The sequence below is a fragment of the Miniopterus schreibersii genome (genome assembly GCF_964146895.1).
Source record: "Miniopterus schreibersii genome assembly, chromosome: 5".
In the NCBI taxonomy this organism is placed as follows: Eukaryota; Metazoa; Chordata; class Mammalia; order Chiroptera; family Miniopteridae; genus Miniopterus; species Miniopterus schreibersii.
The window spans coordinates 45,329,876-45,473,251 of NC_138106.1; the positions used below are offsets into that span (position 1 = coordinate 45,329,876).

At 45.2% G+C, this 143,376-nt stretch overlaps 2 protein-coding genes and 1 pseudogene across 22 annotated transcripts; all 3 read left to right on the forward strand.

Moving 5' to 3' along the window:
• The first annotated feature begins 41,311 nt into the window (after nt 1–41,311).
• On the forward strand, nt 41,312–68,568 carry TFRC (transferrin receptor). The gene is made up of 19 exons (XM_081138257.1): nt 41,312–41,434; nt 47,071–47,129; nt 47,920–48,127; nt 48,875–49,064; nt 50,921–51,061; nt 51,203–51,302; nt 52,494–52,607; nt 53,198–53,296; nt 54,374–54,513; nt 56,376–56,533; nt 57,298–57,417; nt 59,035–59,120; nt 59,322–59,385; nt 60,584–60,651; nt 61,539–61,597; nt 62,041–62,122; nt 63,636–63,857; nt 64,880–65,020; nt 65,568–68,568. The coding sequence occupies exons 2-19, from the start codon at nt 47,094–47,096 to the stop codon at nt 65,808–65,810; spliced, it is 2,271 nt and encodes a 756-aa protein (XP_080994383.1). The 5' UTR covers nt 41,312–41,434; nt 47,071–47,093; the 3' UTR covers nt 65,811–68,568.
• A 9,925-nt stretch (nt 68,569–78,493) lies between these two features.
• Nucleotides 78,494–119,054, forward strand: TNK2 (tyrosine kinase non receptor 2; the record flags this gene model as incomplete). Of its 20 annotated transcripts, none has more annotated exons than XM_081139190.1 (16): nt 78,494–78,574; nt 97,746–97,926; nt 98,935–99,005; nt 100,900–101,121; nt 102,029–102,181; nt 102,689–102,966; nt 104,436–104,562; nt 104,975–105,121; nt 105,206–105,300; nt 110,709–110,903; nt 112,353–112,444; nt 113,018–113,062; nt 113,776–115,124; nt 115,221–115,316; nt 115,458–115,585; nt 116,698–117,477. In XM_081139190.1, the coding sequence occupies 15 exons, from the start codon at nt 97,764–97,766 to the stop codon at nt 116,702–116,704; spliced, it is 3,168 nt and encodes a 1,055-aa protein (XP_080995316.1). The 20 variants fall into 20 exon arrangements, 19 of the variants coding, with proteins under 19 accessions (XP_080995316.1, XP_080995323.1, XP_080995309.1 ...); XM_081139197.1 differs by lacking the exon at nt 78,494–78,574 and adding an exon at nt 91,010–91,064; XM_081139196.1 differs by lacking the exon at nt 78,494–78,574 and adding an exon at nt 91,014–91,093.
• LOC308557589 (ubiquitin-ribosomal protein eS31 fusion protein pseudogene) lies at nt 84,299–84,769 on the forward strand (annotated as a pseudogene). Its single transcript has one exon. The product of its transcript is annotated as a ubiquitin-ribosomal protein eS31 fusion protein pseudogene (transcript).
• Nucleotides 119,055–143,376: the final 24,322 nt, after the last annotated feature.

Genomic DNA, 143,376 nt, shown 5'->3' on the forward strand with positions numbered 1-143,376 from the left:
CATTCACTCTCTCATTACTCTGCTGGTTCTCCACATAAGTTGTCACAGTCTGAAATTCTGTTAATATTTGTAAGTTCCATGATGACAAGGACTTGACTCATTTGCCTCTATATTTCCCAGAGCTTATCATGGAATAAATGCTTCATGCATGTTTACTGTTTACTGAATTACCTGAATGAATGAACATGTTGCAAGCACCGTGTGTAGAGCTGAGCTGAGCAGAGCAGGGGAAGAGGGCAATGGTTTCAGAGGGAGGAGAAGGGGCAGAGAAATTGCACATGGACAGGTGGGGAAAGGGAAGGAAATGTACTTTCTTTAGCAAGAAGTCACAAACTTACCCAAGACCCTTCAAACCCAAAAGAGAGGCAGGTGGGGGGGAAATAGCGAGTGGTTCATGGCGTTAGATTTCACCTGTTTCAGAGACATACTTTAAAAGATTGTGTTCTCTTCAAACTAGCAGTTTATCTCCTATAATTTGACCTGAGCAAATAATGACAAGATGAAGGCAAAGATGAGTGCAAGGATGTCCATCACAGCATTGCTGATCATGACAAAAAGCTGTAACACCCTGACCAACCATGAGGGAATGGTTAAATGACTGAGTCATACGATGGAATAGTACGTACAAATTAAAGTGCATGTGTAGACTTACTCATTTCTAGACTTGAAAATGTACTCAAGATGAAGATTTCGTGAAAAAACACATTCCCAAACAGTATGTTTGATATTATTTCATTTTGACAATTATCTATGTATGAGTCAAAAATATAGCATCTCTCCCCTGGCCAGTGTGGCTCAGTGGGTGGGGCATCGTCCTATGCACCGAAAGGTTGCTGGTTTGGTTACGGGTCAGGGCAAGTGCCTGGGTTATGGGCTCGATCCCCGTTAGGGGGCGTGCAGGAGGCAGCTGATCGATGTTCGGTTCTCACTTTGATGTTTCTCTCTCTCCCTTTCCTTTTCTCTCTCTCTAAAAATCAATAAAAAATTTTTTAGAAAAAAGAGAAAAATATATATTGGTCATCCCTGGTTGGTGGACCTACAAGCGATTTTTGTCTTTGTTTGCTTATTTTTTTCTTAAAATTTCTACAATAAATATAAATGACTTGGATAATTCAAGTGAAAAGAAAATAAGGGCTAGTTTACCCTCTGGAGATGGGAGGTCGGCAGTAGGACCTGGCAGGTGTGGGTTGAACACAGGGAAGAGCGCCTGCAATTCCAGGGAGCAGTATCCTCGGGGGAGAAACCTCAGCTGCCGTCCAATCCTCAGAGGAAATGAAATCCTCCAGAACACGAATGTACTGAAACTCAATCAACTAACTCTAATCAGCTTAGTGTTTCATTCAATACACTCAAGACTTTGCCTGCCAGGTGCACGGATAATGGGATTAGAATGCAAAATTGATTTCAGGACCACCCGGTCCATTCCAGGGGTGACAGTGTGTGGTGGAGTTTAATCACCCCACCCCAGGCCCCCAAGCAAGCGCCAGCCATTCTAGGAACAGGGGTGCCTGACCCCCACAGAGACGGGAGGGTGGCAGAGCTTCCTCCCTGGGGGACCCCTTTTTGTTAATCCTCATTGAGGGAGTTCTTCTTTACACGAAATTAAGTTTTCTGCCACCATAATTATAATCATAATGTTTTTTCATTTTTTTCCTCTGATTATAGAATACTTGAAAGATATAAAAATGTATGTACTTGGAATATATGAATTATAAGGAAGAAAAATATCCCTGATAAACCCTTGCTCTGGAAATAGAACCACTCATGCGGTTTTGCTCGGCTTTGCCGCTGGCAATTCAAATAGGAAAAGCTCGAGGTTCTGATCGGTTTCTCTCACAAAGTCTGACCTGCGGCTGATTCCCTGGAAGGAGCTTGTTCCCGCCTCCCAGCTTGGATGCTGGGCTGTTTATACGGCTCGCTCAGCTTATGAGACCCTGGAGAGTCTCCATCTGTGTCCCCCCCGTCCAGTCTGCTTGTGATAACCCAGTGCTGCCAGGGAATGCAGCCTGACACAGGCGCAGCCTAGTCTGCAAAGGCCCAGCAACCCACCCCTGCTCTCCTCTCACCTGGCCCAAGACTAGGGTCTGCCTTCCTCAGTTTCCCACATTTCTCCTAAGCTACATTATGCAAAGCATAAAATCTCTTCTCAAACCAAGGCTTTCACCTCTGGTTTTCCATCACAATCCCCAAACCTTTACTTTTTAACTGGTCACCTGCATCAGCATTCCATAGAAATTCTTCTTACAAGTTGCTCCTTTGATCAAAACCTCACAATGGTTTCCTATTTCACTCAAAGTTATATTCATGTCCTTATAAGGGCCATCTCCTCTGCGTCCACTGGGCTCCTGGCTGTTCCTACAGTATGTGAGACATGCTTCTGTCTCAGGGCCTTTGCATGGCTGCCTCCTCTACCTGGAATGCTCTCACCTCAGGTATCTATCTGGCTACTTCTCTTTCCCCGCTTCAAGCCTCTGTTCAAACCTCACCTTCTCAGAGAGGCCCACTTTGTTCCTATATTTAATAAAGCAATTTCATTCCCACAAGCACTCCCCATCCCCCTCACTCTGCTCTACTCTCTTTTTCTTTTTTCTTCTTTTAAAAAATGTTTTTATTGATTTCAGAGAGAGGAAGGGAGAGGAAGACAGAGACAGAAACATCACTGATGAGAGTCATTGATCAACTGCCTCCTGCATGCCCCCTACTGGGGATCGAGACTACAACCTGGGCATGTGACCTGACTGGGAAGCAAACCGTGACCTCCTGGTTCATGGATCGATGCTCAACCACTGAGCCATGCCAGCTGAGCTCTACTCTCTTTTTTACTCTTTCTCTTTTTCTACTTTTGCATAATTAATTCATTTAGTATGTCTATTTTTTAACCATCCAGCCTCCCCTCCCCCACCCAGAATGTAGGCTCCATAAGGGTAGGGGTCTCTTGTTCACTCACATATCTTGAGTATCTAGAATGGTACCCTGCACAAAGTAGGTGCACAATAGTTATTGAATGAATGATGAATGAACAAAAGGTATTTAGGATCCTATCTGTTGATAGGAGGAAATTCCTGACAGGGAAGGGTAAGTGCACTTTTACTTGGGCCAGAGGCAGGAATAGAGTGGAACATGCCCGCCACAGCCCTAGCTCCCAGTTTGTTTTGGAATCTTCAGCTCATTCTCTCACTCTGCCCAGTTTAGAAGGGGGAGGAAGTGTGCCACACGTGTACACTGTACATCTACCTGTGATTCGAGGCCCTCCTGCAGACTTCTAAGATAGACAGGCAGAGATCCCCTTGGCCAGCCTTAGCCCCCATCCTGGACCCATTAGATTTGACCTCAGAGAACTTCCCAGACTGTCCCAGGAGGGCAGTTGTGAGTGCAAATGACTGAGGGCCTACAGAATCACTCTCTCTAGAGATACTTTTCTTCCTGGCCCAATTGGGTGTATCCTTACCAGAAAGAAGTGGGAAGAATTAAATGATGCCCCAAAGTTCCTGAAGCAGCTGGGATGTGATAGAAAGAGTATGTATTTTGTAGATTCAGCTCCCATCTCTGCCACTTACTGAGTGATAGAGAGGTTTGGAAACCTCTCTGTGGTAGGCAGAATAATGGCCCCCAGGGATGCCCATGCTTGGATCCCCAGAACTGTGAATGTGCTACATTACACGGTGAAGGCGGCTTTGCCGATGTGATTAAGGCTACAGACCTTGAGATGGAGTGGTTGTCCTAGATGACCTCGGTGGGCCCAATCTGATTACATGAGCCCTCAGAAACAGAGAGCTTTCTCTGGCTGAAGGCAAAAGAGAAATGAGGCACAACGGGTGCTCACAGAGATTAGAAACATGGAAAGAACTTTACCACCAATGCTGGCTTTGGAGATGGAGGAAGGGAACAACCACAAACCAAGGAATGCAGGCAGCCTCTAGGAGCTGAGAACAAGCCTAGTTGAGAGCCAGCGGGAAAGCCAGTACCTCGTCCTACACTGAAATGCATGGAACTCCATTCTGCCAATGACTTGTCTGAGCTTGGAAGGACTAGTCACCAAAATCTCCAGAAAGGAACACAGTCCAGCTGCCACCCTGATTTCGATATCGTGAAACTCAAAGCAGAGAACCAGCTGAGCCACGCTGTGCCCGGCTGTACGGGACTCCTGGCCCACAGAACGGTAAGGTAATGCATTTGCGTGGTTATAAGTTGTTACAGTTGTGTTAATTTGTTCCGGCAACAATAGAAAATGAATGTTTTCTTTGAGCCTTGATTTTCTCAGCTGTATAATGGTGTCAGTGATTATGGTAGCCATCTCTCTGAGTTGCTGCAGAGACTAAATGAAATAAGTAGGGAGGTGCTGTGTGAACTGGGAGGACTCTACAACATAAGGCTGTGAATTGTTCTGTAATTGAGTCTCCTGCCCCTTAGGAGTTACAGGCTTATCTCTCAGTTTGGAAAGAGGCAAAGAGAGGAAACTTTAGCCAATTACTTGGTACAAACCAGAATTCCAGGTACATTCAGGAATAATGGTGAAGGGCCCTGATTCCTGGAGGTTAGTCTCAGGTGTGGCCCCTTCCTCCGTGGCCAAAGCTGCAGGGAAGGGAAGGGCCCGGGTCAGGGCGGGTGAGGAGCTCACCCCTGGCTGCCCTTTACTCTCGGTCTTGAAAAGCTACGCTGCTGATAGCCACACCCAAGGTGAAGCGACAAAACTTCGGATGAGCAGTCTCACGCCCTTCCCTTCTCTTCCTGCTTCACTTCAGTTCAGCAAGCCAGGGCCTGCTGCATGTGGTCAGGAGGCAAAGACAGGCTCCGGGGAAACGGGAGCCCCTCAGTGCCTCCCAGGGGACCATGGTTCTGGCCTCCAGTGGCTGCTGTCTCTGCATCCCCCAGGCACCTGAGAGATATATCCACCGCCCCTGGTATCCCCCCTTTTCACCCTCTCTGCCTGCCCTGCCCTGGTTGAGGCTGGATAGGGAAGGGGTAACCGCTGGGCTGCTTGAGCCTGGACTGGACAGTCCCCAAGCTGAGAGCACAGAGCAGGAGGGTCAGAGACTCTGTTGTCAAGATTCCTGCCAAGGAGAGAACAGCCCCATTCTTCTAAGGAAGTCAGGAGGGCAGTGAATCCTTTTCCCAGCTGTTGTGGGAGGCCAAGGCGATAGCGGTTAGGAGGAGAAGTGGTCAGGGACCACACTGCCTATTCCCAGCACGCCCAGATGGGGAGTCCCATCCCTCTGAGAAGCACCTCATAGACCCCCCTCCCCCAATATATATATCAGCCAAGTTAGAAGTGCCCTATGAGGCCATCTAGCCCAAACCCCTTGTTATACACTCGGGAAACTGAGGGTGGAGAGAGGGATCCTTCCACCACACAGGCTGTTGCTGTGAAGTCAGTGATGAGGCTCAGACCCTATCTCTCTTCAAAATTCACATACTATGCATCCCACAAGCTGAACCAAAAAGTGAGCTCACATCCCAAATGTCACCCCTACTGACCCTACTCCCTATTCTGGCTTGCAGCTTTTAGACTCTAGATAGGGGCCAGGCCATCCTGTTTACTGTTAGCCAGAGGGGCTTATCACAGAGGTAACTGCATTCTCCCAAGATTAAACAAAAACAGTCACACTTCCAGGTATTCATTCATTTATTTATTGTTTATACCACACCTACTTCCAAAACATATTTGAGGTGATTCACAATAAAAGCCTCATGTACAACAGAACTATTTGAAAGTTAATTTCCAGACAGTCAAAACGTTTCAAGATTTTCAGACTATGGGGGTAATTTTGTTTTTTAAGGACAAAAGAGGTTTTTGACCTGAGAGGGTCAGGTCTTGAGTGTTGGCATTTATAGGTGCCTGGTCAGGTTGAGTAGTTAAAATTGGAGCACCTGATAGGGTATGGGGACCAAGGGTAGAAAAGGACAGCCAACAGCAGCCCAAGAACAAGAGTGCAAGTCAAGTCTGGCCAGCGTGGCTCAGCAGTTGAGCATTGACTTATGATCCAGGAGATCGTGGTTCGATTCCCAGTCAGGGCACATGCCCAGGTTGTGGGCTTGATCCCCAGTTGGTGGCATGCAGGAGGCAGCTGATCAATGACTCTCTCATCATTGATGTTTCTGTCTCTCTCTCTTCCTCTCCCTTCCTCTCTCTGAAATCAATAAAGATATATTTAAACAAACAAACAAAAAGAGTATTCATCAGAGGCCCATTTTTCTTCTTCACCCATTCTTCCTTCTGGGAGGCTGAGGTGTGATGATGTGATGCTTGGAGCTATTGCCATTATCTTGTGGCCATGAGGCAAGACATACCCAACATGCTAAGGATGACAGAAGGGAAGGGGCCTAAGTTCTTGTTGACAGAGTTGAGCTGCTGAACCAACCCTGAAAAGCCCACCATCAGTTGTCTGAGAGAGTGAAATGTTTCTATTGTTTAAGCCACTATTAGACAGGTGTGCTATTACTTGCCACTGAATGCATCCAAACTGATCTAATGAAAGCTCCTTCTGATCAGCATGAGATGCAGTGGAGCACAAAGGATGGATGATTTGTTTTACCCAGGTGGATATAAAAGGTTTCTCAAAAAGCACCCCTGAGAAGAGTCTTGAAGGATGAACAGGAGTTTACTAGACAGTCAGGGGAAGGAAGGGTATGAATAGCACATGAAAAGGCACAGAGGCGAGGATGCAGGTTAAAGGGGCCACTTACAGAAAGCTGAGAGGTGAGACGGTATCTGGAAGAACATAAACAGAACACTGTGGGCCTGGAGCTGGGACAAGAAGTGTGGCCTTGGTTGAGTGAGTGACAGGGAGCTGGTGAGGGAATTTAAGCCAGAGCTAGAAGTGGGAGCTTCTAGCAGGTGGGAAGTCAAGCAGGTTACAAAATATCCAGGTGATTGGACTCCAGTGAGGAAGCATGAGAGTTAGGGTCAAGTCAAAGGGACCCAGACCACTGAGAAGGAGCCAGGATCCGTATCAAGACTTTTTCTCCAAAGAATGTCTCACGTTTGTTTCAGGCCTTTTCTCGGGACTCCTTTATTTGCGGGAACCAGTCACACTAAAGGTGAGAACAGCCAATTGTGCAGAAAATAATCAGCTAGTGGGAAAATCCCGACGAGATCAGGAACCCTCAAAAAGAACAGGCCTCAAGCCAGAACTCGCCAGGCCCTTCATGGCACAAACAAGGAGACTTAACCCTGAGAAGGGATGGGCGCTGACGAGGCCGCACAGCTATCTGGAGGCAGAGCAGACTGGCCCCAGTTAGTGTGGCCTTTGGGCTACTGCTCAGCCCAGCACCGCTCAGCGCCTCTCATGACTACAGATGGCCATAGATCAAACAGAGAACAAATGAGAAAATCCCAACAGGATGACACAGCCCTGCCTCCCCCCAAACAAAGAGAAGACGAATCAACAATGTTTGAAGCATATTAATAGGCCCTGTTCCCCACGGCGAGGAAGTTAAAGATAAAATTCCTTAAGTCCATACTGATTACTTTTAATACCCTTTCAGAATTCCTAAGAAACTAAACTTTTATTTAAATAAGAACAAACAAACAAGCTTTGAAGTTGTTTAAAGATAAAAGATACTTTATGGGCCTCTCCACCCTGACTCCTGCTTTCTGCATGTCTGGTGAGGAGAAAGCTTACAGGTATCTTGAAACAAACTTTGGAGAGCTTATCACAATTTGAAAGGATTCTGCTTATTTGTTGTCATCTCTTAGCTGAGATAACACCAGCCTCGGTGTCTTTCGAGGCTGCTCACCTAACTAACGTACAGAACTCCCCGGTTTCATCACTTACCTGCTGTAAGCAAGTCACCTCACCTCTCTGTGCTTTGATCGCCCGGTCTGCAAATAGGCACAGTAATAATAGTCACCAACTCATAGGGCTATTGTGAAGAGTAAATGAGCTCGTATAAGGGCTCATAGCGGTGCTTACACTTTGCTGGTGTCAGCTATCATTAGTTCCGTAACTCTCAGTAGGGAGAAATATTCCAGCTGCATCCAGCCTGACTGGGACCTTTCGGTCACTGGCCACTTACCTGTGAATAGGTGAAATAGGCCCTTGCTATTTTTTTTTTTTTTTAATCCTTACCCGAGGATATTTTTTCATTGCTTTTCAAGAGGGTGGAAGAAAGAGAGAGAGAGAGAGAGAGAGAGAGAGAGAGAGAGAGAGAGATCAATGTGAGAGAGACACATTGATTGATTGCCTCCCATACATGCCTAGACAGAGGTCGGGGATCGAGCCTGAAACAGAGGTATGTGCCCTTGGCCAGAATTGAACCCAGGACCCTTCAGTCAGCAGGCCGATGCTCTAACCACTGAGCCAAATCGGCTAGGGTGGTCCTTGCTATTAAGTGTGGTCTCTGGACCAGCAGTAACCGTTACCTGGGAGATGGCTAGGAAGGCCCCACCCCAAACCTACTGAGAAGAATCTTCATTTCAACAAGATCCCCAGGGGATTCAGGTAAGCAGTAAAATCTGGGGCACTTTGGGACAGGCTGCTGAAGTGGGCACTTGAAGGCATCTTCAAGTGTAGGGGGTTTGGCTCATTTGCAGCCAGGACCTCACTGGCCCTCCTGGTGCTGAGACCAGGCATCTGGAGGTGCTATGTTTTGTCTTCCTTCTGCCTGCGGGAGATGCCTGGCCCTGGGGCCTCTCCACCCTGACTCCTGCTTTCTGCATGTCTGGATGTCACTTCCTTTTCCCTTTCTCTGGTTGGGGCCAACAGATGGCGGCACATAGGAGACTCTGGCCTTGTCTTGAGTTTACCTGGAACAGAGTTGTTGGAGCATCTTCTGTGGAGCCCCCAGCTTTACTAGAGAGTGACCTACAAATCCCCAAGGCATGTAGAGTTCAAGGCAACTTCCCCAATAGCCATCAAGGCCAGCCTGCCCTGGCAATGAGGCAGTTGGGGGCTGGCTGTGGGAATGACTAATTCTGAGAAGTTAGAAACCCTCAGTAGAGCAGAGGGAAAACCATCTACTTATTAGTTCTCCCCAGTATCTTTGTTTTTTTATATAGGTAATTGTACTTCACTTAACTGGCTCAAACAGTTCCACTTGTTCTAGAAGTCAGGAAAGTCTTAATGTAGCCACTAAATCCTGTGTGACCTCAAGCAGGTCTCCATGTCTGGGCTCATGTCTGGTTAGATGTAAAATGAGGGTAATTCCCTAAAATCCCTTTTCTGTGTTCAGGAGTAAGGGTAAATATGCCTGAATCAGTAAATGAAGGTCAAGTTTAGAAGGACCTGGAAGGTCAAGCTGTGAACTTCAGACTTGGCGCTCTAAGCCTGTGGTGTCTAACACAGTACCCACTAGCCTCAGGTGCATTGAACACTTGAGATGTGGCTACCCTGAGTCAAGGCACACTACAAATGTAAAATACATACCAGATTTTGAGACTTCATATGACAAAAAGAATTTAAAATACTTGTTAATATTATGCTGATTACATGTTGAAACTATAATATTTTGGATATGTTGGGTGAAATAACATACTTTAAATAATTCATTTCACTTGTTTTTTTCTTGTTTTGCTTTTTAATTTTTAATGTGGCTACTAGATTTAAAATTACATCTGTGAATTGCATTATATACTTCTATTGGACAACACTGCTCCAGAGCTCTTATGCTTTTCAGAAAGAACAGGATGGAACTAAAAATTCATTTATTTTTGAAGAAGGCCCTATGGGAATCACTTGCAAATTTAACCATCAAGGAAAGAATCCATTGGAAAAATATGAGGGGTAATTCTATAGATATTGTAATGAAAGTTCCAGGTTTTGTCTGTACTTCCCCATGTCAGAGTTTGGGCCCATTGTTTGGTCTCTGAAGCACAAGTCAGGGCTTACTTTAAGGCCAGTTCATTGAGAACCAGGGACAGGTCTCTGAAATGTAAGGATAATTCTTCAGGTCCTACTTTAATGACCTGGCAGAGAGATACGTAAAGATCTAAAATAAAAAGATGTGGTAATGCTCAAAATAGCATTGCAATAAATTTTTCTGATACAGTGAATTCTTTCCCTGGTATAGAGACAATGCTTTATGGCTTAGATAAAGACTGGAAGAGTGGCAAAGTGTTAGCAGAGACTCATAGAAGGAAGTTACCAAAGTATGCCTCTGTGGATCAACTTCCTCTCATGAAATTCCCTGCAAAAGCCTCACAGGCATGTGCCATTTGTATTTTGAGAAACTGGAGCTTCCCTTCTTGACCTCCTGGCTGACTTCCCATCAGTTGACATCCTGGGAGACCCGGCCTGGATGTCCCTTCTATGTCACACATGTCTGGCCCTTGCTTTGACTGGGGGCCTGGGGAGCCAAGGTGGCAGTTAGAGTGAGGATTGCAAGGGGACAAGAGAGGGAGAGCATTTCCTTGAGCTTTGGCTCTGGGCCTACCATGGTCCAGCAGAAGCCCCATGCCAAATTACAGCCCCCAATCTGGGTTCTACTGATCTTACCCATCTCTCTGAGCACTTAACTATGAGAGTGGGACCATGTGGATAGGGCTTCTGTCCACACTGGGGACCATGGGCACTAGGACTACATGGCCTGTGCCCTTGAGGCCAGAGCTGCTTGGGTCATTTACAATAAGCTCATTTTCCCCTCAGTGTTTTGGAGAGACACCAAACTTCCTTGACCTAAGCTCTCATTTCACAAACAAACGACACTAAAGATCACTAGGCCCTGATTCCGAAGCACTGAAACCAGGAACTCTTGCTCTGAACAGGTTTAGCTTCCGAGAAAAATTCCCCCAAATTCTTGGCCCATTTTGAAATTGTCTATTTTGTTCATAATCACACTTAGAAATGTCAAGATAAAAACACAGAAATGAAAGCCAAGGGACTAAAAACACAAATAACAAGAATGGCAAAACCCTGGCCAGGGGTGGCTCAGCAGTTGAGCATCAACCTAGGATCCAGGAGATCACGGTTCGATTCTCGGTCAGGGCACATGCCTGGGTTGCGGGCTCGATCCCCAGTCGGGGGCGTGCAGGAGGCAGCCAATCGATGGTCTCTCTCATTGATGTTTCTCTCTCTCTCCCTCTCCCTTCTTCTCTCTCTGAAATCAATAAAGATATATTTTTTTAAAAGAATGGCAAAAAGCCCTAGAATGAAAGGGACATGGTGACTATACTTTTGGAATAAAAAATTTGGACACAGGATCAGATAAGAATGGGCTTTTTCATGGTGTGAATGGGGCTGTTTCTGCTCATTCCATGGAGATGACCTGTTCCAGCATCCATAGGGCACCACTCCTCTTTCACCCCCAGCCACTGAGCACTGAGCTTTTTATTAAAAGGCTCCAGAGGGAGGGACCCGGGACTCCACAGTCCCAGCAGGAAGGGGACATTTTTGTTTCTGGTTCTTCCATGGCGAAGTGCCCCCGGAGCCTGGGGCTTTCTCAACTGGCCCTGGTTGTCTCAGCCATCAGGATTGAAACCAGCCTCGTTCATGCCATTCTTGTTATGTGTGTTGTTAGTCCCTTGGCTTTCATTTCTGTGTTTTTATCTTGACATTTCTAAGTGTGATTATGAACAAAACAGACAATTTCAAAATGGGCCAAGAATTTGGGGGAATTTTTCTCAGAAGCTAAACCTGTTCAGAGCAAGAGTTCCTGGTTTCAGTGCTTCAGAATCAGGGCCTAGTGATCTTTAGAAGTCGTTTCTCCTATTTAAACCTATAAGGTGGGAGCCGGCTCTGTGGAGCATGCCCACGCCTTTCTTCCCTCTCAGGCAAGCATCTCTACTTTTCTCTCCTAAACCTTAAGGGTCCCTATGAGACTGGCAAGCAGGGGAGCAATGGACGGCGGCAGCTCATCCTGGTCTAACTCCCTGAAACCTGTCTCCAAGGACCCCTTTTCTTCTGACTTTTTAGTGAGCCAAAGCAGCCCCACCTATGCTCACTTCTTTCCTATAACGTTTCTAGAGAGCCAAAGCAGAGCACCGCCTAGGCTCTCTCCTGTTGCTTCTACCCTAAGCCCTTCCTTAGTTTCACTGTCCTCAGCTTTAATAAACATACTATCAAAATAAAAATAAATGAAAGATAAAAAATAAAAATGTAAGGTGAGTATCTACCGCTAAGGAGTATTTTTGCTGATGAGAGAGGCTCACAGCCTTGGGGATGAAGTTTATTCCAGAAAAGTGTTTATGTTGAGATGTTTTCTCCTCCTAGGTGTCCACCCCCAGAATCCAGTTTCCCCACCATCCACCCCACCCAGGCCAGGCCAGCTGGTGGCTCTCTGTAGGGATTCATTGTGGGAGGTGTTGTCTGAGTCAGAACCAGTGAATGGGAAGAACCGGAGCAGTAACTCGGAACTCAGGTCATCCGCTAGGCAAGAGGCAGCCTATCAAGTTCCACCCGTCAATACCTCCTGCCCCTTCCCTCCACAGCCAAGGTCGCTTAACTACAGACTCCTGTTCTGGGAACAATTCTGTTTTAGATCAGGAGGATTTAAGAAGCTGAATTTGATTCTCACCCTGCTCTGACACCATTATTTATTTATAATAATTATGATCATTAACCATTTGTTGTGCTCTTGCTGTGTGTCCAGTGTTTTCACATGTGTATTGTCATTTAAAGCCTCTGAGAGCCCTACAGAGAAGGAACTGTTATTAAGGTTACGTATAGTAACATGACAAAACTGAGGTTGGAGAGATTCGGGTCCACCCCAGCTCCTAATTTGTGTTTTGTCTTTCTTGATTTTTTAAAATTGTAAATATGTATTTTCAAAATAGTATTCATAGCATATAAATGGCTTAATGAATTATAATATGTAATCTATTTCATATACAAATAATTTGTTGATTATGTAAGAATATGTTTGTAGCTTGTGTTTTGCTTTATGAAATCTTTTAACAAAAACAAATTCTTAATTTTAATGGAATGGAATTTATCAATATTTTCTTTTATGATTTGCATTTTTATAGCTTATTTTTAAAATCCTTTCCAATTCCAAAGTCATAAAGATGTTTTTCTATATTGTTTTCTAGTTTGGCCTTTAAATCATATATATATTTATATGGCATGATGTAAGGTAGGGTGCTTGTTCTTTCTATTTTACTGTTATGGACAATGTGTGTGTTCTCTAAACTCACACAGGAACTAACAAACAAGGCTACTTTTTCCCATTCAATTTTACAAGATTTTATCCAGTTATGGTCCTGTATTGTGAGGAAGGCAGCAAAGGAAAATTATAGGTTGTTAAAGTTTTGAATCATTAGTTTACTGTTAATGAGAACACCATACATTTCCTAGCTTCCTGGGCCATTATTTTCACAAATAAAGAGGCTTATATGGGTTATGTCAGTCATTGGGGATCCCCAAACTCACTTCCTTTGAAGTGAGTCTGGTGAAAAGGGTATGAAGCGGTGAGCCCATGGCTCTTGTTCACATTCTGCTTTGTTACTTCTCTTTGTCCACAGAGATATGCTGTGGTCCAGAAATTTTTCTTAAGCTCTAACAATCATCCTCACTTTTTCACAAGTAGAGATAGATGTTTACCCACATGGCTAAATGCTTCAAAAACTAGATATAAACATGGTTAAAATCAGTTGGGCCATGTTGGGTCATTAGGTCCAAGCAATTAGCTTACCACAAGCCTGCCATGGCTACTTCAGTAAACCACTCAAAGCTGATAGACTATCACATTTAAATTTGTAGAGCACAGATAGTTTGGTGAGTTCTTTCTTATCCAATATGAAAAGTTCCTTTTGTTTTTAAGTCACTATTGTGTAGGTTTAAGCAGAGGCTTCTGGAAGGTCTTTGCAGCCAGGCACCTAATGCAACAAAAATGACACTTTAAAAAAATGCCCTGTATCGCCCTAGTTGGTTTGGCTCAGTGGTTAGAGTGTTGGCCCATGGACCAAAGGGTCCCGGGTTTGATTCTAGCATGTACCTCAGTCGCAGGCTCAATCCCCAGCCCCAGTTAGGGCATGTGCAAGGAGGCAACCAACCGATGTCTCTCTCTCTCCCTCTCTCCCCCTTCCATTCTCTCTGAAAAGCAATGGAAAAAATATCCTAGGGTGAGGATTTAAAAAAAAAAGAAGCTCATAATTATTAAAATTTACAATCTTCATTAGCCTTTTTAACATTTTCTCCCCCCCCCCCCCCCCCCCCCCCCGATCAAACAGTGGGCTTTTCCTTTTTTGCTTAACTTGAGACTTCAGGAGTGGGAGGCCGGGGGGGGGGGGGGGACACTCAGTTTTTACTAAAGAGCCTTTCAGAGCAAAGCAACTTGAATGCCAAGTACTTCTGAGAAGTATGATTTGGACTGTTCCTCTTTCGTGGCTTGTGGGATTTCTTAATTTTTCTTTTCATTTGGTCAGGTTTGGAGGAAACATTAAGATTTCTCTGTTTTTCCCCAGTCTCTAACTCTACTGAGTTTCTATAGATGATCAAGTCTAGAGTGGTCCCTGAGGAGACAGAGCCCTGTCAGGGGGACTAGGAGGGCACATGCCCATTAGACTGTCAGAGATGGGGCCATTTAATAATCAAAGCTTACAACTGTTGCAGGTAGAAGGGCAGGGAAACAGACCAAGAGGGTGATGTGCACACAGGAAGTTGATTAGAGATGCCCTTAGAATTGACCATGCCACAAGGGCAGGCAGCAGGTTTGGAAGAGCTTGGCCTGGGTGGCAGGCATAACACAGGCCTCAGCTGATCCTAGAACGGGAAGTTCTTAAGCTGGGATTGCCTCTCCCATTGGGAGGACATGACCTTGAGTGAGGAGGGTCTCTTTACTCTCAGGGAGTCTTCAGAGATGGAATTCTCTTATCCTAAATCCATTCTAAAAAGTACCTTTCTGATTACATTTCCAGGTTCCTCTGTATTTGCCTGATAAGGTACATGGGGATAGTCTGGAATACTTGAGAGTTTTATCTTCATACTTGCTTTTGCCCTATGGCATTCCAAAAGTGGATTTGAGAGAGAAATACAACTTTTAAATTCTCATATTGGCTACCATTTATTGAGTACTATATAGACTGTGTACTGGGCTAACTATTTTATGTTGATTACTTTATTATTCCTCAGATCAACCCTGGGAAGTAGGTACTATTATCTTATCGATAAGGACACAGACTTAATGAGGTTAAGCATCTTGCTTTAGGTCAAACAGTTGGTGAATGGATGGCAATGCAGAAGGTTGGACTGGCTCCAAGGCAGTTGTTTCAACCATTTGGTCTTATTGAGTATGACAAGAACATAAGATAAAACCAGGCAGGCAGGGCCCCTATCTCAAAAATGCACACCCTGACGTCCTGCACAGTTGCTGGAATTGGGCCCCAGAATTGATTCTGACTTCCTGGGGCTACAGCAGAGAAAGAAATGATCAGGAACAAGATTCACAGCAGCGCCTGTGCAATAAAAGCAAACGTTGTGATGATAGAACTGTGGTGACTCCTGTGAGGAAGGTATTGACTGAGAGGGGCAAGAGGGAGGCTCCAGGGTGCTGTAATGCTCTCCGTTGTGAGCCAGGCAGTGGAAGCATGCATGAACGTTACAAAAGTTGTACACTTAAGGCTTTGTACTTTAGTGCATGTAAGTTATACTTCTGTAAAAAAAAAAAAATGTGATCAAAATTGTGTCAAAAATAAAACAACCCAGCCCTGCCAGGCATGGCTCAGCAGTTGAGCGTCGACCTAGGATCCAAGTGATCGGGATTCGATTCCCTGTCAGGGCACATGCCCGGGTTGCGAGTTCGATTCGGGGGCATGCAGGGGGCAGCTGATCAATGACTCTCTCATCATTGATGTTTCTATCTCTCTCTCTCCCTTCCTCTCTCTGAAATCAATAAAGATATATTTTTTAAAAATTAAAAAAATAATAAAATAAAATAAAACAACCCAGTTGATCAGGAGGACAGCCTTTTCTGGTACTGAAACACGAGAAAAATTCCCAGAGCCTCATAAGCAGGACAATATGTGTGATGGGGTGATCATCGTCTTCCTCCACAGTGTGGTTGACAGAGCTCTGCATTCTCTCTCTCATTATTGTCACACTGGAATTCATAGTGCTAGTGTGGGTTCTTGCACGGACTGCTCTCTCAGCTCTCCCCAAGCTGGTGGTGTCTGGGGCTCTCCTGAGTCTCTGGCTTCAACCCACTGTCACAGGGGAGCTGTTGATGTGCACACACTGGGGAACAGGGATTCAGTGGTTGGGAAACCTAGGTTCACTTGTCCTGCCCAAGCCCAGGTGGCCTGAGCTCCCTCACTTGGGACAGCCCCTCTCTTATCTCACAGGCTGTCACCAGCCCCCAGAAGTCTGCATTGCACAGCTCCAGGGAGCACCACTTAGAACTGTGAATGTTGTGTGGTGCAGTGACCCTATCAACAATGGTCCCATTTCGCCTATTCACTCTCCTGCTAGGGAGGGAAGGAAAGGCTTCACCCCAGCCTCATAGCTGGAATGATGGTTGGACCCTGGGGGAACCAGGAAGCCCAAAGTGGGTTGTGGCCTGTGTGACTGCCAGGCAGATACCCTCTGGACTTGATAACCTACTCTTCTGCCCTTCCTCTACTTTGGCTACTAACCAGTACCAGCCAGCCCTCAGGCTGCGGGTTTCAATGTAGCACAGGTCGATATGGCTCCAGAGTCAGCTGACTTGGATTCAAATTCTGACTCTACCCTCCTTACTAGTTGGACAAGTTCCTAATCACTCTAAGTTTTCTCAGCTATAAAATGGGTGTGATGATTACATTAGTACCCACTTCATTGGGTTATAAAGAAAATTGATTGACACAACGTTGTATGTAGTGGGAATGGCACTGGGTGTTAGTACAGTGGGGTCAGACCAGACGGGTTCAGCAACCTTGGTACTTGGGTTCTAGCTAGGAAAGAATTCAATGCCAAGACCCAAACTATAAGGGAACATTTATTTGGTAAGTCACAGAGGTAAAAGAAGTCATTCGTAGAAGAAATGGGCTTAGGAAACAAGTTATAGAGGCAAAGGAAGGGCTTTTGGAGCTTGGGAGTGAGGAAGCTAATGATACAGGGCTTGGGGGAGAAGGGAGAAGAGGAGAGAAGAGGAGGGGGAGGGAAAAGGGAAAGGCAAGGGCGTGCTCCCTGAAGGGAGAGCACCCTGGGTCCTCTGTCTTAAGGCTTTTAAGGTTGGAGATTTTAGGGGAGGTCCCAGGGGAAGATTTCAATAGAATATTCAGAAGATTTCCAGGGTTGTGGTCCTGAGGTCAGTTGTGACCGGTTTTGTTTCTTTTCTGTGCCTGGAGCTGAAATACAACTGAGGCCTAGATGTTATCTCTAGGGAGGAAAGGTCAGGGGATCCAAACCACAAGACCAGCGATATGCTAGGGGAGGGAAGGCCACCTGGGGGCGAGGTCCCACCCTACAGTTGTCCTTTGCTAGGCACCCAGGGCTCTCCGCCCTGATGACCTTCTGTACCTGGCCCATCGTCCTTGCTCTGCTCATGTCTGTCTAATTGCCTACCACAACAACATATGCACAATGTGTGACACATTGTATGTGCTCAATAAGAGTTAGCTATCTATTATCTATTATATGTATCGTGTTCAACATAAGATAAAGATATATCTCCTATTATATAATAGAAGGAGAGATAACAGAAGGGAGAGAGCCAAGGTTAGTTTTTAAACAAATAATCATTTTCTTTTTTTATGTTAAAAAAAAAAAAAGTTGTGGGAGAGGAAAATAGGAAGATGTTATGCAATATGAGTATGTTCTGAAGATCTAATGTACAACAATATGACTATAGTATAGTTAATAATACTGTATTGTATACTTAGAATTTGTTAAGAGGTAAATATTAAGAAAAGCAAATGGGGGTGGTGTAGGGTAGAAGGGGTCAATGGGGAAAAAAGGGGACATCTGTAATACTTTCGACAATAAAGATAAATTTTAAAAAAAGAAAAGAAAATGGTAGCTATGTGAAGTGATAGATAATGTTAAGTAGCTTGATTGTGGTGACTATTTCACAATGTATATCAAGTTACATGCCTTAAATATATACAATTCTTAATTGTCAGCTTTACTTCAATAAGGATGGAAAAAACAAGGACAGTTCTTTTAATGTTCAAAGTAATACATATTTATTAAGGAACATTTAATGAAAAAGAAAAAAGTTTTAAAAATAATCTGCTATTAACTTTTTTGTGTTTTTCTTCTATTCCTTTTCTACAACTATGTGTATATGTGTATATATAATACGTGTGTATAGTTTTTCAGAAACTTTCAAATATGCATTATAGTGTTATTAACTATAATCACCACATTACATCTCGGGCGTATTTATTTTATAACTGGAAGTTTCTACCTTTCGACCCCATTACCCATTTCACCCCTATATATGTTTTAAAATAAGTTTTTACTTTAAAATATTTTGGGGGAAATTTTTTTATTGTTGACAATATTATAATGTCCCCCAATATACCCTCTTTTACCCTCCTCCCAGCCCCTGCCGCACCCCAGGCCTTCACCCCACTATTGTCTGTGTCCGTGGGTTATGTATATATGTATATAAGTTCTTTGGTTAATCTCTTCCCCTGTCCCCCTCCCCTTCCCTCCCCTCTGAGATCTATCATTCTGTTCCATGACTCCATGCCTCTGAATATATATATTTTTTAATTGTTCAAAATATTACAGATGTCCTTTTTTCTCCCTATTGACCCCTTCCACATGCCCCACCCTCCTCCCCAGTCCCTCTCCACACTGTTGTCTGTGTGCATATAAATTTATATGCATATAAATTCTTTGGTTAATCTCCCCCCCTCCACCCACCCACTCCCCTCCTTCTCTCTGAGATTTGTCAGTCTGATCCACTCTTCCATGTAATTGAATCTATTCTGTTCATCAGTTTTTTAAGTTTTTTAGATTCCACGTATAAGTGAAATCATGTGATGTTTGTCTTTTGCTGCCTGGCTTATTTCACTTAGCATAATCCCCAGGTCCATCCATACTGTCCCACAGGGTACGAGATCCTTCTTCTTTACAGCTGCATAGTATTCCATGGTGTAAATGTCCCACAGCTTTTTCATCCACTCATCTACTGATGGGCACTTGGGCTGTTTCCAGATCTTGGCTATTGTAAACTGTGCTGCTATGAACACTGGGGTACAGGTATCCTTTCTGATCAGTGTTTCGGGATTCTTAGGATACATTCCTAGAAGCTGGATCACTGGGTCGAACGGCAGCTCCATTTTTAATTTTTTGAGGAACCTCCATACCGTTTTCTATAGTGGTTGCACCAGTCTGCATTCCCACCAGCAGTGTACCAGGGTTCACCTTTCTCCACACCCTCGCCAGCACATGTCGTTTGTTGATTTGCTGATGGCAGCCATGCCGGCAGGTGTGAGGTGATATCTCATTGTGGTTTTAATTTGCATCTCTCTGATGATTAGCAACATTGAGCATTTTCTCATGTGTCTCTTGGCCAACTGTATGTCCTCTTCGGAGAAGTGTCTATTCAGGTCCTTTGCCCATTTTGTAATTGCAATGTTTGTCTTCCTCTTGTTGAGTTGTATGAGTTCTTTGTACACTTAATATTTGACAAAGGAGGCAAGAGCATATAATGGAGTAAAGACAGTTTCTTTAATAAATGGTGCTGTGAAAATTGGACAGCTAAATGCAAAAAAATGAAACTAGACCACCAACTTTCACCATACACAAAAGTAAACTCAAAATGGATAAAAGAGCCCGGCCGGGTGTTGAGCATTGATCTAGGATCCAGGTGATCAGGGTTCGATTCCTGGTCAGGGCACATACCCGGGTTGCGGGCTCGATCAATGACTCATCATTGATGTTTCTATCTCTCTCTCTCCCTCTCCTTTCCTCTCTCTGAAATCAATAAAGATATATTTAAAAAAAAAAAAACACGACAAAAACAACAACAAAACAAACAAACAAAAATGGATAAAAGACTTAATGTAAGTCACGAAACCATAAAAATCCTGGAAGAAAACATAGGCAGTAAAGTCACAGACATCTCACATAGTGGAATTTTCACTGATACATCTCCTAGGGCAAGAAAAACAAAAGAAAAATTAAACAAATGGGACTACATTAAACTAAAAAGCTTCTGCATAGCAGAAGAAATCAGCCTCAAAATACAAAGGAAACCAATGGTATGGAAGAACATATTTGCCAAGGATGTATCTGGATATGTTTTTGATTTACAGAAAAATTACAAGGATCATACAGAGTCCCCATATACTTCACACCCAGTTTCTCCTGCTGTTATCTTACATTTCTATGGTTTGTTTATCACGACTAATGAACCAATATTGATACATTATTCTTAACTAAAGTCCATACTTAGTTGGATTTTTTGTTTTTGTGTAATGTTCCATTTCTGTCTAGAATTTCACCCAAGACACCACATTATATGTTGTCCTCATATCTTCTTAGGCTCCTCTAGAATGTAAGAGTTTCTCAGATTTTTCTTGTGTTTTGTGAAATGGACAGTTTTGAGGAGTACTGTTCAGGTATTTTGTGGAATGTCCAATTGGGATTTATGTGCTGTTTTCCTCTTGAATACTGGGGTTGTGGGTTTGGGGTGGAGAGTGAGGGGCAGGACCAAAGAAGTAAAGTGCCATTTTCATCACATCATATCAAAGGCACTAGCAACATGACTCATCACTGTTAATGCTGACTTCGATCACTTAGTTGAAGTACTATTTGTAAAGTTTTCATTTTCCTCCCCTTTTTATACTGTATTAATTGGAAGGAAGTCACTATGCACAGTCCATACTTTAGGGCTGTGGAGTTATGCTCCATCTCCTTAATGGAACAATATCTACATCCTGTATATTATTTGGAATTCTTTTGTACAGGAATTATTCTTTCCCACTTAATTCTTTAGTCTATCATTTATTTATATCAGTAGGACCTAATGGACAATTGTTTTATACTTTTCGTTATAATCCAGTATTATGCTATTTACTTTGTTGCTGAGATTGTTCCAGCTTTGGCCACTGGGAGCGCCTTCAGTTGGCCCCTGTGTCATAAACATATCCCATGATTTTGTTGAGCACTTCCTTACTTTCTGGAACTAGCAGGTGTTCCAGACTCATCTTGTATATTCCCTGCCCCAGACATTTCTCCATGGAGCTTGGTTTCTGTTTATTGAAGAATGGTATTAGAAACAAAGATCTGGGCACTGGGTGTGCTCATTGTAACTGGGTGTTGTTGCTCCTAGTACCTGTGAGTAAACAAAGCTTGGAAATATGCATGTGCATACTAATAGTTTCTTAGTGTATTTATTAAAATTTTCTATATACAAAATTATATTATCTGCAAATAGAGGTAGTTTCACTTCTTCCTTTCCAATTTGGATACATTTCCTTTATTTTTTTCCTTAGCTCGCATTCCTGGGATAAATCTTGCTTGGTCATGATGTGCAATTCTTTTTATGTGTTGCTGATTTCAGTTTGTTAGTATTTTGTTGAGGGTTTTTGCATCTATCTTCATAAGAGATATTACTCTATTTTTCTCTTGTAAAGTCTTCTGTTTTTGTATCAGGGTAATACTAACCTCATAGAATGAGTTAGAAAGTATTTCCTCAACTTTTATTTTCTGGAAGAGTTTGTGAAGAATTGTTATTCTTTTTTCTTTACATATTTGTTAGGCTCCACCTGTGAAGCTGTCTGGGTGCAGACTTTTATTTGTGGGAAATTTAAAAATTACTAGTTTGATCTCTTTACTTGTTATAAGTCTATTTAGATTTTTCTATTTCTTTTTGAATCAGTTTCAGTAGTTTATGTCTTTTTAGAAATTTTTCCATTTCACTTAAGTTACCTAATTTGTTGGCATACAGTTGTTCATAGTATTACTTTATAATCTTTATTTCTGTGAGGTTGGTAGTGATACTCTCTTTCATTCCTGATTTTCATATTTTGAGTGAGTTCTCTTTTTAAAATTTGGTCAGTTTAGCTAAAGTTTTGTCAGTTTTGTTGATCTTCTCTCTTTTTTTTTTAACATATATTTTTTATTGATTTTAGAGAGAGAGGAAGGGAGAGGGAGAGAGACAGAAACATCAATGGGAGAGAATGAACATCAATTGGCTGCCTCTTGCACACCCTCTACTGGGATCGAGCTGTAACCCGGGCATGTGCCCTGATTGGGAATAGAACCAGTGGCCTCTTGGTGCATGGGTCGATGCTCAACCATTAGGCAACACTGGCCAGGCTGTTGATCTTTTCAAAGGACCAACGTTAGGTTTTTTAACTTTCTCTATTATTTTTATATGTGTATACTAATCTATGTATATATACACATCTATAATTGTTACTATATATATCCAGCTATATCTATATTAAGTTAAACACAAGTTTATACTGATGTCTCCAACCCTAATCGAGTATTACATGATTTAGTCTAGCTTTCCCCCTTGCTTATCTGTAACTTCTCACTCCAAGAGTGAGAAGTCTGGCTCCCACTATCTGCCATCCATTTACTTATTTGTTCAGTCCCAGTATCCATGTGTAGTAGTTTCAGAATTGTTAACCCATACCCCCATGAGAAACAACTTTACCAATTAGAGCACAGTGCTTATGTACAGTTCCTTTTGTCTTTAGTTTCTCAGTCTCCATTTATTTCCAAAGTCATTTAGGCCAACACTTACCCTCTACTCCCTTCAGTGAGGTTATATCATACATTTTAATAACAGATTTGTTTTTATTGCAGTCTGTATTCTACCCTGGGATTCCCCCAGCTTATTAATTTATTTTTTTTTATTTGCATACATTAAGGTTGATTCTTTGTGCTATAAAGTTCTATGGGTTTTGACAAATGCTCTAAAAGATAGTTTACCTATTCAACCCTCCCCACTCCCCAAGCCCCTGGCAACCACTGATGTGTTTTTGATTTCTATAGTTTTCTCTTTTCTAGAATGTCATATAAATGGAATCATATTTATGTAGTTTTTTAAGATTGGCTTCTTTCACCTAACAATATGCATTTTTTTTAGCAATATTTTCCATGTCACGTGAATTGATAGCTCATTCCTTTTTATTGCTGATTAGTATTCCATTGTATGGATGTACCACAGTTTGTTTCCTAGAATTTTTGGAATTTACCACATTCACCTTTTGAAAACTATCTTGGTTGTTTCCAGTTTGGAGGGGTTATGAATAAAGCTTCTCTGAATATTCATGTGTGGGTTTCTGTGTAGACATAAGTTTTCATATCAGTTGAGTAGATGCCTAAGAATATGATTGCTGGATTGTATGGTAAGACAATCTTAACTTAAGAAGAAACTACCAACCTGTCTTCCAGAATGGCTCTGCCAGTTTGCGTTCCCAGCAGCAATGAATGAGATTCTTACACACTATGATAGGACTTTTCAGCTAGAATGACCCAGAATCTAAATTTATGGCCTTGTGCTAATCTTGCTCTTTACTTCTCTAATGGATTCAAGGTCATGGGAAACCACAGGAAAGTAAAGGTGTGCCTGGGAGGGAGATAAAAGCCCATTGATTAATTTTATCGTCTCTCTTCATAAACACCAGATGTCCAAGGACATCACATTCTGCTAATAGTAAAGGACTATGTCACACAGGAGAAGGGTTCTTTCTTACTAAACTAATAATCTCAAAGCCTCTCATGTGAGACCTTCCCCAGGCCATGTATATTTTGCACCCCTTTCCAAAAATCCAGATGGTACTATTCCATAGGGTATGACAGATATTATATTTCTCAGAAAATGCTTAGCTATTCCTTTTGATTTTGTTGTTTATAGCAGGAAAACTATACATCTGGGTTGAAGTGTCATAGGATAAGATGATCCCTTTAGCCCAGCCAGTGTGGCTCAGTGGTTGAGCATTGACCTATGAACCAGGAGGTCACTGTTCAATTCCCCGGTCAGGGCCCATGCCCGAGTTGCTGGCTCAGTCCCAGCAGGGAGCATGCAAAGAGGTAGCTGATCAGTGACTCTCTCATCATTGATGGTTCTATCTCTCCCTCCCTTCCTCTTTCTGAAATCAATAATACATATTTTATATACATATATATATATGTATATTTTAAAGGCCTTTCGAGCTTAGGAGAAAGGGTGAGGCAAGGAAAATGCTCCTGGGGGAAGAGGGTGGGGAAAGGCACAGGCGTGCTCCATAAAGAGAGACGTGAGGTCCCTTTGTTATTAATTTTGAATTCTAATTTGAGATGAATTTTAAGATACAGCTGTGATACAGGCAAATGAATATGGTATTAGGAGTGTTGGTTTTAACAAGACCCAGAGGGACTGACAGGTATTAGGACAAGTGTGGGAAGAGGGGACAGGGAGCATCGTTAGTGACGGGGAGAGACAAAAAGAATACAAACTTATCTAGGGAAGATCCCCATGGTCGAGCCCCATGACAGAGAGCCCCATGGGCCTAAATGGAGGGTGTGGAGAGTAAGAAGCGTGCAGGAAGCGAGGCCAGAAAGTCAGGACGGAGGGCAAATACCGTCTGACCTGAATGGGGGCTGAGAGTGAGAGACTGGGGTAGAAGAAACCAGGGGTGCAGTTAGTTTGGGAGCCATTCTGACCTGAAGTTTTGACAGCAGCAGCAGCAGCTAACACGTTTGAGTCCTCAGGTGACCGCCCTGTGCTGAACACTTTATGCATTATAGCATTCAAACCTGTTCTGGGAGACAAGTATTCCCATTGTAAAGGTAAGAGATAATTGAGATTTAGAGAGCTTAAGATACTTACAAAAGGATCTCTAAGATCTTAGAGTTTAAGTTGAGATTCCAACCTAGGCTCATTTGGTTCCAAAGCTGCCTTTTTTTGTTTTTATGAGCTCCTTTGAATACTTATGCTCCAGTGGTGGGATATCAAAGTGCTCGCAGCCTGCCCAGATTGTACTTTCAGGACTCCCCAGGTCTTGTTTCTTTCAGGAGTTCCCAGCGATCTCCCTGATCACAGGCTTCCCTCCTCTGCACTCCCAGGAGCCCTTGTCTAATGACTCCCCAGCAGGCACCTCTTGCCTCAAGTTTCAGCTTTTATATTTATTATGAACTTTTTAAAAAAATTACAGGTTACATTCAATATTATTTTGTATTAGTTTCAGATGTACAGCATAGTGGTAAGACAATCATATACTTTTCAAAGTGGTCACCCTGCTATTTCAAGCACTCACTGGGCACCATTCAGTTTTTACAATCTTACTGACTTTATCCCCTGTGCTGTACGTTATATCCCTGTGCCTATTTTGTGACTACTGATTTGTACTTCTCAATCTGTTCGCCTTTTTCACTCAGCCCCCCACCCCTCTGCCCCCGGCACCATCAGTCTCATCTTTGTATTTATGAGTATGTTTTTGTTTTGTTTGTTCACTTATTTTGCTATTTAGATTCCACATATAAGTGAAACCATACGGTATTTGACTTTCTCTGAATGACTCCACTTAGCATAATACCCAGTCGGTCCATCCATGCTGTCACAAATGGTATCTGGGGAAGAGAGAAAAGGCCCATAGCCAAGCTGTATTCCACTGTGTAAATGTCCCACAGCTTTTTTATCCACTCGTCTATTGATGGGCACTTGGGTTGCTTCCATATCTTTGGCTACTGTAAATAATGCTGCTTGGAACATAGAGGTTCATATATTATTTTGAATTAATGTTTTGGGTTTCTTTGGATATATACCTAGAAGTGGAGTCGCTGGGTCATAAGGCAGCTCCATTTTTAATCTTTTGAGGAACCTCCATACTGTTTGCCACAGTGGCTGCACCAGTCTGCATTCCCACCACCAGTGCAGAGGTTCCCTTTCACCACATCTTTGCCAGCACTTGTTTGTTGACTTATTGATGGAGCCATTTTGACAGGTGTGAGGTGATACCTCATTGTGGTTTTAATTTGCATTTCTCTGACACGGAGCCTCTTTTCATATGTCTCGTGGCCATCTGTACGTCCTCTTTGGAGAAGTGTGTATTCAAGTCCTCTGCCCATTTTTTAACTGGATTGTTTGGATTTTTTTTGGTGTTGAGTTGTATAAGTTTCTTATAAATTTTGGGTATTAATCCCTTATTGGATATATCATTGGGGAATATGTTCTTCCATTCAGTGTGTTGTCTTTTCATTTTGTTGATGGTTTCCTTTGGTGTGCAAAACTTTTCAGTTTACTGTAGTCCCATTTGTTTACTTATTTTTTGTTTCCCTTACCTGAGGAGATAAATCAGAAAAAATATTACTAAGAGAAATGTCATAGATTTTACTCCCTATGTTTTCTTCTAGGATTTTTGTGGTATTGAGTTTTACATTTAAGTATTTAATCCATTTTGAGTTTATTCTTGTATATGGTGTAAGAAGGTGGTCTAGCATGCATCTGTCCAATTTTCCTAATAGCATTTACTGAACAGACTGTCTTTATCCCATTGTATGTTCTTGCCTTCTTTGTCAAATATTAATTGACCATATAGGCTTGGATTTATTTCTGGGTTCTCTATACTGTTCCATTGATCTATATGTCTGTTTTTATGCCAGTACCATCTTGTTTTGCTTACTATGGCCTTGTAGTATAGTTTGATATCAGGTAGTGTGATTCCTCCAACTTTGTTCTTCTTTCTCAAGATTGCTTTGGCTACTTGGGGTCTTTTGTGGTTCCATATAAATTTTTGGATTATTTGTTCTAGTTCTGTGAGATATACCACTGGTATTTTTAAAAATTTATTTATTGAATTTAGAGAGACAGGAAGGGAGAGAGAGAGAAAGTGGCACAAGAAGTGTTGTTCCACTTATTTGTGCATTCATTGGTTGCTTTTTGTATGTGCCCTAATTGGGGATCGAACCCGCAACCTTGGCATATTGGGACAACACTCTAACCAACTGAGCTACCCTGCCAGGGCATACCATTGGTATTTTGATAGGAATTAGGTTGAATCTATAGGTTGCTTTGGTTAGTATGGACATTTCAACAATGTTAATTCATCCTATTCATGAGTACAGAATCTGCTTCCATTTATTTGTATTTTCTTCAATTTCTTTCTTGTTTTAATTAAAATTTTTTTTCAACTACAGTTTACGTTCAATATTATTTCGTATTAGTTTCAGGTGTATAGCAAGCATATTGGTTAGACAATCATATACTTTACAAAGTGTTCTCCCTGATATTTCCAGTATCCAACTATTACCATGCATAATTATTACAGTATTATTGACTATATTTCCTATGCTGTACTTTGCATCCCCATGATTATTTTGTAACTAACAATCTGTACTTCTCAATCCTTCACCTTTTTCATCCAGTCTCCCAAGCCCCCACCCTTCTTCAATTTCTTTCTTCAGTGTCTTACCATTTTCTGAGTATAGGTCTTTTACCTCCCTGGTTAAATTTATTCCTAGAGCCCAGCTGGCATGGCTCAGCAGTTGAGCATCAACCTATGATCCAGGAGATTGCCGTTCAATTCCTCAGTCAGGGCACATGCTCAATCCCCAGCAAGGGCTGTGCAAGAGGCAGCTGATCAATGACTCTCACATCATTGATGTTTCTATCTCTTCTCTCCCTCTCCCTTCCTTTCTCTGAAATCAATAAAAAATATATACACATTAAAATTTATTTCTAGGTATTTACTTTTTTTGATGCAATTGTAAATGAGATTGTTTTCTTAGTTTCCCTTTTTTAAAAAAGATTTTTTTAATATATCTTTTTTATTTTTTTATTTATTTACTTATTTATTTTTAAATATATCTTTATTGATTACAGAGAGAGGAAGGGAGAGGGATAGAGAGATAGAAACATCAATGATAAGAGAGTCATTGATCGGCTGCCTCCTGCACACCCCCGACTGGGGTTAGAGCCTCAACCCTGGCATGTGCCCTGACCGGGAATCAAACCACAATCTCCTGGATCATAGGGCCACGCTCAACCACTGAGCCACACTGGCTGGACTAGTTTCCCTTTCTGATAGTTCATTATTGGTGTATAAAAAATGCAACTGATTTGTGGGTATTTATTTTGTATCCTGATAGTTTACTGAATTTATTTATCAGTTCCTGTAGTTTTTTGGTGGAATCTTTAGGGTTCTCTGCATACAGTATTGTGTCATTTGCAAATAATGGTAGTTTTACTTCTTCCTTTCCAATTTGGATGCCTTTTATTTCTTCTTCTTGTCTGGTTGCTGTGGCTAGGACTTCCAGGACTATGTTGAACAAGAGTGGTGAAAGCTGACATCCCTGTCTTGTTCCTGATCTAAAGGGAAATGCTTTTAGTTTTGTCCCAATGAGTATGTTAGCTGTGGGTTTGTCAAATATAGTTTTTATTATGTTGAGATATGCTCTCTTTGTTCCCAGTTTGCGAAGAGATTTTACCATAAATGGGTGCTGGATTACGTCAAAAGTTTTTTCTGCATCTCTTGATATGATTATATAATATTATCCTTTATTTTGTTTACGTGGTATATCACATTAATTGATTTTCTAATATTGTACCAACTTTGCATCCCAGGAGTGAATTCAACTCGATGTTTTTAATGTATTGCAGAATTTGGTTTGCTAATATTATGTTGAGGATTTTGGGGTCTGTGTTTATCAGGGATATTGGCCTATCTTTGTAGTGTCTGTATCTGGTTTTGGAATCAGGATATTGGTGGCCTTGTAAAAACGAGTTTGGGAGTCTTTCCTGCTTTGGAATATTTTGAGAAGAAGGATAGGTGTTAGTTCTTCTTTGAATGTTTGATAAAATTCACCCGAACTTTTAACAACTCTTTTTTTTCTTTTTTTTAAATATATCTGTACTGATTTCAGAGAGAGAGAGAAACATCAATGACGAGAGAGACATTGATTGGCTGCTTCCTGCATGCCCCCCGCTGGGGATCGAGCCCGAAACCCAAGCATGTGCCCTAACTGGGAATCGAACCACAATCTCCCAAATCATAGGTCAATGCTCAACTGCTGAGCCACGCCAGCCAGGGAACAACTCACTTTTTATGTCGTTTGTTTTTCCTAATATTTTTTCTTTTTAAATAGACTTTATTTTTTAGAACAGCATTAGATTTATAGAAACATTTCGAAGGTAGTACCAAGTTCCCCTATATCCCTCACACTCAGTTTTCCTTATTATTTATTACCTGTTAGTGTTATGTTTCTTCCTCTCAACCATTTTCTATGCACTATGTACACATCACATAATTCTGGAGACACATTTTTGTTTGTTATGGCTCAGCCTCCTCCTCAGAGCTTAGCTTAGTGCTCTGCGAGGAACCATCATTCAACACAGGCCAAGTCAGGTGGAGCTGAACCAAGGTGAAGTCCTCACTCTTTGTCCAGAAGAACAGGATGTGTCAATATCTCCTTTCCTTCCTTGTGGAAACATAAAACTCTCCCAAGAATGAGCTCTGATTTAGAAAAAGAAAAAAAAAAAAAAAAAAAGAAATGCTGGAATCTATTATCGACTAGTCACCAACAACAGTCACTTTGTGATTCTGTGATTCTAGCTCAGGGCAGGGGAAATTATTCAATAAATGAGCTGATTTTATCTTAGCTCAGGAACAAACTGATGCCAAAGGAGCCCCATCCAATAAACATTTATTCAGCACCTAGTAGGTGGCTATGGGGAGAGTCCCCAGGGCTCTTAGGACTGTCCACTTAATCTGTAAAGCACAGTGTCATGGAGCAGGGAAGAAACGAGGCAGGAACATCAGTTTTGGGGAGGAGGGTGTTGGGCTCTCTTTGGGACAGGCTGAATTTGAATGGGTCATTCAGGTGGAGGTGTCCAGCAGGCACCTGAGAATAAATATCTGGCAGGGAGAGAGAGGCAGTGGGGGAGAACGCAAGTTGGTATGTGTCCAGGGAGCAGAAGGAATCTCATTGTAGAGGTCCAGATAGGATCATGTGGGTACTTGACCTTTAGCTCTTTACGTATGTACCTTCTCTCCGATAATTCATGGCATTTGCACATCTGTTGCTTAGCTGGTTTTTATAAAAATTCTTGGAAATAGTTTTTACAAAAATTCTTGGAGCACTTCCAAGGATGCTTTGTGCTGGCCATTTGTCTGTTTTAAGTAATATCTAAATATGAAACAAGGATGCTTATCTTAATGTTTCAAAGACTTTTGATGCTGTAGAAGTAGAATGGCAAGCTTCTGGAAGCCAGGTAGGTCATCAGAAAGAACCCAAGAGAAGTCTTCTGAGGCAGCTCTTTATCACCAGAGTTCAACACAGCACCTGACACAATAGATTCCCTGTACTCTTTTGACAAATACCCCTGGGAACAAGGTGAGAAGAATGGGACCACAAGTCCTAGCCGGTTTTGCTCAGTGGTTAGAGCGTCAATCCTCAGACTGAAGGAACTGGATGGTCTTAAGGGCAGTTTCACTTAAGCTGTGATGGCCCAGGAACTGCTCTTGTCCGCTGAAAAACTTGGTAGAATAATGGGCCATTACAGCCGCATAAAGTCGCCTTCATGCCAGTGTGCCCTCTCTGTGGGGAGTGCTGGAGAAACAGTTGGTAAAAACATCTAAACTTTACTCAAGCCTGGCCAGCCTGGTTCAGCAGTTGAGCACTGACCTATGATCCAGGAGATCTCAGTTCGATTCCCGGTCAGGGAACAAGCCTGGGTTGTGGTCTCAGTCCCCAGTAGGGGACATGCAGGAGGCAGCCGATCAATGACTTTCTCTCATCATTGATGTTTCTATCTCTCTCTCCCTCTCCCTTCCTCTCTCTGAAATCAATAAAGATATTTAAAAAAATAATAATAATAATAATAATAAATAAACTTTACTCAAGTGTCTCTGAAGACCAGCAGCCTGGGCATCACCAGGGATCTTTCTAGAAATAAAGAGTTATGGACCTTCTGAGTCAGAATCTGTATTTGAACAGACCTCCAGGAGACTCCATGCTGTACATTAAAGTTTCAGAAGCCCTGAGCTAGTGTCTAGATTCCATGTGGATCTCAGAACCCACTTCAGTTTGACTCATCTCAACTCTTGCAGGGAACCCTGCCTGTCCCTTAATAAAGTCAACATCGGACTTGGATCTCCGCCTGAAATGAGTTTGGGATAGGGTACACTGGGCTCTGCAGGACTGCCTCCTGTTTCTCAGAGTCTCTTTCTCTTTGGAGCGCTCTGCTGCCAGTGCCTACCCTAAGTTCTGGGTTTGACTTGACTACAGAAGCTCGTGGGTCTCTTCAAATGCTTCCTTGTTTAAACTCAATCTCAGGCCCAGCCAGTGTGGCTCAGCGGTTGAGCATCGACCTAAGATCCAGGAGATCACGGTTCGATTCCTGGTCAAGGAACATGCCTGGGTTGCAGGCTCAATCTCCAGTAGGGGGCGTGCAGGAGGCAGCCGATCAATGACTCTCTCATCAATGATGTTTCTATCTCTTCTCTCCCTCTCCCTTTCTCTCTCTGAAATCAGTAAAGACATATTTAAAAAAACACACACAAAAAAAACCCAGTCTCAGAAGCAGTTATCTTATGATGTTTGGAGATGGTTTATCATGATTGCATTTAGGTTGGCTGCTTTCCAATGACCTGGTTGGGGACTGCAGACCTTCATCTCATCAGTTAAGCAAATTCCAATGTCACTCTAGCATAGATTACTTTCAGAAAGCATTTCTGGAAGATAGTTATCCCAAGCACATTGCACCTAGTAACTTTGTCTTTATATTTGTGCCTGTGGCATCAGATTCAATTATAAACTGGACTCAAACCTTCCTAAGATGGTTATTTATGGTTATAACATCCAGAATGCATCCTGGCAGCAAGAGCTTTAGGCAGCAGAGCTTCACCCATCTGCCTGCTGGACAGTATTTTAATATTCAATCCCTGAGATGTAGTGAAAGGGTGTTTTAAGATAAAGGACTGCATAGATATGAAGCTAAGCTGTGCGTTTAAAAATCTGTGCCACTTGGAGCCAATTACTTGATATTCTTTGCACTTCCATTTATTCATCTATAAATTGGGTATGGAACCTATTTCACAGAATTGTTGAGAGGCAAAAATAAGATGACACAGTACAAGCACCGAGTGCTTGGGCAGCCTTTGGGGGCTCAGTGAAAGTCAGCAGCCTGACACCTGGGCACCCTTGCCCTGGGATGCGGCTTTCCCTGCCATGCAGGAACTGAGATGAACCGGGGGAGCCGGGCCAGCCCTCACAGATGTAACCACCAAACAGTTACCTCCTTGACCACATTTTCATGTAGCAGAAATAAAATTTTTGGCAACATAATTTTCCAAACCAAGAGAAAATTTGTCTTGGGTATATTAAGCTGAAGAAACCAAAAAGTTTCTGACGACATGGTATTTTTCCTGACCACTGGATCTGCTGACTTGGGATTTAGATTTAATTATCTCTTTGCAAGTTTTTTCTTTACACATTGGTTCATTTTCTCCATTTACATCAGCAGCTACCCAGCACTTCACAAAGTTCTTTCAAAGTCCTCTTCATTAGCCTTTTTAAAAAAGTCCTCAACTTAGGCAGTGTTTGGCCGTATGGCAAGCAGTTTATCAGAAGCTTAAGATTACAGATTTATACCACAGAGGAAGGGAAACTCAGATATAAGCAAAAGAGATGCCAGCTCCAGCTGTTGAAAGGAGGAAGATGAAAACAAGAAAAGCCAAACTGACTCATTGATGTTTTGGAAACAAAGTTAAGAGAATTCTTTTAATTCAATAGCTCTCCTTATCAAAGGTCAGTATGTACATTCTGAGAATTTAACGAGATCAGCTATCTTGTAGGGACAAAATGAATGCACTGCAATTCTGTCAAACATATACCTAGATTTCTGGAGGATCAGTTATACCACAAAGTCTTATTTTTAGAGTTATCTGAGATTTCTACTTCAACAGGAATATGAATCCATACACTGAATCTTCTCAAATCCCACTTGGATGGTCCCTGAGCCTCTTTAACAAAATTTCTGCCTGGAGGAGAAGTCTCTAGAGCCGTCTATGCAGACGGCCTGTGTCACGGTTAGATTTGTAAAGAGGCAGCACAGTGGCATTGTTTAGGGCCGGGTCCAGAAGCTAGGTTGGCTAGGTTTGAATTGTGGTTGTCACCACTTATTAATCATGCAACCTGAGGCAAGTTCCTTAACTTTTTCTTCTTCTTCTTTTTTTTTTTTTTTTTGATAAAAATAAAGGTGGTATATTTATTTTAACAACAAAATAGATTTTAAGCCTTAACTTCTTATAATGCAAGTTTTCACACCTGGAAAATGGAGATACTATTAATTCTTATTTTTAAGGATTGTTATGAGGGTTACATGAGCCAATACTGCAAAGGGTTAAAATTGTTCCAGCACACAGTAGATGCTCTAATGGCAAGGATGTTCCCAGCCAAATAGACTGGGCTCTTTTCCATTATTAGCTGACTAGACTGGTGATAAACTGGGACAGAAGACATACCGTGTACCAGACCACAGCAATATGTGGACATCACATTATCCATGGAGAAGAGGGAAAGATGGAATACTAGTACAATTAACCAGTACATGGCAAAACTAGATTTTGAACCCAGGTCTTTCTGCTCCAAAGGCCAAACTGCTCCCATTGAACCCTACTGAAAGCTCAACATGAGTTGACAATGTGCTGTGGCTCCTAAGATAGTGGATGTGGTAGCAGACAGATGGGATTCATAAAGGCTGTAGACTTAGAACAGAGGAGTGGTGGCTCTGCTCCATCTGGACTGGTCAAACTATGCTTCCAAAAGTGACTAGTGGATGGGGAGGTGTGGAATCGTGCCCTGTGGAGGCTCTCTTAGGGATATTTAGGATATTTAGCCTTAAGAATAGAAGACAGCTGTGGATATAAAAACAGTCTTCAAGCAATACCAATTTATAGAAAGCAGAGGGAGAGAGATTTTAGATGAATACAAATAACTTTCTAACAGTCTGAACTACCCAACGCTCTCTGCTTTGGAAAGTGATGGATTTGCCTTCATTAGAAAGGTTAAGGAGAAGCTGGATAACCACTTGATGGGATGAAGTAGTGGGAATTTGTTCAATGAACTCAGTGTATGCTTATTGCACATTTATTATAGGCCAGAGATGGTATACAAGTTAAAGTTCCTCCCAAACTTGAAATTCTATCATGAAACTAGTTCTATTTTGCCCAGATGGGCAAAACGAGAACCTCATATCCTGCTCAAAACTCTGACCAAACCACTATATTCATTGGCATAAATATCATCATAATTAATGTAAAAATTAATTATTCTCTTTCCTTGCCCTGAGTAACCTTTGCCACTTGCTATAAAGTAGGGGCAAACTTCTCCATATTAACCTGGATATTGCTCCCGTTCCATGTTCTCCATGTGAGCTTCCTTTTAGCACAGGGGAAACAAAAATTAATTTAGTCAACAGTATTACAACAGGAAACTGAAGGGTTCCAAGTACATTTTTAAGGGGGAAAAAAGTGCAAAATAAAACAGAAAATAGTACCAACCTCAAATATATGAGCTGACAGTGCACCCCCATTTTCTGGAGTGTATCCTGTTCCAGTGTGCAGAGCTCCACATTTTTATTTTATGATTCTGGTCCTAAAGCGATTGCCCTAGGCTTAGGATTCCAAGGTAAAGAAAATGGATACAGCTTGTCAGTAGGAACTGTAGTCAGAGCTGAATGCAGGTTAGAGTGGTTTCTGCCGTGGTTGCTGTGAAGACATGCTATACGGCGGGCAGTTCTGCTGTGATTCACCACAGTGCAGGCCAGCATTTGAAAGCACTTGAAAGGGCTTTATCTATGTTTTCTAACTCTGCCTCCCAACTCATAAAACCTCAGTCAATATTTGCTGAAGTGTAGGGTGGTAGAAAGTTGAAACAGTGGACAAAGTAACAGAGAGAAACCTTGGGAGTTGAAATTTAACTTTGACCAAGTCATTTGTCCTGTTCACTAGAAGAACTTGTGCTCTGAGAAAGATGACCTAGGACTGTGGTTTTCAAATACAGGTCACAGTCCAGTGAAAAATAAAATCTAATAGGTTGAAATCAGCATTTAAAAAATTAAATAGAGAATTCCAGACTGCTTTGCACACAGCTGGGCATTTGGCTGCCACAGACCCCGACTCGCTTTTATTTTTGCTTGTATTTAACATGTGCATTCCTGCTTTTTGTCCTTTAAGTATAAATTGTTTCCCCAGCGACCTTATTTGCCTTTTCAGGGGTACAGACTTGTTTTCTATCTTTTTGCATGTTTTTGCCCTACACAACACTACTCAGTACTAAATGTTATTATTTCATGAAACTTTTGTTTCAATTTCGTGTGAATACACCCACATACACACACACACATGTGTATACTGAATTGTGGAAAAAAACTGACATTTTACCGTGGAGTGCAGTCAAAAATGTTTGTGAAATGCTGACCCAAGAGACCCCATTTAACATTTAGGTCACAGATAGAACCCCAGAAAGAGCAAATGGTTTTGGGTCCTTTATTACTGAGTTGACAGGTTAATGTTTTGTTTTTTTTTAATTGTGATGAAATACAACATAAACAGATTATGTTTTAAATGTCAGAGACAAAGTACTAAATTAAATGCCTTTGTCTAAAAACCAATTCTCAACAATAAAGACTAAAAAATAAGAATAAAAATAAAAACTAAGTCTCCCACTTCCAACTTGCATCATCTTGTAGGTTTGGGTTCACAATGCCTTCCCCCCTCCCCCTTTGCCTTTTTCCCTCCTAGGTTCCTGGTCTGCAGCTAAGGTAAGAGGTGTATGTATGTTTTGGCTTTGATTTTATGGGACAGGCAGCAAAAGTTCCTTCTTGTACTGTGACTGAGTTAGAGAGGAGAATGTGTTTACACTCATTTGTGCTTTTACATTAAAAAGTAGATTATTAAAAAAAAACAAGCATAAAGATTTAGCTAGACTCTAAATGGGCATATAATTTGGAATAAGATTTAGAGAATGCCAAGTGTGCCTTGGCAAGCATACCATAGCCTCACCTCTCTTTTCAGATCTGGGCATTTGCCTGCCACAGGCCCCGACTCGCTTTTATTTTTGCTTGTATTTAACATGTGCATCCCTGTTATTTGTCCTTTAAGTATAAATTGTTTCCCCAGTGACCTTGTTTGCCTTTTCAGTGGTACAGATGTTTCCTATCTTTTTGCATGTTTTTGCCCTACACAGCACTCCTCTGTACTAAATGTTAATAAGGACAACAATAAATTATCTTTTCTTCTCGGCCATTATCAATCACTGAGTCTTTTTTTTCTGGAATCAGGGCATTCAAAAGCCTTTGAAGACAACTTTCCTTCTCTTGAGCACTAACATTGTTGCAAGTTGCTTTTCAGTTTCCAGGCTTTTGCCCCTCAGAACTGCATTTACTCACTTGGCTTGGGCTCTGAACTAGCAGCTCCTTATATTTCTATAACAGTATAGTTTAAGGAGCTTTCCTACTTGTATTTTTATTTATTTATTACAATACAACATCTATATACTGTATTGTGTGTTCACCACCCTGAGTCAAGTCTGTGTGGGTCACTAGTTATCCTCCCTTTACCTTCTTCTACCTCCCCTCACCCTCCTGGCCTCTAGCAATCACTGGTGAAGGAAATAAGGGGGTGTCACCTCCATGTGGCCAATGGGGAAACTGAGGCGCAGAGCCATTAAGCCCTGGGTTCTGTAGCACATCTGCTGAGAGCTAGGCTAATTTTACTACATCAGTGGCTTCTCTGGTATGTTTTTTTCCTGCAATTCCTCCCTCACCAAATAGCAAGGCTCTTGCTTCCATCTCCAGTAAAGAAAAAAGAGAGGGAGAATTTTTTTTAATATACTTTTTTATTGATTTCAGAGCGAGAGGTAAGGAGAGGGGGAGAGAGTATAGATAGAAACGTCAATGAAGAGAGAGAGTCATCTATCGCCTTCTGCATGTCCCCCGCTGCGGATCCAGCCGCAACCTGGGCACGTGCCCTGATGGGGACTCGAACCCTAATCTCCTGGGTTATAGGCTGATGCTCAACTGCTGAGCCACGCCCGGGGGCAGGAAGGGAGAATTTTGCAGCTAATGACTGCCATACACTCTCTTCCACCAGTAATTCCCCTGAAGAAGCTGTCAAGATTTCGGTAGAGTAGAACTTTGAACACAAATCCCAGCTCATTCTCACTGCAGCCTTAGACCTACACAGGTGTGTGTGTGTGTGTGTGTCTCCCCCCCCCCCCCCCCCCCCCCCCCCGCCGCTATCCAACAGTAGACAGAGCATTCCTATGAAACCTTTCGTAAGCTGAAACGGTGTAAAAGAAGACTCAATTACCATGAATTTATATGGAAAAAATTGGAGGTATTCTAGCCCTCCAAAATAACCTACCAAAGCATACCGGATACACTTAATTACATCCAGATTTACACTAAGTATAACACCCTTATGAGTTCTCTTAGGCTTTTCTGATACCTTAGGACACATCCTGCTAACGATGCACAGAATAAAAGAAAATAAAGCACAGATGCTCACAGACACAGTGCAAAGCTACATCAGCTTGATGCCCAGAGGCTGAGCGTCCTTCTCGGGAAGGAGCTTGGGGGGCCCCTCCTGCGCCTGGGGGTGCGCGCTGCCTCTATACTGGCTCACGGCGAAACCAACGCTGATCCTCACTCCCCCTGCCCCCCAGCCTCCTTGTCACTTTTTTTCTTCAGATTTCCTTTGTTATGGAAAACAGATGTCTCGAAAGAGGGGACCAGGCCCTTATCAGGTCTCCGTGAGCCCGCTGGTAGTGTGTGGGTTCTTGCTTCCATGACTGGAATTCAGGTGAATTTTAGAGCACGTTTATTAAAGCTGGGGGCAGTGAAACAAGGAAGGGCCTAGGATAACAGGAGAGGGACTAGGTGGGGAAATGAGCCTAGGCTGGGCCACTTTGGCTCACTAAGAAGTCAGAGAAAAGGGGGTCTTGGGGGCAGGTGCTGGGGCTTGCCTCGGAGGAACTGCTGCTGCCGGTTGCTGCCCTGGTTGAAAGCCTCGGGGGGTCCCTTAGAGTTTAGGGGATGCCTGCCTGTGGGGGAAGAAGAGGGGGAAGGGAGAGGGAAAGGCATAGGCGTGCTCCTGGGAGGGAGAGCACGGGGACATTTGTTTTGAGGGGATTAAAGGCTGGGTGTTTAGGGAAGGATCGCAATAGAATATTTATCAGTTTTATGCTTATGTGCTAAAATGAGACTTATTCCCTTAATTTTCATCTGTCCTTGGGTGTAGTTGGCAAACGGCACTAATTGAATTTCTGCTGTCTCCTTGAGTAGGGTGATTTAAGCTATTTACTCTCTGGCTGCGGGGGAGAAGTACAAACCATTTACTCTTAAGTGCACCTGGTTTAGGGAAGATAGGATTTACTAGATGGCTGCATACTGCTTGTTTAAGTAGCTGCCTCAGTTTCCCTATTCTGTTTACTTACCAAGGAATTTTCCTAGCTTTTTACTATCTTGCCTCACAGACACTAATTAATGTAGGTCTTCTGTAAAAGCGAAGCTGCAGAAGGCAAACTTTCCAAAATTGAGGAATACCTGTAGATGTCTTCCACGTTGCATTCCTGACTGACCCTGCACAATGCCACCCAGACTGACTCAACCAATGCTCACCAAGAGTCTACTATGTGCCAGATTATTGTGTATTTTTAGGAAATTGCACCTATCTTATTTCATTTAACTCAGGGAAATTCTTCCAGGCATTTTTATTTCCATTTTACAGGTGATAACAACCCAGCCTCAAGAAAGTTGAGAACTCCTGGAGAGTATTATGTTAAGCGAAATAAGCCAGTCAGAGAAAGACAAATATCACATGATCTCACTGATACGTGGTATCTAATGAACAAAATAAACTGATGAACAAAATAGATACAGAGACAGAGAAGTGTGGAACAGACTGAGGAATCTCAGAGGGAAGGAGGTGGGGGGGTAACAAAAGAATTTTTATGCATATGCATATATGGTAGCCCTGACACAGACAATAGTGTGGTGAGTGCTGGGTGGGGGGTGGGTGTGGGTGTGAGGTCAATGGGGGAGAAAGGGGGACATCTGTAATACTTTCAACAATAACAAATTAATTTTTAAAAAGTTGGTAACTCCAATTCCTTGACTCCAGGCTTTGTGCTCTTTCCCCAGACCTCACCTTTGTGGGGTTTTTTTCTTTTTTCTTCACATTTTCAATTCCTCTACAACCTCCAGTTTCCTTTATGCAAAATTTTAGTAAACATGACTTTTTGAAAATTTTTTATTTCTGTGCACCTTTTGGAAGAACTGCAGAAATTTTAGTTTCAATATAAGGGAAGTTTTATGTAACAGTCTGTGGAAGGTTGGGAGTTGAATAATATCCATTTCAGTTATAGTTAAAGGTTACCCAAAACATTTCTTTGCCAAGCATGATGATGACTCCAGTACTGGGAGTCATCCAGAAGTGGGAGCTAAGGCTATATAATTGTGTTGTAATAATGCAACAATGAGAACAAAAATCATATTAAAAAAATTAAATCTTCGAACTGTTAAAAAGCAAAACTCAATCGAGTAAATTTGAAGATCTCATTGGCTTTTAAGCAAGTCATGAATCGAGCAGCATCTCACTTAGCAATTAGAAGGGTGCTCTGAGGGGCTGTACAAAATAGACAGTTTTTATAGGAAGGAGCTAGGGCAAGGGAGCTATTAAAAGAAAATATTATTTTGAGGTGGGACATCTCTTATGAGGGGGAAGAGAATGGGATGGGTTGTTTATTGTTTTTTAAATATGTTTTTATTGATTTCAGAGAGAAGGGAGAAAGACAGAAATATCAATGATGAGAGTCATTAATCGGCTGCCTCCTGCACTCCAGGTTCCTACCTGACACTCAGCCACTGTGCCCCGCTGGCCGGGATGGGTTTTATCACGCAGACTGCCTTTTCGTTCTATGAGGTTGGGAGGTAATGAAGAGGGCTCAGGCCTGGCTGGGTAGCTCAGCTGGTTGGAGCATCGTCCAGATGCAACAAGGTTGCAGGTTCCGTCCCCCATCAGGGCACATAGAAGAATCAACCAATGAATGCATAGGTAAGTGGAACACACGTCTATGTTTCTCTCTCTCTTTCTCAGATCAATTAAAAAGAAAAAAAAGAGGGCCTACTGTATTTGACGGATTAGCTTACTGGTGGAAAATTTCAGACTGGTTGATTAAGATCCCATTTCTGGGAGATGTTGAAACTGCAATTAGATCAGGTATTAAATCTAGGTTTGGTATCATGGGCTTTTAGCACAAATGATGACATTTGGGGCTTGCGGTTTTCTGTTTAATGGAAAGTTGTATGGATTGACAGACAAAGTTTTTTTTTTAAGAACCCACCAGTCTAGGAAAAGGAGAGGGGAACTCAACAGGCCTATTGTCTGAATTTCAAGGCGGCCCCTCCATAGCTAATCCCTATCCATCCTATTTGCTTTAACTTTGTTCTGTGTAGATCCACTAAGGCAGATACTCCTGCTTAAAAGTTTTTAAAATAGTTCTCCTTTGGGAGAGATTTTAAGGAAAGGAGGTAAAGGGAGGGGGGTAGAACCCGAGTATTTTCTCTAGCTCGGAATAAGGGGAAGAACACGAGCAGAAACCAATTTGCATTTTAAAAGACTGATTGTTCTACATCCCTCAGAGCTCTAATTTTGAAAAGGCTTTATCTCTAACCTTTTTATAATCCAGGTCGTTTTTTTCGATTTGTAGCTTTTTGTACACTTGTCCAATCTTCCTCACTGGACCCTAGGTTACAGACAAGAGGCAGGTTGAGGGTGTGAATGTTTGGAAAGGATTTAAAAAGTGACAAGAATTCAATTCTATTTACTATGCATTGCACAATCCTATAATAATAATGGCAACGAGCACGAAAGTTCATCTACAATTCTATCATCCTAATCACTTTTTCTACTTTCCCTTCCATTCCCTCATGCATTAAACATTAGGTGAAGCACTGCCAGTCTTGGTTCATGAGCAGCTTTTCCACATCCTAAGTACAAATTTGCTTTTTGTTTTTAATTATTTTTCTTCTTGGCTTATCCTAAGTATTTCTGAGACTGCAAAATATATCTGCACAATATGGCTTTAGTGGCTACCTAATATTCCATCAAGGACGTACGCTTTAGAAGAATTATTTCAGTGCTAAGAATCCAACATTTAGGAGTGAACGCTAACAGCACTTGACCTTGCACTGCCAGGACTGGTGATCCGTCAAGGTTAGACGGCTGGCTCGGGGTAGCGGAGCTCGGGCGGCATCCCAGCGGAGAGCGGCCGGCCGCAGGCCGCGCGCCAATCACGCCTTCCCCGGCCACCCCACCCCCACCCCACCCCACCCCACCCCCCGCAGCCGAAGGTTTCGCGCCTTTTCCTTCCCCCGGCCCCGCCCCCCCCGCCCTCGAGGCCGGCCCAGGTACCGGTGCGTGCGCACCCTTCGCCCCGGGCGATCCGTTTCCCGGGCGCCTCCTTAGGTATACGTGCGGCAGGAAGTGACGCAAAGCCCGCGGGGGGTCGCGGAAGGCGGGGCCAGGCTATAAACAGCCGGTCCCGCCAGCTACCGGCTCAAAGGGCCACAGCATCGGCGGGCGGAGTTCTGGGGAAGGGCAGACCGAGGAGGCGGAGAAGGCTCAGGGGTGAGTGACGCGCCGCTGCCGATACTCCACCGCCCCGCGGGGCCTGCGAGGCTGGGCTGGTCCGGACGATCTGTGGAGCGCCCCCGCTCGGTGCTGTCCAGCATCCCCGGGGCGACGCGGGGAGGCTGCGGCTCCTCCGGGCGGGCGGGCGCGATGGAGCGGGACCCGAGTGCGTGTGGGGAAGCGGCCGCGGCGGCGCGAGGAGCGGGCTGCAGGTGCAGCGGGTTGGCTCGGCAGTGGGGAGAGGGGCTGCCCTTCTCTTCTTTTCTGCTCCCTACTCGGCTCAGTCGCCGAGCGGCGAGTGGTTTCCCAGTTAGGGCTGTGAGGGCGAGATGTAGGGTTCCCAACTGTCACTCTGCGCCCCGCCATTCTGCTTCCGGCTGCTCAGGCCACCCGATCCCTTGTCCTCACTGGCTGGCACTTAACCGATGCAGGACCGCGTGGGACAGCTCTACACCGCGGGCTCGGGAGCGAGGTGTCCGCCCCGCGCCGCGCCAGCCATGCTGCCGCAGGGTTGGCCCGCTCTGCCGCGAGCACGTGGCTGCTCTAGGAAGTGTCCCCAGGGAATGGCTGTAGGGCTGCGTGAGTGACCTTGAGCTGGTAGCCCTTGGCTCCCTTGGCGCTCGCGCCGGAACCTGGTCTCAACTGCTGAAAGGAACAAAGCTGCCCTGGATTCGGTTTCTAATGTGTCCTGGGCATTTAGTTGGGGGTTTCTGTGAGCTGTACACTTGAACTCTCCGGTATAACCTGATCTTTCTTGCCGCACGCTGCCTCTTGGCCTCGTGTGGGGCTTCTCAGTTTTCCCGAGACAGAAGCCGATTGAACACTGCAGGCTCCGCGAGTGCGTTGAGAATGATCAGATTGCTTCGCTCTCCTCACCATAAGATGGGAGACCATGGAAGTAAAACTACTTTGTGAAAGCTGTGGTCTAGAGGCTTAGTAAAAACTATTTGGATTGGAATTGACTTGCACCTTCAGGAAATTAGGGATGTGGTCAAATTAGGGATGTAGACAGCTCTCTAAGGTAGGAGAGTGGGTAAGAAAATAGTATTTTGTAACTTGACTATTTTCGGTTGACATTTTCCCTATGCACACTATAGTGACCTTGGGTACATCAGAAAACTTGATTGGGCCCGGCTGGCGTGGCTCAGCGGTTGAGCATCGGCCTAGGATCCGGGAGATCGCAGTTCGATTCCCGGTCAGGGCATATGCCAGGGTTGCGGGCTTGATCCCCCAGTGCCGGGAGTGCAGGAGGCAGCTGATCAATGACTCTCATCATTGATGTTTCTATTTTTCTCTCCCTTCTCTCTGAAATCAATAAAGGTATTTAAAAGAAAAAAAGAAAACTTGATTGCTACTTTTTCCTGTTTTCTTGGGGGGGGGGGGAGGGATTGTTAACAGGATTGAAGTAGGAAACAGTTGTCCTGTTACAGAAGTATTTAGATACGTAATATTTTCGTTCTGTGCTTAAATGTGAGTTGGGAATACTAGATGCTGATTCAGTTGTTTTTGAGCTGGGGAGTTTGACCTTATTGACAAAAATATTTTAGGTGATTTACAAAAGTTGTTTTTTTACTGTGAAAATCTAGGCACTCTAAGGTACTTGCTGGCCCTACTGTTCTCTTCCTCTCCCCCCTCAGTTTTGGATATAATAAACTCAGTATGTTTCACAAGAAAATCCACAATTAAAAAAATTTTGTCATTGATATGAAATATATTCCAAAAGTCTAAATATAGCATAGCACCCTTTAATTTGTCTTTGATGGAATGTTCTTTGTTGAGTAATGGTGTGCTTCTAGCCTGTGCTGAAGATTGTTGGATAGGGAAGAACACCTTGGCTAATTCTCCCCTAAGGCGAAGCATTTATTTGCCTCTGGTAATGTACTTATTTATAATGGAGCTAAATTAGACAACAATGAAAACTAGTTAAGAGATCTTCACCCTGGCTGATGTGGTTGGAGTGTTGTCCTGTACACCCAAAGGTGGCGGGTTCAATTTCCAGTCAGGGCACATACCCAGGTTTTGGGTTTGATCTCTGGTTGGGGTGCTCTGTGGAAGGCAACCAATGGGTGTTTTTCTTTCCTCTCTAAAGAATCAATTTTAAAAAATATATATATCCTCTGAAGCCTTTTGGAACTTGTGTGTGTGCCTTCTGTATGCTTTCCCAGATGAGCACTGCATGGAAAACTGCAATGACTTCAAGTGGTCCTGATCTTCCACAAGAGCAATCTTCTGAATGGGAATAAAGATATTGCTTGTTTTCTTTGATTTTCTCCACTGCCTTTTTAATTTAGATTCTTAAAGCTAGGAAAGACCTTGACCTACTCTTTACAAGTCAGTCTGCGTATACACAAGTATGAGTTCTGAGAGCCCTGCAAAAGTTTTGTAATCTACCTACTACCCAAGCTTTGCCCAGTGATTTTAGGATAAACCAGAATAGTTGCGGGGATAGGAAAAGATTCCAGGTATAAGGTTTTCATTATATTTTTGTATCATTTCCAAATGATATGAACAATGAACCTCATATACATTAAGCATGCCCCTGTGTTAAGAAATAAAGTCTTTACTTCCTTAGTTACCATGTAATTCCACATCAAGTATTATAGGATAGGGAAATCAGTCAGAGGAGGCTTCACAGAGATGGCCCTTGAGCTGAGCCTGGAAAAAATGAGGATTTCATGAACAGAGGAAGAACATTAGTGGGTAAAGGCAGGGTTTGGATTGTTTCATTTTGGAGAAAGTAGAGGGCAGTGAATGTCTAAATGGAGCCTCAAGTGGGCAGAGGAAGTTCGCTATATGTGAGCTCAGAACTTGAGACTGGGGCCTCTTTTCTAAATTGAGGTGAGCTTTTCAGTAATAACAAACAAGTGTCTTATTTTTATTCCAGGTAAAATGGGGTAGCAGCTTTGAGTGTATTATAAATAGATGAGAGTGTATTTTGGTTCCTATCTCCCGGTCTCCCTGGTTTCGAGACACCCCAAAGGAGCTTAAGACCTCAAGATAATTACTATTTTTAAAAATTAAATAGAAATTAGCCCTAGCTGGTTTGGCTCAGTGTTAAAGCGTTTGGCCCGCAGGCTGGAGTCCTGGGTTTGATTCCAGCCAAGGGCATGTACCTTGGTTGCAGGCTCAATCCCTGGTCCCCCTCACAGCTGGTGCAGGAGGCAATTGATGTCTCTCTCGAATTGATGTGTTTCTTGTCTCTCTTTCTCTCTCTCCCCCCTTCCACTCTGAAAAGCAATGGAAAAAATATCCTCGGGTGAGGATTTAAAAAAATTAAATAAAAAATTAATAGAAATTAATGCCACATTTAAAGAAAATAGGAATAAGATTGAATTTTAAAGACTCAGTTGAAAACATTTCAGATCCTCCTTCCATTTCACGTCCAGAATACACGGGGCTCTGTTTTGCTTACCTTAATTTTCATTATTAATGTGAGCGACTGAATAGTTATTGTTAAGAACACTAAAGATATACAAAGTGCTCATATGAATAAAAATCAAGGTAATATTTGGTTTGTTTCTTACAGTATATTATTGGCATTGGTGGTGACATCTTGAATAAGCCAAGTAAGAGTTGTTTGGCTTTTGGATATGGCCCTTTAACCGAACTTGCTTATAGACAGGATAGTGTTATTGCAACTAGGATGGAAAGCTTCTCTCCCATGCTTTTAGAGCACTTAAATTAGAGTAATTTCAGTTGGAAGAAAATTCATTAAGTGGTTTGTTTAAATAGAAGACTTTCCTATATGTGAGGTAATTTTGAAAGAACTACTCAAATTTGCTGTATATAAAACTAATAACTTTGGTGGATATCATAGCATTGTGTTCCTCACAGGTCTGAGGTTACAATAGGAATTGCCTAGGTCACAATTTTTTTCCTCTGACTTGATTTCTTTTATGGTATATGCTTAATTTTGTGTCTGGGGATTGAAATAGAAATAACATCTGTTTTCTCAGTAAAAAAAATGTACTTAGATTTTAATTATACAAAATCGTAGTTACATGTTTTAATGTAGACTTGCAATCACTCAATCTCATCATCATTTAGATCATTTATTTAAATATGTTGTCACTCTGTTAAAATTAAAACTAGAAACCTTGAGGAATGGCTGATTCAGATGAGAATTAAACTCATAAGCTGCTTTTTCCTAGAAAAGGGTGATTAAACTTGGTTCAGGGTGGGGCCTTCTAGCTCTGGCTCTAGTGATTGGGTTAGTTCAGTTCTGGTGCAGCCGTAGTGATAAACATTTTGTGCCAGATGGGGCAAGAGATTGTGCTTCTAAGAATATGATCTATGTATTGGCTCTGGTCTTGAAAACTACAGAATTAAATAAAATGTGTTAATAGGTTTTGATAGACTTTTCTAATTCCAGTTTATATAATACAATCTGCATATATCTCACAACTTGCTTTGTGCCATGTGAGTGTTAAATGTGCTGTAAAGTGTACTTGCAGTATTGGAAAAGCTGTAAAATAGATAGCATGACAAATGTTCATTTTATATTATCTCAACATACTGTCACTTTCAAGTGTCTAGATGCACTCAAACCAAATTAGATATCCAGATTTCAGTTAATACCTATACTTTAACTTAAATAGGACTCTCTGTTGGTTATAGAGGTATATTGCTTTGAAAAAGTTAAGATTAATTTTTTAGTATTTCTGGAGATGAGAACACAATTTCCACAAACCAGTAACACATTGAACTTCATTTTTAGATTACCAGTTTTCAGCCTTGAACAAGTCACTTAACCTCTCAGATAATTGGCCTCTTCATCTAGAAAATAGTATACTCTGTTTTTCCTTTTGTGTATTCTTTTTGCATCAAAAGCTCTATCAAGTCATTTATAGGAACTTCATTTAATCAGAAGGATCAGGTTTTTTCTTTCTTTTGGAGATGCTTTCTTAGTGATCTATGTAGCATGATCCATCAGTGAGTCTTGACTTAATTGTCCTTTGGCTTTTTTTTTTCTCCAGGTGCCAGTCTATTGTCTTTTGTATTTGTCCCTTTGACTAAATTCAGTTACTTAAACCTACTTACCATGGATGACAGTCTTACTAGTTTTCCTCATATTTTTAATTTGGAAAAATGTTAAGCCTGCAGGAAAATTTGAAATAGTAATATGCCTATCCATTGTACCCTTTACCTAGACTCATCAATTGTTAAGTTTTCACATTTGCATTATTTCTTAAATACTTTTTAAAAACTGAACTATTTGAAAGTAAGTTACAGACATTACAATACTTCATCCTTAAATTTTTAACCATTAAGCTCCTAAGAACAAGGCTCTCTCGAAAAACACAATACCATTGTCACACTCCCCAAATCTAACATTGATACAATACTGGTTTCCGGTATATAATTTACATTCAAATCCTGTATTTCTCCCAATAATGTCCTTGAAGTTGTCCCCACCCCCACCCCACCATACCTCAATTCCAGATCTAATCAAGGATTACACTAAATTTAGTTGTCATGTAAACTAAATGTCTCGGTGAAAGGCCCTTTCTAGAAAAGTGATAATATTTAAAAGTATATTTGATACATAATAATCTATTGTGGTAATGGAAGGCTTTATTATTATGATACAATGGCATCTATCTCATTACCATAATTCTCTATTGTATTACCAGGCTCTTCTGTGTGGCAGCTCAGAATGATGGATCAAGCCAGATCAGCATTCTCCAACTTGGTAAGATATTTTAAGTTTATATTTCTGTCACCAGTTTTTTTGTTTTGTTTTTTATATTTTTATTGATTTCAGAAAGAGGAAGGAGAGGGAGAGAGAGAAAAACATCAGTGGGAGAGAGTCATTGATCGGCTGCCTCCTGCACTCCCCCTGCTGGGGATCGAGCCCACAACCCGGGCATGTGCCCTGACCGGGAATCGAACCTCAATCTTCTGGATCATAGGTCCATGCTCAACTGCTGAGCCATGCTAGCTGGGCTCTGTCACCAGTTTGTAAGAATATGAAGTATACAATAATGACTTACACCAAGTAAATATGAAATAATACCCAAGGCTATTAGGTCTTCATTTACATTTGAAAGGATGATCTTGAGGCATAACTCATCCCACAAAAGAATATACTTAGTCTTGAGTAGAATTAATTATGGAAAATCTTGTCAGGTTTTAGGGCATTTGGGGCATGGTGGAGGGGGGCTGCTAAGTAGATCAGAAGAACTAAAGAAAGCACAGATCAAAATATATATGAGTAGATATACATAACAGAAACTCTGAGTGAAAAGGCAGAATGAGATGAAAAAGGCCAGTGTATTATCTGGCCCTCATCTGCTGCCACTGACAGAACTGGGCACAAAGAAGAATATTGGTTTGAAAGGGAAATTTTATTTCCTTAAGAACATATAGCAAGTTATAGTAATGGCCCAATAATATGTATAGTACCCAAACAAACTTTTTTGTTAACGCTCCTACTCCCTTTTCCATAATGCTTTCTTTCTCTTGTTTTAAAAAAATCTTAGTTTGGTGGAGAACCATTGTCGTATACCCGGTTTAGTCTTGCACAGCAAATAGATGGCGATAACAGTCATGTGGAGATGAAACTAGCTGCAGACGAAGAAGATGTTGACAATAACAAGAGGGGTAATCGTGTCCAAGTTGCAAAACGAAAAAGGTTTAATGGATTTATCTGCTGTGGGACTATTGCTATAATCATCTTTTTCTTGATCGGTAAGAGTCCTGTTCAAAACTTAAATGTTCCTTGTCACCAACTCTAGGAAATTGTTAATTGAATTCAGCAAACATTCATATTGTACCTTTTTATGTGCCACTGTGCTAGGTACTAGGAACGCAATCGTTAAGGTTCTATACCTGTCTTTGAGTTTAGCCTGGTCAGAGAAAAAGACATGAATCATTTCAGTGTAATGTGCAAATGTTAGACTAGAAATATGTACAGGATATTTGTAGCATAGAAGCTTGGCCTAAGGATTCAAGGAAGGCTTCTGGGAAGAAAAGATACCTATGCTTTGAAAAGGTAACTGTTTAAAGTTATTATGTAATTTATTAGATTAAATGGTATAAAATGTAGAACATATATATTAATTCCTTTCAAACTGCTTTAAATTTGATTAAAACCAGTATTTTCAAGACTTAGCCGAAAATATTAACAATCCCTATAGGAATAGATTATTATTATTATTATTATTATTATTATTATGTCTTTATTGAGTTCAAAGAGAGGAAGGGAGAGAGAGATGGAAACATCAATAATGAGAGAGTCATTGATCCACTACCTCTTGCATGCCCCCCACTGGAGATCAAGCCCGCAACCCGGGCATGTGCCCTGGCAGGGAATCGAACCGTGATCTCCTGGATCATAGGTCGATGCTCAACCACTGAGCTGAGCTGGCCAGGCCCTATAGGAGTAGATTATAAATAAAATTCTGTGAATTCAGCTCTGTAATTTTTCATCCTTAGGATTTATGGTTGGCTATTTGGGCTATTGTAAACGTGTAGAGCCAAAAGCTGAATGTGATAAAACAGAGTCTCCGGAGACAGAGGAAACAGAAGAGTACTTCCCTGAAGTACCTTCCCACTTATTTTGGACAGACCTCAAAGCAATGTTGTCAGAAAAACTGGATACCACAGACTTCATCAACACAATCAGGTAAGCCTGAGCTACTTCACAAGTTCAACCTCAATACCTGAACAAAGCTGACAGCCTAGAGGAAAGGCTTTTTAGAGTAGGGAGACTTCCCATGTTTTTTAGAGGGGAAGGAGTTAGTAAAGAACTAAAAGTATGTTTGTTTTTTAAAAATCCTTACTCTAGGATAGTTTTTCTTTTCAGAGAGAGAGAGGGAGAGAGAGAGAAATATTGATGTGAGAGAGACACAATTGGTTACCTCCTGCACATGCTCCAATCAGGGCTGGGGATGGAGCCTGCAACTGAGGTACGTACCCTTGGCCAGAATTAAACCCTGGACCCTTCTGTCCGAGGGCTAACACTCTAACCACTGAGCCAAACCTGCTAGGGCAGAATTCAAACTATTGATAGGGAAAAATGGTAGAACTTTTGTGGGGACTCTGCTTTTTCTTAAAAAAATTCACAAGTCCTTAATCTTTTTGTCATCTGGTTCTTTGTCTCTTGTTGCTTGCTATCAGACTTTCTTTTGCTCTGATTTTCCATCCTAACCCTTTTATTTTTTTAAATATGTCTTTATTGATTTCAGAGAGGGAGGGAGAGAGAGAAACATCAATGATGAGTCATTGATCGCCTGCCTCCTGCACGCCCCCTGCTGGGAATTGAGCCTGCAGGCTGGGAGTGTGCTGTGACCAGGAATGAAACCTCTTATCTCCTGGAATCATAGGTCCCCTCTGCTGAGCCACCCCCTTCTGGGCTGGGCTTTTTTTTTTTTTTTTTTTTTTTTTTTTAATTGACACTAGCCTTTTTTTAAGTCATGCTGAGCTCTCCTACTCTCCACAAAGGCATCAGTAGCCTTCTTCATCCTCTAGATCAAGACTAACTTGACTGCCCAACTTACATGTCCAGTATTCCTTGATTTTTTTCTGGTTCTCACTCATTAATCCATGCCCTAAGAAGTGTTCTTAAGGTTTCTGTCCTTAGATTTTTTTAAAAATTTATTTTAGATAGAAAAAGATAGAAACATCAACTGGCTGCCTCCTGCACTCCCCCTCCTGGGGATGGAGCCTGCAACCTGGGCAGGTGCCCTGACTGGGAATCACCTGTTACCTTTTGGTGCACTGCACACACCTAACCAACTGAGCCACACCGGGGTGATCCTTAGATTTTTAGTATCTTCCTTAGCCTCATCTAACTCAGTATAAAGAACAAATTCATCTTTTACCTTATCTGATGAATACTTTTGTGTATTCTGTGTACCAGGCATTATGGATGAAGTGAGAGTATAGTCTACCATAAGGAAAGATCAAATAACTAATATGCCGTATATATTTGCAAATAGCCATGGTAGGTCAGGATTAGCAGTTTCACTTCTAGGGGATTCACGGTGCTTCAAAGTAGGTGAAAGTTGAAGCTGTAATCTTGAGTTCATCACAGTAATACTATCTCATTTTTCTCAAAAAAGATCTTCTGGAATCTGCTCATTTCCCCTAAAACTATTCTGGACAGATATATTATATTGGGATGGGGCTCTTGAAGGAGTACTTTACAGTTGATAAAGTGGTTTAAACACTTTTGAAGTCATAAGTTTCTTCAGATATTGGGCAGTTTTTTTCTCCTAAATTGATCTCTATCTGGCCAGTCCATCACTGTTAATTTATAATTCTAATGGATAGTATTAAGTTATGCTTTTAAAACAATTTATTTGTTGGAAACTAGACTTTTGGTTATGAATATGCTGTAGTGCATACAGATATCAAATTATAATGGTGTATACCTGAAATTTATGTAATGTTATTAACCAATGCTATCTCAATTTCAAAAAACCAATTTGCTTGATGTTTGAGTTTGATGTTTATTTTAACTAACATTTTTTCCTCCAGGCAGCTAAACAAAGGTCCTCATGAGGCTGGATCTCAAGAAGATGAAAACCTTGCTTATTACCTTGAAAATGAATTCCGCAAACTTAAACTCAGCAAAGTCTGGCACGATGAACATTTTGTTAAGATTCAGGTCAAAGGCAGGTATGTTGAAAGATGATAAACTTATTTTACAGAAGTAGCTACTTTTAGTTATAAATATAGCAAAGACTAAATGTATTAAAGCCATTTAATTTTTCCCCCAATGGTGATCTTACCTTCATTTTAACTTAATCTTTTTAACAGTGCTCAAAACTCAGTGACCCTCATAAGTGGGGGCAGTGGGGTCTACCTGGTGGAGAATCCTCAGGGCTACGTGGCGTATAGTAAGGCTACGACAGTTACTGTGAGTAAGCCAAACAGTGCATGATTTTTCTTCTTCTCTGTTGAATAGCTCAGAAACTCATTGTCTTTACTGTTCTTAGGAGTTGTAGTAAAATTTACTTGTAAAATATAACTGATCATGAGATATTTTTGTTCTTAACCCTTCTATGCCATGGTAAAATAAAATTTACAAAATCCTCCTCTTGGTTGGCCAGGCCCTAAGTAATCCTGCTGCTCTTGTCTCAGTCTTTTCTCACCACTCTGATCTCCCTTCTGTTCCTCAAACACTCAAATTCAAGCACACTCTCACTTCAAGGCCTTTATAAAACTTGCCTTTTCCTTTACCAGGACCACTCTTTCCTAAATATCAGCATGGCTTGTTTCCTCACTTTATGCAAGTCTCTTCTCTAACATTACATCCCTTGAATGCATAACCCATGGACACAGACAATAGTGTGGTGAAGGCCTGGGGGGTGGAGGGAGTCAGTGGGGAAAAAAGGGACATCTGTAATACTTTCAACAGTAAAGATAAATTTAAAAACAACACGCACACAAAAAACACCACATACATGTATGTCAGGGGTCTGTCTAGTGGATGCCTTTTTAGCTAGATAAAGTTTTATGGTTAATCTCTGTCTTCCTGCTTGCTTGTGCTATATCACTTTCCCTGGCTATCCACAAACTAGGGGTTTAGAGGTGGGTGGAAAGAACATTGAGGATTTTAGTTCCCCTGCAAGCGTTCTCTATTTAGATATTTGTTTATTCATGTCAGTTTATATCTGCACATCTGAACTCTAATAAGTTGAGGAACGTTTTGATGACAACTTATATAAACATCTAAAAGTGGGTCTATGCAAGTCACTTTATTATAATTGACCATTTTGGGATACATTTGTTGTTAGAACTTTCAGTTATGACCTCAGTTGTCTGGGGTTCAAGTGCAGGAACATTATGTAATTGGTGCTGCCATGGCTAGCCTACAGTATTTATATTGGTCTGTGTCTTTGTTTAACATATCCTGTTATCCTTTCTCTTCCCCCAAGATGTCTGAAACACTGTAAAATAGGTTAAATGTAAAGAGATCAGTGAATGTTAAAGACAGCATTGCCCTTTTTTCCCCTGTCTTGGGTTTGATCTGTGAAACCAGTCTGCCTTAGACTCCATGGCTGTTCTAATGCCATAATGCTCATTAAATCTAATGTCTTTATTTTAGGGCAAACTGGTCCATGCTAATTTTGGCACTAAAGAAGACTTTGAGTCTTTAAGCACTCCTGTGAATGGATCTTTAGTGATTGTTAGAGCAGGGAAAATCACTTTTGCCGAAAAGGTGAGTATGAGTTATTAAATACATGCCTGTCATATCCTTCTCGATTAAATGGTATTATTTTATTACATTCTGAAAACCAGCAGTCATACCTGATAATATAATTTAATTTATTAAAGTACTCAACAAATCCCAATTATCTCAAGTTATGGGGTACTTCAAAACTATGACATATCCACTTTGATTATTTTGTAGCCATTACCTTTCAGTGAAAATGAACTCATCAAAAATGTTTAAGTGAAAACATTTTAAATTGTGTCTGTGTAACTAAGTTTTATGTATATATAGAATTCAATTATGACTAGGTTTTATAAAAAGGAAAATTAAAAGTCACACCTACACAAGGAATTAGAATGGAACATAGCAAAAGACAGTGATTATCTTGGATGGATTTTTATTATTTCTCTTTTAAACTCTTCGTAGTGAGCTTTAAGGCATATATTTTTCCTAAACATAAAAGCTATTTGAAACATTTGGGAGTATAGGTATGATCTTCTGTAGCCCTTTGTCCTTAAGCATAAAGTCCAGTATGTATTATTCCAGTTTTATATGATCCGATCTTCATATTCTGAGCTTTATGTGTTTTTCTTTAGGTTGCAAATGCTGAAAGTTTAAATGCAATTGGTGTTTTGATCTACATGGACTTTACTAAATTTCCCATTGTTAACGCAGATCTTCCAGTCTTTGGACATGTGAGTTCTTATTTCTTGAGCAAATGAATTTTTGGGGTTCTCAAAATTATTGCTAGATTTCACTTACATTAGTAGAAATAGAACTGTGTCTTCCTTAAATACTTTATTTTTTCTGGGAGAGTTTTAGCAGTAAGCAAGGAGGTGGATCATACGACTTTGAGACCTAGTCATTACTTTTTGCTAAAAGTGCTTTATCAGTATAGTAGTCCCTCCTTATCTGCAGTTTTGCTTTCAGTTTTCTACTGTCAATTGTGGTCTGAAAATATTAAATGGAAAATTCCAGAAATAATAAGTTTTAAATTGTGCAATTTTCTGAGTAGCATGATGAAATTTTGAGTTATCCTACTCCAGCCTGGGGCTGGAACCATCCCTTTCTCCAGAGTATCAACATATTGTACACATTACACACTCGTTAGTCACTAAGTAGCCGTCTCAGTTATCAGATTGACTATCATGGTATGGAAGTGCTTATGTTCAAGAAAGCCTCATTTCACTGAGGCATCTCAGGGAAGGTGGGGAGGGGGGAGTGGGCAGGGAGAGATTAATCAAAGAATTTATATGTTTCTAAGCATAACCCATGGACACAGACATTGGTCTGGGGAAGGCCTGGGGATGGGGTGGATGTGGGGTGGAGGGGATCAATGGGGGTAAAGGGGACATGTAATATTTTCAACAATAAAGATAAAAAGAAAGCCTCATTTTACTTAATAATGGCCCCAAAGTGCAAGAGTAGGGATATTGGCAGTTTGGATATGCCAAAGAGGAAGCCGTAAGTGTATGTATAGAAAAAAACATAGTATATGTGGGGTTCACTACTGTCCCCAGTTTCAGGCATCCACTGGGGGTCTTGGAATATATTCCCCACAGATATGGGGGAACTAGTGTAGTGTCTTAAGTTGAATTTGGCATGTGCCATATAAACAAGAACAAGAGTCACGTATCAGAGAGCCACAGAGACTTTCAGACACTAAGGTGCTAAACTAAGCTTGACCTATAGCCTCATACTGAATCTGAATCTTACAGGGAAAATTCTTGAATAGGTACATGATAGAGCTGATTACTCTTTTGTTTTACTAGGCTCATCTGGGAACAGGTGACCCTTATACACCGGGATTCCCTTCTTTCAATCACACTCAGTTTCCACCATCTCAGTCATCAGGATTGCCTAATATACCTGTCCAAACAATTTCCAGAGCCTCTGCAGAGAAACTGTTTGGGTAAGTTCTTATTCGAAAACTGTCTTGCAAGGTGAAGCTTTATGATTAGGGAGGAATAATTTGTTGATTTGATAAAATCTTAAAACAATTGGCTATAGTTTTTCACATTTGAGGAATGGGTAGCTATTAACTTGGTGTAGATAAAAATGAAATTTTTCTTCCATAAAGTGATATTAATAATAGATATTGGATTTATAAACTCAAGGAGTCCCTGTTCAGTTCACGCAGTGAATTCCTTGTGTAATATTGCTGGCATAGCTTCTGCTTGAATACTTCCTGTGGTAAAGGACTTTGTTGCCTATGGCAACCCATTCAATTATTAATGATCTGTTGGAATTCCCGTAGAGCTGAAATCTTATTTCCTATAACACTTGTTAGTTCTGGATTTTCTTTTTAGCAATAGAACAATCTAATTTTTCTTGTCTATAGATTTAATATCCTCAGTTCTCATATCCCTAGTGTATCAGCATCCCTTTTGAAAAACAGAACCCCATCTGATTAGAGGACATGTCATTAATTTTTATCTTGATCTGGACATATTTCCTACCTGGTATTGGCATAGGATATAGATCCAATTTCAGACACTCATGGGAGCATTTATTTGCTATGTGACATAGAGCAAGATACTCTAACCCCACTGATGATGTTTCTTTGACTTAATTGGATAGCTAAAATATATTCTACCTAATAGGGTGATTGGTCTCAAAAGAAGAGCATCTACATGTAAGGACTTTGTAAAATACTATGCAACTATTAATAATACTAAGAGGCATTTGTAATAGGTGATTCTTATTGACTCATACCAAATTTAGAATCAGGAAAATTTTCCCACTACCTAACCTGTGAAGCCAGCCCCCTAGTTTGTCCTTGTGTTGTGAAGGGTAATAATGTTTTGACATACAATTGATCCTTGAACAATGCAGGGGGTAGGCTGCCAACCCTACCCCCTGCACAGTTGAAAATCCTTGTATAAATTTTTTTTTTAATGTATCTTTATTGATTTCAGAGAGAGGAAAGGAGAGGGAGAGAGAGATAGAAACATCAGTGATGAGAGAGAGTCATTGATGGAGCCCGCAACCCGGGCATGTGCCCTGACCAGGAATCGAACCCCGATCGCCTGGATCCCAGGTCGACGCTCAACCGCTGAGCCACGCCCGGCTGGGCCCATGTATAAATTTTGACTCTCCAAAAACTTAACTTCTAATGGCCTGCTCTTGATCAATAATATCAACAGCTGATTAACATTCTGTTATATGTATATGTATTTGTATATTATACACTATATTCTTACAGTAAAGCTAGAAAAAAGTGTTAAAAGAATCATAAGGAAGAGAGAATACATTTATAGTAATGTACATATACACAAATTTTTTTCAATAAATAAGTTCAAACTGTGCTGTGCAAGGGTCAACTGTATTTATGTAAGTAAGCCCCTTTAGAGTAGTCATTGTTTTAATATTAATGACAATATTCTTTTATAACTGAGATAAGCCTGCATACATACTACCCTTGCTAGTGGAGAGAGTTAGTAAACATGGGAATATATTAATGGGCTTTTATAGAACTTCATTCTGAGTCCCCCTTGGTATCAATTTTAAATGTAAACTGTAACTGTCTGGCATGAAGGCACACATCAGAAGAAGGTAAGGACATTTTTTAAAAAATTGCTTAAACAAAGGAAGTAAGTCATGGCTTTGAAGGGACTGCCTGTAGATGAGAATAGACAATGCCACTAGGGGTCCATTTTGTATGTTCCCTTCATGTCCTCTCACCCTCGCCTCTGGGGGACGGCCAGGAGGACTGATTTCATAAACCTGGGGTAAGCCACAGTAACTCAGTGCTGATTTGTTTTTTACTTCTAGAAATATGGAAGGTGACTGTCCCTCTTCTTGGAAAACAGATGCTTCGTGTAAGCTGACAACCTCAGCGAATAAGAGTGTGAAACTCACTGTGAACAATGTGCTGAAAGAGACAAGAATTTTAAATGTCTTTGGTGTTATTAAAGGCTTTGAAGAACCAGGTAAAGAACCTTGGTTTTCATTTCTCTATTGCTCTACTTAGGTATTTCTGTTTTTCTCCCTCGTGTTAAGCATGTGGCCAGAGGAGGGAGTGTAGAAAGGCTGGCTTGGCTTTGTGTGAAATGCTAAGTCTTGTCCATCCTAAAGTGAATTGTTTAGGCGTCAGTTCCAGTGGGAGCTAATAAGGTCCTAGGAAAGTAACTTGTCAAAAACTTTAAAAAATACACCTCACCATTATGACTAGGAAATTGTTTTCAATTATTGAGTAGACCAGTGGTAAGCAAATATCTACTTAAGGGGGCAGATAATAAACATTTTACAGGCCATATAGTCTCTGTTGCAACTATTTAACTCTGGTATATAACATGAAAACAGCTATAGACAATACATAATGATCTCCTGGATCATGGATCGATGCTCAACCACTGAGCCACGCTGGCCTGGCGGGCCATCTATCTGTTTAAATGCAGTCAAATAGTCATATCATTTAGTATGGAAAGCCCTTGGGCTTCATTTGCTTATTAAACAGTAAGTGAGCACAAATAGATGGCTGATGAGTGAACTTAATTGGTAATGTAGAGAAAGAGGAGCAACACTAATAAGGAAAAAGATTAGTATTGTCATATGAATTTTTAATCCCCGAAGTCTTAAGGCTCTCTTACCCTTAATGCATATACTTTATTTTTACCCTGCTATGTATGAATGTGCTTATTCTAGACTTGGAAAACAGTTTAAGAGCTCATTGTATAATTTTTTTTTTTTTAAGATCGCTATGTTGTAGTAGGGGCGCAGAGGGATGCCTGGGGTCCTGGAGTTGTAAAATCCACTGTGGGAACAGCTCTTCTATTGGAACTTGCCCAGATATTCTCTGATATGGTCTTAAAAGGTAGAGTGCAAATTTTGAGAACTTGAATATCTATGTGTGCTACATATAGTTTTAAATGTTATAATGTGCTTTGCTCACTTTTGCCTTTGTCACTCCTTCTAAACCCTGAGTTCTTAAGTATAAAGAAGATTGCCTTTTGTTATATCTGCCTTTGACTTTTTAAAATAAAGTATAGTTGACATACAATATTAATTTCGGGTGTTCAACATAGTGAATTGACATTTTATATACTTTATGAAGTGATTACCATAAGCGTAGTAACCATCTGTTACCATACAAAGTTATTACAATATCATTGACTATATTCTGTGTGCTGCACATTATATCTCTGCCTTTGACTTTGAAAACAGCTTTCCATGCAGTGTCTTCATTGTACTGGGAATCATCAGTTTCTCTTGAGACACTGGAAAATGTTACATTTGGCCCTAATTCTGAGTTTGACATACCCAGAATGATACGGCAAATCTAACATGGCCCCTAAGGAATCTATTTGAAAGCAAGCAGTGGCATACCCCTGTACTAATGTTCTATAGTTTTATTATAAAATTAAGTATAATTTGATATACTTATACATTTAAGAATATATTTGTATATTATAAACATAATATGTAAAGGCTTATTTTGAAGCCTTTCTCCCATGTATTTGCCACTCCTCTACACCTGCCCACACACACATGCAAACCTTCATCACATTCTTGAATCTTTGGATCATAGGGTAAGTTGCAGTATTTAACTTTCATACCAAAAAGTACATTACTGCAGAAAATATATACCCAGGGAAAGGGAAGGGATGGAGAGCAGTGGTACATATAGCCCTCGAAGGAACTGTCACTGTTATAATTCTCTGAAAACTCTGCCCTATAACTTGTGAATTTGTGAATTTAACAATATCATAGACTAGCAAATGGGGTTGGTTGGTTTGTTTGTATTTTAAATATTTCTTTATTGACTTCAGATAGAGGAAGGGAGAGAGAGAGAGAGAGAAACATCAATGATGAGAGAGAGTCATTGATCGGCTGCCTCCTGCATGCCCCCGACTGGGGATCGAGCCCAAAACCCAGGCATGTGCCCTGGCTGGGAATCAAGCGCTATCTCTAGGATCCTAGATCAATGCTCAACTGCTGAGCTACACCCAGCCAGGCTAAAGTAATCTAGTGTTTTAAGTGACTGACTTTTAAGCAAATTGTTCTCCAAGAAGATACATTGTGATTTCAAATATCTCTTGGTCCAGAAGTTAAGGGACCCAAAGAATGGAATTGAAAAAGTGACTTTCAGTAAGCTGGTCCCTGCTGTGTACTTGAAATCTCATTTGTAAATGATTGCCTACTTTGTTCTTTCTAGATTACTTTTTTCAAATTTGTAAACATTTATTTTTATTGCATATAGTTGTCATACAATATTATATTAGTTTCAGTTGTGCAGCATAGTGATTTGGCATTTATTTCCTTACAATATGATCATGTAGATCACTTTTAAAATTTGTTTTTACCTGGTGTCTCAAAAGGAAAAGAAGTTTTTGAATCTGCTGTCTTGAATTAGAAGTTTCTGATTTTATCTTAAATCAGTTGCCTGCCTGTAACTTTTCCCAAGATAAAACTAACTTTTGTTGTCTTTCAGATGGGTTTAAACCTCGCAGAAGCATCGTCTTTGCCAGCTGGAGTGCTGGAGACTTCGGAGCTGTTGGTGCCACTGAGTGGCTAGAGGTATTAACTGTACCCAAAATGGCACCCAAACTTGTATTGCCTCAATTTGTCCTCCAGAAACCATGCTCTTATAGATTTGATCATAAATCACTTTTGCCTCTGTATATTTAGTCTCAATAGAATCCAAATTTAAAAAGAAACCCCTAATAATAGTTATTCTATGTGATTAGATTAATACAGATTTTTTTTCTCCTCTTTTAGGGATACCTTTCCTCCTTGCATTTAAAGGCTTTCACTTACATTAATCTGGATAAAGCTGTTCTTAGTAAGTATCCTTTTTATTAGCTGCTTATGAATTTAGATAAACTACTTATAAAACAGCAGAAGGCTTTCTAAAGCAGCATTTGTTACTTTTTACAATTTACATTGGCTGTATCCAGATCGAAAGATTGGCTTAGCTTTCTCTTAATAGTTCATTAAGTTATAAAATAGGCCCAGAGCCCTAGCAGGTTTGGCTCAGTGGTTAGAGCGTCAGCCCACGGACTGAAGGGTCCTGGGTTTGAGGACACGTACCTCATTTTCAGGCTCAATCTCCAGCCACAGTCCGGGCATGTGCAGGAGGCAACCAATCAGTGTGTCACGTCGATGTTTTTCTCTCCCCCGTTCCACTCTCTGAAAAGTAATGGAAAAAATATCCTCAGGTTAGAATTAAATAAATAAAATAAAATGGGTGCAGCTGGCCTTGTCTAGAGCAATGGTTCTCACTGTGGTCCCCAGATCAGTGGCATCAAGATCACCTGGGAACTGTTAGATATGAAAAAATTTCAGGCCCTGTCCCAGAGCTTTGAGTCAGAAACGAGAGCATAGGTCCAGCAAACTGGTTTAACAAGCATTCCAGGTGATTCTGATGCACTAAATTTTCAGAACTACTATATTTTAAACCAGAAGGAATTAAACCATGCCATGTAAAATGGTAATTCTAGAGACTAGTTCACATATTGCTAGATTGTAGCTTCATAGAGAGAGATACCAATTAAAAGAGTTTGAGTGTTATTAAAAGTGCAGATGTAGCCAATGGATGAACAAAGAACCATGAAATGTCTTCATTGGGGAAAAAAGGAGGAAGTTACAATTAAAATCTTACTAGATTTGTCATTCCCATTTTACTTATGCAGCAGAATGGATTACATATAGCAAGCTTACTGTAACTAGCAGATTACTGCCTTACTGCCTTAACATGGATGAACCAAATAGGTACTGAAAAACCAAATCATTAATATTAAAGTATGCAAACTCAAGTAGTAAGAGCTTCAATTGAGTCAAATTAAGGTTAGCAGTCACTAAAGAACTTTGATTTCTAGATCATTTTTATCTACTTCATTAAAGAGGATAGTTGTATGTGCCACTGATCTAGTTTATTGTCCTCCTTTCTTCCTGTTTGCCAAGTACTTGTAGTTGTAGAAGTAGCAGTGTGAAAATTGCTTGACTAGAGAAGGCACAATATTAAAATAATCTCTTTGCAGGTAATGGCACCTTCAAGGTTTCTGCCAGCCCACTGTTGTATTCACTTATTGAGAAAACAATGAAAGATGTAAGTGCATACCTAATTACGAAAATGTATAATTTTTTGCCTAATTCACGTAAGGTGAAAAACATTGATATTTAAACTGTTATGAGTAACCAATAACAGGAATTTATAGTAAATTTTGTAGCAGCATTATTTCAGTCCTACTCTTGGCTTATTTGTCCCCAGCCTATTGAACCATGTGAGGTGAGGGAGGGGGTTTATGAAGGGCTTTGATCGAAGAATGTGTAGTCTGTTTAGGAATATGTAGCGGAATTCCGTGAGGCCTAAGCTGTACTGTAGGTGCCTGCAGAGGGTTGTCTGTAGATACAGTCAGGATGTTATGGAAGGTTTTAAATGGACTTAACCTATCCCCAAGACTTAAGGCCAGATTAAATATTTATTGAATAAAGACAGACATGGGAGTGACCATAGTTTTGAATGTGCGAGGAATCAGATTTGCCTAATAGGATTAGAGGCTATAGATTGGAGTGATTAAAGTTGTTAGGGATCAAGGATGAGGGAACTTGACCTTGATTTCATGGGAAACTAGGAATTACAATAGGTTTTCCAATAAGGCAGTAATGTGTTTGCAGGTTAGCTTAGCAGTACTATAAAATGTGCTAGAAGGAAGAAATCAGAAATGAGATAGGCATATCATGAAGGCTAGGAGAGGACTTTTAAAACTGGTTAAACCACTTTTAACATGTTACGTAGGAAAACATTTTTTCTCACCTTAAACTAAAGGAACTAACAGCATGAGCTTAGTAGGAATAACTTCAGAAATTTGAGACTTTTGTCTTTAAAAACTTTTTTCAAGGAGATATAATAATTTTAATATTTTTATAAGTGTTTATAAAAGAAATGTTTCAAAAAGGTTCGTTTTAATGATAAATTAATTTCTTATTTTACAGGTGAAACATCCAGTTAATGGGTTGCCTCTATATAGGGATAGCAACTGGATCAACAATGCGTAAGTTGAAAAAAATGATCACCTGATAGGAAAACAATCATGCAGTAGCACCTACTGTGTTAGGTAGACATCTAAACGTAACCTTGCAGTGAGCTTACCTAGACCTAAAGAGATTTATTTTAAGACCTTATTTGGGGGCCTGGCCGCTGTGGCTCGGTTTGAGCTTCCACCCAGGAACCAAGAGGTCATTGATTCAATTCCTAGTGAGGGCGCATGCCTGGGGTCAGGTCTCATGCCCAGGCTGTGGGCTCCATCCCCAGTAGGGGGTGTGTGCAGGAGGCAGCCGATTTATGTTTCTATCTCTATCCCCCTCTCTCTAAAAATCACAATAAAGATATTTTTTTTTAAAAAAAAAGACCTCATTAGGTGCTAGGAGTAAAGTTACATGGTAGCATAGTCTGTTCTTTAGAAAACTTTCTAAAAAACACATCCTTCCCTTGCAGTGAGAAGCTTTCTTTTGATAATGCTGCTTTCCCTTTCCTGGCGTATTCTGGAATCCCAGCAGTTTCTTTCTGTTTTTGTGAGGTAAGTTTGAAGAACTGTAAAGCATTATATCTTGGATCTTCTTCCATCAATTTTGAGACCAAGTTTCTTAGAGTACTTAAAATGTTTTAAGAAGCATGCTACCTTATGATCAGTTTAAAAATAGAATTATTGTCTCAATTAGCTTAAGTAGCGTTTGATTTTATTTGCTAAAACTTCAATTAAGTAAGATCAGTTAATAGGCTACCTATTGGGCAGTGGAAGGATAGAATATTTCCACCGAAGTTCCACTGAACAATGCTGTTCCTCATACCTCTTGAAATATGGTTCTAGGTATTTGTCCTTAAGTAGGAATCATGTGTATAAGAAGAAACCAGGCAGCTGTAAGACTGATGTGAGACAGAACTTTGAACTGACCAAGCTGCAGGAAAACAAAATTGGCTTGGTACAGGAGCCAGTTAGAAGGCACTGAAAGACAGGCAGAGTAAACAGAACGATGAGGACTTCTGTGCTGAAGGGCTCGAGTTGGAAAGCCAGCTCAAGTTGGAAAACAGGATCTGAGCATGAGAGAACCTAGAAGTAGTATAGGGGATAAGGGTGGAAGCTGTTGACTTTGGCATCAAATTGTTGATCCACTAGAGGCTGGGTCTTTACTAGGTTTCTCATCACTCTGTTTTAGCCTTGGACTAGGAGGGGAAGGGTTTGAAATGAGGGAGTGATGAGAGATCTGGATTTGGAGAGTAAAACAGGTAGAATTCCCTTGACCTGCTAGAGTAGCAGAATGAATTGCATTGAAATAGCTGGTCATGATGTTTTAGTACATTAGGAAGAGCTAGGTGTCATTGCCTGTGGTTGAGGAAATTTATGGGTGATTCCTGTTACCTTCAGAAGTCATGTTTTTTATAAGCTTCTTAATGACTTCTTAGATGTCAAAACCTAGCAGTACTGGTTTAGAGCTACAGATAATACAGAAAAGTTCAGTCTGAAAGTAAAGAATTGAAGTCAGACCAAAGGATTATCAATGAGATTGTCACTGTGGACAGTGGTAGGTCCTAGAGCAAGAAATATTTACTAAGAGTTGTTTAGTGAAGGTAGAAGTTCTTGTGAGTATCAAGCATTCTTGTCAGAAAGGTAAAGTATGAATGGATCAAGTGCAGCATGATTAAGAAGGAAATTTTAGTTTAAGAGTAGTAACACTTTATATTGAAAGTACATTCCACGAATGCTCATTAAAATGGGCAAAACTTCCAGAGAGAAGATAACAAGGGTATAACTGAAGGAATTTGACCAGAGATCTGTTCTGGGTATCTGTTCCCTGTAATACAGCAGGGATTCTGTGGAACCTAAAGTAGTCATTCTTGGAGTAGGTTAGGTTCAAAGAAAGTAACAAAAGTGGTATCTTCTTAAAGTAGTGGATAAGAGAGAAAAATGGGGTTAGGAATATATTAGAAGCAAGGGAAGAATGCGGTTACTCTTACATTGATGGTGTAACTGGAATGTGAGGCACCTACTCTTCTAACCCACCTGAGCACATTACTCTCCCTTTGCTTTCCAGGACTTAGATTATCCTTACTTAGGTACTACCCAGGATACCTATGAGACACTGATGCAGCAGGTCCGTGAGCTGAAAAAAATGGCCCGTGCAGCAGCAGAAGTGGCTGGTCACTTAATGATCAAACTTACCCATGATGTTGAGTTGAACCTGAACTATGAGGCATACAATGAGAAAATGCTTCTTTTCGTGAGGGATATGAACCAGTTCAGAACAGACATAAAGGTGAGCGCTAATTAAAATCAGGTTCTTATTGCTGTAGTATTAAGCAGGTTGAACAATGATGTTTAGCTGTTCCTGGGGAGGGACATGATTGGTAACCAAAATACATTTTAAAGTGAACTGAGGTATCATTTTGCTTTGAATCCACAACTCATTTGAAGGGAAATCAGGAGGCTATAGGTCATAGATTAGGATAGAATAGACCACGGTCAGTATTTTAGAATCTAGAACTATGTTTTCTATGTTCATGTATTCCAAGCAACCCATAAAGAGCTAGGACCCAGAGATTCAACTATGACTTTGAACCTATGAGTTTAGACATATATGCCTTTGGAGATGACATTAGTGTTCATCCTGTGTGGTAGTCAAACATTTGATAAAATCAAAAGTGGTTTCCAGCTGATAACCAAATTTTAATTATTATGGCTTTCTATTTATTTTAATTTTTTAAAAATTTCTCTAGAGGGAGAGAGACATCGATTTTGTTGTTCCACTTGTCTAGGCATTCATTGATTGATTCTTGTATGTGCCCTGACGGAAGATTTAACCTGCAACCCTGGTGTATCGGGATGACTCTAACCATCTGAGCTATCCAGCCAAGGCTTATTATGGCTTTCTAGTAACAAATTGTAACTGACCAGAAAATGGGACTTAACCAGATGGAAATAACTAGATTCTGAAGTTTGTTGATCTCAACTGCTTCATGTAGGGAAATTGAACTGGAAACTATATACTACACAGGATAACTTGGACTAAGGAGATTATGTTAAATTTTTTGATGAGACTAAGAGTAGTACTTGTACTATATGCTGGGCTTAAATATGAGTGTATTGCTATAGTTTATAGAGCTTGTAACCTCCTGTTCAGGTGCTTTAGTCTAGCTTTCTCTGGATCTTGCACTTGTCTCTGAGCGATCCCCTTTTATCAGAATCCCAGTTGCTACACCTAAATTAGAAAGGTATATAGACTAACATCTTTAGAAATATAACATCTAATAGTGAATGTAATTTCTTTTTTTGCTTCAGGAGATGGGTCTGAATCTACAGTGGCTATATTCTGCTCGTGGAGACTTTTTTCGTGCTACTTCCAAACTAACAACAGATTATAAGAATGCAGAGAGAACGGACAGATTTGTCATGAGGGAAATCAATGACCGTATCATGAAAGTAAGTAACCTGAGAAAAGGAGGGACTAAAATATGTTAAATTTTAGTTGGTAAATCTTGCATTTCTAAAAAGGATAACTCCAGGACATAAAATCCTTTGCCGCTTTAGAATTCACAGGTTTTAACTCTTACAAGATCTAAAAGCAACATCAAAATTGGAAATACAAGAGACATTTGGCCTAGTACTAATTTTATTAAGCTTTAAAAACATTTTGAAGAAGAGATTAATTATTTTTAGCTGTCATTTTCTCTGTATTTCTGTTTTCTAATCCACCCCTTAGTCTGCTTGGAAAAAGATTCTGTTACAGCAGAAATTTGTAAACCTTTCATGTGTGTGCTCAACAACAACAACAAAAAGAGTTCACCTTTACAAAGGAATTGACATTTGGCTTTACAATTTTAACATTAGAAGATTAGTAGCCTGGTTCTCAGCATTCTTAAATTCAGGGAAATTTTTACCTTTGAAGTGGGAGAATGACAGATACCAGGTCTTTTCCTCACAACAAAACTCATAACTGTAAGCGCTCTTGTGTGCTTTGTTTTTTTAGGTGGAACATCACTTCCTCTCACCCTATGTATCACCAAAAGATGCTCCTTTCCGACATATCTTCTGGGGCTCTGGCTCTCACACTCTGTCAGCTTTACTGGAGCACTTAAAGCTGCGTCGGAAAAATAACAATGCTTTTAATGAAACACTGTTCAAGAACCAGCTGGCTTTAGCAACTTGGACTATTCAGGGAGCTGCAAATGCTCTCTCTGGTGACATTTGGGACATTGACAATGACTTTTAAATGCGATACCCATAACTTAGGGTACGTGGCTTGTGCTGGTTGTGCTAAATTTTCAGTAGGGCTATAAAACCTAATATTGTTAAAGTTCGACCCAATCATCCTGGTACTACTAGATGTCTTTAGGCAGCAGCTTTTAATACAGGGTAGGTACCTGTACTTCAAGTTAAAGTGAGTAACCACTTAAAAATGTTCGCAATAGAACATAATGGTAACTGCCTCTTTTCTGTTACATTTATAAAAAAGTCAGAACCAGTTATGTGAACTATTGCTCTAAATCCTAAGGACATGAACACTGGTATCTTTTGAGTGGGGAAGGAAGGTGATATCTGCTGAAGGTTAAAAGTGGTAGCTTAGTGGGATTCTCCATCTTCATCTGATGCTGGGTAACAGATACCAGGTTGTAAGAGCTTATCCTCCCAGTGAGCTCTATGCCTTCTTTAAGGATTTAGCTGGTTTCCACATCCCTGAGTGAAACAGTTAACTTTCAGAAGAGATGGGACTTGCTTTCTTTCCAGTGAGATCTGAAGTAGAGGCCCTTTGGCTGGATAAAATAAGGTTCAGCTGTTTATCGCAGGAGCAAGGCCTTAATGTGTTAACCTTCAAGATCATTTATCAAGAGAGAGGAGACCAGAAGCCAAAGACCTAGTATATTTTCTTTCCCTCTGTCCCCTCCCCCATAAGCCTTTGTTTAGTTGTTTGTTGTTTTTCCCCAAGATATTTTGAAAGAGAACCAGTTTTAGGTGTTTAATTTCAAACTCAGTTTGTCAGACTTTAAAGATTACATACTGCCAAATTTTGGTAAAAGTGTTAATTTTTTTGGAAAAAGCTTTCTATCATTTTGGCTCTGAGATATTTATTGTTTATTTATCAGTGACAGAGTTCACTATAAATGGTGTTGTTTTTTTTATAGAAGATAATTATCGGAAGCAGTGCCTTCCATAATTATGACAGTTATACTGTCGTGTTTTTTTTTTTTAAATAAAAGCAGCATCTGCTAATAAAACCCAACAGATACTGGAAGTTTTGCATTTATAATGGTCAATACTTGTTTTAGAAAACAGCCTCAAATAAAAATTTAAAGCTAATTATTAGAGAAGAATTAAATTTAATTAGGGGTTGCTAATCAAGTTAGACTTTTATTTAGCCAGGTAGATAAAAATGGTAGTTTTCCTAAATGCAATGAGTTGTGACCACATTATAAATTAATGTCACTTAAGGCAGCAATAGTGTTCATATGCAAAATTTTATAGCTCAATTCATCCAAGGTGTAACTGTAATTCAAATTTTGCAAAATTTCCAGTACCTTTGTCACAACCCTAACTCACATTATCGGGAGCAGTGTCTTCCATAATGCATAAAGAACAAGGTAGTTTTTGCCTACCACAGTGTCTATATCGGAGGCAGTGATCTCCATATGTTACACTAAGGGTGTACGTAATTATCGGGGACAGTGTTTCCCATAATTTTCTTCATGCAATGACATCTTCAAAGCTTGAAGATCGTTAGTATCTAACATGTATTTCTAGCTCCCTATAATTCTCTATCTTTTAGTTTTAGTTGCAGAAACATTTTGTGGTCATTAAACATTTGCTGGGTAAATTCAACCATGGTAAAATAGTATTACTTCCTTCAAGATTCTTTTTGTTGATTCAAAGGTTATTTTTAAACCTGATGTGGTGTTTTGTTATATTTGTGGTTTCTCTGGGTCTTCTGTTTAGCAGAATAGTAGCATACATTTATAATGTTTGCTATTGACAAATGAATTTAACTTCATCCCCTATATGCATGTTATCTCCTATAACCTTAGTTCATACAAGTTTGAATCCAGAACTGACCTTTTAGCTTAAAGCAGGAGAAACCCGTATAGGAGGTCTGGGGGGAGGGGGAGTGAGGAGTGTGGGGAGCCGAAGCTTGCAAAAGGATTTTTGGTCATGCCTACCTACCTACCTATTAGTACATGGTGGTCATGAGTTAAATGTAGATGCAAACAAATAAGTGTGAGACTACATGAGTAAAGACTTTGTTTTCTACTCAACCCGATGATAATCAGCTGTTTGTTATAGGGCAGTTCAATACTGTCACCTAAGACTGTCCATAGGATCTCTTAAGGTTCTTTGAACTTGGTGTCACCTAAGTTAAAATAGATCTAGATTATTACAACCTCACTGAATTGTTTCACTACTCAGTCTATTTAGTCTTCCTAGTGTTTTATCTTGGACGAATTTTAGTGTAGCTAAGTAAAAAGGTCATTGCTGGGATTCCTGGTTTGAGTATCATGCTTTATCATACTTTAATAAAAGCTCAGTGACTTCAAGGCATAATGAATAATGGGCATACATTTCACAGCAGTAAATCTCTTTAAAAACCTCTTTTCTATGGTTAAGGTTGAGTTATTTCCAATCAAACAAGTAGTAAGAGACTTAATATTCCTGAATGAAATGTGTATTTGACAAGTGACAACCTGCTGATCTTCATATTTTTTGTTTATAAATATGATGTACATTTTAAAGGTAAAGGATAGAATGAGTGAGCTCTGTCAATTCATTGTTCTAGAACTTGCATGACCTTTACTGTGTTTCCTCTTTGAATGTTCTTGAAATTTTACTTGGTTAAAGATGGCTTATTAATTAAACTTCTCAACCTACTGCTCAGCTATATCTTTGTAAACAAGTGATATGCCCTTATAATTGTACACAAGCTGGTATGTGCAACAATGTGGAGATTCCTTATCTGATTTAATAAAATGCTTGAACACTGAGTTATCCTTTCTTAAAATATTTTTTTAAGAGCAGTTTTAGATTTACAGCAAAATGGTGTAGAAAGTACAGAGAATTCCCATCTACTTCCTGCCTGGGCACCCAGCCCCCCCTTTCAACATCTCCCACCAGAGGAGTACATTTGTTACAATCGGTGAACCTGCAATGACACATCCTTAGTGCCCAAAGACCATAGGTTACATTAATACTCACTTCTGTACATCCTACGGGCCTGCACAAGTGTATGCTGGCCTTTGCGCCGTCACCGTACATTAGAGAATAGTTTTGCTGCCCTGGAAATCCTCTGTGCTCTGCCTCTTCGCCCTCCCTCCCTGTTAACCTGGTCAGACACTGACCTCACTGTCTCCATAGTTTGCCTTTTCCATAAGTCATGTAGTTGGAATCACACAGTAGGCAGCCTTTTCAGAAGGGCTTCTTTCACAGTAATAAGTACTTAAGGTTCCTCTAGGTCTTCATGGCTTGATAGCTCATATATTTTTAGTGCTGAATAATATTCCATTGTTTTGATGTAGCAGTTTATCCATTCACCTATTGAAGGATATCTTTGCTTCCAAATTTTGGCAATTACAAATAAAGCTGCTATAAACATACATGTATAGGTTTATATGTAGGTATATATTTTCAGTTCGTTTGGGTAAATACTAAGGAATGCAATTGCTGGGCCATGTGCTTAAGAGCAGTTTAGTTTTGTAAGAAACTGCCAAACTCCCAAAGTGGTTGTGTCATTTTACATTCCCACTAGCGATGAAAGTTCTTTTTGCTCCATATCCTTGTCAGCATTTGGTGGTGTCAGTGTTTTGGACTTTGGCCATTCTAATAGCTTTGTAGTAGTGTCTTTTAATTTACATTTCTTTGGTATAATGTTGAACATCTTTTCATAATGCTTATTTACTAAGTGTGTATCTTTGGTGAGGTGTACAGATCTTTTGCCCCGTTTTTGTCTTTTTTTTTTTAGAAGATTTTTTTTTTTTTTTAAATCCTCGCCCAAGGATATTTTCCATTGCTTTTTCATGGAGTAGAAGAAAGAGGCATTAGTGTGAGAGAGATACATTGGTTGGTTGCCTCCCACATGCTCCCCAACCCGGCTGGGGATCGAGCCTGCAACCGAGGTACATGCTCTTGGCTGTAATCAAACCCCGGACCCTTCAGTCCTCAGGCTGAAGCTCTAACCACTGAGCCAAACTGGCCAGGGCCAGGATGCCCACTTTTGCCACATCTGTTCACTATAGTACTGTGAGTTCTCGCCAGATCAATTAGGCAAGAAAAAGAAGCAAGGGGGCCCAGCCAGGCGTGGCTCAGTGGTTGAGCATTGGGCTAGGATCCAGGAGATCGCGGTTTGATTCCCTGGTCAGACACATGCGTACATGCTGGAGGCAGCCGGTCAATGACAACTCCCTCATCATTGATGTTTCCATCTCTCCCTCCTCTTTCTGAAATCAATAAAGATATATTTATTTAAAAAAAGCAAAAGGCACCAAATTGAAAAGAAGTAAAGGTATTGGTCACATGGATCTTACATGTAGAAAACTAAAGAAGTCACACATAAAAACAAAGCAAAGCTACAAGATACAAAGCCAACACAAAAATCAATTGCACTTCTATACACTAGCAATGACCAATCTGACAGGAAATTAACAATTCCATTTAAAATAGCGTTAACAAAATACTCAGGAATAAATTTAATCATGGAGGCTAAACATTTGTGCACTGAAAAATAAAAATAAATAAATGGAAAGGCACCCTGTGTTTATGAATTAAAAGATCTAATTGTTAAGATAATACTATCCAAAGCTATCTACAGATCCCAAGCAATTACTATGAAAATCCTAATAGTGTCCTGGCTGGTGTGGCTCAGTTCGTTGAGCTTCATGCCACGCACCAAAAAGGTTGCCAGTTCAATTCCTGATCAGGGCACATGCCCGGGTTTTGGATTCAGTCCCATTTGGGTGCATGGGGGAGGCTACCAATCAATATTTCTCCACCCCCTTTCAACCACTGAACCACACGATTTTTTATGAGGGTGCTCAGAGTATTCAATAAGGAAAGAACAGTCTTCAGTAAATGGTGCTGGGAAAACTGTATAATGCACATGCAAAATTAATTAATGTAGACCCTTGCCTTCCACCATATACAAAAGTTAACTAAAAATTGACAAAATGCTTAAACTTAAGAGCTCAAACCATAAAACTCTCAGAAGAAAACAAGGAAAATCATGACATTGGGTTTGGCAATGATTTGGAAGACACCAAAAACAGAAAATAAAAAATAGATAAATTGGACTTTAAAAAAATAAAAGATTTTGTACATGAGAGTGAGAAGACAACTTACAGAATAGAAGAAAATATTTGTAAATCTATTTGATAATATCCAGAATATATAAAGAACAAAAATAACCCAATTTAAAAATGGGCAAAGGACTTGAATAGATATTTCTCCAAAGATATACCAATGGCTAATAATCACATGAAAAGATGTTCAACATCTTCAGTCATTAAAGAAATGCATCAAAAAAGAAATGCATTAAGACCACCATGAGAAACCATTTCACACACTTTACACTTCATAAGTTATGGTTGTCATTTTTTTTATAAAAGGAAAATAAGTGTTGGCAAGGATGTGGAGAAACGGAAACCCTTATGCATGTAAAATGCCACAGCCGCCACGGGAGGTGCAAAGTCAGCCTGTGCCAGTGCCTTGCCCAGGGCCCCCCAGCATGAGCTACACAGCAAACCGTAGTTGGCTGCTACTTGTGCTGGGCTTGGAGGTGCCCAGGAGAGGCCAAGCTATGAGCCAATGCAGGCTGCCGCTAGTGCCGGCCTGGGGCCGCTTATCAAGCCGTGCTGCTGCTTGTTTGAGAGATTTTAGGAAAGTCCTAAGCATGAGGCTCAAGAGGCCACTTGCACAGAAAAGCCCCTGGAAACGGCCTGGATGAGCCTGCAGGTGGGGAGGGGCGGGGCCTCCGGGAAACATGGGGCGGGGCCAAAGGTGCGAGTCAGGTGCTGGCGATTCAAATACGACGCCTGCCTGCTGTGTGCAGGGAGGACTCGCCAAAGGAGCGATGGCCTCTGCCAGCTCTTCTGCCTGGGAGGAAGCTGCACCCCACCACCTCTCGTCCCAATTTCAGGCGGGTTAGTTCCTCCCCAAGTGTCCCATGTTGCTTTCAAGCTGCTGCCCGGCGCTGGGGCTCAGAGGGAGCGCGTCTGAGTGAGTCCGTGCGCGGGCCCTTTAAGAGGAGAGCCTGGGACTCCTGCAGCCTCCGTGACCCTCAGGGACAGTCCCCGCTGGTTTCACAGCCCGGAGTTGTGGGGACGTCTCTTCCCAGCCCTGGAGCCCTGGGCTGGGGGCCTGCTATGGGGCTGGAACCCCTCACTCCTCCGGGAAACCCCCGCCGCCACCAAGATTCCCTCCGGGGTTTCAACCTCGGCACTGGGTGTGGGCCCGCTGCCGGTCTCTACGATTCAGCCCAGCCCCGCCCTTGTTTCCACCCCTCCTACCAGTCTCAGTCCTTCTCCAGTTCCCTGGTTGTAGGGCTTCTGTTCAGCCAGATTTCAGGAGGCTCTGAGTGATGGTTCTATATTTTAGTTGTAATTTTGATGTGGTTGCTGGAGGCAGCGGATGCAGCTGCTACCTACGCTGCCATCTCGTTTCCTCCTTCATAGGCCTGAATTTTTGTACCTTATACATTATACAGATATTCCATACCTATTTTTTTTATCAGTCCCTTTTAAGGAACATCTAAGCTAATTCTACTATTTTGCTACTGCATATTATACTTAATTGAGCATCTACCTATCTATCTATCTATCTATCATCTATCTATCTATCTATCTATCTATCTATCTATCATCTATCATCTATCTTTGTTCTTAAACAGAGGATATATCTGTAGGATAAATACTTAGTATGAGCCTCCCTGGGATCGTCATCATCTGAGTAGAAGGAGGAAAGAACAGTCAGCTAAGGATGTCCTGTGTCTATACTACAAACGCAGAGATTTAAACAGAGAAGGAGAGAGGAATAGCAGGAAAGTACAAATGTGAAAAAATTACCTCACTGCTGAATGGTAAGCCCTGACTGCTTCTCATTTCTAAACTTAATACAGTGAGTTCCTGGGGAAGCTCGATTTCATAGATGTAAAGGAGTAGGTGAGAAAAAAGAGCCAACCCTTCAGATGTTTAGTCTTCTCTCCCCCAGTGGCAGTTTCTGGATTATGCATATTTGGCCACGTCTTAAATGATTGTGCTTGGCGCTGCCTGGACTCAGGATAGATGAGTACCCGTACCCACTGGTCCATTTATCGGTTACCAACTTCAACTCTAGGTGTCCGCCAGGGGGAGTCAGAACCCAGGACTGTGGCGTTTCTTTCCGAGTAGCCCGCTCTCATCCAGGGTTTGTAATCTCGGATCGGCTGGCCCTTTCTCTCTAGCTGGGCGGGGAGGGCAGTCGCGTGAGAGCAGCTGGCAGCGCCTCCTTCCAATGCCCGGGTAAGGTTTTGAAACTGTCTGAATCGCTTGGGGGCATGTGAAACTGGTCCCCAAAGCAGCACAGGGGAATTCTAAATTGAGAGATCGGGTGAAGGCACAGTCTGTTCTTGGTCCTGGGAAAACACAGCCTGGGTTAGCAAACAGCCTCATGCCAAAAAATTCCTTCAGTGATCCCTCCCTTCACTTCCACTAAGAGGCAAATGGTCCCTTCCTAAGAAATCTTTTGCCCTTTGTCAAATCAGAGTGTCTGCTCAGATACCAGTCCTGATCCCACAGCTCACTTCTCTCCCACCTCAGCTCAGGCATTGGGGGACACTAGGGAACCAAGTACCTGCCATTTCTAGTTGTACATTGGAATCACTTGGGGAGCTTTTAAAAACTATGGATGTTGAGCCCCACTTCAGAGATTCCAATTTAATTGTTCCGGGGTGGGGCCTGGGCATCAGTGTTTTTAAGTGTCCCATGTGATTCTTATGCGCAGCATTATTGAGAATCTCTAGGTCCACGGGCTTGCTGTAGATGGAAATGCAGAACTCTGGGCATCCCTTCCCAATTTGCTGAATCAGAATCTGCATTTCAACAGGTCATTCAGTTACACACTGAAGTTTGGGAAGCATGTATCTCATTAGTATAGTGTTCCCCTTCACCCCTGCTCATTGCCCAGGCCTGAATCACAGCCTCCATAAGCTTCTCAAGCTGGAGCAGTGGCTTTCAGAAGCTATTAACTGTGACCTACAGAAAGAAATAGATTTCATTTTCAGCGTAGAGCTCACATGTGTATACATAATGAAACAAAAATGTTACAAAGCAATACCTTTACTACCTGACATGCACTCTCATTTATTCAACAGATATTTTTGACATCTACTGTGTGCTAGGCATTGTTTAGGTGCCTGTGCCAGACTGTTCCCAGACAAAAATCCCTGTCATTGTGGTGTTTACATTCTGTGTGTGTCATCCTGCAATGACCCTTTGAAACCTCTAAGGTGCATTACCTCATTCCCAGCTCAGTATGTCTAATATGCCTCAATCCCCCTTTCTATCTCTGAACCTCTCCTACATGTGGGGTCTCTGGCTCTCTCATGGATGTGGGTTCCCATACATATGTATGTATTAAATTTGGTTATTTTCTCTTGCTAATTTGTCTCATGTCTATTTGATTATTAAACCAACCAGAAGAACTTTGGGGGTAGATGAATGTTTGTTTCTCCCCCACAAAGGGCATGCTAGAAGATTAATATAATAAAATTTCTTGTAAAAATTGCAATTGTGGGGACTTTCAGATGCTGGTTCTGTTTCTTTTCTTTTTTTCTTTTCAATATATTTTTATTGATTTCAGAGAGAGAAAGGGAGAGGGAGAGAGAGAGAAACATCATTGATGAGACAGGGTCATTAATTGGCTGCCTCCTGCACCCCCCCTGCTGGGGATTGAGCCCACAACCCCGGGCATGTGCCCTGACCAGGAATTGATCCTCGATCTCCTAGATCATAGGTTGATGCTCAACCACTGAGCCACACTGGCTGGACCTGGTTCTGTTTCTTGATTTGGGTGCTGGGCATATTCACTTTGTAAAATTTACATGTTTTTGCACTTCTCTGGATGTATACTTCAATAAAAAGTTCAAAAAATTGTATTCTGATATTTTCTGTTCTATCAGTGTCCTCTTTCATTAAAAAATAAGCCAGTCAAAACCCACTAAATTCAGTTCACCTCCTAATATGTTGCAACAGTAGTTTTAAAAACATGGCTCTATCTTAGAAAACAAAACAGAACAAAAATACCTTTAGTCCAAGCACTCAGCAGCCTCCACCACTCTTGGCTGAGCACCTGCTTGCAGGTATGAGTCAGGCTGCGGTCACCACCCCCAAGTTGCCTTCCTTGCCTTCCCCGAAGTCTAATCATCTCACAGAGGAGATTCTTAAGGGCACCATCACAAGCCTCCACTTAGAACTAGACCTGACAAGCCCTTTTCCCTGCAGAGTCACTCTGCTGTGGGCAACTCTCCTTAAATTCCAAATCTGGGAGGAGATTAGCACAGGCATGTTAGAACACTGGTGTTATCCCTACAGCCACCTCCTGAATCTTCTGAGCCATGTGCTTCTAGATAGTTTCATTTCCTCTGTTATGATGTCAGCTCCCCTGGGGGCAGAGCAGTCTTCCTAGGTGTCTCCCTGGCTACTAGTACTGAAGTCACAGAACAGTGCAGAGAAAAAGACAGCCTCAGAGACATCTCCCAGCAAAGCTCCAGTGCTAAACATGGTGGTTGGTGGGGACAGTCCAGGAGCTGGGACTAGGCAGGATGAGGGAAGGGAACAGAAGGCCTCTTTTCTGTAAGCCTAAAGCTCCAGATAACCCTACACCAGGGATGTAAGAGGCATGGATCTGGCTCTTGAGGGGAACTGGAGGAGAGGTGGGAGAACAGGGAGCTGGGATCCCCTAATGAATCACCTAACAGGACTGACCAGGATGCAGGTGCCTTGATCCCTTGCTTTGTTTGATTTGGAGCTTGATTTACCGGCAGAGAAGCTTGCTCCAAATCAGTTGTTTGCATCTACTGACCCCTAAAAATCTAGTCAGAACTTATACTTCCCAAAGTAAAGCTTATGGGTTTGGCATTGCTTTGTTGTGCCTTAGTGGCTCAGAGCAGACTTTGGAGTCAGAAAACTGGATTTGAATCCTGGCTTCACTACTACCAGCTGTATGACCCTGAGCAAGTAGGGCCTATGTAGAGCCTCAGTTCTGCCATCTGTAAAATGGGGGTGATAATGTGTGCCTCATTGGGTTGTGGTGGGGGTTGGATGTGAATAAATGCCAAGTGCAGGGCCTTACCCACAGGAAGGCTCCAAAAACCTTAGCAATTGTCATTACTGAGGTAGTGTGAGGGAGGTTGGGGAGAGGACACTCCCTCAGATTCCTTCCCCCTGACTTTTTTCCCTGAGGTCAGGCAACAAGGGGAAGACCTTAGCCTGGCTGTGCCCATAGGTGGGGTCAAGAGTCCTGCCTGCCCTAGCTAGACCCTCTCTTGGCCCAGGTAGGGTACATTCACCTCCTGTTCAACAGCCCCGGCTCCATGGGGAAGGGTAGCTTATTATACAAACTGCTATGAAATGATTTAGTAGAAAGTTGTTCTGCCCACCCCACAGGGTAAGAGGCAATGATACAAATCTACCCCATTTGGTCCTATCATAGGTGTCTGGACCCGAATCCACCCAGTCCAGCCCCTTCCCTCCATCCCCTATAGGTTTCTGGAACCCCTTCCCTTCTTACTACCCTACTGTCCTCTGGTCAGGCCCTTGGGCCCAATGCCAGACAATGGGATCAAACAAAAAGCCATCCTTACACAGTCTCTGTTGTCTGATTTTTTGGACAAATCTTCCTGGAGTTGTTTTATTATTATTATACCCATTTTATAGGTAAGGTACAATCAGTAGAAGCCTCTGGGTTCTAAACTCCAGTTGAGCTAAGAACTGGGTCTGTAGGCTGCACTATTACTGGGAGGAGGAGCTCTAAATTGTCTCCTTCTTTGGGGGTGCAGGGAGAAGAGGGCCATAGAGGGAGGGAGGCTCCCTTTTTTTTTTTTTTTCCCTGGGCTCTTTCTGCCAGTGTTCTCAGCAGGAAGTGTCACAGGCCTGAGAGCTCTCCCTTATTGAAATACCCTTCAAGTACCCTCTGCCCTCTGTTGGGCAAGGATGGGGTTGGCCCAGGTTCCTGGGCCTTTGGGCTTCATTTTATAGAATCTTTCTCTGCAGTCAAACACTCACTGGATTGTGACCTTTTAAACTTTCCAATCCAGCCTCCTCACTTTAGAAACGAAACAACTGAGGCGAGATGGAAGTGACTTTTCACACTGACACATGGTAAGTCAGCACAACTGAACTGCTACTTCAAATTCAAGACTCCTATTTCAGTGCTCCTCCATTGGGTGTGGTTTACTACACCTTCTCTGCGTGAACTCTCTACCTTATGCTTCACCTCTCCTTCCTTTTTTTTGGCATCACTCGAAGGCGCAAGCAGAGCCTGAAGGAGGAGGGAGGGGCTGAAATGAAGACTGGGGAAAGATAAGGGAACGGAAGAGAGAGAGGGCGGGGGGAGGAGTAAGCGGAACCTGGTTCCTTTAAGAGGGCGTGCTGGGCCCCGCCCCCCGCCCTGCCTCCGGCAGCGCAGGCGCAGGCGGGCTCCTGGAACTCAGGCAGGAGGGCGGGCGCTCCGGGCTCCCCGGCTGGCGCGCGGGGCCGCAGCACCTGCGGGGGCCGGCGCGGGGCGGGGCGCCCAGTGGGCGGACGTGGACGTTTACGGCGGGAGGGGAGGGCGGGAGGCGTGCCGGGGCTCGGGGCAGACCGCGGAGTCCGAGGGACGCGACTCCGCAGCCCCCTCCCGGGGGGGACGGGCGGAAGGAGTCGGGCGGGGGTCGGCGTGAGCGTGCGCCGCGGGCAGCACCATCTGGAAAGGCGGGACCGCGCGGCCTCTGGGGGGCAAGCGAGTGCGCTGGGCAGTGCGGGCGGGGGACCCCCAGCAGGGCGCGGAGGAGGAGCGGGGCGGGCTCAGCCCGGCGCTGCCGGAGCAGCAGCCGCAGCGGGTCGGAGTTCTCAGTTGGGGCCCGCAGCATCTCCGCGGGCTGAAGCTCGGCGTGGAGGAGCAGGGGGGCGTGGGTCCGGCAGTGCAGGAGGAGGGCGGCGGGGGCCCGGGGGTGCAGGAGCGGGGCGGCCGCGGCCACGAGCCCAGCCTGGGGGTGGTGTGGGGGACGCCGGACGGCGCGCACTGGAGGCGTTCACCGCTGTGGACGGGCTCAGAGAGCTGGCCTGTGGTGCAGGAGGAGGGGCTAGGGGCCCGCAAGCAGCACCAGGAGAAGGGGGGAGGCAGCCCCGCAGTGCAGGAGCGCGGGGAGGCCCTTGCCGGGGTGCAGGAGAGGGGGGAGGAGAGCCCACGCCGGTTGCTGCAGCTGTCCGAATTCGGGGACCGCTCCTGGGAGCGCGGGAAGGGGCTTGAAAGTTCCGGGGAGCAGTACTGGGAGAGCTGCGGGCACCCCACACGGGAGGCGGTGGTTCTAGGAGAGGTCGGGGCTCGCAGAGAGAGACTCGAGCTGGTGGGGAGGGCACGGCCTGTGGGGCCCCAGGGGCCTGAGGGGGAGGGGCGCCTGGGGGTGCAGGAAGCAAATTGGTTGCCCGGGGTGCAGGAGGGACAGGTGGTGCGGGCTGTCCAGGAAACATACCTTGACAGAAAGGGGTCCCAGGAGGGAGAGGGGCCCCCTGAGGGGCGCAGGATCCGGAGGCGCAGGCGAAGGAGGAGGTGGTAAGCCACAGGCTGGCTGCCCAGCACCGGGATCGCTCCAGGGCTGCAGTGAGCACAAGATGTAGGGGCTTGGGGAGTGGGGAGCAAAAGAGCCCTGTGAACCAGGGAGCGTTGGAAGCTACGGCCTGAGAGCAGGCTGTGTCCTGCTGGATCCTCTTCTGCCACCTCAGCCTGGACATCATCAAAGCTGTGTCTGCGGAGAGGCAGCAGAAGGTAAGAAAGCCCATTGCTGCTCTCAGCTGGAATTGGTGTGTTTGGAAGCAGGGAGGCTGCAGTTACCTTAGGTGAGGTCCTCTCCAAATTGCCCTTGTTCACTCCCCTGTGTTTAAACCTGGCGAGGGAGGAAACAGTGCAGTTTTCTACAGCGAGGCAGGACTCCTCCCCCCAGGACTGTATATGCCAGCTAGAGTGATGGGGCATTTCCTTAGAGTCTAGACTGGAGGTGAGACTGGGTGGCTGCCAGGCCTGGGGAGAAGGAAGAGAGGGGTAGCCCCAGGCTGAGGTTGCAGAGGAGGCAGGCACCCCTCCACCTGTCTACCTGTGGAGATAGGGGTGCCTCCATGCCATAGCTGGGATGGTGCAATCAGGATAGGTTGTTGCCTCAAGTTCCTACAACACATTCCAAAAAAGGGAAGAGGGCAGCATTGTGTTAACAGGACCTTATCTTTTGTGGCAGCCAATGACTTGGGCAGGAGCCTGGCGTGCTGTCTTGTCACAGCTGATTAATATAGAGGGCCCAGAACCAAGGATGAATAGTGGGCAGAAGGGTGGAGAGCTACTGGGTAGGCTGTCTGTCTCAGTGTGGGCTCTCAGGACCCTAGCCTGAAAGGAATGGGAGAGGACAGGATATCTACACCATTGGACTCTGGGCATCCTTTGTGGCCCAGACCTCATCCCCACCCTGTGGTGGACAGATGGGCAGCTGTGGCCTTCTGTGTTCTGTCCCAACTGGAGCCAGCTCCTAGGCCAGCCTAAAGGTGGGGATTGCAGGGGTTAGGGCTAGATTTGGCTTCCTGTTGATTCGTTTGTGGCCCGGTGCCAGTCCTACTCATTCCTGGCCCAGAGGGGCTTGGTTATGGGCTTCATCCTCCTAGGACTGTTCACCTCTTATCTGGTACTGTCTGGGTTTTGCTTCTCTAGCCCTTGGGGACTGGGGGTGGGGTGTGTGGGGGTGTGCAGAATTGCTGCTTGCATCAGGGCCTTAACTGGCACCCATCTCTGCCTTAGCCCAAGGTGTGGCTCTGAGTCACTTGGCCCCCAGACCCCTGTCTGAAGCAGACAGAGTGGAAATTGTTGGGATTGGGGAATGGTGGTGACTTCCTAGGTAGGCAGCCCCTGGGACTGTGCTGGGGGAGCCGGTTAGCCTGCTCCTCAATCAAACCCAAACCTGCCTGTCAGCTTCATCCCACGCCTGCCTGTCTCACTGCCACCCCAAACACATGCACCTGAAGTTCAGGTGCCGTGTCCAGGGTGCCTGGCTCTTTTGGGACGGCCAGACTGGTTCTGTCTCTGGCTTTGGTGCATAAAATTGTTCTAAACACGCACACACACAAGCACGCATCTTCATCCTATTTCAAGTCTCCTTTTTGGCATTTGTGGTAGGTGAAGATGAGGAGAAGGACTTTGCCAGATCTGGGTTTAGAATACTTATGCGCTGCATAATAACATCCTGGGGCGAGATAATACCTCTGGGTTTCAGTTTCCTCTTCTGTGCGGTGTGCATGCCTTTCCTCACAGTGTCCTGAGTGCCTAGGGCTCAGACCCTTCTTTGCCAGTCTGGTGCTCACCTCCTTGGGAGCTCTGGCTGGCAGATGTTGGGGAGGAGGGAACAGTGCTTCCAGACCTTTTGCTCTGGCCCTTAAAGACCACAATTATTCCCCTGCCCTATGCTTTATTCTGGAACATGGAGTGTTTTTTGTTTGTTTTTTATAATAGTTTTGTTGAGGTATAATGACATGCAATAAATGGAACATTTAAAATATAATTTAATGTTTTAATAAATGTATATACCTGTGAAACAACCACCACAATCAGGATAATGAACATACCCATTATTTCCAAACTTCCAGATTTTGGGGGGACCCCTTGGTAATCCCTCCATCCCACCCTTCCTTTGCCATCCCTCATCCCTAGGTAACAGACTGGTTTGCTTTCTGTCACTATACATTAGTTGACATTACCTAGAATTTTATGTAAACTGGACCATACAGCATGTGCCCCTTTTTTGCCTGGCTTTTTTCACTCACCATGATTATTTTGAGATTCATCCATGTTGTTGCGCATATCAATAGCGTATTCCTTTTTATTGCTGAGTAGTATTCCATTGCATGTATATACCCCAGTCTGTTTATTCATTCACCTATCAGTGGGTGGTTTTTAGTTTTTTATTATTACAGTAAACCCTCGATTTTGTGGACCTCGATTTGAGATTTCAGACTTAATGGACAAAATTTCCAGTTTGAATGTCATATGTGGAAATTAACACCCTGTTAATTTTAAAATGCTTTTAACTAAGATTTGCTTATAATTAAATTAATAGGTTATTTTTTATTATTAATATTCAGTTATTTTAACAAATTTTAGCGAATAGGCCATATGTTGGAAAAAACACTGTAGTAATTTCATTGACATAAATAATTATTGCATATCTACAATTATTGTCTACATACCTAAATCCAAGAGTCACTGCTCATAAACAGTGCACATGATCACACCCCATCTTGCAATGTAAATGGTTCTGTTGTCATGTGGCATGACTTTCTGCAGCAATTTTAATGCCTGCCAGCCACCAGATGTTCAGCCAGCCACCAGATGTTCAGGTGTGCCCTGAGCCAACGCCCCAACTGTGTGCATTTGTTTACTTGCAGTAACTGGTAAATGCACGCATTTACTAGACCTATTTAGTATAAATTTAAAATTACAGTAATACGTGTAGAAAACTTTTTTGTGAAATTAAACTTTTGATACATAATTTTAATTACACAAACGTGTCTATATAAATAAAAACAGGTAAACTAAATTGTCAATTTTTTAACATAATGCATTCAGAAAACCTACTTGACTATGTAATGGACTTTCAGCTTTAACAGACACCCCTTTGCACGAATTAATCTGTTATATTGAGGTTTTACTGTACAAACAAAACTACAAACATTTGATGAAGTCTTTGTACGGACAAATGCTTTTTATTTCTCTTGGGTAGGTCCTTAGGACTGGAATGGTTGGATCATATGGTAGGTGTATATTCAACTCTTAAGAACTGTCAGACTGTTTCCAAAGCTGTTGTACCATTTTACATACCCACCCACTGTGTATGAAAGTTCTAGTTTGTCCACTTTTTTGTCAACATTTGGTCCCTTTAATTTGAGACATTCTCATAGGTCTGTAGTGGTATCTCATTGCGGTTTTAATTTGCATTGTGGTTTTAATTTCATGTGCTTATTCATCATCTATATATCTTTGGTGATATGTCTGTTTAAATTGTTTGCCCATTTTTTAATTGTATGGGTTTTTTTCCCATATTGAGTTTTGAGAGTTCTTTATATGTTCTGGATATAAGCCTTTTATAGGATATGTGATTTGCAAATATTTTCTTCCAATCCTGGCTTCCATTTTAATTCTCTTAACTGTGTCTTTTGAAGAGCAGAAGTTTTAAATTTTAATGAATTCTAATTTATGAACTTGTTTGTTTTTTATGGATTGTGCTTTTAGTGTCATGTTGAAGAAATCTTTGCCTAACCCAAAGCACTTTGGTTTTCTCCTACAAGTTTTATAGTTATGGGCTTTACATTTAAGTTTCTGATCTATTTGGGGTTAATTCTTGTATATGGTACAAGGTATGAATTGAAGTTCATTTTTTTATGTGTGGAGATCCTGTTGTTCCAGCACCATTTGTTGAAAAGATTTGTCTTTTTGTGGAATTGCCTTTGCACCTTTGTCAAAAATCAATTGTCTGTATATGTATAGATCTAATTCTGGACTGTTTTGTTCCATTGATCTGTTTGTTTCTCTTTATCCCATTATCTTGATCACTGTAGATTTATAGTAAGTCTTGAAATCGGAGTAAGATTTTGAACTTTGTTCTTCCTTTTCAAAATTGCTTTAGTTATTCTAGGATCTTAGCATTTCCACATGCATTTTAGAATCAATTTGTTAATTTCTATACAATAACAATACAGAACCTGCTGGGATTTTTATTTGGGTCGTATTGAATCTATAGATCAATTTGGGGAGTATTGACATCTTAGCAGCCTTCAACCTTCTGACCCATGAACAACATAGATCTCTATTTATTTAGATCTTTAAGAATTTCACCAATGGCATATAGTCTACAGTGTATAGATCTTTCACATCTTTTGCCAGGTATGTCCTTAAGTGTTAACATATTTTTGGTGCTATTGTAAATGGTATTTTTTATGGTGCTTGGTTTTTTATTTATCTTAATTGTGGTAAAATATACATAACATAAAATTTACCATTTTAACCATTTTTAAGTGTACAGTTCAGTATTGTTAGGTACATTCATATTGTTGTACAACCATCATCGCCATCCATCTTCATTACTTTTTTTATCTTGCAAAACTGAAACTGTGTATCTATTAAACAGTGACTTTCCAGCCACTATTTATCCTTTTGTCACTTTTTCACTTACCATCATGTAGTCAAAGTTCATCTCTGTTGTAGCATGTGTCAAAATTTCCTTTTTTAAGGTTGCATAATGATCTGTTATATGAATATACTACATTTTGTTGATTCATTCATAGATGGTTGCTTCTTACCTTTTGCTTGTCAGCAGTGCTGCTGTAAGATGGTGTTTCTTTTTAAAATTTCGGTTTCCAATTGGTTGTTGCTAGTGTATATGAATGCAATTGATTTTTGTATTTTGACATTGATTCTTGCCATCTTGCTAAACTGACTTATTCTAGTAGCTTTTTTGTAGCTTCCGTTGGATTTTATACAGATTGTCATGTCATCTGCTAATAAAGACAGTTTTACTTCTTCCTTTCTAATCTTTATGCCTGTTATTTCTTTTTCTTGCCTGATTGTACTGGCTATATCCTGTAGCATAACGTTGAATAGAACATTAGATTCCTTGTTCCGGATCTTAAGGGAAAAGCATTCAGTCTTTCACCATTGCGCATGATGTTAGCTGTCAGTTTTTCATATATGACCTTGATCAGGTGAAGAAGTTCACTTCTATTTCTGCCTAACTGAAATTTTTAATAGGAAAGGATGTTAGATTTTGTCAAATGCTTTTTGGTGTGTTTATCAAAATGACCATAGGACTTTCTATTTTAGGTTTCTAATATGTTGAATTACACTGACAGATTTTCAAATGTTAGAACAACCTCACATTCCTGAGACAAACTCTACTTGGTCATGATGTGTTATTCTTTATATATATTGTTGAATTCTGTTTGTTAAAGAATTTGTTAAGAATTTTTGCATTTATGTTTATGAGGATAGTTTTCTTGTAATGTCTATAGGATTTATAATGTACATCTTTAACTTATCATGGTCTGCTTCCAAGTGATATTAGTATAAGAGCCTTAAAATAGTATATTTTTATTTCTCTCCTTTCTTTGTGCTATTATTGTAAAAAATTATAGATGTTATAAACACCATACAACATTGGTATTATTTTTGTTTAAACAATTTCTTTTAAAGTAATTTAAATAATAAGAAAAAATATCTTAACTATTTACTCATGTAGTTGCTATTTCCATTGCTGCTCATTTCTTGGCAGAGATCCATATTTCTTTATGGTATTTATTGTTTTCCTTCTGTCTGAAGGACTTTAACATTTATTGTAGTGTAGGTTTGTCTGCTGATGCTGAATTCTTTCAGCTTTTATATGTTTTAAAAGTTTATTTAGCCTTTATTTTAAAAGATATTTTCACTTTCTATCCCGCCATCTGTGGTGGAACCAAGTCCAAGATGCAGATTTTCATGAAAACCCTTAATGGGAAAGACCATCACTCTCGAGGTTGAACCCTTGGACACAATAAAAAAGGTAAAGGCCAAGATCCAGAATAAGGAAAGAATTCCTCCTGATCAGCAAAGACTGGTCTTTGCTGGCAGGCCACTGAAAGATGGATGTACTTTTTTTGACTACAACATTCCAAAGGAGTCCACTCTTCATCTTGTGTTGAAACTTTGTGATGGTGCCAAGGAAAGGAAGAGGAAGCCTTAAAACCTCTCCCCAGAAGAATAAACATGAGAGAGAAAAAGTTAAGCTGGCTCTCCTGAAATACTACAAGGTGGATGACAATAGCAATATCAGTTGCCTTCGTTGGGAGTACCCTTAAGATGAATGTGGTGTTGGAGTTTTTATGGCCAGCCACTTTGAAGACATTATTGTGGCAAAGGTGTCTGATCTCTTGCTTCAACAGACCAGAAGACAAGTAATTGAATATGAGTTAATAAAAGACATGAGCTAACAACAAAAAAGATATTTCCATTGTAATAGAATTCTAGTTAGTTTTTTCTTTCAGTACTTTAATGATGATGTGCCACGATCTTCTCATTTCTATTGTTTCTGCAAGAAATGTGCTGTTATCTTTATCTTTCTTTCTCTCTATATAACGCCTCTCTTGCCTTCCCCAGCTACTTTTAAGATTTTCACTTTATCACTGATTTTGAGCAGTTTGATTATGATGCGTGTTGGTGTAGTTTCTTTCATGTGCCATGTACATGGAGTTCACTGAACTTCTTGAATCTATGGGCTTAGATTTCATCAAATTTGGAAAATTTCATCCATAAGTTCTTCAGATATTTTTTCTGTTTCCAGCTCTCTCCTTTCTTCAGGCACTCTCTATATATATGTTAGGCCACTTGAAATTGTCCTACTGCTCACTGATTCTTTGTTCATTTAAAAAAGAATCTCTTTTTCCTCTCTGTTTCATTTTGGAATTTCTCATATTGTGTCTTCAAGTTCACCAAGTTTTTCTTCTGCAATGTCAAATCTGCCTTTAATTCCATTCAGTTTATTTTTCCATCTCATACCATGTAGTTTTTATTCTAGAAGTTCAATTATAGTCTTTTAAAAATATAGTTGTAATAACTGTTTTCATGTCTTTTGTCTACTAATTTTAATGTTTGTCAGTTCTGGATTGATTGCCTTTTCTCCTCATTGTGGATTATAGTTTCTTGCTTTTTTGCATGCCGAGTAATTTTTTATTGGATACCAGACAATGTGAATTTTATCTTGTTGGTTGCTGTGTGTTTTTTTATTCCTATAAATATTCTTGAGCTTTGTTCAGGGATGTAGTTAAGTGACTTGGAAATAGTATGATCCTCTTGGGTCTTATTTTTAGATTTGTTAAGTGGGATCAGAGCTGTGCTCAGTCAAGGGCTAATAATTCCCCACTTCTGAGGCAAGACCCAGTTGTGTATCCTACTCAGTGCCCAGCTTTTCCAACCTGGCTGTTAGGAACAGGCCCTTTTCCTAGCTTTGTGAGCACCAGGCATTTTAATTCTAATCCTTTTGACTGTTTCCCCCCTTAGCCTTGGGTAGTTTCTGCAATTCACGTGATATCAGTACTCAGCTGAATATTTAAGGGGGCCCTTTACAGACCTTTATGGTGCCCTCTCTTCTCTGATGATCTGTTCTGTGAACTCTGGCCACATGAATATCCCCAAACTCTCAGCTCCATTTCCCCAACTCAGGAAGTCTTTTGGGGTCTGACTGGTTCCCTTCCCTGTGCTGTAGCTTGGAAACTCAACTGTAGGGCTGAGCTCCTTTGTTTCCTGTCTCATGGGTAACACTATCTTTTGTTTCCCAATCTCTGACGTCTTTAAAACCATTTTTTTTATCCATTTTTTTGTTGTTATTTCAGTCAGGAGATTAAATCTGATGTCTATTACTCAGTCTTGGTCCAAGATGAGGATCTGACTTCTAATTCCCTCATTCCCACCTTTCCACCCTTTAACTCTTCCCATCTTTCAGTCTTTCAGTCCATCCACTCCAGATATATCTATTGTTTTCCTTCAGTCTACTCTCTGAGTTTACATTGTTATGGTATAGTAAACTGTGGTGACTTTTCCTTTCCTGCACAACTTTTTATTCTCCTTGGAGTTGTTTTTTCTGTTTGCTTAGTTTTCTATGTACCTTTCAATTAGTCAGACTCTCTAGTAACTATCTAAATTTCTCAATTTGTTATTTTCTATTCGGTATTCTATCAAATTCATCTTTCTGAAGAAGTTTCAGAGCCTTGTGCCCTGAGGCAGCATGGACTGGTTGCTTTCTGTCACGATGCTTACCTGTCCTCTTGGGATCTCCCTTCAGCATCCTGGGCATTTCCTTCACAGCCCTTCTGTTTCCTGTCTCTTGTGTCTTCTCCTTTGTTGGTTTACTCTGGTTTTGATAGAGCACATCCTCTCAATTGTCACTGGCCCATCTGCTTTCCAGCTTCCAAAGTTTTGTGGTTGTCTCTACTGTTCTCATCCTTAGGAACTTATACCATTAAAAAATTTCCCTTTTTTAAATTGTAGTTTGGGGAAGGAGTGAAATTATGTGCATTTGTGCGATCTGTAGACTTCTCCTGGAAACTCTACCCCCTCTTTAAACTAGAGAATCTATGAATTCATTCAGTATCCAGTATATATTTAATGAATAAGGTGCTACCCTCCATGGGCCTGCGTCCTTGAGCCAAGCAATGTAGTATACAGTTGTATATGGGCTGAGTCCTGGCTTCATCTCTTTCGAGGTGACCCTGATTACCTCTCCAGAGCCAGTTTTCTTATCTGTAAAATGGGGGATAACGTAGGGGTAGTAAGGGGTAGGGGTTTAAATCGGTCAATGAAAATAAAGCTTTTAATAAAGAACCTGCACATAGTGTTTTATTGAGAACCCAGACCGTGACTTCTCCTTTCTGTTTCCCCCAAATGGTAGCACAGGGTGAAAACATGGTAGGTATGAGTGACTGAGGAGGAGTATGGGGGGAGAGGTTTGGCCTGGTCTCTCCCTTCAGCAGCTCTTCTTCCTGAGAGCCCTGAAGCTAAGGGCCTCAGCAGGGTGTGAGGACACTGGCTTCTTTTTGTCTCTGCCTGTCCTCTGTGTGCTGTGTCTCCTAATGAGGGAGGGTCACCTCTCCGGGCCCATGACCTTTACTAGTCCCTGACCTTGGCAGGGCTGTCCCTCCATGACCGGAAGAGAATTACCATCACTCTGAATTGTTGACCTCCCCCAGCTCTTGGAGATTCATTCCCTATAACAGGTTCTTAAATGCCTTAGGCCGGGCAAGTCCCTTCCAATTTAGGGTCTTAGTTTCTCTATCGCTAAAATGAGTGGGCATGATATGGTGGGATTTAAGCTATCCTAAATATCTTGAAGTCCCTGACATTTGTCTCCCAGGTTCAGACCCTTCCTCTCCTGCCCTGCACTGGATGTATCTAGCTCCTGTAGTTCTGGTGTGGACATAGTCCCCTGGGGATGAGCAGTCCCTCTTGCAGAGTAAATGATTTACAATACGCTGCTCTGGCTTTCCCCACCCCACCTCCAGGGCCCAACAATGGGCCGCTTCAGTTCAGGCTCTCCTCAGGGGTGGGGGTGGGGGGATGCCTGAGCCATGGTGCAGGGTGACTAGCTGGGCAGCCTCTGCCCAGCCCTGGAAGAGCTCCGGGGAGTGGCTGGCTGCTAGGACTACATCCTTCCTCCCTTCCTGGGAGTCTCTGCTGGGCCTTGGTGCAGTGATGACGCCTGCACCAGAGGATTGGCATTGTAGGCATATGCATGAAACCCAGGCAGCTGCAGGAATTTATCCTCTGTCACACTCCACTGGTGTTTTTGTGCAGGGGAGAGGAGTGCTCCCCGAATGCATTAGGGCTCTCAGTGTACTGTCCCTGGGTTTCAGGGTTGTCATGCCGGTCTCTAGCTGGTGGAACATAAAATAGTTACAAAATACTTTCAAGTTCAAGTTGGTACGTGTGGGGAGGTGTTGAATTCAGTGTTGGTCTGTGTCATGGTGTTTAGTCAGATCCTTTCCTTTCATCTCTGAAAGTTACACCTCCTCTGTTGTCTAAGGAGATGAGGCATAGGACGGTCCCTTTATCTGATGTGACTGCCTCTGCTTCTGTGCCCTGCCTTTCCTCCCTGTCACTCCCCTGTCCCCCTCCGATCCCCTCCCCTCTCTCTCCCTCCCTGAGTGGCCATGTTGTCCCTGGGGCTGAAGTGGCTTTGTGGGAGCAAAGTAGCTTAGTGGGTCTGGGACAGGCGTGGCTGTAATGAGATTGGCAGCCCCTCTTCCCATGAAGGTGCTTGCTATACTGGATTTAAAAACGTGGACATTTGAAGGAAATGGTAGGAGATGGAGTTGGACAAATAGGCAAGGAGTGGATCCTGAAGGGCCTTGCATTTGGCTCACTGTGAGGAGTTACAAGAAGGCTATAGGCAGGGGAGGGACTTCAGATCTGTGTTCACATGACAGTAATAATAGGCAACTATATTCCAGGTGCTGTGCTAAGTATGCTATTCATGATCTCATTGAATCTGTGCTCTATGAAGGAGGTACTATTTATCCCCATTTTACAGATTTGGAAATTGAGGCTTAGAGGTTAAGTCATTTGCCCAAAAGTTGCCCAAGAAAGTGACAGCCAGGATTTCAGCCCAGATCTGTCTGCCTTTTGATCCCAATGGTACTGATGGGAGGAATACTGAGCAGGTAGAAACAACAAGATTCTGTGGCCTGCCCAGTGGAGAAGGTAGGATGGTCGGGGGGCACAGGAGTGAGGTTTCTAGCCTGGGTTGCTGGTGTTGTCTTGTGATGTTTTCAGTCAGGATACAGGAGCGCACATTAGCAAGATTTAAATGAGTGGTGATGAGCTCAGTTTGTGGTACCTATGCATCCTTCTGGTAGGGCTGTCCTGTAATGTGTAGAAATATGGGTCTAGAGCTTTAGGAGCTTAGGAATGGAGACAGACAGAGCATGGTGGTAATTGGAGTCCTAGGAGGAGAGGAAATGAGTCCCCAGTGAATACAAACAAAGAGAAGGGTGAAGAGACTTCAGGGCTGGACTCAGGACCTCTGGGCCTAGCAATGCTGGCAAGTATGCCTCAGCTTTGCCCATCCTCAGGATCTCAGATTCCAAGCTCCTCTGGGAGGGAGTGGGCCCCTGTGTCCTGGAGATGGGGAGGGTGTGAACAGCCATGGTATGTGTCTGAATCATCCCCTTCTCTCCTTTGGCCTGTGGCGAGCCTCCTCCCCAGACCAGTGTGGTGTCAGACCTGGGCTGACCTGAAGGTGTGGGGTTACCTAATGCAGTTCCCTCTGGAGTGAGGATTTGAGGGGAACCCGCCTGACCTTGGTCCAGAAGCTTGAGCCCTGCTCACAGAGGGTGAGTTGAAGTTGACTGGGCTTGGTGGGACTGACATGTGGAGGCATGATAATCCTCTGGCGGCTGGGAGTGGAGCTATAAACCCCCCCTCCCACCACCCCAATATGTTGTTTCCCTCCAGGACTTGGAGGAGAGGGAGGGCAGAAGTGGGAGAGGCAGGCTTGCAGGTGGGGTTGGCATATATTCCCGAGAATACGGTAGATTGTTTTGGGAAAATCCTCTTGGCCGGAAATTACATGTCACGGCTGCTCCTCCGTGTGGGTTTGTCACTTCACACTGATGTGTTGGAGAGGCTGGGGGAGGATGGCAGACAGCAGATTCCTGGCTACTCCCGGCTCCCTTTTAGAGATAAGGGGGCAAGTTATAGACAAGAGAAGTGTGCAGGTGGGCTGGATTCCCCAAATCCTAGAGACAGATTTGATCCTGTGGATATCTTGCAAGATGGCAGGGAACTTATGAGGGAGGAGGTGGTGAGAAAGCAGGAAGGAGGAATGGTTTGGATCAGACCCTTCATCCAACCAGGAGAAGAAAGAACGGGCCTGACATTTTCAGCCTCTCTTTCTCCACAGCTGGCTGACTTTGGGTTCTTGCATCTGTTCTCAAAACTAGTTTCTGCCATAGCTGCAGTAAGATGCAGAGGAGCTTCTGCCTAGAATGAACCCGCTGCCTGGCAGGGTCATTCCCTACCCCAGCATGCTTCAGGGTTGAGAAGGAGCTCGTGAGGAGAGTGAGCCTTGTGGAAAACTCACCTAGTGCCCTTCTGGGGTCTCTCCTCAGTCTTGAGGTTGAGTTTGTGTGTGGGGTGTCTCAGCATCTCTCTCCTTCTCTGCCTCAACCCTAGAAGGGGTGAAGGTGCCCTGAGCTCAGTCATAAATACCTGGTACTGTGGAGTCAGTGGATGCTTCAGATGCCAGCAAAATTAGAGGGTCCTGGTGCGTCTTGAGGCCCTCGGGGCTGGAGAGAGAGGAGGAGCCTCTGCAGTGGGACTTCCTCTGCTAACAGTGGCCTCACCTGCGTGCTGGGTGACAAAGCACTGAGTGGGCAGGTGTAGGAGCAGATCCTCTGGCAGGGAGTGTTGACACTCAAGGCACTCTTCTGAGACCAAAGAGGTCAGCCCCAGTACTCTGCCCTGACCAGAGAGGTCAGCCCCAGTACTCTGCCCTGCCCTCCCATGTGCACAGCCCGTACTGTCTTGGGGGAGGGGGTAGAAAGGGACGTGTCAAGGCCACGGGGAGAAGGGGAGGGGCGGGGGGTGGGGGCGGTGGAGGAGGCGTGGCTCCCACCACTGCTAGGCGAGGAGTGGGCCGGGCAGGTTCGCAGCCGAGAGTGGAGCGGAGCGGAGTGAAGTGGAGCAGCAGGGAGCCCAGCAGGTGGGCACCTTCTTGGAGCTCAGTGCAAGGTGGGCAGGTAGAGGGATAGGCTTCAGGCACCGATGTCTAGAGGGAGGGGTCTCAGTTTGATTCAGGACCGGGGGTGCTTCTATTCTGTATGCTTCTTGGATGGACCCCCTTACGGAATATGGGGACCTTTGAATCACCAGGACCAAACTGGTGGCTGCGGAGCTCTGGGGTCCTGGAGACAACAGAGGGACCGAGGGGAGCCGTTGCTCCATGGTCAGTGAAGGTGGGGCCCAGCACGTGGTGCTCTGGGGGTCAGCTTGTGGCACTGCGGAGAGGCAGCAGCTTGTTCACGGAGAGGCACTGGCTCGGTAGAGGATTGGGGGAGGGGCCTGCCGCTGTCGGAGCTGGAGAGACAGCGACCAGACCACCAGGGCTCTTGCCAGCCAGTGGGTGGCGGATAGGAGACTGTGGGGTGCGTGCGGGAGTGGGGGCAAGGACTGGGGCTCCTCTGGCTCATGTGCTTCAGCAGCCCTGCCCTTCTTCCAGACTCCAGAGGATGCTTGAGGCCCTGCCACTCTGGACGCAGGGCAGTGACGCTGCCGGTGCCGCTGGAGAGGCGGGGGCAGCGGGAGGGCTCTGCCCCCTCCCTAACCTTAACGCAGGGAGTTAGGGTTCCATGGGGGAGAGATCTGCGTATCAGCGCCTGACTGGGGGCAAGGAGGGACCGCAGGTAATGGGGGAAGCCTGGGGGATAGCCGGGTACTTGGGCCCTAGCCCCCATCATCTGCTGGTGAGCTGAGGGCCCAGCCCTGCTCTCTGCAGCAGCCTCCCAGGAGTGAAGGGTGTCTCTGCTTCTGGGCCCCAGGATCTGTCCTGGTAGGCTGGGTAAAGAAGAATGGGTGTTGCCGTGGGGAGTTCCGGGGGTGGGGTGAATCAGTGGTGGTAAATTACTGATGCTGACATTTGCCTCAGAGTCTCTTGGTCCCAATTAAGCTGCCCTTTGGGCTTTCTTCAACGCCTCATTTGACCCGTGGAAGCACTAGGATTTGGGTTTAGTCTTTTATGGGCACTGAGTCCCTGTCCCGTGGACATTCCCACTTACTGGACTTTTGAATATTCATATTAAGCCAAATGCCCCTGTTTGCTTTAGAAAATAAGATCACCATATTTAAGGGACCATTTCCCTTCCCCTTGGAGATTAAGCACTTTCTCTCTTGACCGGCAGAGGGCAGTAGCTGACTGGACAAAGATGGACAGAAAGGTGGGAGCTGTTTTCTAGGGCTGGGAGAAGGGTCCAAGAGCTGGCCTGAGCTCTCACCCCTGACCGTGCTTTTCTTTACAGCCTCTCACAGCTGGATTGCTGAGCAAGCTGCTGCGGCTTGTTCTTACCCGATGTCCAAGGGAGAGTCAGGCATGGGGTTCTGGTGGGTTTGGGGCACATCTTTTAGGGAGTGGCTAGAATTTTTAATCTGGCCATTCTAATCCAGCAGCCCCCATCTTGTAGTTGAGGGAGTAATCCTGCTTAAGTTAAATTGTCCCCTGAGGTCAAGTCTCTGGGTCTCCTTTAAGGTGGTGCCTGGTGGGAGGTAGGCAGTAGGCTTCTCTGTCTGAACTGTGGACATTCTCTGCCAGGATTTGGGGAAAAGTCAGCTCCAATGTGACCTCAGCCTGATCTTATCTTGTCCATTATCTGTGATCCCAGCCTCAGACGGGAGATTCACTTGGACAGATGGGAGGCTGCACCTGGTAGGCTCCACAAGCTTTGGGTAGTTGATGACAGGGGGATAGGGAAGAAGGACTCATTGCTGGAGTGTGTCCCCCTTTTCCCCCATCTGGGCTCAGACCAGGAAATGGCTGTCCCTTTGGGTACCTTCTCTCCAAACACTGAGAGAGGCCTTGGAAAGAGAGCCTGGGATAATGACTCCCCAAAACTCTCACTCCAGCTGCCTGCCCCACTAGCCAGCTGGGGCTTCCAGTGCTGGTCGCCAGCTGGATAGGGACAAGAGAGCAGTGTCAAGAAACAGGGGCTCCCTGGGCATGGCTGGGGGATGGGGTGGGGGTACTGAGGGAGCCTGAGAGGACTTCCTGCAGCTGTCAGGTGTGTCTGGGGGCTGTAGTGAGGGGGGTGTAAGAGCAGCTGGCGCCCTTGAGGAGGGGCAGAGGGGATCATTTGTCAGCTCCAGGAACGTGGGGGGCCCACAGGGGCTTGATGGAGTGCCTCCAGTTCCCTTTAGCTGGGGCTGTTGTCTGTGTGTGGGTGCTATACAAGAGACATCGTATAGCCTGGAACCCTACAACTTGGGGTGGGAGCAATCCCAGCAGGGTCTAGGGGCATATTTGTTTGTTTTGAGGGGGCTTTGGATCTTGGCCAGCTGGTCCAGGGAGGAGGTACCCTGGGTGTTGTGCGCAGCAGACAAGGCAACCCCAGGGGAGGGGGTGGAGATTCCTTACCCCCTCCACCCCCTCTTGATCTTGGCTGGACTGCCCCACTCTGGCAGGCTGCCGGCCTCCTATTTCCGTCGGGCACCAGGGTAACAGGGCCACATTAGGGCCTGAGCCAGGAGACGCCCAGCCAAGGCTGGGACTAGGAGATGGGGGAGGGTCTCTGAAGGGTCTGCCTGCAGGATCCAGGAATGATCCTGGGGTCCTAGCCCCTAACTCAGGCTGTGTACTAGCTCCCAAGCCCTAGATAAGCCCATATGGGGGCCTGCAACCATTCTTTGTACATTGCTGCTTGATTCACATTGCCTCCACCCTAAAATCCCAGGAGTTGTCTGCAACTATGGGGGTTGGGGTGGAATCCAGAGACAGGGGGCCTTGTGTATGGGGAGGCAGGGGGGCCAGTGCGGGTGGCTGGGAGGAAGAGTCCCCCCATTCCCGCTGCCCTCTTGGCAGTGATTCAGAAAGGTCCTTTTTCAGCCAGTGTCAGAGCTGCTCAGCTGGAGAGGGAGGGAGGAGGGAGGGAGGGCAGTCAGGAGGGGGAGCCAGGGAGTAGGGCTGGAGCTGTGACCACTGCACTGGAGAAGACAGAGAAGCAGGACAGAGGACCCAGGCTGCAGCCAGTTGAGAGAAGAGCGAACCTGCTCCCTGCCAGACTAGCCAGCTGTAGAAACAGCTGTGTAGCAGAGAACAGGGCCTACCCTATTCTTCTGTCCTGTTTCTCACCCCTGGTGCGGAATTTGGGGGGCTCCTAGGGCAGACCTCTGGTCAACTTCCCTTCTGGGCAGAACCTGAAATTTAGGAGCTGAGGTCCCTGCTCCCCTACTTCTCAAGCCAGAATCCTAGTGACCCATTCAGGGGGTCCAGCTCCGTGGAGATGCCAGCAGCTCGTCGATTCCCTGGCCTAGAGCTCTCCTTTCCTCTTCTGGCCAGACTACGGCGAAGACTATACACAGTGAGTGGGGGGCTGGGGCCTAGCCGACTAGAGACTAGATCAGCTCCTCAGAGCCAGCACTTCACTGAAGGGCAGAGAGCAGGACTGGGAATGTCTGAGGGACACCTCTAGTGAGGGTTTGACAGGAGGGTCTGGGCCGAGTGGCCTTCCCCCTCCGGTTGCTGCATTCTTGTTGGCAAGTGTTGAAGAGTGTATTTGGGAAGTGTGCATGCAGCCACGAGAGCTACATGTGTCAGACACAGGTGTGTGGGCTCTGGGCTCCGCTGGGGCCCAGGCACACGGAGAACTAGTGACACTAGTGACTATGGCGGGTGGGGGTGGGGTGGAGGGGTTAGCTGTAGCAGTGCGCTCTGTTTCACAAAGAAACTTGGGCTGGAGGGGACAGGTAGGGGTGCGGAGGGGACTTGTCCAGGGTCACCCTGGGCTTGGTGGTAGAGGCAGGACTGGGACCCTGCCTGCTGTCTCCTCACTGGGATCTCAGTGTTCTTAGTCTTCCCACACATGCCCCTACGCAGAGCAGCCCTGTTGCCTGGGGTTGGGGAGCTGGGAGGAGAGTGTCCAGCTGAGCCGAGAGATTTGTTGGCTGGTGTTTCAGGGAAAACGACCAGGTTGGACTGTGCTTTTCAGGGAGGGGCCTGTGGGTCCTCCCTAGCCCTGACCACCAGGTCACAGCTTTAAGCTGTTCTCAGGAGTGGCTGCCTCCTACCCCAGAGGAGGGTTGGCATGGGGACCCTGGAGCCCTGGAATTTGGGAATTGGGGAAGAAGAGGAGAGGACCTTCAGACCTCCTGTCCTGGTTGCAAGCCCCATCTGGGGCTCAACCATGTTGGGGTGGGATCACTTTGCTCCAGGGACAGGTTGGTAACCATGGAAATGCTGGCCCCGCCCTACGGGGGCCGGGCCATGGAGAGACACTGCTGAAGGCAGTGGTTTTCACAGTGTACCTTTGGGGTTTTCTTCTGGAAAGCAGTAGTGTCCCTCCCTCTAAAGCCCACACCCCTTTGTTTATAACAGATGGTTTTGTTGAGGATGAGTTAATACCACTAAATGCTTGGCACCACGCCTAGCATATAGTAATGTAGTCGAAGTGTTAGTTATTTTTATTGTTACTCTTCTTAAAATTAATAGAAATACAACATGTTTACCATGTATGTGTATGTGTAGTCAGTCACCAAACATAGCGCCACCTGTAATAGAAAAGAGAAATAAAAGGAAAGGAATTTACCACTTCATATATTCTGCCTCATCAGTGTACTCTGACATAGGTGAAGTAGATGCTAGGACCTCTTGTAGAACCACCACCAAGCTCCATCTACAAGTGCTGACTGAGAGGGGCGTTTTGAAATACTAAGGATAGGTTGCTCTCAGTGACTTTTTTTGAATAGTGAGCAACTTTTGCTAAGTTCTGAACAAAGCAAAAGCCAGTTTTCCCTCACTTTACTCAGTATGGTAGTTCCAACCCAGGAAAATTCAGTATGTATTAAAACTGCAAAAATACTTTTTTGTTCAAATGTAAAATGGAATTCAGTTCTAGAGTCAGATGATTACAAACAGATTTTTCACCTCCATGATTTAAGTTTTATGGGATTTGGGACAGTGTGTGAAACTCTCCTGTGCATTACAGGATAACTCACATTCTTGCCCCCCCTAAAGGCCACTAGTGGCCCCCAACATTGAGACAACCAAAAATGTCCCCTAGGGGGCTGTACAGCCTTTGTGAGAATCATCTGGATAAAGGGTTACCGCTTAAAGTTTGGAAACCCCCACTGGCCCAGCCGCCTTGGCGGGAGAGCCGGGGTTTGAACTGAAGTCCTCTCCGTTCCCATTTGTTGCTCTTTGTACCGCCCTGAGCTGCCTGGGAAAGTCCGAACTCCTTGCATTGGGTTGGCAGCACCTCTGGGAACTGTGGGGGCAGGAGGCTCATGCTGGGCCTGGGCTGTGAGCGCCTGCTTCTCAGTGTGACCTGTGATGAGAGCTGAGGGAGACAAGGCCACCTCTGAATTGGGGAGGAGGGGGTCTCTGGTAGCTGACCTTTCCCCACTTGCCTGCTTCTTCCATGGGGATTGAACATGGGTCAGGGGCTGGTTTGTCCAAGCTCTCAGCTCTGAGGTATCTCACTTGGACAGGGATGGGCTTGGTGTCTGGTGGGTCAGGTTGCTTAGCGTTGAGGGTGCCACTGGCCTTTTTATTTGTGCCCAAGAAAGTATAGACCAGAGGTCACTCATTGGTGAGCCTTTGGCTGTTTGTGGCCTGCACACACATATATTGTTTGGCCAGTACAGAGTGGTGTGTGTGTGTGAGTGAGTGTGTGTGTGTTTCAAACTTGAATTAGTTGATATAGTTAAAAAGTCAGGAGAAAGATAATGTTAAGTGAAAACAAGGAACAGAATTGTGTGGGTAATGAGTGACTATTTGTGTGGGGGGAAAACAAAGTCTGGAAGGATAAAAGTCATTAATGGCACCTGGCTTTGGGGATGGGGAGTTAGGTGGCTGTGCAATAGGTGAGGAAATGAGACTTGATGGCTCCTGTGTGCCATTTGAATATTTTTCATGTGCATATATTACCTTTTCAAAAAAATTTTAATGGCAAGATTTCACATGTAGATTCGGATTCCTGGTATTTCTTGAAAAAATTGAAAGTCTGGACAACACTGGGCCACAGTCTGCTGTGATAGCCATTGACAGGAGCTGAGCAGTGCTGTCTCTTTGAGCTGCATCTGAAAGCCCCCCGAAGCCCCTGCCTGTCTCTCTCTCTCTCCCACTTGCTGTGGTCCTGGAGGCACTTGTGGAGAGGTCTTTGGATTGGGGGAGAGGCTTTGGCTATGTTAAGCATTGGGAGAACTCATCTAGTCCTGAATCCTTTCTATGAGGTGCATCAGGTCTAGGGATCCCATGGCTGGGTCTCAAGGGACACTGTAACCCCCAATTTTTTAATTGAAACTTTATGATTAAGAATGTGTATTTCTTCTCGAGAAATACAGTCATTTTCATCAAAATCTCAAAGGACTTGTGACCCCAAGGGGAACCTGAGAACAGTGGAGGTTGATCTCAGGTCACTGGGCCATGAATTTTTGTAAGACCCTGACTCCAGCGCCTGGGCTGTATCCTAACTGTCCTAATTCTACCCTTGTCGCTGGCAGGAAAGGGGGCAGGTGGGTACCGGCTGTTCTGTACAGCTGTTCTGAGGAGCAAGAAGGTGATTTGAATCCTTCCTGGAAGCAGCATAGTAGGATGTGGGTGAGCCCGGGGCACTCGGGCAGGGTCCCCTTTTACCTCCCTGCATCCCTTGGTCCCTGATTCGTTCTTTCCTCCCCACAGAGGCTGGGGAGCAGCAGCATGCAGCCGGAGGAGGGCACAGGCTGGCTGCTGGAGCTGCTGTCCGAGGTGCAGCTGCAACAATATTTCCTGCGGCTCCGTGACGACCTCAATGTTACCCGCCTGTCTCACTTTGAGTATGTCAAGAATGAGGACCTGGAGAAGATTGGCATGGGCCGGCCTGGTAGGTGGGGACATTGGCCTTGCTCGCCGTTCTCCCACTGACCATTTGCCTCCTCTGTCCTCAGGATCGCCAGCCACATGGAAGAACCCTCCCCCCTTTATTTCATGGGGTGGCATAGCTGAGAACTCTCCCTGCCTGTCCAAGAGCCCCCGAGGTGGGGTGGAGGGGCCTCAGTAGATGCCGCACACAGTGAGTGCATGAGAACAGTTTGCACTTGGAAAGGTGAATTGGACTTTTAGGAGTCTTGCTTAAAGCTCTGGCTACTCAGGCCTAACTACGGCCCCTGTAATTTGTTCAGACATTTGTAGGGTGCATTTCCTCCATCTCCACCTCCTTTGTACATGTAGAATTGAGTCTGACATTCTGAACACCAAGGGTTCAGTGCCCAGAGATCTGTATGAAGAAGGGAAGATAAAAACCTGCAGATGGTTTGCTGATTTAATCTGTCTCTTTCTTTCTCTGTCTCTCACAAAGATATGCTCGCTCGGTATGTGTGGGTCCTAAAAGTAGTGGTTGCAGCATCTAGAACTCCTGGTGTTTCCTACAGAACCCAGAAATGCATTCGTGCTTTCAGTTTAAAGTAGCTAAATAAGTTAGAATGTGCTGAATTAGACATTGACTTACGCTACTTTTGGCCTTGATAGTTGGTGTCTGATGCAAGTAACAATAAAATTTTATGGGAGGAAAAACTCAAAATTGGGAAAATTCTATCTATTACCTTGAGTTCCTTTGTTCCTGAAAGTTGGAAACAGAACTACTGCTCAGTTTTGGTGGTTAAACACCCCCATCTAGTTCAAGGACCACTGTTTGGAAGTGGAATGCAGTGACCATCTAATTGCAGCCCCTGCTTGGTTGGGATGGTTTGTTTCCTTGGTATCATTGCACTGGGCAGTACCTAGTGGTGGACCCACCCCAGGAGACCGAGGAAGCCTGCAGGTGGGCAGCAGCCTCGGGGGTGGGGTGGGGGGGTGAGCCTTAACAGCACTGGGTTTCCTGTCCCTCCTGCAGGCCAGCGGCGGCTGTGGGAGGCTGTGAAGAGGAGAAAGGCCATGTGCAAGCGCAAGTCCTGGATGAGCAAGGTGGGTGGACAAGGCATGAGATGGGCTGGGCAGCTCGTGGGCCCCACTCTGATGTCAGTCCTAGGAAACTTCGCCCATGCCGGGGCAGTATAATCTCACACTTTGTACAGACCTCCCTCCCTCAGGGCCTTATCAGGCAGGGTACTTATAGAGCTGCCTGGCTAAGTGTCTGTCTCCGCTAGAGACGGCGCGTGAGTAGCCTGTGCAGCCATGGCTTCACATCCTCCCACTACGCCATGGTGCTGGGCCTGAAACAGGCTCTGTCAAGTACTCTGTGACTTGAGCCCTTGATCTGTCTGAGTATTGGGGCCGGTGTCAAGCATGGGGTGGTGTGGCAGCCTGGACCCAGGACGTCTTTGCTTTGCTTTCGTCTTCCCCCACCCTCCCTAGTCTGTGGAGGGTTTCTCTGGTCATCTGGCCTTGCTGACAGCTTCCTTCCCCACAGCCTCTTTAGTTCCCCCCACCTCTTTGTCCTAATTTGGGTCAGTGGAGTTGTGAGTCTCTGGTCTGACTTAGTGGAACTTTGCCCATTGTCTGGAAGACAATGCAGGAGGAAATGAACCAGCCAGGGCCTTCCCTCCCCACTTCTGGCCTCAGGGCTGGGGGGGGGGGGGTAGGGTAGCACAGCTGGACTGGGATTGGGCAGCAGAGATTTCCTGGCTGCGATCTGACAAAGGGGCTGTCTCTTGGGATCCTGTGGCCTTTTCTGGGGACACTATCCTGGTCCCTTGCCCAGGTTTTAGGGAAGAATGAGCAAGTTGGGGCGGGTGAAGGCAGGAGGGAAGAGCTGTGCAGTGTGCCAGGGTTAGGGGTCTTGGATCTACCCCAGACTTGAAGGACGTTCCCGGCCAGTCAGTAAACCTCTCCAGACTTGAAGCCTGTCTTCAAGTAAGACTGTGCTGGCCACACTGGCCCAGCTTCCCTCACCTCACCAGGCTGTGTGGAAGGTCCTTGTCAGCTGAACATTGTTTGCAAGTGTCAAGGATTCCAGTTACTGGGAGGAAGGACAGAGCAGCAGCCAGAAGAGGCCCTCAGATTGGAGACTGTGCATACAGATAAGCCTCTGCCAGCCTTGGCGGCAGGGGCCCAGCTGGGCAGGCTCTGCAGCCTGAAGCCAAGGCTTTGGGTGCCCTAGTAGGGGTGGCCAAGTCAAACTGATGGGCGATCTCTGACCCTCAGGGCCTCCCTCCTCCTGTCCCCTGATCTTTGTTCCCTTCCTTCCAGCCCAGGCTGCAGAATTCCTTCCAGTCTCCCTTCTTTCTCAGCCCTCAGCTCTAGGCGCCCCTCCAGAAACCCAGCTGTCTTCCCAGGCCCTTCCCCAGCAAGGCCTTGCTTCATCTGCACCCCACACACACTCACAGTCTAACCTCAGGCTCAAATTATCCTCTCCCCTGGCAGGATGAAGGGTAGCCGGCTCCCTGGGGAGGGTGGAGACAGACAGCGCCACATGGGCAGCCCAGGGAAGGGGCCAAGGCTAAAAATGGACAGAGAGGTGTTTGTGGAAGGCCCCTTAGGCTTCTACCCATCTGCTCTGGTTAGGGGCTGGAGTCTGTTCTGGGTAAGGGGTACAGAAAGGGATGGGTGGGGCAGAAGGTGGTGCCTAGAGTGGCTTTGGGCTGCCCTAGATCCCCCAACTGGGTGTGGGCCACAGTAGCCGCAGGCTACATGCCTGTCAGTCCATTTCTGGCACACACCCTGAGGCCACACTGAGGCTCTGGTTCCTGTTTGGGGGTGTGGTCAGGAGGGAGCATGGGCCTCCAGCCAGGATTCCCCCTGGCAGTTTGGCAAAGTTAGGACCCATCTGAAGGCCTATGTGACGACCCACTGGGACAGGACTGAGGGACTGGCTCTGGGACCTCAGGGTGCCATCTGGCCCCTTGCTGCCTTCAAACAGGTGTTCAGTGGAAAGCGGCTGGAGGCTGAATTCCCCTCCCATCACTCTCAGAGCACCTTCCGGAAGACCTCGCCCACCCCTGGTGGCCCAGCAGGGGAGGGGCCCCTTCAGAGCCTCACCTGCCTCATTGGGGAGAAGGACTTGCATCTCTTCGAGAAGCTTGGAGATGGCTCCTTTGGTGTGGTACGCAGGGGCGAGTGGGACGCCCCCTCTGGGAAGACGGTGAGTTTTCTGGGTCCTGTGGGGTGTGGCAAAGGGACAAGCCCCTGAGAGACTAGCAGAAGCCCAACTCTGCCCTCTGAGGTGGATCTGTCCCCTCCGCTAGGATGTGAAGGGGGCTAGGGACAGGTCGCAGAGTGGCTTGCCCTGGATTCTATACTCAGGTTTAACTAGACACATCTGTTTCTTTTTTAAATTATACAAATAATTTACTTATTTTAAAAACTAGGAAAAATACCTGCAATCTCACCAGAGGAAGCAGTTAGCATTTCTGCTCCCCACCTCCGAGGTATTTTGTTGAATTTAGTTAAGATACAAATTTTAGATACAATTTTTGAAATCTTGCTCTTTCTCTTTGTATTGTATTTAAAATTTACCCCCAGAGGGATAAATAGCATGTATATAATAAAACATGTAGCTCTTGAGTGTACAGTATAGACCCCGGGTAATGTCACCCAACCATGGGATGAAACATTTCCAGCCTGCCAGAGCCTCCCTCCTGCCTCTGCACTGATAGTCCCCTTCCTCCAGGGAAGGCTACTGTTCTGACTTCTGTCACCATAGATTAGTGTTCTGGTATTATATTTAAAGCATTTTTCTTCTACACCAAACCATTTTTAATATTTCATTTTATAACATTTTAATATCCTATCATCATACTGGTCATCTCTTACCTAATAGTTGCTATTTAAGCTGGACATTCCCTCAGGAAGGGGAGGCCCAGCTAACGGCCTCTGGGGGTTAGCCAGCTTCCCTTCCCCAGCCAGGCCAAGACACCTGAGACATGCTCACCCACCCTGAGCAGACCTGAAGCCGGATGTTTGAGTGTAGTTGGAGGGAGAAGCAGGTTGGCTCAGAGTATTGGGGGCTGGGGCCGGTTCTGACTCCCTATAATCTCCTCTCTGAGCAGGTGAGTGTGGCTGTGAAGTGTCTGAAGCCTGATGTGCTGAGCCAGCCAGAGGCCATGGATGACTTCATCCGGGAGGTCAACGCTATGCATTCGCTTGACCACCGAAACCTCATTCGCCTCTATGGTGTGGTACTCACACCACCCATGAAGATGGTCAGTACTGTGCTTCGGAGGGGCTGTGGTCTCTGGGCCCCAGGTCTGCCCCTTCTGCCTGTGCTGTGGGTCCTCTCTTCATCCTGACGAAGGTCAGAGGTCCCACAGATCCAGGTTTGGTCCCTCACCTGATGTAGCATAGGGGCTCACAGGGGCCTCGCCCAGTACTGACTATGTCCTTTGGCGCCCACGTCCATCTCTGCATTTTGCTTGTATTCATGAGCAGAGTTATAGCTATGGGAGGAGCTGGTCCTAGAGTTTAATGTTTGGAATTTCTAACATGAGCCTCTTTGGGTTGCTTCTCTGGGCCTCAGCTTTCTACGTTGCCTAGAGGCAGAGGCTTGGGAAGCTGTAGGATTCCTAGAGGTTCCCAGAGGACAGACCAGGAAGGAGCCTTGAGCATGGCTCTGCAGGCCTTCAGGAGAGGGCTGGGAGCCCAGCATGGGATGTGGAGGGAGGGGCAGGGCTCAGCCACACTTATTCCTCCCACCTTCTCTGTGGCTTCAGGTGACGGAGCTGGCACCTCTGGGATCGTTGTTGGACCGGCTTCGCAAGCACCAGGGCCACTTCCTTCTGGGCACTCTGAGCCGCTATGCTGTGCAGGTGGCTGAGGGCATGGGCTACCTGGAGTCCAAGCGCTTTATTCATCGTGACCTAGCTGCCCGAAATCTGCTGTTGGCCACGCGTGACCTGGTCAAGATTGGAGACTTTGGGCTGATGCGAGCACTACCCCAGAATGATGACCACTACGTCATGCAGGAGCATCGCAAGGTGCCCTTTGCCTGGTGAGGGGCAGGCGCTGGCAGATCACAGGGCCTGGACCCCCCCTATCCCTTGCCCTACCCTGGTCCCTGCACACCAAGGCTCACAGTATCTGGGGCCTTTTTACCCACAACAGCCCTTGTCCCTTCTGGGCCTGGGGTGCCCTTCTTGAGTGCCCATTCATTCATTCACTCATTCATCCAGGAATTCTCGTGTCAGGCACTAGAACACACAGAGATAAGTGCTGTGGGGACTCATAAAGGCTTTCTGGAGGACTCAGTGTTAAGCTCCTAAAATAACAGGAGAAGTTAGCCAGGCAGACTGGTTGGTAAGCATGTTCCAACCAGGTAGAGCTAGTGGCAGGCAGGGCCAGACTAGGCTAGGCTTTGTCGACTGCGAGCAAGGATGTTTACCTGCATACAAGGTGGACCCTGGTCCTGCCCTGGCCCCTGTGTCAGCCACTCCTATGCTGAGATCAACGTGTTCCTTTGGTGTTGAAGGCACCCAAAGGAGTATGGTCACCCTGCTTTGAGGTGGAAGGTGTCAGTCCAGTTCAGCTCTCCAGAAAACCCCTCTAATTCAAGATGTACAGTCACCCTGCTTAGTAACTGACTTTATACCTAGGGGGACCATACATCCTGGACTGTGCCTGTTGTCCTGGAGTAATTGATGGCACTTCCTTTTATACTCAAGCATCCTAGTTTGGATGGTAAATTATAAGGTCACCTGTTTTTATGCAGCCCTGTTAGAACAGCTCTGTGAAGTGAGCAGATTATTATTCCCATTTCATAGATGAGGAATAGGAGGCTTAGAGATCTTGAATGACTTTCTCTGGCTCTACCCCCTTTGAGTGTCAGGGCTAGCTCTGCAGTCCCATGAGAGATTCTGTGATTCTTCATCCAGGGTGGCTTCCTCCTCACTCTGCTCCTCAGCCCTCCTGGAATTCCCCTTTGCCAGCGTCACTGGTGGTGGTTGTCCTCACCCGAGAGGGCATCCCAGAGGGAGTGTGCAGCTATTTGGATGAAGGCAGTGTGACTGTTTTCACCCATTTTGGTTCTTCCCCAGGCCCTATCCAAATTTCCCACCCACACCTTCCTGCTGAAATGACCCAAATGCTAGGATCCTGCCCAAAATCTGGAAATTGTCATCCTCCCACCACAATTACAGAACAGCCTGAGCTCTGTCCCTCTCCTCTTGCCCCTTCTAGAGCCTCTGACCTTCCTTTCTCTGCTTTCCTGATCTGGCAGCTTCACTCTCTTCCCACTCCAGGCTGCATGTGGGTAAAAGACCTGAGCATTCATGATTTTCTCCAAGTGTATCCCGTAGTCAAGATGTCCTTCCCTTCCCTTCCATACCATGCCCCTAGTACCTGCTGTTGAGCCTGGCACATGGGGTAACAACATGCTCATTGAGTGAACATTTTATGTCCATTGGGGCTGATGTGGGTGGGGATGCTCTGAGAGGCCTTCTGTTTGACCCCTGCCTTTGCCAGGTGTGCCCCTGAGAGCCTGAAGACACGCACCTTCTCCCATGCCAGCGATACCTGGATGTTTGGGGTAACGTTGTGGGAGATGTTCACTTATGGCCAGGAGCCCTGGATTGGCCTTAATGGCAGTCAGGTAAGGGGGCTAGGGGTCTGCTCCCTATAGGGTGAGAGGGGGTTGATTGATTCCTGGCTGCCAACCTGGCCCTGTTAGGACTGGCTTTTGTCTGCTGGAGTCCTGTCCCCCAGGCTCCGTGTCTGTGTGACCTCTCAGATAGCTGAGCAAAGAGAAGCGCCCCCACTGGTCAGGAGAGGGACAGGTGGAGCTTGCTCCTATTCATAGCCTTTGCCACAGCCACCTGTCCAGAGGCCCCAGACTTAGGAATAAAGGTCTGAGGCCTGGGGATAGGCCCTGCCCCAGAAGAGGCAGAACTCTTTGGGATGTGAGCATGGCAGCCTGAAGCTCCAGTTGTTTCATGGTATGGAGGGAGGGTAGGAAGTGAAGAGCTGGGTGCTCTGCTTGTACTCAAGCTTCACTCCCTCTCCAGATCCTGCATAAGATTGACAAAGAAGGAGAGCGTCTTCCCCGGCCAGAGGACTGCCCCCAAGACATCTACAATGTCATGGTCCAGTGCTGGGCTCACAAACCAGAGGACAGACCCACCTTTGTGGCCCTGCGGGACTTTCTGCTGGAGGTGAGGGCTGGTCTGCCCACGGGGGCTAGGGTATCCAGGCAGGGGTCATTCCCAGAGTTGGGAGTGACCTGTCTCTACCCTCAGGCCCAGCCCACTGACATGCGGGCCCTTCAGGACTTTGAGGAACCAGACAAACTGCACATCCAGATGAATGATGTCATCACCGTCATCGAGGGGAGGTAGGGAACATGGGGGCTGCACCTGTACTGCCTTGAAGGGTGCAGGGTGGAGCACCTGCTGGCCAAGAGGTCCTCCAAGTTCCTGCCTCCAAGGTCACCATGGCAACACACAGGCTGTGGTGGGCCTGAGCTGTGCAGTGGCGAGGGAGGACAGGGCTGAGTCTTCACCCGAGTGCTGGAGGTTAAGTACGTAGGTGCACGGCTCAGAGGCATTTTCCCTGCCTGGTTCCACTTCGTGTCCCTTTTCCCACTTGGCACCAGCCTTGGCTGTGTGGGTCAGGGCCATACTGCCATTATAGTGAGGCAGCCAGGCCTTAGGACCATGTCTGGAGACTCTGGAACTCCTAAACATTCCTAAGCCTCTCTTCCTCTTCCCTTCCTGCCTCCTCCCTGGGTAAGGACTCTTATTTTTTCTTTAATCCTTACACAAGGACATGTTCATTGATTTTGGAGAGAAAAAACAATATCGATGTGAGAGAGAAACATCGATCAGTTGCCTCCCACACGTGCCCTGACTTGGGATCGAACCTACACTGTAGGCATGTGCCCTAACAGGGACTCGAACCTGCCGCCACCTTGGTGTGCGGATGATGCTCCAACCAACTGAGCCACCCAGCTGGAGCAGGATAAGGACTCTTAACTACACGTGTAGGTGCATTTCAGTACCCCGAAGCACCCTCTTCCTAGCAGCCTCCTCCCTGCCACGGAGCCCCACTGCTCCCTCCCCTCCGTCCTCTCTGGGCCTCACACCCTGGCCTCTGGCCTCACGCTCCCCTCTCAGGGCCTCTATTCCCGATCCTTTCCTCCCCTTTATGTTCACAGTTGGCAAAGTGTGTCTCAGCCTATGGGCAGCATCTCCAGAGTCACATCTACTTGTAGCCCCCTCAGGCTCCTGCATTGGAGCCCCACCCACCACTCACCCCACCCTGTTATCTGAGCCTCAGGGTGTCTAAGGAACTGGTTGGGGCAGGGCAGGCTTGAGGTGCCTTTTGGGTAGGTGGTGGGCATGGAAGGCTGGAAGGGGAAGGGAGGGAAAGGAAATTCCCTGTGGTCCAAGCTCCTCTGATTCAGAGCCAGGCAGGTATGAGGGCAGAGGCTGTTTCCCTGCAGAGCCCTTTCTCCCTGGACCTCAGGTTTGGGAGTCTGGGCCTTTGGTTAAACCTTGTGCCGCATGGGGGTTGGTGATGAGGGAGAGCCTCTGGGTCTGTCAGTGATGGAGTTGGTGCTAGACCCCAGGCTGGTTGTGCAGGAACCTGACTGTGGCCCCAGCACCTCTTCCCTAGGCCAGGGCTCCCCTCATCTTTGGGCACAGTATCTGGGAATAAGAATTGCATACCAACAGGTTAGTGATGAAAGCAGAAGGCTTCTAGGATAGAGGCCTGAGAGACAGAAAGGAATATAGTCTGTGGCTTGGAGCTGAGGGGTCAGGGAAGGGACTGCAGGCCGGGCACTTTGGGGGACATTATTGAAATAGGAAGATTAGGATGAGGGCCCCTCTGAAGGTGTGTGGCAGCTTTGCAAGCCAGAAGTCTGCGCCTGCAACCATTTCCACCTCCAGGAACTTGGGACCCTGACCCCTCTATGCCCCGCAGTTTCTAGGTCTTTACTTCCCCTGTCCCTGCTCTCAGTGGGGGTTCTGTGTGCCAAGGCCCAGTGTTCCTCAGGAGTGACTCAGGAGTTCCTTGTGTTTCTAAGGCGTGTGTTTCTGGAGCTGGCACCCTGGGTCACCTCTGGAGCAAGGAAGGGAAGGGAGAGGGGAGGGGGAGGGGATTGCTCCTCCCAGGAGGCTGCTGTGGGCATGCCCTGCCCTACCCTTCTGTCACAGACTCCCTGCTGCCAGCCAGTGTAGGCTCGCTGGGCTCCTCCTCCAGGGCCACCAGCCGACTTGGACCACAGTACCTGCTCTTGGTCCCTGGAGCTTCTCAGGAGGTGGGAAGTGAGGGGCAGGAGGCCATGACAGTTGTCGGGTCTTTGGTAATGGGCCTGTATGTCACTGTACCAGAGCTTTAACTCTGCCCCTTTGTTTTCTCAGTGCCCAACTGAGTGGCTGGCTCTGTCTCCATGTATCCAGGTGGATGGGCTTTCTGTTCATGTGTGTCCCTTTAGTTTTTTGTTTGTATGTGTGGGTTGCTGGCTGTTTCTCTGTCTCCTCTTAGCCTGGCTCTCAGCTCTCTCCATATCTACCCTCTCCTGTCAGTTTTGGATTACTTCTGCTGGAAGCTGTCTCCAGTATTAGTTTCCTAGTCCGGAGTCTTGGAACCCCCTTGTCCTTGGCTCTGACTGATTCTGTAGGTTCAGTGCCTCTCAGGATGCCAGGCAGTGGGCAGAGAGACACCTTGGTGTTGTGTGAGCCATGCTTGTGGGGCTTAGTCTAGATTGGGACAATGACTGCTCTTTTCCATGGGGTCGTATTTGGAGGCTGGGATGGCTGGCTGCACTTTTCTGTTCTGTGTTTATAGACTTGGAGAAGGGGGACAGGTTTTGAAATCCTTCTGCAGATCTTTGGCCTGGTCCCTGGAGCCTCGATTCCTTTAGTATGTGGGGCAGGGAGAGGCAAGGGCCTGTGTTGTTCCTGGAGGCCAGAGGTGCCTGAGACCCCCCAGAGAGAAGTGGGTGTGGTGGAGTTTTGAACAGAACATTTAAATAACATTTGTCAGCCATTTCTGGACTCCCTTAGGCCTGGTAGAGGGGCTGAGATTTCAGAGGCTGGCTCCCGATAGAGCTGGGGCTTCCTTTAGCCAGACCTTGGTTTCCCAAGTGCTACTTCACATTTTGCTTGTTCCAGGACACTGACGAAAAGCAGGTAGTAGAAAGTTCCTGCTGGAGGTACTGGGCCCTTTTCTCACTCCCTTAGGGACTCCCCGTCTGTTTCTGTGACTGTCTGCTACAGTGACTTCCAGATGGCATGGTGGGCCTGTCCCTCGCCCTCCTGTTGTTGCCAATGGAGACTCTGGTCTCTTGGTGGAGGGAGAAGAGAGGGTATGGCCAGAGCAGGCTGGTGGGAAGGACTGGGCTTGGTCCTTTCTGGGCTACTGGTACCTCACCCCCCACTGAGCCTCAGAGGGAGACGGGGACAGTGTGACGTAGCATTGGTCAGCTCATTGGCTGTTTTAGGAGTTAGTTATAGTTGAGCTTTGTCGGACCCATGTGCTTGGGGTGTGATTCCCAAGAGGCCTCTTTCTCACACACACATGTTACACTCTGAGGAATGGTGTCAGGGCCCCCAGCAGTCATGGGGGCTCTCACCTTGGCCATACCTGTAATGACGGGAGGTGGGCTTGGCGTCCTCTCTCGCTCTTAGAAGTGAGTCCAAGTGAGGCTCCTATGGAAGGAGCTTGGCTGTGGTGGCAAAAGGAAAGGAGCAGAGAGAGTGACTTCATGCCCGTCTGGCTTTGCTCGGGGTCCACACGGGGAGGGCACGATCATGGCCTTGGAAATAAGTTCGTTCTCTCTGCACTGCATCTCTACCTCTGCTGTTTTTTTCACCCAGGTTAATAAGCACCTATGAAGGTGTAGAGAGCAGAGTCCAGCGTTCATCCTTGGGGTTGGTATCTAAGACAGTTCTGTGGAGGGGCATGCAGAACCCAGGGAGCCAGTGAATGTTGGGGTAGAGCAGCAGCAGGGTCCCCCAGTGCCAGACGTGCCTCCCACCCTCTTCACAGGCGGCCCTAAACCTCATTCAGCCCTGTGGTGGGGGGAGCATTTTTCTCCTTGGAATGGCCCTGCTATTTTCAGATGGGCTTTGTTCCTTCCAGGGTGTTGTCCGCCCTTCTTCCTTTCCTGCTCTTCCCACCCGGAGGGCAGGATAGTAATCACAGGGTTGCTGTGTCTGTGGTGGGCTGGTCAGCGGCCTTGCTTATAAGAGCCTGGGCTCCTATCCTTCCCTCACCTCACCACTCAGCTTCCCAGGGACTGCTGTGCTCATGGGATTCGGCTTTTGGTCTCTGAAAAACGCTGTTTGGGGCTCATGTTGGTCCAGTGGGTCGCATCACCTCACAAAGGAGGGTCCAGGTGCTCAGCCTCACCGTCTCCTTCCAGACTCCAATCCCTCTGGTCTAGCTGCAGTTTGGAGGAAACCTTTCTTTACACTCCTGGCTGTGGACAGGTGACATACGGGTGGGGGAGTTAACAGTTAGAGCATGCAGCTTGGTGCCACACGTGTCCCCCACAGCAGCATGCAGCTGTCACCACCTCTGCCGTAGCCCAGATTCTGCCCATGTCACTGGGGTGAGTGATCCCAGCAGCAGATGCAGGAGCCTTATGGCCTGTTGGCTTACTGGTGTTCAAGTGTCCAAGAGGGTGTTCTTTTTTGCCTACATGCCTGCCCCCTGCCCCACCCTACCCTAGGAGGCTTTAGGGGGCCTAATAGGTTTTGTGTCTGAAGTCAGAGCAAGGTGCTAGTGGTCCAGCCACACTGGGAGGCTGGGTTCCCTTCTGTATGCCTTGTTTAAGACAGTAGAGCCCTAGCCCTAGCTCAATGGTTAGAGCATCAGCCTATGGACTGAAGGGTCTCGGGTTCAATTCCAGTCAAGGGCATGTACTTCGGTTGCAGGCTCAATTCCCGGCCCTGGTCAGGGCATGTACAGGATGCAACCAATTGACGTGTCTCTCTCACATCAATGGTTCTTTCTTTTTCTCTCTCCCCACCCCCTACTCTCTGAAAAGCAATGGAAAAAATATACTTAGGTGAGGATAAAAAAAAAAAAAGGTAATAGAGCTCCTCCCAAGGAGGTGGATAGGGCAAGAGTGAGGGTCCCACAGCCCTGCCAGGAGCTGGTGGCAGGCACTGGAGATATGTGAACTGGTGACATAAAGCCGTGGGTTGCCCCAAGTACTTCCAAACGTGTGAAGAGCTGCATTTAGGAGATAGGTTGTGGTTGGAGGGCTTGGCTTCAAGCCCAGTGCTAAGGCCATGGCTCTCCCTTGGGCCCCTGAAGCTCAGAACTCTTAGAACTGGGCTGAAGAGTGAAATCAGGTGGCCAGGTCTTGCTAGGGGAGGAGGGAGGCAAGGTGATATTGCGAGATGGGCCCTGGCTTTTACAGACTAACAACTGGATTTGAATCCTGGGTCTTCTGCGATCTTTCTGGTAACAGTAGGCAAGTCATGCCACTTGTTTGAACCTGTTTTGTTATTGTAAACTTTAGGAAGAGCTGTCTGACCCACCTAGGTAGCTTAGAGTAAGGCTGTGTGCAAACAGCCAGGCCTTATACTGGGGGAGTGGTCATGGGGGTCTGTTAGGAGGAGGCAGGCAGATGCAGACCAGCCTAGTCCTGGGGCCTCAGGCCTCCTGTTTCTTCTGCCAGGGTGGTTAGATATCACAGCTAAAGAGCTTGGTATGGAGAGGGTCCTACTCCTTGGGGCCGTCTCACCACACCCTGGTGTTTACCATGTCATCTCTCTTGGGTAGGGCTGAGAATTACTGGTGGCGCGGGCAGAACACGCGGACGCTGTGTGTGGGGCCCTTCCCTCGAAATGTGGTGACCTCTGTGGCTGGCCTGTCGGCCCAGGACATCAGCCAGCCCCTGCAGAACAGCTTCATTCACACGGGGCATGGCGACAGTGACCCCCGCCACTGCTGGGGCTTCCCTGACAAGATCGATGAGTGAGTACTGGGCAGGGCCCTCCTTAGCTCTGGAACCCCCAGCCCCTCCCTGGGCATGCAGGTTCTTTCAGGCTCCCAAGGTCCCTGTAAAAACCATGAGGCAGAGGACCTCTCATTGCCCAGCAGCTTTTCCCTGTAGGCAGAACCAGGTTAGGAGCTTCCAAGGATAGACCCACACTTCCATTTGGTGGAAAGGCCCCCAGGGGCTACAGCCTTGAGGCCCCTGGCACACTGGCCTTAAGAAAATGGACTTGAGAAGAGCCTTTGGAAGCAGTTCAGGAGAGAGCTTTTCTCATGACCACCAACATTTGAGTAGCAGCTTCCTTTTCCTGCTGGTAGTAGCAGTCTGGGAGGTGGGAACCTACTGGGTCAGGCCCAGGGGTGCACGGCACAGAGAGAGCTCCTGTGCGGAAACCTCAGAGCTAACATTAGGCAGCAGTTCAGCACTTCACCTACCTGCTTACCCTGTACCTGAGGGGGTTCAGTCTCCTTTAAGTGAAAAGATGAGGTCATTGGGGGATATCTGGGGAGGACACAGAGGAGCAGAATTAGTCACTTCCTGGGTGCCCTGCCCCAGATTTCTACCTGGAAGCTCCTTCCACCAGGCCTCCCTGCCTCTTTGGCCCGGGGCCTTCCAGGCCCTGCTCTCAGCAGCCCTTGCTCCTCTGACTTCTGACACGTTTCTGCCCTGAGGGACCTGGCGAAGCAGGCCCTCCACCTGCATGCTCCCATGCTCCCCACACCAGAACACTACGCTCTGAGAGGGCAGCCGTGTGTGTCTCTCACATACAGGAGCCAGATGAGGGCCTGACAGGGTTGGAGCAGGAGAGCACGACACCCTCCAAAAGGAGGCTGGGTGCCCTCTGCCCTGCTCCTGGCGTGCCGTGGCCAGCCCAGCCCCATTCCTCCAGGCTTTAATCAGCCCCAGTGACTAAGTCCCAGATCCTGACAGTCAGTACAGGGGTTGAGAGTAAACTGGGAGCAGGGCAGTGGCCCCACCCCTAGCAGTGGGGCAGAAGGATGTCTCCTGCCCACCCTGACCGGGGAGCGTAGCCGGATGGCTCTGGGCCTGGCAGGAGAGAAAAGAGTGTGCCAGCAGGTGGCTGCTGGGTGTGGGTTGGGGTGCTGTGAGGGTTGCAGAAGGCCAGCTCTACCCTTGTAGGGTGTTCTTGGAGCCCCTACAGTCCTAGATTTTTGACTTGCAGCCAGGAGTCCTTTCCTTGCCCTCTCTCCACAACACCCTCCCTTGGTTACAGCTTAGTTCTACAGAAGGGAGCTGCTGGGAGTCAAAAGTCCTGTGCTCCAGACCCCCATCCGCAAGGGGCTTGGTCGAGGTGGGTCCCTGGACGCCTGACTTCAGGGGACAGGCCCAGCATCTCCTCCAGAGCTTTCCTCACTGCCACCACTCCACTGTGATCCCCACCGTCTCACCTGTTTCTCTCCCCACAGACTGTATCTGGGAAACCCTATGGATCCTCCCGACCTGCTGAGCGTGGAACTGAGCACCCCCCGCCCCACCCAGCATCTGGGAAGGGTGAAAAGTAAGAGCCCCCACTCCCTGGCATCCCCTAGTCCTTTCAGGCCAACCCTGAGCCGGCTGTTATGGCTCTGTGATGGTTGGGTTGCAACAGCACGGGAACAGTTGTGTCCCTGGCTCCAGCTGGGTGTGGGGTGGAAGATGAGAGGCAGCTGTATCCGCCGAGGTGGGCATCCTCAGTCAGTGCTGCATCGGCCTGCCTGAGCTCTCCTCTCCCTCCTCCTCGCCGTGCTCAGAGCCTGGCCTTCCTCACAAACTCTAATCCCGCTCTCTTCTCCTAAGCCAAAACCACCCCACGGGCTTCATCTTGGCCAGGAGCCTCATCCACCCCCTGGATCCTGGGCCTGTCGTTCCGGAACATAGTTTTCCCCATCCTGCCGCCCTATTGCTTCCCATTGCTCTTGGGTTTATACACTCATTCGCCCCTATTCATTGCGTCCTCTCCCCCCCTCCCCTCTCTTTCTCTCTCTCTCGCTCTCTTTTTCTCCACCCTCTGCCCTCTGTCTGGCTCTGTCTTCCTCCCTTGTCCTCTGCCCTGCTCTGCCCCCCTCTATTCTTTGCATGGCCCTTCCTGCAGGGAAGCCTCCACCTCGCCCACCTCAGCCTGCCATCTTCACTCAGAGTAAGTGGGGCTGCTCTGGGTGCCTTGGCCCCCGCTCCCTCTCCCTCTCTCCTCTCATTCCTCCTCTCCTGGAAGGTACAGAGCCCTGGTGGCTGACTGGGTGGGAGGGGAAGCGGGTGTGTGCTGTGAGCTTTTGTTGCTGACCTGGCCCAGCATGCCTGCCTCTCCTTTCAACATCCCCCACCTACCCCCCAAAAAAGCCTAGGCTTCTGGAGCAAGTGTGTGGTCCCGGTGCTCTCGCTGCCTCTCCCCCATTGCCTGGCCTGCCTCGCTCTCTTTGGGACCTGCAGAGGCTGGGCTTTCATGATGGTGGGTCGGGAGCTCCTGTTGCTCTTAGTGCTGGGAAATTGCCCATAGCCCCCTGTCTGCACTAATGGTATGCTGTAAAGGGTTGGGGATAGTGGTTACTAACCAGGGGCAGGGGCATTTGGGGTCTTGTGTTAATGGAGGGGTGTCAGAGGCAGGCAGGTGAGGGGTGTTGCTTGCTCTAGTGGAGATGGAGGCAGGGGCTTACCTGCCCATGTAGAGGACTGACAGCATCCAGAGCAGGTGTTGCCCTCCTGTTTGAATGGGGTTGTGCGCTGAGAATTTAGCAGCTGAGGGCTGATCTCCCTGGGAGTTGGTGGAGGACACTTGGCTTTCTTCCCATACCCTACCTTCCCTGTCCCCCTGCCTGACACTGCTTCCCTGTCCGGGTCTCCTGTCCATTGCAGAACCAACCTATGACCCTGTGAGCGAGGACCAAGACCCCTTGTCCAGCGACTTCAAGAGGCTGGGTCTGAGGAAGCCAGGCTTGCCCCGTGGGCTGTGGCTGGCAAAGCCCTCAGCCCGGGTGTCAGGCACCAAGACAAGCCGTGGTGGCAGCAGCGGCGAGGTCACACTCATCGACTTTGGTGAGGAGCCAGTGGTCCCGTCCCCACGGCCCTGTGCACCCTCGCTGGCACAGCTGGCCATGGATGCCTGCTCCTTGTTGGACAAGACACCGCCGCAGAGCCCCACGCGGGCACTGCCCCGGCCCCTGCACCCCACACCTGTGGTGGACTGGGATGCACGCCCACTGCCGCCACCTCCCACCTACGACGATGTGGCCCAAGATGAGGATGACTTTGAAGTCTGTTCCATCAACAGTACGCTGGTGGGCGCAGGGGTCTCTCCTGGGCCCAGCCAGGGCGAGACCAATTATGCCTTTGTGCCTGAGCAGACGCGGTTCCTCCTTCCCCTGGAGGACAACCTGTTCCTTCCACCCCAGGGTGGGAGCAAGCCACCCACCTCAGCCCAGACCGCGGAGATCTTCCAGGCGCTGCAGCAGGAGTGCATGCGGCATCTGCAGGTCCCGGCCAGCTCGCTGGTCTCCTCACCCAGCCCAGTGGGCGATGACAAGCCCCAGGTGCCCCCCAGGGTGCCTATTCCCCCGCGGCCCACGCGCCCACGTGGTGAGCTGTCTCCGGCCCCCTCAGGCGAGGAGGAGATAGGGCGGTGGCCTGGACCTGCTTCCCCTCCCCGGGTACCTCCCCGGGAGCCCCTGTCCCTTCAAGGCTCAAGGACCCCCAGTCCTCTGGTTCCACGTGGCAGCTCCCCGCTGCCACCCCGGCTCTCAAGTTCCCCCGGGAAGACCATGCCCACCACCCAAAGCTTTGCCTCAGACCCTAAGTACGCCACACCCCAGGTGATCCAGGCACCTGGCCCACGGGCTGGTCCCTGTATCCTGCCCATCGTCCGCGACGGCAAGAAGGTCAGCAGCACCCACTACTACCTGCTGCCTGAGCGCCCACCCTACCTGGAGCGCTACCAGCGCTTCCTGCGTGAGGCACAGAGCCCTGAAGAACCAGCCCCCTTGCCCGTGCCTCTGCTGCCCCCACCCAGCACCCCGGCCCCTGCTGCCCCCACTGCTACTGTTCGACCCATGCCCCAGGTTGCCCCAGACCCCAAGGCCAACTTCTCCACCAACAACAGCAATCCAGGGGTCCAGCTGCCAGCCCTGAGGGCCACTGCTTGGCTGCCACAGAGGGGCTGCCCTGGGGACGGGCCAGAGGCTATACGGCCAACAGATAAGATCCAAATGGTGAGTACCAGGCCTGGCTGTTGGGTGAGGAGGGGCAGGAGCCTGGGGGCCCCAGAGGAATGGTCCCAACTGGTGCTGATGGGTGGGTATGCCCAGCTGCAGGCCATGGTGCATGGGGTGACCACAGAGGAGTGCCAGGCGGCCCTGCAGAGCCACAGCTGGAACGTGCAGAGGGCTGCCCAGTATCTGAAGGTACACCATCTCCTGCCTACTCTGGTTTTCAGGGACCCTGAGGACTGGTTCTGCTGCTCTCTCGCACTCCTTACGCCCCCTCTGGTTCTCCTCCGCCCCCGCCCTTGTCTGTGTCCCATAGTACTGCCCTCTGGTCCTCAGGTGGAGCAGCTTTTTGGGTTGGGTCTGCGGCCGCGAGGCGAGTGCCACAAAGTGCTAGAGATGTTCGACTGGAACCTGGAGCAAGCCGGCTGCCACCTTCTGGGCTCCTGTGGCCCTGCCCACCACAAGTGAGTGAGCCCCACACCCTGTCTGTCACCTTCCTGTTCCCAGAGGGGTGCCGTGGAGCACACCGTTCTAGGAAAAAGCCCAATACCTCGGCAGGCCACACACAGCCAGGAGACACAGGGCTCCCCAGCTGGGAGGAAGGAAGTTGGGCCCCAATCCCAGGACAGATAGTTCAGGGTGAGAGCAGTTTCCCCTGAGTGCATTTACTTAGACTTTTAGCCACGTGGTTCAGATGAACTAATGAGTAAAAGAGGCAGTTGGAGCCTCTCTGGTTGTGGAGGGCTTGTTTTCCTAGCTCCCCCACCACATTCTGAGCAGCCTCCAGGGGACGGCAGTTCAGGACCCAATGATTTAACTAAATATCTCTCACTTCTACATTTCATAGTTCAGCTTAAAGTAACATTTAGAGTTTTAATGCCTTTTTAAAGGAATGTGTAATCAAAAAAATACATTACTTTCCTGTAAAAAAATGTAAATGTATGTATATATAACAAAATAATAGTTATAAAAATAACATTCAGCAATATATAGTATAAATATATTTATGAAAGTTTTATAAAGTAAAAAAGTGGTGAAATGAGTTAATTCCAGCATTATTCCAGGAGAGGTGCTGGTGGGATGTGGGGTTTCAGAGCCTTGGGCTGTGGCGGCAGACAGTCCCTGTCAGGCCCTAGCACCCACTCACGCACAGCGTCAGCTTGCACACGTCTCCCGTTTTCTCGGGGTCCGTGTCTGTGTATGAATGACGCTGCCTGCCTCATAGACATGATTAGAAGAATTAATGAGGGATGCATCTGTCACACATCACAGCAAGTATCTGGCACACACGACACCACTAGTAAATTCTTACTAATTTGCATCCAAATAAACTTAGGCTTTTACTGTGCCTTTTACTCTTAGATATTCTAATACACAGTCCTGCAGTCTCTTATTTTTAGTTCTTTAAAGTAAAGAAAAAAGGCATCCCAGGATGACAGGTTCTAGAACTACTGCCTAGAACTACCAGTTTTCGCTCGATTTGCCTGGCGCAGAGAGGCCCTCCCACACTGGGCATTCTGTACTCTGTTGTACTGGCCCCTGTTGATGGAAGGGTTTTCTGGTTGTTTCCCTTCAGGCGCTGACACATCTGGAGAGCCTGAGGGTCTGCCCTGGAGGAATCACTTGAGCTTGTCCATCTGACAAGGGTGAGAAGATGCCCATCCTAGGCCTGGAGGACCTGCTGCCACCCACTGCTTCTTCTGGCAGAGCGAGCCAAGGCAGCAGGTGGCCGGGAACCTGCATTGCCTGTTCCTCCCTCACCCAGCGCCATCCCTGCAATTGTGGTGTGCCCCAAGCCAAGGTGCAGGAAGTTGCCCATGAAGGCAGGTCTGGGGATTGGCCTCAGCAGGCCCTGTGGCTGGCCTGCCTCTGGCTTTATCCACCCTGATAGGCCCTGCGGCTGGAGTGTGTCCCCAAGTCCTGCCACCAGGAAAGCCAGGCTTGACCCTGGACCGAGAGAATGTGTTGGCCACACTGAAAGGTGGGCCCTTCTCCAGAGAGCCCCTGGCTGACAGTTGGGGTGTCGGACAGGATGTGACTTGTGGACTTGTCATGGACAGTGTTTTGGGACTTGGCTGGTCTTAGGATCTTGTGCCTGGAAATAGCCTGAGGTGGCCCAGGAAGCAGAGCATTGGTGCCAGATAGTTCTCTGGCAGGGACCAGGGCCCCAGGCCCCAGGGTTGGAAGGAGACCAAGGGGGATAGCTACCCTGGAGGGATACTAGTGCTTCCTCTGACCCAGCTCTTCCCCTGTGCTGTTCCCTGTTTTCCCACCAGCCTCTGTCACCAAAGTTGCTGCCCCAGCTATGGATACCTGCTTCTTCCAGAGAAATAAAATTAGTTTTTATTTTATGTTAGTTACTTGTGCCTGCCTGTGTCTTTGCCTCTTGGTCAGCAGCCTGAGGCTTCTGGTTACTCCCCCAGGCCACCATCTGTGCAGAGCAGCAGGCCTCATAGCACCACCTGTGGACAGAGGAAGGAAGTGCACGCCTGGTTGACCTGAGGGTTGCTCTCCTTCCTGAACTGGCTGCCTAGAGGCAGAGCCCCCCCCCCCCCATGTAGTCACTGGTTCAAAATCCCCATGTTTTTACTCTACTGTGCTAAAGAAGGCAAGATATACTGCAGAAGAGAGTGCAGTAACTCAATTAGCTGGAGCTAAGCCAGAAACTTCAGTAATAAGGAAGGCTTCAATATGTATAAGTATTTTAATTTTTTTTACATGTTTTTATTGATTTCAGAGAGAGGAAGGAGAGGGAGAAAGAGATAGAAACATCAATGATGGGAGAGAATCATTGATCGGCTGCCTCCTGAATGCCTCTGACTGGGAATCAAGCTGGCAACCTGGGCATGTGCCCTGACTGGTAATCGAGCCATGATCCGGTTCATAGGTCTGTGTTCAACCGCTGAGCAACACCGGCCAGGATAGTATTTTAATTTTGTTTCTCTGAATAACTGATATTTCACATGGTTCAAAATTCAAAAGGCTCTAAAGAATATACAGTGAAGTCTCCCATCCTAGCTTTCCACCTCCCCTCCCTGACTTCATCATCAGTTTCTCATGTATTTCTTGTTTTTTTCACTTACAGTATTTTTTTTTAAAAATATATCTTTATTGACCTCAGAGAAAGGAAGAGGGGAGGGTGGAGAGAGAGGTAGAAACATCAATGATGAGAGTCATCATTGATCAGCTGCCTCCTGCACGCCCCTGACTGGGGATCAAGCCTGCAACCCGGGCATGTGCCCTGACCGGAAATCTAATTTTGATCTGGATCCTAGGTTGACACTCAGCCGCTGAGCCACACCCGGCTGGGCTCACTTAAAGTATTTTGAAGAGTTTCCCAGCCACTGAAAGAGCTTCCCTGTTCTCATTTAGTGTTGCATGGGTATATGGATGGATGTACCATTATCGATGTAACCAGGCCCCTTTTGATGAAGGGATATTTTGGTTGTTTCTAATCCTTTGCAATTGTAACCACTGCTGCAATAAATGGCATGTGTGGGTTATTTTTCATTTGCCACTGAAGGATGAGTTCCCAGAAGTGTGACTCCTGAGTCAGTGCGTGCAGTGATGGCGGATCTTGCTGAATCGCTTTATAGAGGAGGCTGTTCCAGTTGTCACAGCTGCCAGTGTGTGAGAACTTTGCATGTTTTACGGAGCTTTCTGGTTTTAGCCAGTCTGACAGGTAGAAAGTGGTGTTTCTATAGCTTTAATTTGCATTTCTCGAATGAGTGAACATTTAAAATGATTTAGAAATGATTTAGACCATTTATGTTTCCTTTCCTGTGAGCTTCCTATTACTATCCTTGGCCCATTTTTAAAAGTTAGGTTATTAATCTATTTCTCACTGGTTTTTAGGAAATTACTGGATGAAAGCAATTAGTCCTTTGAGCTTTACTATGTTAATCTGAATTTTAATAAAAGAAAGTGAGATGATGGCTTGGGTTGTTAAAAACGAAACAAAGACCATTCAAGGCGGTGTCCTTTGTGTGTCTGTGGCCCCAGGCTGGTCTGTGTGGTGGGCCCTGAGGCCTGGGAGGTCTGGAGCCTTCAGATTCAAACTTGGTCTGCCTACCCTTTTCAGTAAGGCAGGAATTAAATTATGTTTAAGTGCGATTAAAAAAAGTCAAACATGATATAAACGGGAAAAGTTAGTATTAAGTAACCTTTGGGCATCGCTACTAGACCTGGGTTCCATTCTCAGCTCTTTGATCTTGGAAAAGTTACTTAACCTTTCTGAGCCTGTAAACGGAGTAACTCCTGCTTCATATGCTCATGAGTAAACATTGTGCCTAGTACATCAGCCATGGTAAGTACTTAATAAACAGGAATCATTATACATTTTATTCATGTTCTTGTCTGTTAACCAGTCACTTGCTTACATTATATACATTATACACTGACCGCAACTCTGTGTATACAATTGTCTTTTCCCTTTTTTGTGTGAAACAATTTGTTCTTTTGCTACAAAGTCATTCCTATTTTATAGATCATAGACGTTTTCAACTTCAGTAAAAAAAAAAAGTCTTTTTTTTAATGAACAGATGGCAGAGGTGATACATTCCAGAAAGCATCTGGGGGTCTTTCAGGGGGTCAGGAAATTCAGTGTACTTTTCTTGCCAGACACAGTTCCCCAAACCCCAGGATTTCCTGCTGCTTTTCTAATCAGCTTGCTAGCTTTTGCCAGCATTTCCTGGGTTTACTAAAAAGATCTTAAGGGGGATGTTGAAAAAGCTGACTCAAGTTGGATTGCCAACATGGAGAAGCAATAAATCAGTGAGGATTCATTGGGCACCTTCTCTGTCAAGCCCTCAAGAGGGGATACAAGTTGAACAGTTTGTGCCCCAGCAGACTGTGACATTACGGCAAGAATATGAGTGCTCTCAGATCATATGCCAGGTGCCTTGAGAGCAGAGGAGGTGGCTTCCCAGAGGAGGTGACATTGTGCTGACTTGATGGGGGGAATGGGCATATGCCAGGAAGGTGAGAGGGCGTGAAAACATTGCAGGTGGAGGGAACTGCACATGCAAAGCTATGGAGGTGCAAACTGGCTGAGTACTGACGTTTGGCAAAGCTAGCACCCATCCTTTTATGTTTTGGGGGTGGGTTAGAGGTGGTTTTCATGTGATCCTGGCGAGTGAGGCAGGCCTGGACCATGAAGCCACTGGAGTGAGATGCTGAGTTCTCTGACTGTAGACAAAGGGAGCCAGCAGAGGGGAGTAAGAGAAATGAGGTGGTCAGATCTGTGTTTTTGAGAGAGATGACTGCTTAAAAGTGGCTCGCTGCTCCACTGCAGCCACGAGTAGAGGAAAGACCTAGCATATGTGTCCCACTACACACTGGGAACACAAAGGTGTTCATAATTTGAAGAAAGTTAATTTTTACAGAAATTCAAACTTGGGGAATGGAGGAGGCACCCATTCCTGCCTTGAATCCTTGGCTATAGCAGGGTCTCCCGAAGTCTAGTCCAGGGCCAGTGTGGATGTAGGGTCAAGTTTTCACTGGCCTGAGGTGAAATAATAAGAACCACACAACTGAGTTTTCCTTAAAATGAAATGTACTCCATTTTCAAGGACTGTCTTTATTCTGAGATTTTTGTCTTTCTACATTTTTTATATTGAAATGGCTATTCTTGTGTGGTGATGATAACGGTCGTGGTAGGTGGTAAATTTGTCCCCATGTCCTTATGTAGCAATGCTATGTTAGCACACCCTCTGCAGCGATTACTATTTTAACGGTCCCTGAACTCTTCAGAACCCTGGGGCAACAGTGCTTTCGTGTGAGGCAGCACCACCTATTGGCAACATGTGATGTTGCGGTCTCAGGCCAACTGTCGGGAGGGATGAAACCGTGTCAAGTCTTTGCCCAATAAATCAGTTAAGTCCACAAGCTGCTGGCCCGGGGCCCATGGATGCTTAAAACGATTCATCCCAGAGAAGCTGGGAGGGGAGGGAACACCATGTGGAGCCAAGTGGAGTCCCCCTCTGGAGCCAATCCGAGGCCAACTAGGATCTAATTTGGGCTCTGAAGGAGGCTACCCCTAAACCTGGGAAAGAAACAGTGGGCTCCCTGGGAGGATGCTACATGCTAAGGAAGAGCATGTAATCACTTCCCAGTGAAAAGGCCTGGGATGACACAGGTGTCCTTTGGGAAGCCCCACCCCACCACTAGTTTTATGTTTTTATGATTGTCATACATGCGCATTGTTGAATTGGACCACTTAGAAACGCACAGTGAGAAAATTAAAATTACCCAGAAAGCCACTTGAAATTTTGAAATATTTTCTTCCAATGAACATACATGTATGTATTATTGTTCTATAAAAATAAAGTCATCGGGCTTGTACTGCTTTGTAACCTGCCTTTTTTACTTAATATTTTATACTACAAGCAGTTTTCTATGTCTTTAAATTCATCTTCTCAAAGAATATGTAGACACTGCATGTTTTTCACTTGATAGAAATGAAATAAAATTCTGTTATTTAATACATTATTTTGCTAACATTTTTATTTTGTGGCAAATTATTTTAGCAAATATTCCTACATGGCTTTCCAGAAAGACCTATCTCCTTTATTAAAACAAAACATGGACAACCAATTGGTATGTCTCTCTCACATTGATGTTTCCCTCTTTCTCTCCCTCTCCTTCCCACTCTCTCTGAAAAAAACAAAAAAATCAATGGAAGAAATATCTCAGGTGAGAATTTACAACAATAATAACAAAAAAACAAACAAAAAACATGTATGTTTTTAAAGAGAGGACTTATATTTTAGAGATGTGTTTTAAAATATTTCTGAATGAAGTGATTTGTTGAGAATAGTCCAGATAGTTGGAGGAAATGGCCATGAGTTGGTAATGGTTGAAGCCGGTCATTGTACTACTCAGCTTAATAGGATGAATGAACCTTCCCACGACAAAAAGTTAAACAAGAATACGCATGCTCTCCAGAAGGGGAAATTCCCAGTTGGGGCTGGTGTGGGAGGCAATCGGTTGCTGTTTCTCTCTCACATTGATGTTTCTCTCCCTCTCCCTCTTTCTCTAAAATCAATGAAAACATATCCTTGGGTGAGAGTTAAAAAAAATTTTAATTGAGGATTGGTTATTTCATCCACAGAATGGGAAATAACACAGCAATCCATCCTTAAAAGAGTTCATTAATATCCAATTAATATTAAAATAGGTTATTTCTGAGTGATGAGATTGTGGCTATTTTTTAAAAATGTGTTTTATTGATTTCAGGGAGAGGCAGAGAGGGGGAGAGAGAAACATCAATGACGAGAGAGGCATTGATCGGCTGCCTCCTGCACGCCCCCTGCTGGGGATCGAGCTTGAAACCCAGGAACGTGCCCTGACCGGGAATTGAACCACGATCTCCTTGTTCATGGATCGACGACACTCAACCACTGAGCTGTGCCGGTCGGGCGTGTGGCTATTTTTTTTTTTTTTAATCCTCACTTGATATTTTTTCCATTGCCTTTCAGAGAGTGGAAGAGAGAGAGAGAAACATCGATGTGAGAGAGAGACATCGATTAGTTGCCTCCCACATACCCCCCACCCCCCCTTCAGCCAGGGATGGAGCCTGCAACCGTGGTATGTGCCCTTGGCCAGAATCAAACCCGGGACCCTTCAGTCCTTGGGCTGACGCTCTAACCACTGAGCCAAACCAGCTAGGGTTGTGTGGCTTTTTTTTTTTTTTTAACTTCTATATTCTGTTCTATTGCAAAATGGCTTCCTGTCATAGTTTTTGTTTTCAACTTTTTTATTGTGGTAAAATATACATAACTTTTTTTGGTTTGTTTTTTAAGTAGTAGCTATCCTAATGAGCATGAGGTGGTATCTTGTGGCTTTGATTTGCATTTCCCGAATGATCAGTGATGTTGAGCATCTTGGCGGTGGTTGGCCATTCGTCTGCCTTCCATTTTTTAATTGGGTTGTTTTCTTGTCATTCTCACTGCCCTCCTGCTGGCCCCCGTGACCTGGAGCCTCATCTCTCACCATCCAGCTCACTGGCTTTAGGAATGCGGCTTCCTGCCTTTCTCTTCCCTCCAAGCGAGTGATGTGGGCCTGGCTCTCCCTCCAGGCACACCAGCACCTTCGATCCTGGCTGCTCCCTTTTTTTTTAAATATATCTTTATTGATTTCAGAGAGAGGAAAGGAGAGGGAGAGAGAGAGACAGAAACATCAATGATGAGAGAGTCATTGATCAACCCGCAACCCGGGCATGTGCCCTGACCGGAATCGAACCCTGATCGCCTGGATCCTAGGTCGACGCTCAACCACTGAGCCACGCCCGGCCGGGCCTGGCCGGGCCTGGCTGCTCCCTTTTTCAGGGTATCATCCTCCTGTTCTTGGAGGAGAAGCACCTTGAGTGTGGCTCTTACCGTCCCGCTAGCCTGGCCCTACGCCAGGCCCTGCTGATGGCCTCTAACCTGAAATGCTGCCTTCCCCGGGCCTCCAGCCCCCCTGGCCTGGCTGCGTCCTCCGGGTGCCCACGGCAGCAGCCCCTGGCTCGTTCCTCAGGGGTCCCACGTAGCTGCGAGCCGTCCTCTGGAGCAGCGGTTGGTGCTCGTGGGCTCACGGAGTGAGGGGAGATGGCCACACACAGATCCTCACATAATACCCGGCCAAGAACTCCCACAGGGCAGACAGGGGCAGGGAGCCCTGGCAGCACAATCGAAGACGGGCATGGACCTTGAGGAGAAGCTGCCAGGCAAAGAAGGGCGACAGAAGGAGCAAAGGTCTGGAGTCACAGAAGCCCTGTTGTGGGAAATGGGAGCTGGGCAGGAAATGGTGGCTGGACCCAGGTAGGGAGAGACCCAGAGAAAGAGCTGGAAAGGTGGCCTCGGGAGGGAAGAAAGAGAGAGAAACATTGGTTAGTTGCCTCCTGCACACACCCTGACTGGGGCTGGGGGGGATCGAACCTGCAACTCAGGTACCCACCCTTGACCAGGAATCAAACCCGCAACCCTTCGGGGGGGTGTGTGTGTGTGTGTGCGTGTGTGTGCCCTGACGCTAACCACTGGGCACACCGGCCCGGGCACAGACCCCTATCTTAGCTTTTTAAGTGTTCCGGGAAAGTGTGTCAATTGGATTTCCTGTTTGCTTTAGTCATTTTTCAGGGCAGCGTTTCGGTTTTGTTACCAGATGGGAGCCAGGCCCAAAAGTGGGTCTGCCTCAGGCTGGCCTGCAGTGTGTGGGTTCTTGACTTCTTGCAAGAAAGAGTTTATAAGACAAGTCCAGGTGATTTTGAGAGTTCATTAAAGCTGGGGACAGTGAAACAAAGGAAGGGCTTAGGGCAGAAGCAGCAGCAGGAGAGAGCATAGGCCGTGCTCTGCTTCGGCTCCCTAGAAACATAGGAATGAAATGGGCCACGCTGGGCTGTGTGAATTCACTGGGAAGTAAAAGTCACAGTGACAGAAGTGAGCCAAGGTGGGACTGCTGGCGGCTCACTGGAAGGTCAGAGAAAGGAGGTCTTGGACATAGCTCCAGGGGTTAGTCCAGGACAAGTTGCTGCTGCCCGCTGCTCCCCTGGTTGCAAGTTTTTTGGGGACCATTAGAGTTTAGGAGAAAGAAAGTAAAAAGTTCATGCCCAAGAAGGGGCGTGGGGGTGCTCCCGAGAGAGCCCACACTGGCATCCTTTGTCTTGAGGGCTTTATCTTCTATGGGTGGGAATCCTAGGGGAGGTTTTCAGCATAATATTCATCAGCTCTCCAGGTGTGCCTTTCAATATGTTGATTCATTAAAATGAGCACATAGGGGAGTTTGGGATTATTCTCTGGTCGGCTTCATTGCTTTGCTTTTATCTTGGGTCTGTCTGGCTCTAATCAGGTTTTTGTTATTTGTTCCCAACTTCATCCATCCTCGGGCTTGGCTGGCACAGCTGGCATTAATTGGGTCTCTGTCTTCTTCCTCCCTGACCAGGGCGATTTAAGCTATTTATTCTGTAGTCAGAGAGGAGGGGTGTAAACTATTTGTTCTCAAGTGACTTCGGTTAGGGGAGATAAGGTCTTATGATTCACTAGCTGTCTGTAAGTTCAAATTATTTGGCCTCGTTTAATTATCTTGTCTCAGTTTCCCCATTCCACTTGCCCAGGAGTTTTCCTAGCTTCTTACTATCGTGCTTCAGTTTCATTCCCCTTCCCTCTTTCCTCCCTTTGTTCTTCCCTCTCCCACCCTGAGTGACCCTGTTGTAACTGAGGGGCTACTGTTGGGTACTTAGAATACATAAATTGCATTCATGTAAAACGTACTGTCTCTGATGGTAACTCACTGTCTCCCCAGCCCCTCCCTCCCCTGCCAGAACCAGAGAGGCCTCCCAGTGAGCATCCCTGTGCCAGCGCTGGCCTCTGGAGGACACAGCCTGGAGGGAAGGCCCCCAGGTCTCTTCTTGGCCTGCCCGCTGCCCACTCCTCTCAGTTACTTGCTTCCCCTCAGAACCTCAGGGTTCATCATGGCCATGGAGGTAAGGGAGAGCTGGTCAGAGCAGGATGGCAGAGATGCAGAAAATCAACATCAGGCCCCATGTAGGACAAGTGGTTTGGCTGCTGTAGCCCTGGGGTGTTGAGCAGTGTGTCATTTAACCACAGCCTAATCCACAGGTGGGAAAGCTAACAGTATTCGTAGTATTCCTCTAATACACAATTATTTTTCTTTGTCCCAGTTACATAGTTTCCTTTTGGAATAATTCTTATTTTTAACTCCTCTATTTCTCTACTAGGTGTTTTTAAATTTCAAGTATTAAATATTTCCAAATATGTCATCCATCCATCCATCCATCCATCCATCCGTCAACAAGCATTTCTGGTATTCCTATTGTGTACCCGACACTGTACGAGGAAGCAGAGATAGAGCCGTAAGCAAAACAGAAATGGGTAACCAGCCATGGAGGTTGCTTAGTCAGACAAGCTATTGTTCCAGCTATTGTCTTCCCCCCAAAATAAAAGAGTGGCTTTTCCCCACCAAATAAAACAATTTTCTTTTTTTGCCAAAAGAACATTCTCATTATGGAATTTCTGGAACATAGTAAAATAGAACCTTCAGCTCATTTGTACCCGGATACTTGAATATAACCACTGTTTAACATCTTGGCGTTTCTGTCCTATTTATTATATTTATTTAATTTTGTGTTCACTTCATCGTAGATTCATAAACAGTTCATTAAGTACACATGCCAAAATATTCTTAACCATTCCCCTTTGGTTGAAAATAGGAGTAGTTCCCATTTTTCTTCTCCAATTCTTTATTTTTTTTATTTTAAATTTAAAAATATTTTTATTTAAATCATTTTAATTTTTAATTACAGTTATCATATAATATTATAGTTTCAGTTGTACAGCATAGGGGTTAGACATTATATAACTTACTAAGTGATTGTCCCAATAAATCTAGTACCCATCTGACACCATGCATAGTTATTACAATATTATTGATTATATTCCCTAAGCTGTCCTAGGACTCAACTTCTACCCTCCAGTGGTTTGCAGAACACCCTCAAACACCAGTTCTCTGATCATTAGAAATGTATCCCCACAGTGGCCTCTGAGCAAGCAGGGGGAGAATGGAGAGCGAGAGAAACAGTGGGATTACCTCATACTTCTGGGACCACAGATTCTCTAATCAGAGAAGAGATCCTGCCCTTGGAGCTTTAGGTGCCTGTCCGGCTGTTGCTGCCACTGCTGCTGTAGATTTGCTCGAGGAACTGGGGTGGGAAAAAATGGACAGAACAGCAACAAAACATGTAGATTTCCTCCCCTCACTCCGACCCCTAGGAGCCCCTTTTCTGCTCCTTTGACCAGAACTAGAGAGCTTCTTTTGGAGCTCTTTCTCTCTACACCCAGACAATTCTAGGTTTCATCTGTGTGTTTGTTTGTTTTATTTTAATTTTAATTTTATTTTTATTTTTTTAAATGATCTTCTATTAATGATGTAATCATGCTTGGTTTTTTTGTTGTCGTTGTTTTTAAATATACCTTTATTGATTTCAGAGAGGAAGGAAGAGGGAGAGAGAGAGAAACATCAATGATGAGAGAGTCATTGATCAAGCCCACAACCTGGGCATGTGCCCTGACCAGGAATCGAACCCCGATCGCCTGGATCCTAGGTTGACACTCAACCAGTGAGCCAAGCCCAGCCAGGCTGTTTGTTTTTTTTATAAAAAAATTTTTTTATTTATTTTTAGAGAGAGAGAGAAACATCAGTGCGAGGGTGAAACATTGATTGGCTGCCTCCTGCATGCCCCCTACCAGACCAGGCATGTGCCCTGACTGGGAATCAAACCAGCAACCTTTCAGTGCGCAGGACAACGCCCAACCAACTGAGCCACACTGGCCAGGGCTCAGCTTCTTTGAGTTCAGGCTGGGAGATGCCAGAGAGGGAAAACTCACTGCTAGCTGCTTGTTTCAGGCTCTGGTTTCCTTCCCCATACACCTGCCACCATTTTCCCCCAGAGTCTCCAATAGCAGGCCTCAGACTAGAAGAGGGATCTGCCTCCCAGGCTAGTGCTCCTGAGGTGTTTATGTAGGAGGAAGCCACAGGCCAATCAAGGGCTTACCCTGGTCTAGAAAACTTGGGCCTGTCACATAATTAACATCACCCTGATGACTCTTGTCCCACCTACTCACAAACCCTACCTCAGAGGCTAATGCTGTTTTTATTGAGCACCTACTAAACAGTTGGCACTTTTGCAGGCCTTATATCATAACCCACAAATTAGATGTTATTGGTCCCATTTTATAGACAAGGAAACTGAGGGTCAGAAAGTTTAGGTGACTTTCTCAAAGCCATGGAAAGAGATGGCTCTGGAATTTAAATTCAGATCTGGGTGACTCCACCACCCAGATAGCTGCCTGCCGCATAAGCACCCAGTGTGGCTACCAAACTGGATCTTAGGAGGCCAGTCCTGAAGAGAGTTGGGACAACTAAAGAAACCATGGGACTTTTTGGAACCTCCTCCTGGTGCCCAGAACTCACCAGAGGTGACAAGCCTGTGCATTCTGGCCGCTCTGGGCACCCCTAGGAGAACCCTCCCACCCTCCGCCTCCACTGAGCAGGGTGACCATCCCTCCCAGTTTCTCTGGCACATTCCTGTTTATGCCCATTGCTCCTGGGTGTCGCTAATAGCATCTCTTTGCACTCTCAGAAGTGTCCCAGTACAGACTCGACATTTTAACAGTCACCCTACCACTGGGGGATGCTTAGCTACACCTCTGGCCATGTGCTCAGCCTTGTTCTCAGGACAGGACAGGCACTAGCCCAATTAAACCTCCACATGGACCAGGAGATATTTCTTGAATCTTCCCTCCACCTCTTCTCCAGTCTAGAGAATCCCTGAGGGCTCTGGCAGGCTGCCCACTGCTGCCAAAAGGGCATGAGCTTTGAAAGCCAGAGACCTCAGTTCTCTGCTTGCCACCTCTAGCAAATTATCTAGACTGTTTGAGCCTGAGTTTCTTCATCCATAAAATGATCAGGATAAAACATATTGTAAGGGGGTTGCAAGGATTCGATGAGGTAAAGAATGTAAAGCACTTGGTATAAATGGCAGTTTCTCCTTTTGAAGGTGGGACCAGCTAGAGGCTGGGGATGCAGAAGGTGCCAGGAGGGTGGAGCCCTAATCAGAGGGCAGCAGTGTTGCCAAAACACGTGTTCCTTGAACCCATGCTAAGGTCTTAATAAAAATGCAGCCAGGATGGTAATGGCCACTGATAGCAGTTCGGTTGTAACTCTGCCCAGAAAAAACCCCCAGAACATTCTTCATCTTGAAGTTGGCAATGCCTGACTGTGGGTGGTGAAATGGTGGGTAATTTCCAGTTCTTATTTTTATGAAAGTTTCCAACTTTCTAAATCGTGTGTGTGTGGGTGTTCTATACTCAGAGGAAATAAAACATTATGGAAATAGACCATTGTAATAACTGTGGGCTTTGGGGTTAGAAAGTTAATTTGGGTTAATGGATCTTGATTCCCCAGGAGCCTGGGTGGAAACTCAGAAAAATGCAATAAAGTGTGTGTGTTCATTTGCATAGAACATGACCACTCTGTGCCCTTATCTGGCTTTCCTTGGGGCCCTGGGGACCCAGCCTTGAGGACCCAGACTCTGGCCAGAGGTGGAATTGCCCCAGGGAGGGGCAGTCCAACCAGGGGAGAACAAAGTTACTATGGAAGGGCCACCAGGGCCTCCTGCTCGGGACCCACCCCACCCCTCCTCTCCTCGACTGGGCCCCAGTCTCTGCACATCTCTCCCAGACATGAGTCACTGAGGGCTGGGTAGAAGGTGACATGGTGGAGGGGCAGCTGCAGAGGGAAAGAGGCCCAGAGTGGGTTCAGGCACTCAGTAAGAATTCAATGAATAAATGAATGAGTGAATGAATGAATGAAAGGACTGGCAAAAAATGGCCAGAATCCTCTGGAGTCAGAGCGTAAGCTCTGCTTAAATTGGAGAAGGGCTACCCCAGGTCTTGAGCTCCCCAAGGGATAAGCTGAGGCCTCTGCTGTGACTGCATCGCAGCCCAACTCCTCCCTTTGCCCAGTGCGGCATTTGCCACCGTCCCGGAGCACCCTGCACAGAAATCTCCTTCCCAGAGTCTGCCTCCTGGGGAGCTTGACCTAAGACAACACCCTAATTGTCATACAAAGGACGGGTAAAAGAAGCGTAATTTATAACAAAACATGTTCTGTACCCGTTACTGCTCAGGAGTAGGTGTGATTGCTCCAGGACCTGGCAGCGTCAGCCTCCCCTGGGGCTGGTGAGAAATGCGTATCTCAGGCCCCACCTCAGACCTGCTGGAATCTGAATCTGTCCCCTTGGTAAGGTCCCCAGGGAATGCGTGTACAGAGAGAGCATGAGAAGTGCCTCATAGAGATACCACAAGGGTCAGGTGTGACGTGACGAATGTGGACTGACACACAGGTATCACCTGCCGCTAAATGGCAGTACTGTCAGTGATAAGATTTTCCAAGTTAGTGAACAACTCTTGGAAAAGTGCCAAACAAAAGACATGAAATTCTCTCAATTTACTCAGTAGTTGTGTTCCCGGAAAATTCAGTGCTTGAAAATTGTGGGGGGAAAACACCCAAACCCCTATTTTGCCATGTAGAACAGAGGACATGTCCTCATTGTACATTATTGCCCTGTGCACTGTAGGAGATCCCTTGTCCCTGCCTTTTACACCAGTGGCCACTGTCACAGTAACAGCTTAAAATACTCCCAGCACTTTCCAAACGTTCCACTAGGGGTCGATACTGTCCTTGCTGAAAACCACTGGTCCCCTACAGAAAACCCTGTGCTTGGAGCTTCGCATGCTATTCACCTAACCCTCCCAACAGCTTAGGAATTAAGTATTATGACTCCCTCTACTTAGCTGAGAAAATCAAGTTCAGAGAAGTTAAATAATTTGTCAAAGTTCACACTGCTGGTAATTGGGGGAGCAAGAAAGATTTGAACCCAATTCTGCCTGTGGCCAAAGCCCATGTTTCCCCCTATGGGTTGCTTTGCAGGTGTTTGTAGCTTATTAAGAGTTTCATGGTCACCAGGTTGTGGTCAGGTTTGTTTGTACAGAAAAGAACACACCTTTAGGGCCCACCCTGTTTGTGGACACTGGGCAACCGTAGAAACTTGAGCAGCTGGGCCTCCCTGGATAAGCCCTTGGTTGGCCTGTGGCTTCCTCCTACACGAACACCTCAGGAGCACTAGCCTGGGAGGCAGATCCCTCTTCTAGTCTGAGGCCTGCCATTGGAGACTCCGGGAAAAAATGGTGGCAGGCGTATGGGGAAGGAAACCAGAGCCTGAAACAACATCAAGCCAGCAGTGAGTTTTCCCCTTTTTCCCTCTCTGGCATCTCCCAGCCTGAACTCAAAGAAGCTGAGCCCTGGCCGGTGTGGCTCAGTTGGTTGGGCGTTGTCCCGCGCACTGAAAGGTTGCTGGTTTGATTCCCGGTCGGGGCACATGCCTGACCCAGTGGGGGGCGTGCAGGAGGCAGCCAATCAATCTTTCACCCTCGAACTGATGCTTCTCTCTCTCTCTAAAAATCAATAAAAAACATTTTTAATCAAAAAAATTAAAAAATACACACAGATGAAACCTAGAATTGTGGTCTGGGTGCGGAGAGAAAGAGCTCCAAAAGAAGCTCTCTAGTTCTGGTCAAAGGAGCAGAAAAGGGGCTCCTAGGGGTCGGAGGGAGGGGAGGAAATCTACATGTTTTGTTGTTGTTCTGTCCATTTTTTCCCACCCCAGTTCCTCGAGCAAATCTACAGCAGCAGTGGCAGCAACAGCCGGACAGGCACCTAAAGCTCCAAGGGCAGGATCTCTTCTCTGATTAGAGAATCTGTGGTCCCAGAAGTATGAGGTAATCCCACTGTTTCTCTCGCTCTCCATTCTCCCCCTGCTTGCTCAGAGGCCACCGTGGGGATACACTTCTAATGATCAGAGAACCACATATTGCATGGTTCAATTTATATGAAATGTCCAGAATAGTCATTATTAGTCTTCTTTGAGATGCAGCTTTTTGTATTTTCATGTAAGAAGTGAGATCGCCTTCGTATATACATAGTATGACAAAAAGTGCTACCAAGGCAGACCCAGCCCACCAGGACTTACACTTTTTGGTACAGAGCATGTTCTATGGGAACATGAGTCAGTTCTATGGGAATACGAATCATCTCTTCCCAGTGTCAGCGCTCACAGACGCTCACTGGTTGGTTTCTCTAGAGTCAAATTCAACCCAAAGTCCACCTGAAAGTCTTCCCATATTCATTGTCATCACCAAGAGTGATTTTTAACTTCTTTTATACTTAAAGACTGAGCTTCTTTTCCACATTTCACATCTCCATTTATAATTCCCTTCCCTCACCAAATGGAGCAAAAGGTTTACAGTCATTCAATTACCGGGTATTTGAAAGCACAATAAATGCAAACGTTTGGTCTCTTCATGTTTCTCTTTCATCATTTTTTGGTTGAGTGGGTAAAAATCCTACTACTCATTTCTTCTCCTGAGTCCAACTTCTTTATTATTTTTGAAAGAAGTAATGGTTTCATGGTTTCTCTTTGTAATTTATCAGATGTGTCTGTATTGATAAACACCCTGCTAGGGTGCAAACTTTCTGAGGGACAGTGTCCGTTCGTGTCCCAGAGCCTAGACCCCCAGTAAGGGCCTAGCGTGAGGTGGGCCCTCCGCGTGGGCCTGTGGAACCCCCTGATGGGCTTTCCCGAGTGCCCAGGGCCATGTGCAGTTTCTTCTTCCTTCAGCTTCGTGAGCCCACAGGAGGCTTTATTTGTAACCACGGTTTGCCCACTTTTGTTTTCCTTCATAACTTACCCCGTCAGCTCCTAAAGCATCTCAGGGTGGCTCTGAGTGAGCTCTGTCCTCTCCGTGCCTGAAGAGGGGGTAAGCAAGAGACAGCCCGTGGAACCAGCAGGGAACAGAACCACGCAGGAGCGCCTTCGCCTTGTCCCTTCCCCGTGGCAGCAGAGCTGCCTTGGGCAGGCTATTTAGACCCTTGCTTTTTAAACTATCTGTGGTGAAAGATCAGGTTTAAAAATTTTTTTTAGCTCATCATTGATCAATATTTGTGTACAATACACTACTTTTTGTAAAAGTCAAAATTATAGTGATGGTTTAAAGATCAGTGGTTTCTAAAGGGGGAGAAGGAGAGAGAAAGTTGAGTCGGTGAAGGAAGGAGGGGTTTTTAGGTCAGTGAAAATGTTCTGTGTGATTCTGGAATGGTGGGTACATGTCATTACCCATTTGTCAAAACCATAGAACTTTATAGCACGTAGAGCGAGCTTTAATGCATGCAAATGAACAAGGAGTGACTTAGGAGGAGGTCAGGAATCCGGGATAGAATGCAGACTGCGACAAAACAGCCTAACTGTACTACAAATGCATGAACAACCTCACTAAAGGGGTGGGGAAAGTGGTGCTAACATACGTAACTTTGCAAACGAGTGGAGTATATGACTAAGGCAAAAGAATTGTACATAAAGTTGTTTCCCACGGGGGTACAGGCTAACCACCCTGATAACACTGTGCATGCACACTGGAACTGAACAATTAAGTAAATGGTGACAGTGGCAACCAGGTAGCTCCCTGCTGGAGCGGGAGGCTATGGGTGAGCAAAGGGAGGAGGCTGGAATTATTCGTGTAGAAATGGATTGAAATTGGAGACAGGATGAACTCGTGTTTAGCTTAATATATATACAGATCGTATATACAAAAATATTTATAAATATGTATATGGATGGGAGCTAGTATACACATATATTTCTTTGCTCTGTCAGCTGAGACACACCAATGTAGCGATGGGTACACTTAGCGTCAAGATCTTAATTTCTAATGCCATTCTCCAACGAAAAGGAGTCTGGGCTCCTTGGAGAAATGACTAATTCCAGGACTGAGGCAAGAAATACACAAGATGAACTGGAGCATCTTGTAGAAGTGCAGAAAGTAAGGAAGTGCTTAAAAAAATAAAACACAATGACGAGGTATGTCATTGGAAGGAGTTCTCAATGGCCAAAGTTGGAATAATTTGAACAACAAAATAATTAAAATAGTACTGAATTATAACCTAAAGTATAAAATCAGTATTGAGGGGTCTATACTGATATAAATAAAGTCTTGAATAGATGAACAAATAAGGGAGAAAAGACAAATCTCCCATGGGGAAGAAGGTAAATTGATGAGATACTATCCCCTCCAGGAGGTGGAACAGATAGTGACTTCTCTCTAGAGTCCAGTATGGAAAGGGTGGAAAAAAAGAGTAACTTCACAGTAGAGAAACCTGACAAACGTTACCTCAGCCAAGTGATCAAGGTCAGCGTCAACAATGATAAGTCACGTTGAGTGCACGTATCCTTGCAGTAAAGAATGTTAATTTATCTCTGTGATGTTCCTCCCCAAAACTCATAACCCCAGTCTAATCATGAGAAGAACATCAGACTATTCCAGCTGAGGAACATAACACAAAATTCCTGACTGTCCTCCTACCTGTCAAGATCATCGAAAACAAGTCTGAGCCCGGCCGGCGTGGCTCAGCGGTCGAGCATCGGCCGAGGATCCTGGAGATCGGGGTTCAGTTCCCGGTCAGGGCACAGGCCCGGGCTGCGGGCTCCATCCCCAGCAGGGCACGTGCAGGAGGCAGCCGATCAATGACTCTCTCTCATCATTGATGTTTCTATCTCTCCCTCTCCCTTCCTCTCTCTAAAATCAATAAAAGTATATTTAAAACAAAAAACAAAACAAAAAAAGCCTGAGAAACTGTCACGGCCAAGAGGAGCCGAAGGAGGCATGACAACTACATGTCATGCGGTGTCCTGGGTAGGACCCCTGAACAGAAAAGTGTCCTTAGGTAAGGAAATCTGAATAAAGTATGGATAAATAATACAAATAAATTAATAAAATAGTAACTTTAGTTAATAATAATGTATCAATATTGACTCATTATTTGTGACAAATGTACCTACTGTTATAAGATATTAATAATAGGAGAAAATGAGTGTGGAGTATATGGGTACTCTCTGTATTACCTTTGCAATTTTTATTTATTTATTTATGTATTTAATTTTTTAAATTCTCACCCGAGGATATTTTTCCCATTGCTTTTCAGAGAGAGCGGAAGCTAGAGAGAGAGAGAGAGAGAGAAACATCGATTGGTTGCCTCCCACACCCACCCCAACTGAGATACATGCCCTTGGCCGGAATCGAACCCTGGACCATTCAGTCCGCCGGGCTGACGCTCTAACCACTGAGCAAAACTGGCTAAGGCTCCCTTGCAATTTTTATGTAAATCTAAAATTATTCTTTTAAAAAAGGACATTAAAAATGAGTTATGTGAAAATAAAATTTCTAAAAACCAAAGATATAAAATATTAGTTCCAAAACTTTATATTATAATGTTTATTTTACCTTTTATTTATCAAATTATAGGGTATAATTGCAACTATTTTGTGATCATAAATACACAATAATTAATTAAATAGAGTATTTTTCCTGATAAAAATAAATTATAGCATAATCAGATATCCTTCATCTAATCTTTAATTTATTCTAGTTCAATTATATAGAACAGAGGCTGGCAAATTTTTTCTGCAAAGGGTCCTATGGTTTCTGTCGTAACTACTCAACTGCTATTGTAGCCATCCTAAACAGTCCAAAATGAATGGGTGAGGCTGTGTTTCAATAAAACTTTTTTTACAATAGGCAGCAGCTGGATTTGGCCTGTGGGTCATAGTTTGCCAACCCTTCACTTTTTTTTTTTTCTAATATCTTTATTGATTTCAGAGAGGAAGGGAGAGGGAGAGAGAGATAGAAACATCAATGATGAGAGAGAGTCATTAATCCGCTGCCTCCTGCACGCCCCCAACTGGGGATGGAGCCCGCAACCGGGGCATGTGCCCTGACCGGGAATCGAACCACGATCGCCTGGTTCCCAGGTCGACGCTCAACCGCTGAGCCACGCCTGGCTGGGCAACCTTTCACATTTTTAGTTCTCTGACCTTGGTTCTTTTTCTTGAGAATTTCTTTCAAAAATCTTTTTTTTTTTTTTTTGCAGGCCCCCAAATTTTAATGTTTTGAAAAAAGAAGATAAACAGAAACAAAAGTTATGGGGAAAATATTTGCAACTAATCTGACAAAGCATCCCTAGCAGTATTAAATAAAATCCATAAATTGATAAGAAAAATACTAAGATTAACTGGATAAATTACCTATTTCTTACATGGATAAAGGACTTGAATAGATAATTCAGTATGAGAATATATACTGTATATATATTCACATACACATACATGCACATGTATATCTATGGAAAAAAAATAGTTGTTCAATTCTCAGAAGTGGTAAAAGTATAAATTAAAATACTAGTATAGTCCGGCTGGTGTGGCTCAGTGGTTGAGCGTCAATCCAGGAACCAAGATGTTTGACTCCTGGTCGGACACATGCCCAGGTTTCAGGCTCAATCCCCAGTGGTGGGCGTGCAGGATGCAGCCGGTCCATGATGTTTCTCTCTCGTTCATGTTTCTATCTGTCTATCCCTCTCCTTTCCTCTCTCTCTCAAAATAATAAAATAAAAATAATAGTATAATTTTTAAACTATTAAACTATAAAAGTGATTTTTTCAAATACTTCCTAGTGCTTGCAAAGATTTGTTGAAAGTGGTGCTGCGCCGCTTAATTTTATGCGTCAACTTGGTTGGGCCACAGTGCTCAGATATTTGGTGAAACATTATTCTGAACATTTCTATGAGAGTGTTTTTGGATAAGATTTACATTTAAATTTGTGGACTCTGAGTAAAGTAGATTGCTCTTCATAATGTGGTGGGCCTCATCCAATCAGTTGAAGGCCTAAATAAAACAAAAGCCTGACGTCCTTTAGCAAGAGGGAATTCTCCAGAAGATTGGCTTTTGACTTCATCTGAACAGTGACTCTTCCTGGTTTTCCAGAAGACCTCTTTATTTCTGTTTCTCTGGAGAACCCTGACTAATACAGCACTCATATATTGCTAGGTACAAAATTTTTGAAAAGTAATTTGGCAATGTGTGTTAAGAGTCAATAAAGAATTTATACACCTTGACTCAGTAATACCACCTCTGGGAATCTATTCTAAGGACATGATAATAGAAGGAACAGCTATTGGCGTATCTATCATAGCATTATTTATAATAGTTAAACAGACCAGTCAGCAAACAAAATATCTAAATATTCAATAATAGGAGAATAGTTAATTAAGTTATGACATAACCACTTAGTGAAACTCTTCCATTAAAATTATGGACATGTAGTGATATTGAAGATGCTTAATAAATTAAAACTGAATGCAAAATTATATCTACAGTGTTGTTCCAGCCATGTTAAAATATATATATGTGGAAGAGAAAACTGGGAGTAAGAAATTATTAGGGTTATTTATGAAGAAGATGGGTTATATGTGATTTTCCACCCGTTCACGCTAGGCTTTCTATAACATTTGTATATTTTCTTTTTAAAGGAATAAAGGAAGGGAAAGAAGGAGGAAGGGAGGAGGTGAGAGACAGAGGGAGTAATAGGGGGAGAGGGGAGAGACTGAGAGGACACCTCTCAGTGGCAGGTATTTTGGACACTGTTTTGGTGGTGAGCACAGCTGTGCCTCCTACCCCACCTCCCTCGCAGTCTGCAATCCTGCTTCCAGAGTATAGGCCCTGGGCCCCAACTCCCTTCAGGAAAGAAGTGAACACACCGCAGCTCCTGGAGGGGAGGGTGTGTGGTCTGCCCTCCCACACCGCCTTTCTTTCACGCCTGGGTTCCTCCTCCACCTATTTCAGTCCTACCTGCTCACACTGAGGGTTTGATTTATTAGCCAGAGTCGCTCTGTTGTTCTCCCAATGGGAACCCAACAAGGCAGGGGGCCAGGGTTAGGCCCAGAAACTTGCCTAGAACTTGAGCCAACAGACTGATGGCTAGTGATAAATTCACCCAGAGCTGGCCTGGGGCCACCTGGAGGCCCGGGATCTCTCCCACTCAAAGGTGGGGAAGGAAGGAAGCTTCTGGATGTTTGCATATGCTTCTCCCTCTGCCAGAGAGCCCTCTCCTTACTTTGCCTAGTTAATTTCTATAGTCTTAAAAGACAGCTAAGGCATCACCCCCTGCCAGAAGCTTTCCTGGATACACGCCTCCCTGCCAGGCCAGCTCAGGCTGGGAACAGGCAGAGTTGAAACTTAGAAGATATTTGTCAACTGAAAAAATTGCTTGTTTGTGACTGACTTGGCCCATGGCCTCACATCTCCCTGGGCCAACAACATCCTCCACCACACATACTATCCTTTGAAGAACAGCTTTTTTGATTAAATTAATGTTCCATAGAGAATGGGGAAACACTTTCATGTTGTGACAGCCAAAATACACTGCTCAGCTCTCCTGCTGCAGGGAGCATCCTGACTAACACCCTAGCTGCAGCCCCTCTGCATCCACCACCGCGTTTGCCCAGGGGCCACGCCTCCCCCGGGCTGCTCCCCCCCAAGGCCTGAGCACAGTAATGGTATAATGCAGGCACATTCCAGCAAAACATGGGACCCCTCCAATGGGTGACACTGGCCGGAGGACATCCTATCGGCCTGCTGGAAACCTTCTTAGACTGGGCTGCAGTCTAAGACTCTTCCTACCCAGTCCTTCCTTCCCCCTTTCCCTCCCAGTGGTCAGACCTGCATCGTGCTCTGAAGGTTCTGCTCGCCCTCTCTGGTTCCTTTCGTGTGGTAACCAGTCTCCAAGATGGTTCTTAATGACCCCACCTCCCACATTTACGTTCTTATGTGGCCCTCTCCCACAGTGTACCAGGGTTCACCAGAAGAATGTGATGCAAGTGATAGTATGTCACTTCTGAGATTGGTTATAAAAATACTGCAGCTCCTCTGTCTCTGCCTCTGTCTCTGTCTCTGTCTCTGTCTCTGTCTCTGTCTCTGCCTCTGTCTCTGTCTCTGTCTCTGTCTCTGTCTCTGTCTCTGTCTCTGTCTCTGTCTCTGTCTCTGTCTGTCTCTGTCTCTGTCTCTCTCTCTCTTGCCAGCTGCCGTGCTGTTGAGCGGCTCTAGCTCACATGATGAAGAGCGGAAGCCCCCAGCCAACAGCCACGTGAGTGAGCCTGGGGGCCTTTGGGGGCTGCAGCCCCTGCTGACAGCTCTGCCGACCTTCTAAGAGGCCTGAGTCAGAGCCACTAGCTCAGCCTCTCCAGATCCTGATCCTCAGAAACTGGGCAACATAATAAGTGTTTGTTGTTTTAAGCCACTAAGTTTTGCAGTCATTTGTTATGCAGCAACAGATAATTAATATACCCCTTTTTTTCCTTTCTGAGGCATTTCCTCCAGTCTTCTTCGTGCCTCATCTTGTCACGGCTTCAGCCTTTCAGAGGACCGAAACAACACAGGTGTCAACAGGTAACAATAAAGACAGCCAAGCCTTATGAACACGTAGCAGTGGCAGACTCTTCTAATCACCTGTTCTTTTAGTTAATCCTTACAACAATCCTATGCACACTGTTATTGTCCCCATTTTATAGATAAGGAAACCGAGACACAGGGATGCCAACTCTTCTGAATGTGGAGAGAGAACCTCGAAGGGCAGAGAGAGCTGTGGTTACCGCAGGGGGTTCAAATTCTGGCTCAGCTGTGTGCTTTTGGACGAGCCATTTCAGTCCTCTGGGCCTTGGTGTCTTCCTGTCTACAGTGAAATTACCGAAATAAGCCATCTCTCAGGTCCCTTTTAAGGATAATAATAAGATATTACTAGGATTCAAACTAGTAAAATTAACATGTAAGAGATAAGATCCCACAGACCCGCACACGTGTGCACGAACACAAATACATGTGAGCCAAGTGTCAACGGGAGTCATCCTTTCCTTGGGGTCTAGAGAGAAGCTTGAATTAAGCCCCATTCCACCTCCTCAATCAAGTCCGATGCTCCCCCTGACACTGAGGATCCTTTGGTGATGAGTGGGAGAGGGGATGCTCTGTGCCACTCTCCCCACCCCCACCCCTGCTCCAATTTCCTGCCTCACGGCATCTTGGACTCCACCCTGCACAAGGCTGGTCTGCTTTTTCCTCTGTCCCTGTGTCAATCCAAATGTGAGACATGGCCTTTTCCTCCTTGATCCCTGCCGCCACACCCCAGCCCCCTGAGGCGCCCACCTCAGCAGAACTCTGTCGTGGTCTCCAGGTCACTGGCCACACTGCACAGCAGCAGCTGACTGTCACAGAGCAGCAGGCAGTCTTCTATCTTCTGCCCGGCCCACTCCTCCCCCAGCTCCCCTCACTTCAGCCACCCAGGCCTCCCTCTCTTGCTGCTTCATAGGGTTGCCAGATAAAATACAGGATGTTCAGTTAAATCAGAATTCCACATAAACAACAAACACTCTTTAGTATAAGTATGTCCCCAGTATTGTATGGGATATGTTATATTAAAAAATTATCCATTGTTTATGTTAAATTCAAATTTTACTGGAAGTTCTAGATTTTTATTTGTTAAATCTCTCCTTTTCCCGGGCTTCTCCTTGCCTCTCCAAGGTCACCCCTGACACTCAGAGTCCATTCACTATATATATCAGAGCAATTCTGGTCTCCGCCAGATCTCATCCTCAAACTCAGCCCAGGTTTGTGTCTGCATTCCTAAATCCCTCAAGGACAACTGCTCCTTTATGAGCTCAGCGCACCCACAGTTTATAGTTTTTTTCTCGAATTTCTTCATCCTGTTCTAAACAGCACTTCCCTCCTCTGTTGCTGATGAAAGTTGTCTTAAACACAAAAGGCTTCCCCAGCTGCCAGTGCCTATATGTGCAAGCAACCCTGATAAAGAACTTGCCAGGAAAACAATAGGGGCCCAAGAGGCTGAACAGGGTGGGGAGAGGCCCTGGGTACAGAAACACAGCTCCCCACTTCCCAGAAACCATCCCTGGTGTGAGCCCTCCTAGAGTGTTAAGGAAGAGGGGGATAACTGTTTCAAGGTCAAATAAATTTGGAGAACTTCTGGTAAAGCTGTGTTCACTTCAGGGCCTTGCATTGGCCAACACACATTGGGAGCTCCAGGAGGAGGTGGAGTACGCAGCCTTCTCCAAACCTCAGTGGCTCAGAGTCCTTTTTGTGTTCATGCAAGAGTGTTCTGCTTTGGGAAAGGTGGCCTTCCACTCCTCTCCCCCTAATTCTGGCGCCAGTCTCATCAAGTTACCTGATTTGAGTCTTAGATACCCAGAAGTTGTGAAGGGGACACCCTGTCGTGTAATCTTAGCAAAGGCACAGCCCCTACTAAAGACTGATAGACTGGAACAGGGAAGAATAGACCAATAGGTATCACTCATTCAGACATTTGGGGAGTCCTATCTTTTATATTTGCAGTTAATAAACTGCATTCTGATTTATATATCAATTGCCCTCATGGGTTGGTTAGTAGGAATCACTTCCCCAGAGGCTGGGTATTAACAAGACCTGGCTCTTGGCTACTTGGCTGAAAGGATAGGCCCAGCCAAAGTGACCAATAGGCTCCTTATTACCTCCCAGAGAGCACCTTCCAACTGTAGAATTTGTGGACATTAGGAAACATGGATTTTTTAAAATTTAATTTATCTTTATTGTTGAAAGTATTACAGATGTCCCTCTTTTTCCCCCCTATTGATCCCCTCCACCCCGCATCCATCCCACCCCCAGGCCTTCCCCACACTATTGTCTGTGTCCATGGGCTCTGCATTTATGCATATAAGTTCTTTGATTAATCTCTCCCCACCCACACCCCCACCCCCGCCTTCCCTCTGAGATTCCTCAGTCTGTTCAAAACATGGATCTTATTTTTAATTTTTACTTTTCAATTACAGTTGACATCTATATTATTTTGTATTAGTTTCAGGTGTGCAGCATAGTGGTTAGACAATTATATACTTTACAAGGTCTCCCTGATAATTCAAGTACCCACCTGGCACTGTACGTAGTTATTACAATATTGTTGAATATATTCCCTATGCTGTACTTGACATCCCTGTGATTATTTTGTAATTACCAATCTTTACTTCTTAATCCCTTCACCTTTTTCACTCATGCCCACTGTGGATCTTTCATAAATGTTAAATTTTCTGAGAGCCAAAGGGGTTGTCACGGGTTAGCCAACACAGCAATGGGCAAAAGGCAGTTAGAGGCTGAGGTGCATGAGGAAGGAGGGAAGTGAGAAAAGGGGAAATACAAGGAGGAAGAGGAGACGTGAGCCAGGAGACGTGATATTAACTGTGAACAGGAGGTTGGATAGGTGCTCAGTACCGAAGGGCGGTGGGGGCAGGAAAGGTGTGGGAAACAGGAAGGCAGAGGAGCCAGGCTGCTGTGGGCTGGGCGCGGAGCAGTTTCGGGCTGAACCCAGGAGGCCAGCCAGGAGGAGACGCGTGCCCTCGCCTGGGGACCGCGCAGTGGCTGGGGTCTGCCTTGCCGTGGTGGAGCTCTGCAGGCGTAACAGCACGGAGGCCACCCTGGGGGAGGCACCTGCTCTGAGCTCTGCCACCTGAGGAGAAGGAGCCCACAGACAATGAGGGCCTGACTGGGGTTCTGGGAACTGAGGCCTCAAAGCTCCCCCTCCCCGTCTTCCCACTGGCCATCCCTTTCATCAGCCAGTGCCCGGGTCCTGCTCCTCAGACCCACCCTGGCTGTGCGAGGAGAGGGGGCCCCTCGTGGGCCTGTGGAGACTCGTGAGGCCCCCTCTGCCGGGTGCCAGGGCAGCTGGTCCCATGTCCTCTTCCTGGCCCAGGGGCCGGAGCTCACAGCCACCTCCTCTCTGCCCAGCAGGCAGGAGCTGTGACAGCCCCCTCCCCGCACCTCGTTCCCCTCCCAGCCCTCAGAGCAGCCCAGACTGAAACTGAATTTGAAACATTTCCTTACTTCCTTGTTCCTCTTGGCACCTGGGTCACTGTCGTTCTGGCCCCAAACGCGCATTGTGCCAGCACCCTCCAGATTCAGGGACCCACCCATGCAGAACTCAGAGCTTGACAGCGTCAGAGCTGGAATGATTTCCGGACTGTAGTGACCGACTGGTCCAACCTCATTTCACAGATGAGGAAACCGAGGCACAGAGCGGAGAGCAGCTGCCCAAGGTCGCGCAGCGGTGAGAGCGCTCAGGCTCTGGGATCTCATGACCTCCCTGAGCCAAAGCAGCGCCCTCGTGGAGACAGAGCCCCCATGAGAAAATGCAGAGGGCCCTTTGTCCAGCCTCGGCCTCCACGGGGCCCTGGCAACAGCGGCAGCTGCTGTGTCATAACCTCTGGTGGGTGCAAGGACCAGCCTGGCCGCCCTCTGAGGAGTCTAGCCTGGCTCCCTCCCCACATTTTTCTATCACTCACTTAACATAGGCCATTGAGCAAATGGCTTCACCTAGTTGAACCTCAGTGTATTCATCTGGAAGAGGGGTGAATGATCCCAGTAACTCTTCTTCACAGAGGTGTTGTAAAGCCAAAATGGGATTCAGGAGCGAAAGCCCTCTGGCAGGAACATGGAGGTCCCTACAAGGATTTGGGAAGAGGTCACCTGCACCGGTGACATTTGGCTCTGAGTAGGCCAGGGGCTCTGTGGCTGCCTTGCGTCACCTACCTCTGAGCCACGAGGACTCTGGCTTCACTGACACCATTCCCTTATCTGGAGGGCCCTTCCTCCAGTCCTTTTTGCATCCATCTGACACCACCTTCCTTTTAGGAGAAGATGGTGTCTCTCTGGTTTGGGAATCAACTGGAGCTGGGTTCAAATGTGTGCCAGTCAGCCTGCCGCACGGTCTTGGTCTCAACAGCTTTC

What these genes read in the sequence shown, in the direction of transcription:
- TFRC (XM_081138257.1), top strand. Translation starts at nt 47,094, where the DNA reads ATGATGGATCAAGCCAGATCAGCATTCTCCAACTTG. An exon ending in AATCATCTTTTTCTTGATCG is followed by an intron (nt 48,128 to 48,874) that starts GTAAGAGTCCTG and finishes TTTCATCCTTAG; the next exon opens with GATTTATGGTTGGCTATTTG. An exon ending in AGTTCAGAACAGACATAAAG is followed by an intron (nt 63,858 to 64,879) that starts GTGAGCGCTAAT and finishes TTTTTGCTTCAG; the next exon opens with GAGATGGGTCTGAATCTACA.